General features: G+C 40.4%; 2 protein-coding genes across 3 annotated transcripts in view; one reads left to right on the forward strand and one right to left on the reverse strand.

The window, feature by feature from the left end:
* Positions 1-19,428: 19,428 nt before the first annotated feature.
* On the reverse strand, positions 19,429-90,719 carry LOC126243523 (sphingosine-1-phosphate lyase). The gene is made up of 10 exons (XM_049948169.1): positions 90,266-90,719; positions 89,971-90,186; positions 81,888-82,096; positions 52,273-52,509; positions 51,889-52,098; positions 39,077-39,212; positions 38,704-38,806; positions 38,485-38,631; positions 28,888-29,008; positions 19,429-20,155 (listed from the first exon to the last, which is right to left on the reverse strand). Exons 1-10 carry the CDS (start codon positions 90,420-90,422, stop codon positions 20,021-20,023), a joined length of 1,671 nt encoding a protein of 556 aa, XP_049804126.1. The 5' UTR covers positions 90,423-90,719; the 3' UTR covers positions 19,429-20,020.
* Positions 90,720-132,042: 41,323 nt separating this feature from the next.
* Positions 132,043-144,179, forward strand: part of LOC126243539 (conserved oligomeric Golgi complex subunit 3) — a 128,046-nt gene continuing 115,909 nt past the window's right edge. For both annotated transcript variants that reach the window (XM_049948171.1, XM_049948172.1), the window contains exons 1-3: positions 132,043-132,232; positions 132,327-132,455; positions 137,060-137,179. In XM_049948171.1, the coding sequence (XP_049804128.1) occupies positions 132,074-132,232; positions 132,327-132,455; positions 137,060-137,179 (408 nt within the window). In that variant the 5' untranslated portion in view covers positions 132,043-132,073. The remainder of the gene's footprint in view (positions 132,233-132,326; positions 132,456-137,059; positions 137,180-144,179) is intronic.

Here is a 144,179-nt window from a genome sequence, read left to right on the forward strand (position 1 = left end):
TTGTCTGGTAATCTCTCAGCTCCTTCCCTATCCGAATCCGAGAAATAAATTTCAGTTCTGGAAGTGTCACCCGCTGCTACGTAGATAACGAGCCTATCAACAACACAATCCACGAAGCCAAACAGGCGCAGCATTTTCTCTTCTTCTTTTATGACAAGCCGTTCTACATCCCGCCAGCAGCGACGTGTGAAAAAGCTACGTGCGTTAGTTCCAGTACTTCTGGCAGCTTAACAATCTTGTTACTTCTCAGGCCAAATCCCGCAGCTTGGCTCCAGATCAGTTCTGTTTGGTTCATATTGTAAAGGTACTGTAGCAAATGTAAAAATGCAGCATATGTATGATGTGCTCGATGCTGTGAAAATGATGGTTTTTCACGTTTCTAGGATACATATCTACCTCTGTGGTATAAAACTATGGACGTAGTCCAAATAAAGAACATTTGGTTTTTCAGTTTTGCCTTAAAAATTAAATTGTTATGTTTTCTTAATTTAAATAACTTTTATGAGCAGTCTTTCATAAAACATCGATAATTAAGAATTTGTATTTGAAATGGAAACAGGAATTCCGCGTCCAAAATGTGATTAGCAACAAGATGATGTGCAGTATTCATAAAAAATGATGATGAGTTTTATATAATTACGAGATATAGGCATTTCAAATTGAAAAATTAAAATATATAATGTTAGTGAGATGTGAACCACCGCATGAACAACCGCAAGTAAATCATTCAATTACGCTACCGACTGCGCTCCACGATCAACATGAGCATGTGTATCATACTGCAGTATATACAACACTGGGAAAGCTTCAAAGCCGATTATCCAATACGGCGGCCGAACCCCGCAAGGGGATATCACGGCCAATAAATGTCATACGACCATTTCATTTTTCCGTAAATTTATGAAAAACATTAAGAACAGCCTATTTCTCGGCACTTTTTAACCGTGTTCCACGCGCGTGTTTCACTACGGAACAGAGAGCGGCCTCAGCCATTTTCCTACTGCGCATTAACAGCGCGACAATCAGAGCACAACGCTGCAGAGGCTGTAACTGAACACGGTTTTTGAAATAAAAGCTGCGTAGCTAAAGCGTGATTAAGAAAAACGTTGATGGCTCTTAATACATTTGAACATCTTAAAGTTTCATTATACATAACTTATTAATAAGATATCTAATACATAATAGGACCTACTTCCAAGTGCGTAATAACACCAGTGCATGTGTGCTACGCCTTCTGATCAATCATGGTGTTTGTGTTTGTTTACATCAGGCTTATTCTTACGACGAAAGGATTGTAGTTGCGAATTATGCACAGGAAGAGCTCTTGCTGGTAAACCTTCATCTGAGCCCGAATCTTTCTAATTTTGCCTCTGCAGTCTTTATGTGAGATGTAACAGGAAGCAATATAGGCTACTGGTTGACTCTGCCAGGAATCAGTGCTCTTGAAATTTAACCAATAAGCCACACACTGATGCACAACGCCTCTTTTGTAGCGTCTGCCACTGGAGTTGGATGAGCATGTCATGCGACGAAATGGCTTGCTCTTCTTTCGAGATACTGTATGCCTTCAATCAATTCTGTAGCGTCCTATACCAAAGTAGTAAGGGGGGGGGGGATTTTATGGGTTGCCGGTATCCTTTTTCTACAACACAAATGCACACATGTATTAATATGGTTCTTTATTTAATTGAACTCTAAGTTTTACTTCACTGGAACAGAGTCCATGTTCTGTGGTACAAGCTTTTCCATAATAGTCCTCTTGCAGACAATATCGGTATTCTTGCTATTACAAACTTTAGTATCACTATGGGTAAAGTACAAGTCGCACTATCAACACTAATGAGGTCGCAATGTACTGTCACAGCCTGTGCTGATCCGTGCCGCTCCCTGTGTAAACTGACAGACGCCAAACTGGAGTGTGAGTTAATGACTATGACTGAGATAGTGAGGCCCTCCGGTGAGCGGTGGCGGTCTAAATACTTGCGGTCGAGAGGACGTTGTCGGTGCATTGCTTGCGAGTCTGTCTCTGGCCTGTCTCGTGATAGGCGCGCTCAATCCAATGCCTCCTATCGGCCTTTATGCTACATCTTTGCTGACCGGTGTGCTGGCGACAGTTTACGCCAGCACATTCCTCCCCTCTGAAATGCCGCACCGTTGTTGTGTAGGGAGGACGCGAAGGATAAAGGGGGAGAGGGGGGGGGGGAGGCAGGACGCTGGACATAGAGATGAGCCGGGAGCCGTGACTGTGGAGGACGGCGCACTCCCGACCGTACCCTGCCATCTGGCTTGCGAGGCAACAGGAACATCCTCCGGAAAACTGCTGCCAGGGCACACATCCAGGCCTGAGGGCGTGTACTTGGGCGATGACGGTGACTGCGGGTCCAGGGCCATCAGGTCAATGAGCTGGGACGGCGGGGGCGAGGGCACATCATCCATCCACTCCTCCTGAGGTGTGCTGGTGGCACCAGCGGGCAGCTGCCGCGGCCGTGCGGTCTGGTGAGGTCGTGAATCTGGGGGAAGAAAAACGGCAGAATCACGGGGCAAATGACACGCAAGAATTTGGTTCTGGTGGCGGCGCTGGAAAGCATTGGGACCTGCAATCAAGTACATAAAAGAGCCAATGCATTCCTGTATCAAGCCTCTTTCCCAGCGCCCATGGTTGCCACAAAGCCTGAAAAGAACAAGATCGCATGGCACACAGCAATTAAAAAAAATGGTTCAAACGGCTCTGAGCACTATGGCACTTAACTTCTGAGGTCATCAGTCCCCTAAAACTTAGAACTACTTAAACCTAACTAACCTAAGGACATCACACACATCCATGCCCGAGGCAGGATTCGAACCTGTAGCGCCTAGAACCGCTCGGACACCCCGGCCGGCACAAAGCGATATTTGCGGACCATTGGCGACTTCGGATGTTGCGGTGGGGGTTACAAGTGGAGCAGCGTTCGATGGCGGCGACCATGCAGAAGTTCCGCCGCTGATGGTCCGTTTCGTGAGTGGGAGCTATAGGAAGTGAGAAAGAATTGCTTCGCCTGTTCCCGTGTGTGGGTGGTGGGAAGTGTGGCCCTCTGTTGTTTAAAAGTTCGTGAGAAGCGTTCTGCTTCTCCATTGGACTGGTGGTGAAACTGAGTACTTGTTAGCTGACGAATGCCATTTCGATCACAAAACTGTTCAAAATTACGTGAAGTGAACTGTGGTCCGTTGTCCGACACAAGTACTTCTGGCAAACCTTCTACACAAAATATATGGAGGACAACGCTTCAATGGTGCTATGTGATAGGGTAGAAGCCATAGGCACCGGAAATGGGAACTTGGTAAATGAGTCTACCACTATGAGCCAACGAGTGTTCCAAAATGGTCCTGCAAAGTCAGTGTGCACTCTTTGCCATGGCGATTGAGTCTTAGGCCAGCTGAGAATGTCTGTGGCGGAGCGGATTGGATTTCCGCGCATGCGTGACACTGCGATATCATCTATTCAATATGGGCGTCCATGCCGTGCTAAGTACAGTGCCGTCGCGCTGTTTAGTGCGATCAATTCCCCCATGTCCTTGGTTGAGCAATCGCAACACATACTTTTACAATACTTCGGGAATAAGCACACGCGATTGTCCACTTTCATTTTGAACTAGAATCACACCCTGTTGTACTGAAAGGCTACGCCGACGTGCAAAATATTGGCGCACAACTAAGTTCTGGATACTGTTCAATGAACGAGGCCAAGATATGCGAATGTAATGCAGCAAAATCTTGAGATCTGGGTCTGCTTCCGTGGCCTGAGCAATTTTTCTGTAGTGCAAGGGAGAAGATTCCAGCAATTCACAGTCCTGCGCATCGATTTGGCAACAAGATGCATCAAAATCAGACTCTGGGCCAATCTGAAGGCGAGATGTGGTGTCTGCATTGCCATGCTTTGCCGTAGTTCTGCACACAATTTCATACTGATACTGCAAAAGCAACAAAGCCCTGCGTTGCAATTTTTGGGCAGTGTATGTAGGAACTGGCTTTGACGGATGAAACAAGGACTGCAAAGGCTTGTGATCTGTCACTAAAAAGAACTTGCGACCGTACAAATAGTAATGGAATTTTGTCACATCACACACAATAGCGAGAGCCTCTTTTCCAGTCTGTGAATAACTGCACCGAGTTTGAGTTAACAACTTTGAAGCAAAAGCAATAGGTCTACCTTGTGCATCAATTCCGTGCGAAAGCACAGCGCCGATTCCGTAGGAAGAAGCGTCGACTTGCAAAACTACCGACTTGGCAGGGTCAAAATGCATTTAAACACCTGTCACTAAGGAAGGCATTTTAGATTTTCTGAAACGCGTCTTGACAATCTTTAGTCCACACACACACACAAAAAAATTGGTTCACATGGCTCTGAACACTATGGGACTTAACATCTGTGGTCATCAGTCCCCTGTAACTTAGAACTACTTTAACCTAACTAACCTAAGGACATCACACACATCCATTCCCGAGGCAGGATTCGAACCTGCGACCGTAGCAGTCGCGCGGTTCCGGACTGGGCGTCTAGAGCCGCTCGGCCACCGCGGCCGGCTTAGTCCAAACAAAAGGTACATTTTTGCGAGGGAAGCGATGCAGTTGGAACTGCGATCTGAGCGGCATTCGGTATGAACCAATGTTGTATGTCATTTTGCCTAGTACTGACTGCAGTTCAGACACATTGCGAGGAGTAGGCAGGTCACGGATTGCAAGCAAATGAGACTGGAGGGGGAGAATACCCTGACTGTTTATCACATGACCTAAGTACTGTAGTTAAGTTTGAAAAAAAGTCACACTTTTCGAGACGCACTTGAGTTCTGCTACTGACAACACTCGAAAAAGAGTACGCAAATTTGCGACGTGTTCCTCCGGTGTACGACCTGAGGCGACAATATCGCCAAGGTAGTTTGAACAAAATGGCACTTTTGCAGTCAGCTGTTCAAAGTAACGTTGAAAATAGGCAGGTGCGGAAGCACAGCCGGAGGGCAAACGCAAATACTTGAACAGTCCTAAGTGTGTATTTACAACAAACACTTTCTGTGATTCTTCATCCAATGGAATTTGCAAGTAGGCATCACGCACATCTATCTTCGAAAAGTAAAGTTCTGCACCAAGCCACTCCAAGAGTTCCTCAGGGCGAGGTAACGGATAAGTGACAACTATTGTCTGTGGGTTGAATGTAAACTTGAAGTCAACACAAAGGCGAATGCGACCAGAAGGCTTAGGCAACAAAACGAGAGGACTTGCCCATTGACTAGCTTGAATGGGACCAGTTACACCATTATCTTGCAATTCTTTCAGTTCACTGGCTACTTTGTCTCTTAAAGCAATTGGAACGGGACAGGCCCGGAAAAAACTTAGGCTGTGCATTGTCTTTCAGTGCAACATGAGCTACAAAGTTATTAGTTTTTCCCATTCCTTCTGAAAATTGTTCAGGAAATTCTTCAAGCACGCTAGCGACACTGTCTTTTGGTGCCAAAGCCGATACTGAAAGTACCTACATTGTCTTGGATGCTAAGTCCAAACAAATCAAAGGCATCTAATCCGAATATGCCCTCACTGTCTCTTGATTTCAACAAAGTAAAATTCACTATCCTAGTGTGCGATTTGTAAGTGGCACTACATTGTCCAAGCACTGGAATCCCCTGCCCGTTGTAAGCAGTGAGGTGCTTACTACATTTAGAAAAGCGTGGTGAGCCTGACTGTTCGTACGTGGCACTATTAAGTGAAGTTACTGAGGCACCTGTGTCTAACTGGAAGTTCACACGACGGCCAGCAACTCGTAATGAGACAAACAGTTTGCTATAACGTCGTTGCACAGCAGTAGGGCGAGAAGAAGACGCGACCTTAATCTGACTTTTGTCAGAACCTGTTGCAGGTTTTGAAAACACAGCGTTCACTGCATGTGCACGAGCCTTTTCTTTCTGGGAGTGGGCAAAATTGGCGTTTTTGTGCCGTTGTAAGCAAACTGCTTGGACATGGTCTTTTTTTCCACACGTGTAACACGTTGCGTCACGTGATGGGCAGACCTGTCTTTTAAGGCGAGCAAACACCTAGGGCAAGACTTCACTAAATTCACAGGCCTGTTTACATATCTACGTGGCTGTCAGCGCCACTGTGTACGCGCTCGTTGCTGTGATTGCTTGGAGCGGTCGCGAGCAAGGGGCGACTCGACCCGACAAATCGGGGCCTGTGGTCGAACTTATCGCCCGCTATGGCATCCGAATCCCATTGCTGTAAGATTTGTAATACTTGGTGAAGTGATGGATCGGAGTACTTTAAGATCTGTTCCCGTATTCTACTATCTGCGACATTGAATGTCATAGCATCACGTATCACGAGATCACTGTAAAAGTTGCCACAACTACACTTAAATTTACACTTCCTAGTCATGCCTGTAAATTCTGTGTACCATTGGCGGTACGTCTGTTCCAGCTTTTTCTGCAAGGGAAAGAACTGATATATAGCTGCAACCACTTGGACTTGCTGCTCGTAATACTGAGTTGGTCATAGCTGAGTACGTCGGGAGACGCGGTTGGGAATAGTTTTTGTATTAACCTGGACACTGTGGACCCGCAATCGAAAGAAAGTACTGTAGCTTTACAGTACCTTGAACACGATGGACTTGACAACGTGCTTGGAATTGAGTCAGGTATTCTAGCCATTCCTCTTCTGTGTTGTTAAACTGCCGGAAATTTTGTATGCTGGTCGGTGGCACTTGTTGGGCTGGTTGGTTGGTCAGTATTGATTGTGCGGCCGACGCAGCTTCTGCAGTCAGTAGTTGTTGTACAGTCGTCAGTAGGATAGCAATTTGTTGGTTCTGAAACTGAAAAGAAACGTCGTGTGACTAGGTCCTCCCGTCGGGTAGACCGTTCGTCGGGTGCAAGTCTTTCGATCCGACGCCACTTCGGCGACTTGCGCATCAATGGGGATGAAATAATGATGATGAGGACAACACAACACCCAGTCCCGGAGCGGAGAAACTCTCCGACCCAGCCGGGAATCGAATCCGGGCCCTTAAAATTGACATTCTATCGCGCTGACCACTCAGCTACCGGGAACGGACGGTTCTGAAACTGAAAAACTTGTGTTAGATCCATCACATTAGGCGCCTGCGGCTGACGCGTGGTGGAAGGGGATGGAGGGGTGGGGTAGCCATAGTTCACACAAATGTGTTATAGCAAAAAGCAAGCAAAGCGTCTGAAAAGGGAAATTTGATTAGTTCTGCGCTTCCCTCCTGGAACCTTCAAGAATACAACAAATTATCAAATAGAAATGAGCACCCGTGCAAGCTAAAACAAGAGAAGCAAGCAAAATCTTTAGCCAAGTGGATTGTCTTCATTCACCACTGAACTACCCTCACCGCCACTGTAGTATCATCGTCGCCACTGTATATCTTGTACCAAGGGAGCAAGGGAGAGAATGTTAAGGGTGGCTAGTACAAGATCTTCAATAACAGTCCTCTTGCAGACAATATTGGTGTTCTTGCTATTACATACTTTAGTATTGCTATGGGTAAACCACACATGTAACACTACTACACACCTTCAGCACTCAGCCTAACACAGATGAAGACTCTGTGTTCACTGACACAGGCAGCTGCCTTACCGTCGTCGTCCCGCTTCTTCAGTGACACATTCCATCACGACCACACTCTGTGCCCGTTACTGAAGCAGGTCATCCTGTTTATCCTCCTCAATGTCTCCATGTTTCAAGGTGTCCACCACAACAGTCAGGTGCCTATGCAACAGGTCTGACAATCCGGTGTTGCCTTTTCAGCCCCACCAGACTGTCGCTTCCCCTTGCTCTGCACTGCCCGGGAGGGTGCCGCCGTGGCAACTATCGATGCACAATATTTGCCTCTTTGGACTGCATGTCTTTGACACTCATTCTGTTGTGATATTTTTGGTTTGCATGATCATGTTATACTGTGTTCTAATTGCAAAAATAAAGTGTCGTACACTACTACTTGTATTGTGGTTACTATTAAACAGTCATACGTAGTTCCACAGCATATTTAAGCACATTTCCTTCTAGAAATGTCTCAAATGTTCTGGTAGTTCAAATTAACTGACAATCTTATTTCTGCCATTAATAATAAATACTGGTTTAAGTAAAATTATATTTTTACAAATAAAAAACTTCTAGAAATCTAACACAAACAAAAACAAGTACCACTTAAATTAAGTTTGTATATTAATCAGAGATACGTGGCATTTGTTATGAATGACGGCGTTGTTTTCTCTCTGCCAAACAGTGAGTGAACCAGTATTTCTGTCAGAATGTAAACTGTCTGTGCATTGTCTCTTAGGAAGGCTTCTAGTGACACTTTATCCGCTTTTTTAAATAAAATTATTTTGCGTTTGTTTCTGGTGGATTTGGAAGAAACAATATTGAGGGGATGGATGTGGGAGTCTTTGTGGAGTTAGTGTATGAAATAATTGCACAGAAGGTACAAGGCAAGACTCAGGGCTCAACTCTGCACTATCTGGAGTCATCGGATGTGCGTCCCCCTCACTAAAACAGTTAACTCTGACACTGGTCAAATCAGTGCCAGGTACGGAGTGATGCCACAGTGTGAAGGCAGCACTGATATTGAGTTGATAAGGGGGTATGAGCCAGCCAAGCACCCTGTTCCAGAGACAGGCAACTCGAACATCTCTGCAGGGTCACTCACAGTTATGTGCTCATCCTGGACCACAGAATGGGATGACTCAGTCAAGTGACGGGGGAAGGCAGCAGGCAGTTCCCATCTGGTGAACATGAACCACTTACTCTTGATAGCATTAAATTTGTTGTGCTACTCCGACGATTGTGAACTGCAAGCATCCCAGTCAAGTTGTGGACGACGTTCGTGCATTCGTTCCCCAAATAAATAGGGCGATATCATCTTCACAGAGCACCTGTAGTGGATGTGCACCACTGTGGGGTCATCAGCTGTGTAGCAGGAGTACAGCAGGGAGCTGGACACTGACCCCTGCAGCAACCCAGTATGTGTCTGCTGCACCGTAGATATCTCACTGGCCACATGAATGTGAAACATCCTCTGTCGAGGAAGCAGCACATCGTGTGACCGTGTGATGCCAGAAGCCCATGTATGAAAAGGTACAAGGTAGCTGTGCACATGCAATCAAATGCCATGTAGACGTCCAAGAGGGGACGCTGGTCACTTGCAGTTCAGATATCCATGGAAATGGAAATGTCGTGCGGCTAGGGCCTCTCGTCGGGTAGACCGGTAGCCTGGTGCAAGTATTATGAGACAGTCACCAATAATCTCTGCCCACATTCTGGGGCTCAACCAGTACTGACAAGTCAATGTCACCATATCATGTCACATCTTCATAGCCCACAAGTACATGTGAAAGTTGACATCACCAGCCCTTGTTAAGACTGCTTTGTCTGTGAACACGGCGGCTGACAGAAATTACAGTACTGTGGTGGCCTGTGCAAAAAACTGGAGACAAACCTGACTCCACAGTGGCAAGTCTATTGGTAACAATCCTCCATATGTTGAAAGGAATATGGGAGTGGCAGTTGTCATGGAGACTGTTCTACAGGGTCGTTTTGCTTAGCCCATACTGGGAGGCTCCTTGCATGATGCTGGTACCGGGATCACTAGCAAAGGTCTTTTAACTCTTACGGAGGGTTTAACTTCCTTGGAACACATTTCCAGTCATATGCCCATGTGATAAGCTATATTTAACACAGGATACTATCCGTTCACTTCCATGAAGGTCTGTCCACGTGGACAAGTCCGAGTGCTGACCAGCTGCAGAAAACACTGCAGCCAGGTAAAGGCCCCCATCCTGCGGGCTGACAGTACCTGCCATCAACAACAAATTCACTGCAGTTTGTGAGTCCACAGGTAAAACAGAAAATCACAGGGAATTGGGTAGCACAAGGCAAAAAGCGAAAGACATGTCACTAATGAAAAAATAACAGAAAGATTGACTTCTGTAACATAGACAGGAACTGCTTATCGTAACCCAATCACTCAAATAGGAAAGCGCTGTGGAATTTTTCAGGTCTGCCAACTCTTTGGCATGCGAGCAGCTTTGTGCAAGGGAATAAATCAGCGACAGAGTCTAAGGTTTACTGGGTCTCTATGTTGGACACAGTACAGAAAGACTTGGGTATCAGACTAGGGAAGTAGAAATGAAGAAACAAGCTTCTGGGTTGGTACCTTGGGCTGATTCTTCCCGAGTTTACACGAACAAGTCCAAGGACACAAACACCGGATCGCAATTTCAACAAGCATGTAACATAGATGAGGCTTACGAGATACTCAGATTACTAGAACAAATAGCCTGCCTGGCCTATCACTTTGACTCAAACCTTGAGAAGAGGCCAGATTCTTATCGCTCAAATCAAACCCTCAGGTTGCGTCATGTGTCACACTGTAAGTGACAATCAGTTATAGGTACAAATAAGCCACGATAGACTACCCACCCACAGTCCAGAGGTAAGTACAGACGAGAATGCAAGTCCTCCTCAGTGTACGAGGTTAACTGAGTAGATTCTTTTACTCACATAATTTTCTGCTGTTGGCTGACGGACGCCTGAGGCTCATTTGCTGGCAGGAACTCTTGAACTCTACCCTGCTCACCAATTGGTGGCATCTTTATATTGTGTTGGGGCTGTTTGCTTATAGACAGTACATGATCAAGTTGCATTATTACCTGCAATCTGCAATCAGCCAGCTAGAAATCAGTGGTTTCTTAATGTTCGTGAGAGCTGCAAGAAGGGGGGCAAGTTCCTTCGCGTTCTCTGTGTAAAATCGAACTGGTATCCCATCAGGTCCAGCGGCCTTTCCTCTTTTGAGCGATTTTAATTGTTTCTCTATCCCTCTGTCGTCTATTTCGATATCTACCATTTTGTCATCTGTGCGACAATCTAGAGAAGGAACTACAGTGCAGTCTTCCTCCGTGAAACAGCTTTGGAAAAAGACATTTAGTATTTCGGCCTTTAGTCTGTCATCCTCTGTTTCAGTACCATTTTGGTCACAGAGTGTCTGGACATTTTGTTTTGATCCACCTACCGCTTTCAAATAAGACCAAAATTTCTTAGGATTTTCTGCCAAGTCAGTACATAGAACTTTACTTTCGAATACATTGAACACCTCTCGCATAGCCCTCCTCATACTACATTTCGCTTCGCGTAAATTTTGTTTGTCTGCAAGGCTTTGGCTATGTTTATGTTTGCTGTGAAGTTCCCTTTGCTTCCGCAGCAGTTTTCCAACTCGGTTGTTGTACCACGGTGGCTCTTTTCCATCTCTTACGATCTTGCTTGGCACATACTCATCTAATGGTTTTGAACTTTGTCCACTGATCCTCAACACTATCTGTACTTGAGACAAAACTTTTGTGTTGAGCCATCACGTACTCTGAAATCTGTTTTTTGTCACTTTTGCTAACAGAAAAATCTTCCTACCTTTTTTAATATTTCTATTTACGGCTGAAATCATCGATGCATTAACCACTTTATGATCGCTGATTCCCTGTTCTGCATTAACTGTTTCAAATAGTTCGGGTATGTTTGTAACCAGAAGGTCTAATATGTTATCGCCACGACTCGGTTCTCTGTTTAACTGCTCAAGGTAGTTTTCAGATAATGCGCTTAAAAAAAATTCACTGGATTCTTTGTCCCTGCCACCCGTTATAAATGTTTGAGTCCCCCAGTCTATATCTGGCAAATTAAAATCTCTGCCCACAACTATAACATGGTCGGGAAATCTACTCGAAATATTTTCCAAATTTTCCTTCGGGTGCTCTGCCACAACAGCTGCTGAGCCAGGGGGCCTTTAGTGACATCCAATTACCATGTTTGAGCCTGCTTTAACTGTGACCTTCACCCAAATTATTTCACATTTCGGATCTCCGTCAATTTCCTCCAATAATATTGCACCTCGGTCCCTCTCGAAGCAATACATAGAGGGTTGTAATATATTCCTAGCTTCATCACTTGAAATTGGAACTTCTAAGTAGGCTTTCATACGATAGTTTGCATGTATCATCAACAATCTGCCAGTTGACTTCTTCCAGCATCTGTGTGATGTGCTCCCATGTGTTGAACCTGTGACCATTCGTGCTGCCCTTTTCTGTGTATCCCCCGTCAGTCACATTTGGTACAAGTCTCATACACTTTAACAATATTCTAGGACAGGCTGCACAAGTGTTTTCTATGCTATCACCTTTGTAGGCTGATTAAAATTCTCTAGTAGTCTACGGATATACTGACATCTGTCACCTGCTTTATCTACAACTGACCTTCACTGTTTGTTCCATTTCATATACCCGTAAATTGTTATTTCCAGGTATTTGTATGAGTCGGAATTCCAACTGTGACTCAGACATTGCTATTGCAATCATAAGATACTGTGTTTTGTCATTTTGTGAAGTGCAAAATTTTACAGTTCTGGACTTTTAAAATGGTCTTTGCACCACTCTGGCTGAATATTGTAAAAGTCTGAGATTACTGTTAATACTATCCACCTCTGTAGCATTGCAGTAGCATTACCGCCTACCATGCAAGGGGCCCGGGTTCGATTCCCAGCAGGGGACTGGGTGTTGTGTGTCCTTCATCATCATTGACTCGCAAGTCGCCGAAGTGGCGTCAGCTAAAAAGGACTTGCAATACGGTGGCCCAACTTCCCAAATGGGGCCTCCTGGCCACAACGCCATACGATCATTTCCATTTTCCACTGTTAAATTGGCGAAAAGCTCACAGGTTTCCAGCCAGGTGACAGTGTTAAAACACCGCAATGTTTTGATGTGTGTCATACTCATCTGCTTCCAGTAAAGTGTCGAGATATGCAGATGCTGTGATATTTGTACTAGTGAAGGGCCCGCATCCACCTGACTACAGTGGCCGTGTATTGTCCAAATGGAGGACAGAAAGGGGAGTGAGACTGCAGTGGTGTGTGTAGCCAGTGCTCTGTTCGCACCTCTGTTCTGGCATTCTGGCCACATCATTCAGGTTGGACAGTACTGGTCACGATCTCGTCATATTGCCACTAAATCAAGATTCCATACTGCACTTGGTATCCTCTGTCTCTGTTGACAAGTGAGCCGCGAACCCTTATTTCAATGGATTCCTTTATGACGTTGCGGCAATAGCCAGATGCTCGGAAAAGCACCTCGGTGTTCTGAAAGACAAAGGTATGGTCTTCCTTGATGCTACACTCTGCTATCGTTGATATTTCTGTCTGTCCTAGACACATGCCTGATGTACTTCCAGCAGTATTTCGAATTACAGCACTCCGTTTGCCCAATTTACTGTTGGTCACATTTGCAGGCTTTGCTGTATGTTCATTTTTAGTGGGACTTGCGCAGATCCAAACCACTCTTCCATCTTCAGCAGTGATTGGAAGATGGTTTTAAGGTTGTATTTTTCAAGTAGCCTCACAATTTTGGCTGAGAGCAGTCCCAGGTACAGAAGGAAAGTGAGTCCTTTATCTTCTTCTTCCTCTTCCCAGTTTCCAGCATCTTGTCTCTGCACTTCGTTTTTAATTTTTGTGGAGTACATCCTTCAGGTGTTGTAGTTTGTCTGGGACACTTTCTTTACAGTAGATGACGTGCATCCTATGTACCAGGGTGCTCAACACTGCCTGACATTGCACTGGATGGTGGCAGCTCATTGCATGCAGGTACAGGTCTGTGTGTGTCTTCCTTCCATGTACTGCATGGCTAGTGTACCATCTGACTACTTCCTTATTAGTACATCCAGGAAAGGGAGACAACAGTTCTCCATTGTTTAGAGGATGAAGACAATCTTCACTATTCAGTGGAGACTTGTACAATGTGACCAGTAACACTCTTCCAAAACACTTCCCCAGTGCACATCTGAAGATGACTTCCCATCCAAGATAACATGCTGCATCCTCCCCATCAAGAAATATTCAAGCCAGTCACAAATCGTGATTGATACCCAATATGATTGTACTTTCAATAATAAGGATATGTGTGACAAGAAGTAAAATGCCTTACAGAAGTCAAGAAACACTTTATCTTCCTGACTGCCTTGATCCATGGCTTTCATGATGATGATATCCCTCATTACATTTGATGTCAGAATATGTTTTAAGATTCTGCAACAAATGGATTAGAAAGATGATAATTTTGTAGATCCCTTCTGCTATCTTTCTTGTAGACTGGTGTCACCTGTGCTTTCTTCCTACTACCTCTACATACATGTTGCTTGGCACACTTTTTGTTAAAAAAGGGGCTACCTTACCCACAAATTCAGTACTGAATCCGATAGGGGTTCCATCAGCCTTTGGAGTTTATTGAATTTTAACAGTTTCAGCTGTTTCTCCATGCCACTGATACTAATATCTATTTCACTTATCTTTGCAGTGGTACAAGAATTAAATTGGGGCCACACTCCCGAGTTTTCATTTGTAATGGAACATTTAAAAATGAGTTAAAATTTTCAGCTTTTTTTGCTAACCTCAGTTTCATTTCCTGCATTGTCCACGAGTGTCAGGACACTAACTTCGGTCTCACTAACAGCCTTTACATACAACAGAACTCCTTTGGGTTTTACTGGTAAGTCTCCCTGACCCAGGGTTCTGGGCGACTCTTCCACAGCTCTGCTCATTTTGAAAACCTCGCTTTTTCCTTCATCCCTCTTCCACCCCCTTCAACCTTTCTACCAGAAGGAGCAGCCCCTAACTCCAAAAGCTTGCACATTTCCTTAACTATCTTGTGTGTGTGTGTGTTTTCTCCTGCTACTGCTCGGTGAACAGATTTTTTTATCTATCAAGTTATATTTTCAGAAGCAGATTGCACATACAAGGGGTGGACAAAAATGTGGAAACTTAAAAAAAAAAAAAAAAAAAAAAAAACCGCAACACATTACCACGCCTATTATGGTCTACGAAAACTGCTGGCATTCAAAACAGCTTCCAGCCATCTCGGAATGGATAAATACAGGTCTCGTATGATTTTCAAGGGCATCTTATACCATTCCTCCTGCCAAACAGTGGCAAGTTTAGGTAGTGACAAGGGGGGTGGGCAGCGACCACTCACCCTTCTATCCAAAAAAAATCATAAAGGCTCATAATATTGAGATGTGGCAACTGGTGGCCACAGTACATGCGACAGTTCATTCTCGTGTTCACAAAACCAGCCACAGACATCGTCAGCTGTGTGAACAAGGGCCCTTTCATCTTGCTACACAGCACCACCATTGGAGAACAAGCACCATATCACGGAACAGATATGATCAGCCAAAATGGTCACTCATCCTCAGCAGTAATGCAATATGGGATGTAAACTCAGGCAGGAGAAACAGTGTGAAATATGATTCATCCAATAAAATGACATTCTTCCAGTGCTTCAAAGCCCAGCTTTTATGGCTTCGATACCACTTCTTTCTCTTACGGGCATTTGCATCACTGAGAAGTGGTGTCGGAATTCCACCTTGCCCTGCGAATCCCTGCTTCTGGATCTCCCTTCAAGTTATTATTGTGCTGACAGAGTTTGTGAATGCATCATTCAGTTCTCTCATTTTTCATCAGAATCCTCTTCAATGACCGTCCACTATGAACACTCATCACATACTGTCATCCAACTTGTGACTTAGCAGATGATGTTTTCCACTTCCCCTGTATGAGGTGTAAATCGATGATATGGTGCCTCTTGAAACACCACACACTTTGGCTATCTCAGTTATGGGAGCACCCACCATATGACCAACTACAGTTCGCCTACATTTCAATCCACTTGATCTGGCACGATGCACGCACAATTACACAGATTACTCCTGACCACAACTGATACTCACAACATACTGAGGACACTGCCGCTCATGGTCAAACACAATAGCACCACCTGCAGGCTTGGCTAGCATCTGCGTTTATGTTCAAGCGTGCCTTTCTTTCAGTGTTTCCATATTTTTGTTCAAACCCTGTATGTGAATACTTTAATTGAATTATTTAAGGATATATTCCTTCTTTCTTACTGAAGAGTCCACTGGACATAAGTTTGTTATATCATGACCATTTCCTTGTCTACCACTTCTTTGTTGAAGTTTTATACTATTTACTAGATACAGCAATCTGAAGATAATGCGCTATACTCAGTACAACACTGTAGTTTAAATTGTCATGTAATTTTAGGTTGTCTATAGATTTTTTATTTTTTCTTGCATTGCAACAAAAAATAACAAATTCAAGCTTCCATTGGTCAAAAAGAACTTGCACTTCAAGAAATGAATTATGCTTAACATTCCTGTTACTGAAACTGTGTCATGGAATGCTTTTTAATTTCATTTTAAAGTTTACCACCATTATGAAGAATGTAAGTAATTATGGAAAAACAACATTTTTAAATTGTAGTTTTAACATAGTATCCACAATGTTAATATACTGGTATTATCAGGTTAGTTTTGAGCTGGATCCAAAAAGAGAGAAAATCTAACACGATTTAGCAAAACTATCCAATCCCTAAATCACAATGATTAAGGCTCTGAAAGGAACAAATGGCTAATTCTGCATCAACATTTACTGTTCTACGTTTCAATGCCTGATCTTATAATTTAAAGTATTAAGTTATATGGGATCAAGTAAAGTCTTATTAAGATAAAAAAGAGCTTGTGTTCTAAGCTATATTACTATGCAGTTTCCATCTTCAAGAGACACTAATTTTTCAATGATGAAGAGAGTCTGAACTTGCCATTCAATGATGAAGAGAGTCTGAACTTGCCATTCATCATTTTTCTCAAAGTGTACTACAGATCTCATCATGAATGAGGACCAACAAAAGTTACAGTAATGAGAATCTGACAAGCTTACAAAAATAGCAATCTTGTTTTTATTTAGCACACTGTATCATTTTACATTCTTCCCAGTACATCACAGATATCCAAATAACAATGCATTTTCTACCCATTGGCAATAGATCAGTGGCAATAATAAATCAAGCATTTCAGCAATGATACAACTTTTTCATGTATCCAAACACTCACTCACTCATAATGGTTGGGAAAACCCATGTAACAGAAAATAACTAGATAAACAGCATTCCTATCAGACAATTAACATGCAACACTAAAATACTGAATTAATTAAAATCTGGAATCTCAGTTAACTGCATCTGGTGAGCATATTAGTACTACAACTAAAAAACATTCACAGTCTTTCAAAAGTATTGCAAAACTGATACTTGGTGGTCAGTGCTACCCCACAGTGTCCTCATTTTAGGTACAATGGATACAACATCAAAAAACACAATACATTAAAACACAATACATTGGGTGTGTGATTTCTCTCCACAAGACTGTCAGTTTTAAGTAATTTACTTGTTTTTTGAAATGTATCTGGTTTAAAAATCACATGCAAACCCTGTTAACATTATTATACAGAAATTAATAGAATTTATAAAGTTATTAATAATAAAAGAAATGCTTAACTGAAAAATGAGTAAACTTTCAATTCTGCAAGTTTGTTGCTTTACAAATTTCAGGGTTCAATACTTAGCTAGATTTACAATGACATAATTATTTTACTGTTTTTTTACAGATTTATTTTGGAAATACAGAGTATTTTGCCTTTACTTCAGTGAGTATTTTGCCTAAGAGATCTCTCTGCCTCCTTCTTTATTAATTTCTGTTTTGAGCCAATCATAATGTTACGTAAGAAGTAGTTGTGAGTTTAGTGAATCTTTCCACAACTTGCATAACTTTCTGCAGTGACCTGTTACCCATACATGTCAGGAGCAACCTATTGCTGTTCGGTTACAGACTTCTCAGTTGAGATCTCTGAGAAACATTCAAAATCACAGCACAACAAACACCAAAAATATTTGCTGCTCTCTCAAAATTATTCTACGTACTCATGGTTAATTCATATTCACTCTACAATGAAAGAACCTCAGCTTTGTCATGAAGAATGATACAACTGTGACTGATATTGTGTCTGCTACACCTCATGCAGCCATCAAGATATAATTTACATGTAATGATCTTTCATCAGTTCAAAGAAAGTTTAAGTGTGGAGCACTACATCCAAAGATAGCAATAAATACATCCTGGGATCCGTTCAATCATAATCCACAATCAGCAAGAATAGCTGTGATGAATTCAAAATGATTTGTTCAGTAATCAGAGACACACTTCATTCTTGGACACAACAGAACATTGAGGCAGCTAGGTAAGTGATAAAAGAAAAATCTCAAAACCTCCTTTTTAGGGACAGAAACAGTACCTATAATCAGGTTTTTCACAATATTACAAACAATTTCGCATTAACGTATAACGCATTGGAACAACCAGGAGAGGCACTGCCCCCCCGCCCCCCCCCCCCCCCACACACACACACCCTCCCCTCCTCCTTTTCGTCCTCCAACAGTTCAACCAAGATGAAAGCCACAGCCTCTTTAATTTAACAGATGATACATTTCCACAAGAAGTATTCATGTAGAGAAAAAGTGTTCAAATAATGTCCAAAATCAAAAACTTGCCTTTCTGCTGCTACACACACCATCACAGTATTACAAGAACTGTCACTTATTTAGTTGTGAAGGAATTTGAGTAAAATAAAACATAACTTAGTCTCTTTGGCACCTTCTTTCATTCCCAAATATGAAGGTGCTTTTCTGTGGGGACAGCCATAACTCCAATGTATATCTTATTTTTCTTATCTCAAGGGCATGAATTCCACAGAGAAAAGTGTGCAAAATGGACCATTTACCATACCTATAATTCTTTAAAATGCAAATATATGTTAACTGTTTATTGTGAGTACTTTGGAAGAAAAAAAGATATATTAGCACATGATATAAAGTAAACAGTAAAAGGCTAAATTTTTTTAGAGTATTGCAAATGTATCGAGTAGCAAGGTTAAAAACACAGTAAGAAGCAATGACATGAGCATCAATTATGTGAACAGAACTTGCGTCAAAATGCATCACTTTTCTAATAGTAAATGCCATAGTTTGTAAAATAGAAATTCACAAAATCAAAGACATATCCATACAGTAAATTTCACAACTCTGGCATTAGTATTACACATTTAAAAAATATGTACTTCCATAAATTTCATCAGTCAAATATTTAACACAATGAAAGACAGGAAATTACATTGATTCATTGCTCTATTAACCTCCTATGTTCACCAAATGACTCAGTTTCTGTACTTATCACACTGTAATACTACAACCTTGACCGGCTCTGCAAGGTTTTCAATGGGTTTGTTAAGTTTGTATTGGTACTGCCCAAGAAATAAATGGCAGATAACTTGGTACTAGACACTACAAACCAGAGTAAACACATCACTGTATTTGTGATCATTGTTCTTCCTGATAACTAAAATTTCAGGCAGGTCTACCTCAGACATTATCAGTCATGCAAAATCAGACAATTCCCAAAACATTACACACCACTATATGTAAACTCTCAAAAAAGTAAGTTAACAACATGAAATTTTATCAACTTTTTTTTATATCAGTATAATTCAGCTGTACACAACTGGCAACCACAGAATGGAAACACTTATGTAAAATAGAAAAACTTACATATATTCATATAGTATATAAAATATATAATACAGGAATAATAAAATATAATAAATGTGGTACATATTGTGAATATTAGATTGTATGGCACACAGTTATCTCTGTTATTAAGGATAGATACTTGAAGGAGAATAGAAACAGCCATTGTACAATAACACTGGTTACAAATATAGATATAGACCAACGTAACATTCTTAAAATATAGTTCAGCTGTGGATTTATTTCTGTCAAAAGGCACTCAAAATTTTCTTCTATGCTGTAGCCTTAACATATTATTTTACTTTGAAATTATTCAAGAATCACAATTACAAAATTGTTTCTCACCTAGAATACTGTTTTCCAATATTTTAGTAGGTACACTAATACTTCTTTGGTGCTAACATATACTGAACAAGCACTAGATATGAAGACAACACGAAATTAAAATCCTCAGGTCACTGAGTTTTCTGTTCTTTCTTTTCTGTTGGAATCTCATCTCTTGTGGAAAGTAAGACACAAACCTATACAACACTCTTTGAATTTCCTGTACCATTAGGTTGACTAGGTGTGTAGTACATAGAGTCCAGGAAACATCGTGTGAAATCTCCCACAATGGAACGATCAGGAACACTTTGTGACATACCATAAACTGCAAACTGTAAAAAAAAGTTTTTTTCAATACAACAATAATAATAATTAATAATAATAATAATAATAATCCATTATGAGGACCGTCAATGTAGAAGCTGAATACAGTTACACAGAAAAGCTAACAAATTAAGGTCAACTTGGCACTTTCAGTAGAAATCCAATGACCTCTGACCAAGTTTTTGTCTCAATTCCAGTCATTGCCAACCTTAGTTAGCAATTGATACTGTGAGTGGAAGTACTGCTACCCTGTTTTTAATTTTCCTGGGCTACAATTTTTGCTGGTAAGTGTCCTTATTGAACTATATATGGTGTTTTCAGTTTCAATTGTAATTAAACAAAACATTCAAGCATTTGTTAGTTGCACATGTCAATCCTGCACAGAACATAAGAATAAACCGAGTCTGTGAGAAGGCAAAGTTCATGACCTTCTGCACCCAGCATCCCTCACTGAAGGTGTCAAGTTACAGCAGGCATCTTGTACTGGCAAACATATCCTGCCTCACAAAACACTATTTTATCATTTATATTACAAAGAGGCAGAGTCTGCACATCAAAAATACAAATCTGGTAATATGACACAGGATTCTTTAGATTTTCCCATCCTGATGGTAAAATAAATTCCTTGGTATTCAATTACATTTCTCACACTTTTTTCTCTAAACTAATTGCATAAAAACTGTATGAAGATAAGGAACTAACAATCCAGGGGAAATCAGAAATGGATTTTATCACATAAAATGTTTGAACTACTAATTAGGATTTTTTTTTTTTTATAAATGAATATGTGGATATCACATTGGTGCTGATTGCAAACTCTCCAAAATTTATATGGCAGTATGCAAGCTATATGACACAGTAACTGCCAAAGATTAAAAATTATTTATTACCTACAGTATCCAAATTTGCTTCTCAAAGTAACGCAACAAGACTTCATCAAATGCCCAAATTTGAATTACTACATCAGTATACGTATTATTAGGGAGATACATTCTACCCATGTAAGATTTCTCAATGACATCAAAATGCAAATCGACTGTCACTGAATTTAAATAAAACACAATATGTGAATAGTATTGTGCAAGGCCTGACCACATTCCAAAATGATACAGAATGTTCAAAACACTTAGGTGGTTCAACTTTTGCATCATGAATAATATCAGATTTTTTAGATGAAACTGTCAAAAAGTCGACTGTTTTTCTATGTTCATTTATTAACATCTTATGGCATCATATTTTGGAGCACTTTTTGTTGAGGAAAAAATGTTTGTTACACAGTAGAATGTAATAGGGATAATATGTTGGGTTTGCTCTAGAACCTCTTGCACACAGCCCTCAGTTGACCACACTGACAATACCCACCCAGTACATTTATTCCTTTATGAAGTTTTTTTTGTCAACAATCAGTCACAGGTTGGAAACAACAATAACATTCACAAGTATAATACCAGATGGAGAAACAAGTCATGCTATCCATCACTCAGCCTTAAGTGGGGCATAGAAAGGAGTGTGGTGCACAGCCCACCCACAAAACACATACCAAGTAATATAAGAATTTAATAAGTAAGACAATTAGCTTCAAACCCAAAGAGAGGGTAGGTGGGAGGGAGAGAGGAGGGGGGGGGGAGAGTAAGAGAGGAGAGAGTAAGAGAGAAGAGAGGAGGGAAAGAGACAAAGAGAAAGAGAAAGAGAAAGAGAGAGAGAGAGAGAGAGGTATTGAATACAGTAAACTACAGAGAGTGGACAAAAATATGGAAACACTGCATAAACGCAGATGCTAGACAAATCTGTAGGTTGCAATGTGGTATTCAATCACGAATGATGTCTGTTTGCAATGTCCTTAACACATTGGAAATGTCAGTTGTGATCAGAACAGTGTTCTGTGTACCTGCAAGTGCATAATGCATGAACATGGGCAAATTGTTGGTGCTCTTATGGTAGGCGCTTCCATAAACACGGTAGCTGAAGTGTTTGGTATTTCAAAGGACATTGTATCTAAGATTTAAACCACATACAGGGAAAGTGGAAAATCGTCATCCTCTAAGTCACAACGCATGCGAAAGTAGGTGTTGAGAGATCATGAAGAATACACAAGAAGAGGATTGAGATGAAAAATAAGAGGATGATAGCTGTAAAAGTCACTGCAGAACACAACGTTGCACGTATGAACCCTGTCAGCACCAAAAATATGAAGGGAGCTCCATAAGCACGAAGTTGCAGTGCCAGCTGGAATTCCAAAACCATTCATCAGTCATTCTAATGCCTGTAACAGGAAAAAAAGGTGCCAAAGCCATAAAACCTTAACTGTGGAGCAATGGAAGAATGTCATTTGGTCTGATGAGTCTTGTTTCACACTGCTTCCATTTTCTGGGTGTGTCTCATAAGTGAAACATGGCAGGTATTCAGTGACAATTTGGGTAGCCATATTGTACTATCCCATGAACCACACCGTTACTCTGCAAGGTCGCATAACTGTCAAGGATTATATGACCATTTTGGCTGATCAGGTCCATCCGAATACTTCTGTGAACACGAGGATGAACTGGCGCAGCTCCCCAGCCACCCGTCACCAGCTCTCATTATTACTGAGCTTTTTTGGTCTTATTTGGAGAGAAGGGTGAGTGGCAGCCATCCACTTCCATCAGGAACAATGGTATAAGGTTACCTTGAATACCATACAGGACCTATATCTATCCATTTTAAGACAGTTTGAGTGCCAACAGTTTTCCTACACCATATTAGGCACCATAATGTGTTGCATTTTTGATGTTTCCATATTTTCGTCCATCCCCAGTATAAATCACTGCACACCTGAATTTGGAGGAAAAGAAACTTAAGAAATCATGTAAATGAACAGTGAGTTGCCAGGTTTTTTGCTGAGAAGCATACAGTAGGTGTAAAACTGACTTGTTCCACATTACAATGAGCAGTTTCAGTTATAATCTGTGAAATATGCAAATAACTTCCTTCAAACATCACATTTTACGATGGAAACAGTCTATATAATGAAATTTGTCATTTCATACCAGTTCCAATCATTGTTTTGTCTCTGATTTCCATGTCAAATTTAGAACACACTGCAATAGTAGAAGCCTAGCAGAACGAAGTAACAGCTCCAGATGTACATTAAATTAATAATATGGCCAATTTCAGTTGTTACACAATCCTATTCATGTGCTCATATTAATATGGCATACTCTAAATATGAAGTTATGAAATAATATTTGTACATACAGTTTATATGTACAGAGGATCAAAGAACTGTACATTGTGCTTGCATTACTTAAAAAACTATATTTTTTATTTTTCATTTTGTCCTGGCTGCCATACAACACAACCAACAATGTTCTTTAGTAAAATAAAGCAATTTTTTTCTATTTACCTAAAGTAAATGCTGTTCTTTATCATAATGATAGACAGACTCACTTCCAATTAAACATCTACACTACAGAATAATATATAATAACATTTATTGGGAAAACAGAATCATAAACATGTTCTTTTTAATTTTTGAGAATATACAAGTGCTGGTAGGGACAGCATATGAGGTGAGTGAGAAACGTAATGAGACTGACAACACTGCCAGAGATCTAGTTATGTAGACTGACGTGTTCATCATTTCCAGATGCTCAATCCGAGTTTCAGCTCTGTACAGCCATCACACGATTTTTGAGAGCACCATCAGTGAAGCTGTGTTTTTGTTGTGTGCTACGAAAATGGAGCAGCAGAATTTAGAGCAATGTTATTCCATCAAATTTTGTGTTAAACTTGGGGAATATGCAAGTGTGACCTCTGGAAGGTTGAAACAGATCTATGGACAACATTGCTTATCAACAGCACAAGTTTTTCACTGACATAAATCACTTTTGAAAGTCTGAGAACACGATGAAGATGAACCTCGCTCAGTGAGACCAAGTTCAAAAACAATGACAACGTAAAATGTATGCATGATGGGTGGCCTGTTAAACTTAAATGCTTTCACCATACATCAAATTTTTACCCAAGAATTGCACATGCAAAAGGTCTGTGCCAAAATGGTGTCAAAAAGCTTCACAATTGAGCAGAAGGACAATCAAAGAAATATGTGCATTGATCTCAGATGACTGCCAATGACCACAAATAGTTCAGTGGGGACAGGCGATGAACCTTGGATTTTTGAGTATGACCCTGAGACAAAACAGCAGAGTGATGAGCGGCACAATGAGACATCTCCTTGACTGGAAGAAGCTCGAATGAGCACATTAAAGATCAAAACAATACTGATCTGATTTTCTGACAGTAGGGGTATCATGCAAAAAGTGTGTGTGTGTGTGTGTGTGTGTGTGTGTGTGTGTGTGTGTGTGTGTGTGTAACTTACGGTCACTGCTCAGTGCCAAGGATATATATTCACTCACTCCCACCCCACTCACTTTGATCCATACAATCACTCTACCTCACAGGCCTTAATACAACGGAAAAGGGTGAGAGGTTCTATGCCTGGGATTAAAACAGAAATCAAACTACAGAAGAGCTAAAATAAAGGCATAGCGAAATACGACTGGCTGGCCATATACAATAAACATGGGTGAGCCAGTCATCCTGTTAACACATTGAAAACATCTCCCTACAATTTCTGGATAAAAGTTTGACACATCACAAAAATCTTGCAACTCTAATCACATTTGTTTCAGTGTCACTTAAAAGAGAGGGCAAATCTGCCGCTGCCCTCTGGTCTGAAAATAAAACACAGTCTCCTGAAATGTGGCACAGAGTTATCGGTACACCACAAGCACCACACACTGGAGGACGCTGTTGCCAGAGCAAGGAGCCATGCATAATAGGATTTTGGCCCATGCAAAGACGAGTAAGGAGGACCTCATTCCATCTTTGTTGATGAAAGGAGGTACACCACAGCTGCATAGTGGGCTTTACTAGATGCAGCTTATCATCAGCCACTGTCTTCCCATCGACACGACTCTGTACCTCAACAGTATGATGAGCACAGGCAATGCTGGCACACTGAAATAACCGAGGATCAAGACATGCCTCCTTGGCTGCTACATTTGCTCTTCATTCCCTGCAATACCCATATGCTCTGGCACCCAGTAGAAGAAAACCTCCTTCCCAGCCACCGTAGCCAGAGGAGGACATCTTGGATATCTTGAATTACTTTATCAGCTGGGTACAACCACTGCACAGACTGAAGGGCATTCAGAGAGATGGGACAGACAAGGAATTTAGCAGGCACAGCACATCTCATCTGCGCCGGCTTCCTACGGATTGCGGACAGCTCGGCATCAAATACAGTGAACTATGGAGGCAACCGAATCTTGAAGAAAGAATCTGGGAAAAGAACAAAGCATCCAACAGAGTCCCCCTGTTTCCACCCATCCGTAACGACAGCTGTGAGTTGTGGTGCTCAATTAAAATTTCATAAAATAACACATTAAAAACATATGCAGGAATCAGTCACTTGTGTAATGCACCAAATCTAAAATTACCCTTGGCCTCTTCCATAATCAAAGCATCAGATGGTTATTTGGGGTTGTAATTACTCCAGCACATGCTGCACACAGATCCCACATGGCCTTATTACTCTTGGATGATTGAAGAAAAGGCATTCCAGATGTGGACGAGCAACAGTATGATATGCAGGTGAATTTGGAGCTGCAAGGAACTTATGTGCCTGGTGCACCATGAGGAGTTGCTGTCAGATTTTAAGTGGCAGTTCACCAGCCTTGGCACAAAAACTCAGTAAGCGACGGGTCCTAGAAGCACTCGTGGTGAGCCTAATCCCTTCTTGGTGGACAGCGTCAATGATCTTCATACAAGAAGGCCTCGCCAATCCATAAACTGAGCATTCACAGTCTACCCGCAAACACACAAAAGCTCTTTAAAACTGGAGTGGACGCATCCTGTCCACTGCCCAAGAGCTGTGGTTAAGGCACTTTATGATGTTCCATACCTTCAAGGTTCTGGCTTTCAGGTCTGACAGGTGTGGCAACCACAACAATTTGAAGTCAAAAATGAGGCCCAGAAACCTCACTGAGTCTCCAAAATGTAGAATGGTGTCCCTCATTTGCCAGGTCAATTAAAAATATGATGAGAATGATTAAAATGAATACACACACACACACACACACGCACACAGAAAACTGAACACACATCTTTGCAACCCACTCCTCTAACCTGCACACTGTAACTTGCAACTGATGGGTTGCTGTTGCAACTCTGGTGGCAGAACAGAAAACAGCAAAATTGTCCACAAATAAGTAGAATTTTACAAAACTCTGTACCATAGACATGATACTGTTTATGGCTCTGGCAAAGATGGCAACATTTAAAAACCGCCCTAAGAAACATCATTCTTCTGCTCCAAATAATCTGACAGCATGTCAGCAACTCGAGCCTAAAAACGTGCTTGGACAAGGAGGACCGTATGAAGATGGGGAGGAGGCCACAAAGGCCCCACTGATGGAGCTGTTCACAAATACTGTAGCTCCAAGTAGTGTGGTACGCCTTGCTGATGTCGAGGAATATAGCGAGACAGTGATGTTTATGTAGGAAAGTCTGCTGAATAGCTGCCTCTAGTAGGGTTAGGTTGTTGACAGTGGACCGAAATCTCGGGAATCCACACTGAGAGTGACTAAACAGCAGCCTGGTTTCTAACAACCAGACCAGATGATGGTTAACTATTCATTCCAGGGTCTTTCATAGACAACTCGTAAAGGCGATGCTCTGGTATCTGCTGGGACAGGTGCAGTCCTTTCCTCGTTTGAGGAGAGGTACCAGAATAGCCTCTCTCCACAAGTTGGGGAACTGGTCTGTCTGACATATCAAATTAAAACATTCAAGGAGGATTTCCTTTGACACTGCTGGCAAATATCGAAGCATGCAGCACCGGATTTGATTGTGTCTGGTTTCAGTATCACGATTCTCAGACAGTACCGATTCCACCTACCACATGGAAAAAGGGCAGTTGTAAGGCATAGGTAGCATCTGAAGTCCAACTTGCCCCTCTCCGCAGCTGCACAGTAGCGGCGAAACACCGGTTCCTGGGTGACATCTGCAGTAGTCGCTGCAAAATGCTCTGTCATTGTCTGAGCAATGTTGCTGGGCATTGTTTGGAGACAAATTTGTTTCAGCACTGCAGCTATGAGTAAATCACTATGTTTGCCAGAAATCCTGGATGGCTTCCAATACTTCTTTTTAGAACAAATGGAATGGTTGGCGGAGTCCATGAATTCTTGCTACGACTGTATCTTGCTCTCCCTAATAACGCGCGGAGCGTTGGCCCTCATGGCCTGAAATGCTGTGAGGTTGTCTGCTGTTGGGCAATATTTAAACCTTTGACGAGCCACAGGCTTGTCCCAAACCGCTGAGCGGCAATCACCAGTCCACCAAAGAACAGGTTACTTCCAAAGATGACCTGAGCACTTTGGGATCAATAAGTCAGCGGCATGATTGATCACTCGTGTGACAATGTCCACTAAGATAGCTCTGCTGACCATCCATTTTTGTGGCTTCTCTTCAAGTCAACCTCCATCCAGAAGGTAGATCCACAGTGTAAAAAGGTCACTGGAATGAAGGTCATTAGTTGCTTCCCACAGAGCTGAGTCTGCAAGGATGGGAGAGCAGAATGAGAGGTTGGTGGCTGAGGACGACCCAGTAGCAGCCAAGGAATGAGGATGCACAACTCCTGAGACATGAGGTTCTCGAAGACTCGTCCCCCTGTCCCCCTGAGGCAAGTATAGCTCAAGTCCCATAATACATTATGAGCACTGAAATCACCCAGTAGAAGAAATGGGTGGGGAAGTTGTTCAATAAGCCCTGTGAGAGCCACAGAGTCTACTGCCTCCTGTGGAGGCAATTGCAGTGAGCAGATTCTGCCCCACACAAACAGTAACAGTTATTGCTTGTAAGTCAGTAACAAAGGAGAAGGCAGAGAAGTGGTGTGTGTTACTGACAAACACAGTGACCCCTCCCTTGGCTCTATCCCCACTCAGGTCATCCTTACGGTGAATGGTATAGCCCCATAGCACAGGGACATCAGTGGCTTTAAAATGTGTTTCTTGTAAGCACAAACAAGGGACGTATCTGTGCAAGCAATTTCAGTTCCTCCACATGTGTCCTGAACCCATTAATGTTCCACTGTAGGATGGGAGCCATCTATCACACTGGTACCACTTTCATCCTAACTGTCTACAAGGGAGGGGAGCCTGCAATGGGTGGAGACTCAGTCTGCAGGCGACATAAACGCCCGTCTGACATCAAGGTCCACCACCTCCGAAGAAAGTTGAAAGAAGTGTCTGAGAGGATGACGTTGATACTGTCACACTGTGTACTTCCTGTCTCCTGTCATGGCCAATTCTTCACCTTTGACCTTGATTTTCTTGTCTGAGTAGGTTTTGATGCTGTAACTGCTGATACAGCAGTGGCAGCGCAGGACTGTGGACCAGATGGAATCTTTGGAGGGGCAGGGAGTTTCGCAACAACAAATCAGTTCATCACTTTTCTCACACACCTCATATACCTCAACACAAGAATTTTATTTAGTGGCATACTCTTAAGTGGAATGGAAGTAACCAGCAATCCGAAGTCACATGTTGTGTGATTTTGAACATCTCCTACAAATGCAGACTCGTACAAAAACACGAGACTTTTACTATAGACACTGATAAATAACTATTTCTCGTATTTTAAGTCCTCTAAAATACACACACCTCATGACAAAGTTTTTCATTTATCAGTAAGAACTTACCTTTCCCCCAACTTCTTTAACAGGTTCTTTCAGGATCTTTTCTAGTTCTTCCTGAATGTCTGACAGGAATCTCTCAGCAACTCCCTCAGCAGTATGCATGTATGTTACACAGAGATGCATTCTGGAAAAATTGGAAAACACGAGTTAATGAACTATTTTGAGCAATTTAGAGAATACAGCTTAAAAATTATGAAAAAGAACAGTCAATGTTAGTGTATTTTTCATTGCATTTTCAGAATTTCCATCTTGTTTTTGTAAATGGAGCAGATATGAAAACCTTAAAAAATCTCTCCTGTGCTCGGGTTTTTATAAACTTCTATTCCTATTTTTCCCACCCTGAAAACTACTTTCTTCTTCAGTACTAATATTTGTGACACATATGTGCATATTTGTTAAGAACATACTGTTTTACTGACATTTATCAGTAAGTACTAATACTTTCTCAGTAAATGATAGATAATATTCACAATATAGTGGGGCTGTTGAGTTGCAGACAGGCACAACAAGAAGAATGCTTAACAAGTAAGCTTTCAGCCAAACGGCCTTCGTTAGACACGCACACACACAAATGCAACTCACATGCACATGACCACAGTCTCTGGCTGCCAAGGCGAGACAGCGAGCAGCAGCACATGATAGGAGAAGCAAATTGGATGATGGGGGGAAGGAGGAGGCTGGAATGGAGAGGGGGAGGGACAGCAGGGTAGAGGTGGGCAGTTGTAAAGTGTTGTTTGTGGGAGCATACATGGATGAGGTGGGGAGAGGGTACGGCAGCTAGGTACAGTCGGGAGGTTAGACAGGTGGCAGGACGGGGGGGGGGGATAAAAAGACTGTGGATGCGTTGGTGGAGTAGAGGGCTGTGTAATGCTTGAATGCAAACAAGGAAGGAAATAGATGGGTAAAGGACAATTACTAATGAAACTTGAGGCCTGGAGGGTTACAGGAAGATAGGATATATCGTAGGGAGATTTCCCACAGGTGGAGTTCAGAAAACTGGTGTTGATGGGAAGGACCCAGATGGCATAGGCTGTGAAGCAGTCACTGAAATGAAGGATGTCGTGTTCAGCAGCACGCTCAACTACTGGGTGGTCAAGTTGTTTCTTGGTGACAGTTTGTCAGTGGTCATTCATGCGGACAGACAGCTTGTTGGTTGTCATGCCCACGTAGAACGCAGCACAGTGGTTGCAGCTAAGCTTGCAGATCAAGTGACTGTTTTCACAGGTAGCCCTGCCTTTGATGGGATGACTGATGTTTGTGAGTGGACTCGATAGGTGGTGGGAGGGTGTGTGGGACAGGTCTTCATCAAGATCTATTACAGGGATATGAGCCATGAGGCAAGGGGTTGGGAGCAGGGTTTTGTAGGGATGGACAAGGATACTGTGTAGGTTTGGTGAGCGGCCGAATACTACTGTAGGAAGGGGTGGGAAGGATAGTGGGTATGACATTCCTCATTTTAGGGTACGACGAGAGGTAATCAAAACATTGGCAAAGAATGTGATTCTGTCGCTAATGAGATGTGGTCAAAACCTTGGTGAAAAATGTGATTCTGTTGCTCCTGGCCTGTATGGTACTGAGTCATGAGGGGAATGCTCCTCTGTGACTGGACGTGGGACTTTGGGAGATGGTGGATGACTGCAGAGATGGTCAGTATTCCACCCCTACTTTCCACTGTTTAATGATAGATAATCTGTTTGCAATTTTGTATGTTCCCTAACGCTTTCAGTTTTTTCTTCCACTGAGTTCAATTTTCAGTTTTCATAAAACTGTTCCCAATTCACTGTCACACCACATTGCAAAATTAGTTGAACAATGTGTTCTACACCTATATCTTCAAGCTGTCGAAATGGTTTCCTAGGGTCATTATTGGTGTTCTACACCTAATCTTCAAGCTATCAAAATGGTTTCCTAGGGTCATTATTGGTCAATTGGCACAATGTGCTAAACATCCCATGTGTGCTGGTTGTTACATTTGACATTAAATTTTCAATAATCTCAGAACAAAACAATTGTATACAATTCAACCCAATATCTTCACATACAATGCTGCTGTGCTGTTAATGGGCACACCTCAGCAACACTGATAAGAGGATGCCACAGTCAAGCTTTTAGCAAAGCTGTAAAAGTGCACTAGACTGGATACCTGTAGATGTTGATACCACTGTACCTAGTCCAAATTCACTGAAGGACAAATTCACAACTGACGAGATTGCTACCTTGGAAAATCATTTCACGACTGAGAGAGACATAAACTTTCTGCCAACCACAACAGAAAACCTAAATTTCGAATGCATTTATACTCTGTAATTTGTTATCATATTTATAAATAGTTGTTGCACCATGTGTGCTATCAAAAACCACATGCCTTCCTTGATATTTGTGAATTCATTATTCATGGAAATGATGTTCATTAAATTCATTTTACTGGCCAGTGTTTAGTATATATGAACAAATGAGGCACTGATTTGTGGTTAAAAAGGACGTAAAACATTTCCACAAAGAAGCAAGGTCAAATTGGAAAATCAGATTACTATTAAGAAGCAGAAAAGGATGCCAAAATGTTTTGTGATTCTATGGAGTTGGAGAAAATAAATGTTATCAAAAAGCTGAACTCAATCATGGCAGAACTAATTGAGATAAACTTAATATAACCTCAATTCTGTTTTGCAAAGGATTGTATTTCATTGCATTTGTGATGATTTGCCGCATAGAGAACTGAGCAATATACAGATGCAAGCACACTTGCGGATTTGGGACTGAGAGAGAAGGAGCGTAGTCATTCAACACAAGCTTGGCAGGGCCCAGATATCAAAAGCAGAAAGGTAGCTAGCTCTCCACTCAGCCTGCAGACAACAGTATTCGTCACCCTTCTGTCAAGACAACAGGACAGTAAGTAGCAGGGTTTCACTGGAAACACGTGGTGGGTCGTTCTTTGTGCTTGCTGTGAAAGCATGCTGTTGACTAAAGGACAATTTAATACCATACTCACAATATCAAGTGTATGATGCATCATAGTTATGTAAGCATTACGCATACTGGATTAAAAGTTTCACTGTGACAAAACAGGTGATCCTAAGCGGCATCTCATACCACAATTAGCTTAGGCATTACTATCATAAATTTCGACAGTCAATAACTACTGTATTAACTGTGCAGAGCTTAATAAAGATTCCAAAGAAGGATAATACACTGTAGAATAATGATTTAGAACCAAGAGTGCCCCAGTGAGCTAAAACACCAAGAAGAATCGCTTCTCGGCTTTTGGCAAGATCAATGTGTAGTAGTCTACCGTATTTACTCGAATCTAAGCCGCACTTTTTTTCCGGTTTTTGTAATCCAAAAAACCGCCTGCGGCTTAGAATCGAGTGCAAAGCAAGCGGGAGTTCTGAAAAATGTTGGTAGGCACCGCCACAACGAACTTCTGCTGTCGAATATATGTAGCGCTACACAGGCATGGTTTGTAGGCACAAAGATAAATACTGGCGCCAAAACCTCTGCGTCAGTAAATAAATTTTTTTTTAAAAAAAAGGTGGAAGACGAGCTTTTTTTTCTCCGCCCCGAGTTTCGACCACTGCATTTTCATATATTATCAAACGAAGTAAATACAAACTCCGTATTGTTCATCTTCGAATGTAGCAGAATTTCAATGTACTACGAAAATCCGACTGGCAAGACTGTTAGGGGTTTTTGTCAATATGGCCAACTCTACGTTCTGAAATTTTTCCTATCTGTGAGAAGAGATGGTTGCCAATAGGAACTTTTATGAATTGTGAATCACATGCAGTATTCTCTTCACCATAAGAATAATACGAATATAAACATTTTGCCATGTTTTCTTTTGTGTTTGCTGCTATCTCTTTTAAATCTTGCCTGCCTAATAAACTACGAAACTAGAGTGAGACAACAGCAAAAGCGGAAGAATATATGTATCGTGTCATGTTTATATTCGTATTAAGTGATACAGTCAGAAATGAAGCGCGGCAACTGACTAGATTTTCAAATCTAAGATGATTCTAATTTCTGTGGAGAATTTGATGTACTAAAGAAGCAACCGCAAAGATTTTCAAACGGAGAAAAATTTTCGCTAAACTCTCGTTCAGAACATGTCCTATCATACGCAGTCTATTATTTGGTTCTTGTTGATCATTATCAAAGAAACAGCAGTGTAAGTAACAACAAATAGCAGTCTCTTGCCATTGTTTCGCTAATGAGACGATTCCTCTCTCTCTCTCTCTCTCTCTCTCTCTCTCTCTCTCTTTTTTTTTTTTATTGTTAGCGGCAGTAGCGCGCACAAAAGCAAGCCATGCCGCGAGCGGCGACAGTCTGTAAACACGCACTATCAGAATGCGACAAACAATGCATGACACAGTACAGTAATGTATTTTCAGCTTAGAGTGACGTAAACACCTATAACAAAGAAAACGGCACTTATCAGATCGAAGCAAAATAAGCAATAGATTCAAACCAGACGAAGCACGTGAAAAAGGAAGGGTACCCGTATAAATACGGACGGAGCGCCTGACGCATAGCAATGGCTACCTGGTAAAGCTTAACTGCTAAGCTTACGACTCAAACCAAACTACTGTAGCTGTATCGTCATTCATTCGTCCTAAATTGTGTCTCATATTACAATGGACCAACTTTGTTTCGATTTGGAGGTGCACCCTAAACCTCTTCTCTCCCCTTGAATTTCGAGTCTCAAATTTCAGGTGCGGCTTAGATTCGGGAAATTTTTTTTCCTTGATTTCGAGTCTCATTTTTCAGGTGCGGCTTAGATTCGAGTGCGGCTTATATTCGAGTAAATACGGTATATCAAATAATAAATTAAATAAACTAAATAATAAACTTAATATTTATTTTTGTGTTATTAGAGCTTTTCCATATCATGCCAGTAACAACAGTAAAAATTATTGTTAAGGTTATTAGAAGTAACAAAACCAATGCAGCATGATGAAGTACATAAAGACGAGTCAATTAATGTGCCACAATCCACGTAGCAGTCTTACACTGTTTGCACATGATGCTGTCATTTACTGTCTTATAAAGTCATCACATGATCAAAACAAATTGTCAAATGATTTAGACAAGATACATGTATGCTCCAAAAAGTAGCAACTGACTCTACATAATGAAAACTGTGAAGTCATCCACATGAGTACCAAAAGAAATACACTAAATTTCAGTCAGACAATAAATCTCACAAATCCAAAGTCTGTAAATTCAACTAAGTAATTTTATTTTCAACTACATACTTAGAAATTACAATTATGAATAACTTAAGTTGGAGCGACCACATAAATAATGTTGTCAAGAAAGCAAACCAAAGACTGTGATCTGTTGGCAGAACCAAGACACCTGACAAAATGCAACAGGCCTACTAAAGAGACTCTTACACTACACTTGCACGTTCTCTTCTGCTGTGCAGTGTGGGATCCGTGTCAGAAACAATTGACGGAGGACATTGAAAATGTTCAAAGAAGGGCAGCTCCTTTTGCACTGTTGCAAAATAAGGGAGAGAGTGCCACAGATATGGAACGGGAATTGGGGGTAGCAATCATTAAAACAAAAGCGTTTTTTGTTGCGGCAGGATCTTCTCACGAAATTTCAATTCCCAACTTTCTCTTCAAAGTGAAGAGAAATCAGAGCTTGCACAAAAAGACTAAAGTGTTTGTTTTTCCCCCCACACTGTTCAAGGGGGAATGGTAGAAAAACAGCTTGAAGGTGGTCCACTGAATCCTCTGCTAGGCACTTAATTGTGAATTGCACAATAACCAAGTAAATGTAGATGTTGGTAATTTGATACCTCACAAACTCACTCACCAAAACATGTACATGAACTACCTACACACGTTGGGCCTGGTGGCTGAATGGAAAGTACAGTCCAGAAACCGAGAGGTCGCAGGATCTAGTCTTAGTCAGACTACAGATTTTCCAGACTTCATTTTAACCTAGCCTTCACCTCTAAAAAATGTGAGGAGTCATCAGAAACAACAAGTGGTTCAGATTACACATTAAACTGTAGGTCCTCTTTCCCCAGTTCAATAACTGCAGGGTAGGTTAAGAACATGTGAGTTGCCATAGAAAGACTTGCACCAGGCCACTGAGCCACACACAATAATAATAATAATAATAATAATAGTAATAATACAGCAATGGAAAGGATAGTTGCTACTTACCATATAGTGGAGATACTGAGTCGCAGAAAGGTACAACAAAAAGGCTGTTGGAAAGTAATTTTCCAGCCAATAAGGTCTTTGTCAAAAACAGAAACACATGGACACACTGAATGTGTGTGTATGTTTCTATTTTTGACAAAGGCCTTGTTGGCTGGAAGCTAACTTTCCGACAGTCTTTTTGTTGTACCTTTCTGCGACTCAGCATCTCTGCTAAATGGTGAGTAGCAACTACTGTTGTCGTCATACTGTCACATTCCAGCCGGGATTTTCCATTGTTTAATAATAATAATAATAATACAATTTGTGGCAAAAGTTGCCCACTTCAGATATCTGGGAGAGGTAATCCAACCATCAGGATTGAACTCAATAGCCAATAAAGATAGAATCTCCAGATTACAAAAAGCATATAAGCTCACTTGGAATCACTATAATAAGAAAACTATTTCTGTCAATGTGGAACTAAGGCATTACAACACATTAGTCCTACCAGAAGCACTTTATGCTGCAGAAACTACAGTGATTCATGGTCATACTAAGATCAGAGAGATTGAAAAGCAGGAAAGACAATTCTGAGGAAAATATATGGACCAGTGTTTCGGGAAGGAATTTGGATGAAGAGGTCAACTAATGAGATTTACAAAGACATAGAAACAATAACAGATACTATTAGAAAGAGAAGGATGAAATTTTATGGACATCTCAGCAGGATGAATAAAAGAAGGCTCATAAGACAAATCTTTCAGATGGTAAACAAGAGCAAAAACAAGACAAAGTGGATCACTGAAGCAGAAGAAGATGTGGTGTCACTGCCAGACACCACACTTGCTAGGTGGTAGCCTTTAAATCGGCCGCGGTCCGTTAGTATACGTCGGACCCGCGTGTCGCCACTATCAGTGATTGCAGACCGAGCGCCGCCACACGGCAGGTCTAGAGAGACTTCCTAGCACTTGCCCCAGTTGTACAACCAACTTTGCTAGCGATGGTTCACTGACAAAATACGCTCTCATTTGCCAAGACGATAGTTTAGCATAGCCTTCAGCTACGTCATTTGCTACGACCTAGCAAGGCACCATTATCAGTTACTATTGATATTGATTCATGTACTGTCCAGACCGACGTTCTTCATTAACGGATTAAAGTTAAGTATTCCACCAGCTACGTCCTTTTTTCTAAATTCTAATTTCCTTGTCCTTTTCCAGACCTCACGCCAGCCTGCGTGAGCTAAAGCGCGTGCCTTTCGGCCTCCTCTAGTAACACGGTGTTGGCTCTCCTGCCAACCAAAACAGAAGACATTAAAGAACTGGGGATCACACAAGACAACATAAACAATAGAGGACAGTTTAGAAACATCATACAGAAACAAACAATTAAACAAGAACATACAGAGAACAGAATGGGAAAAAGACGCTCGGAAGAACACAAGAGAGAAAACAGTAAACGTATGAAGAGAATTTGGGGAGATCGAAGAAAGAAGAAGAAACCATGACTACTCAAGTTTAATCGCTCTCTCAAAAGGGAATAATCGAAAATAATAATAATAATAATAATACAATTATTATTATTATTATTGTTATTCATGATTTCTTATAGATCTTTTCCCTTCCCCTCCCCCTCCTACCATCCCTTGAAAGTAATATTATATCCACAGTACACAATATGGGTCAATCTCCAAGTACGTCATCACAATGAAGGCAACTGGGGACAGGTTAGATTAATGCTTTGCATCGAGACACTGCCTGCAAGGCCTACTACAGCAAAGTTGCTTTCTAGTGACCATTCAAAAGGAGAAGAGGTAAAACTCTTTCTGATGGAAGTTGTTTGACATCATGACATTGTCTTCTGTCAAATAATTCCCATTATTTAAAAGGGAGACCATGTAAAGTTTGTTATAGTGTGACTTAACAATATGCAGCGCAGTAGCAGCTGTGAACAGAATTGTTTAAGACTCGTACAGCAAGGTTTCGTGAGCTCGCTTTTGCAATGATAAGACGTATGCGTGCCTGTGTACTCGGCACATGCATCAGTTAAATTAAAGTCCAAATTCCAAACACTCTTACATTAATCGCACAAGCTGTATTTTGTATGTTTTATATACCTACGAAAGTTTGCAACTCAATGTAAAAATAAATATTGTATTAAAAAACACACTATCAGTGATAACCACGTAATGTGACTACAGTGAAGGTACAATATAATAGAGGTACGACACGGTATAGAATGATGATAATGCTTTATTACAGGAATATTTACACAGTAAAAGGGACATCTCTGTTATTCTTGGAAGCTAAAACTGGACTAAAGTCAGTAGTGGTCAAGACACAGATATTCCAATTATCGTACATCGGTAATATGTATCACAGTGAATGTCCACCAGAACCTACAGGTGAGTTGTAACCTATCCTTTTCATAATACTGTCATTATTTCATCCTGGATTTTTCAAGAATATATCTGTGTCACATGGGTGGTGTGGTGAGCCTTGCACAGTATTCGACTGTGAACGCATGTTTATTTTAGCGCAGAATAAAATAGTGGATTGAAGGTGAACCCTAGTGGTTGCACGTGGTCCATCCCTTTTGAAGAATACTCTATAAGGAGGACTGATAACTGTCACATGAAAACACTGCAGAAAGGTTTTGATTTTAAACTTTGGCACTGGTACACAGTCTGTTGTCCAGAAACTTGCCACATCTTTTGTCCTCTACATACTAGTGATGAACACACATTCGAGCAGCAATATTTGAACCAGCTGTCACACGATTGAGTTAGTAACCTCAGCTACTGAGGGAGACCTTCTGCCACTACCACTATCAAAGTGCCTTGTTTCAGATGGTGAAATTTACAAGAGACTTTCAAATATGAGCACTGATTGCTTGTGTGCAGAAAGAAAAAAAAGAAAAGGAAAAAAAACATATTTACAGGATAAAACATGTGGAATACAATTTGTGTATAAATTTAACTACGAAACAAAGCAAAATATTCTTTCTTTAGCTTCCAAAAACTGCTGCAAATTATACACTGACAGACAATTTGAAGCACATACTCAGTGATAGAAAAATTCAAGTGGAAACATCTGACAGAACGAAAATTATCCTGGAAGCATGTGACAGAATGACAATTGTGCCAACATTGTGTTATCCCTATCTCACAGTTAGTACTGTGACATTTAGGGGAATCAAATTCTCTTCTGAAGGTTTAAGAAGGAGAAGTGCAACAAGTACTATATTCGGGCAGTCTTTGTGTCAGCAGCTGTCACATGCCATCCCTTTTCAGGAACTACTGGCTGCAAGTAAACAACAAGAAGCTGCTAAAAAATAGTAACATCTCATCATCAGGATAAATAATCTTCCAGCATGCATAAGCAACTTTTCAATAAGAGAAATGGACTAATCACATGAATAGCAACTGACATTGCCAGGAACTTACCCAGGCGGAAACTGGAGTGCATTAATATTCCAACCACGTTTAGTAATTGCATCTGACAGTCTATAAATATGAAAAACATTGGAGCCAACTGCTACCACTGATGTGTCAGCAGTTCCAAAAACAAATATCCCTTTCATTTTACGCAATCTGTAACACAAAATTATTGTTTCAGGTTCCAGCCCACAATAAACATGGCAGAAATCAACTGTTTCCACTTACCCTTCCTCAATCTTCTTTGTTGTGGATACAATTTTTTTTGTTGCCTCAACATAACCATCTAAGCCAAAGTACATCATTGTAGCCCAGCAAGCTGCTATAATACCTACAAAAGCAAAATAAGAAAGTCAGTTACGTTAAATTTATACGTCATCTTTTCATAGGAAATATGTCAAGACAACCTAAAATATTATGCATATTAAAATAAGTAAAACCTAGGATATAAATATTTTCTGACAACTCTAGGTAGTAAGATATGCATGCATGTTGATAACATGTGCCTGCATAGGACTTGCAGAGGTGCTGCAGTACATTCACAAATACCATGAACTCCTTATTAAGACACATGCTTTTATCATAGATGTAGTGTACACACCTCCTGCCCTGGAGCCACTTACACACGGAGACCCGTATACACCACCTGGCCAATCAGTGGTAACAGTGAACTGATGGTGGCGGTACTTTGGTTCAGAATATAAAACAACTGATGATCCCTTTGGTGCAAATCCATACTAAAAATAAAAGTAAATATATTACTCACAAATTTATTTAAGCCTCTGGTTTCTATGATCAAAAGTTACCACAAATTATATACTTCTGAATAAGGCTCCATGTGAAATGATGGTTCTAATACAGCTTGACAGTCACACACACTCCAGAGGATTTTACTGAACTTAAAGTTAATCAACATTCAATTATTAAATTATGTAGGGAAAAGTTAATGCTAGAATTGCTTTCTTTGCAGAAGAGACTATAACACAATTAATCAACTGGAAAAAAATCTAATAAATTATGGAACAATAGTATGATAAATAAAGTCTTTTTCTTTCTACCCATTACACCATTGAGAGTAACAAACAAATGAAGCAAATAGTGTGATGAAGACAATCAGTAGTCTATGCACTGTCCTTGTGGCAGAAGCAAATTCAAATGTATTTTATAGGTGGCGCTCTCTCAACTGACTGATCTGTACATACTTCAATGAACTAACCACTGGCTTGTCTCTACTTCCGCCTAACCCCACATAGTTTTACTAACTTTGCCACCACATTTTGGGACTTGCAAACCCCCCACCACCACCACCACCAACAACAACAACAACAACAAAAGTTGCAACAGACTGACTTGGCATCAGTATCACAACTATTACTTAGATGCAATGTGTTGTTCTTTTCTGAAGTTCTCAAAACAGAAAAGTAAAATTACAGCCACTAAAATAAAGTTGTGAATTTTCACAGATAGGTTAAGAATCAAACAAATTTAGCAGGCAGCAACATTAAAAATCCTTTGGGACAAATGATATTCTTCTGGAGAGGACCAAAGAAAAGAAAAATGATAACATATCACAAACTGCTAACAGATACCAACTTCTTTTATTGATTTTCCAACACATCAAAATTATGTTTACAGATGAACAGTTTCGATCATCTCAAACAGCCATCCTCAGACCAAGTAGACAACACCAGATCCTTCTGGGTAGCGACTGTATTTGATAGCACACAAACACACAAGAACCAATAACGTCAGAAAGTGAAAATATTTTCACAGGTTCTAGAATAGTACCAAAGATAGAAAAAACTTGAAGAAATAAAAGCACGTAATGATAAATCATAGGTGGCGGTAGCGGAAGGAACACTCACATTGTAATGTCATATTCATTTGTTTTGTTTTAGGATGCAAAAACAAAGGCCATACGCACCCATGTCAGAACTGTAAAACATAAAGACAAAAAAAGGAGTTAAAAGCGACTACATGTCTAGCCCAATCGACGGAAGGAAATACATCTAAAAACAGGTACTTGGAGGAATATCCATAAAATATGCCATAGAGAAACAGAGGCCCTGAACCAAAGATTAAATTTCGTTCACCATATTGCTACGATGGATAAAACGTAAAATAATGCTGTCGACAGCCCTCACGTTGCTCCTAAAACGGCCAATAACTCAGACGGCAAACGTAAATTGGAACTTAAGTCGTAAAAGAAAGGGCGTTCTGTCAGGAAACACAGAACCATCAAAGGTTGAGGGCAATGAGCACAAAGTGGTGAGGGAGCAGCACTTAACAAATGGTGCCGGCTAAAAGACAGTGCCAAATACACAACCTTGCTAAAATGATCTCCTCATGGCGAGAGGGCCCAGAGGAGGTCATCCAAGCTGCTGGAAAAGATTTAATTTCCCAGAGCTTGTTCCCATGAAGGGAGGATCAGTGGTGATGCCAAATTGATATCACCTGCTGACACACAGCAACACAGATGTCATCAGATGGAATGGAAGCTAGTGGGCCAAGGTTCCAGGGCTGCAGCCTTGGCAGCAGCATTAGCAGCCTCATTTCCCATCAGACCAATGTGACCAGGAACCCACATAAACAACACAGTGGCTCCACCGAGAGTGAGCAACAGAAAACTTAGATCAGCTACACAGGGACTTTGAGAAGGAAGATCAGGTTGGTTGAATTTGGGGGAGAGGACCACACAGCAAGGTCATCGGTCCCATCACATTAGGGAAGGATGGGGAAGGAAGTTGACCATGCTCCTTCAAAACTGGGGTGTTCCACAATGTTCGACAATGGGTCACCTTCTGTTCTTGATATATGTGAATGACATCCCTTCTTATCTGAAACAAGGAGCTAAACTGACACTGTTCGCTGATCATACAAGCGTTATTATTAATCCAGTAAAAGAAACTCCAACAGAAAATGACACAAATACTATAGCAATATTATGGAAAGTTGCTACTCACCATATAGCAGAGATGGCTGACAGTGAACAAGTAAAAATAATACTGGCAGTACTCGCACTACTGCTGCTGTTGCCAATAATAGTGGTAATACTAATATTAATAGTAATAGCAATAATAACAATAAAAGTGACAATAATCATAGTGACAGGTATAAGAAGGATGTATACAAAATAGACGTTTACCATACAGTGAGTTCTGGGGAAAGGAAATTTAAGGAGACTGCATCAGCTAAGAAAATTGGAAAATGAGGAAGATTAGGTCAGGGGATGTACACGGACAACGAGCACATGCAAGGACGATGGTAATCTTATTGTTGCTTTAGGAGATATGTCATTAATTGTCTTTTGAAGCTGGGGATGGCATTTTGTTCTCTAACATAATGCGTGAGGTTGTTCCATAGTCAGGTTCCTGCTACGGAGAAGCGCTCGGAGAAAGTCCTTGAATGATGGAATGGGACAGAAAGGGGGGTAGGAGCAGTTGTTTCTTCCATGTTGTTGAGACAACAGGAGTAAGGTCGAGAGGAGATATGAAGCACAGTATTCATTTATAAGACAACAGAGCGTATTGAAAACTCCTCACCTTGTAAGTGAAAGAATGTGTCATGAGTTGTTTCAACACCTCAAGAACGGTGATTTTAACGTTATAGACCGGCATAGTAGTGGAAGAGAGAATGTTTTCGAAGATGCAGAATTGGAGACATTGCTGAGTGAAGACTCGCATCAAACTCAAAAAGAATGGGCATGATTAGTGGGAGTGACACAGCAAGCCATTTCAAAATGTCTCAAGGCTATGGGCATGATGCAGAAAGAAGGAACTTGAGACCCGTGTGAGCTGAAACCAAGAGACGTTGAACGGTGTTTGTGTGTTTGTGAACAGTTGCTTCAGAGGCAGAAACGGAAGGGATTTCTGCATCACATTGTGACCGGGGATGAAAAATGGGTTCATTACGATTACCCTAGACACAAAAAATCATGGGGATATCTTGGCCATGCTTTCACATCAACGGCCAAACCGAATATTCACGTCTCCAAATGCTCTGCATTTGGTGGGACCAGCTCTGCGTCATGTACTATGAGAGTTAAAACCAAGTGAAGCAATCACAGGTGCTCGTTATCGAACACAATTAATGCGTATGAGCAGAGCATTAAAAGACGAACGGCCACAATACAGTGAGAGGCACGATGAAGTGATTTTGCAGCACAACATTCGACCCCACTTTGCAAAAGAGGTCAAAACATACCGTATTTACTTGAATCTACGCCGCACTTTTTTTCCGGTTTTTGTAATCCAAAAAACCGCCTGCGGCTTAGAATCGAGTGCAAAGCAAGCGGAAGTTCTGAAAAGTGTTGGTGGGTGCCGCCACAACTAACTTCTGCCATCGAATATATGTAGCGCTACACAGGCATGCTTTGTAGGCACAAAGATAAATACTGGCACCAAATCCTCTGTGTCAGTAAATAAAATAAGAAAAAGGTGGAAGACGAGCTTTTTTTCTCTGCCCCAAGTTTCGACCACTGCATTTTCATACATTACGCAACGAAGTAAATACAAATTCCGTATTGTTCATCTTTGAATGTAGCAGCATTTCAATGTACTACGAAAATCCAACGGCGACTGGCAAGACTGTTTGGGATGTTTGTCAGTATGGCCAACTCTACGTTCTGAATTTTTTCCTACCTGTGAGAAGAGATGGTTGCTAATAGGAACTTTTATGAATTGTGAATCACATGTAGTATTCTCTTCACCATAAGAAGAATATGAATATGAACATATTGCCATGTATTGTCTCGTGTTTGCTGCTATTTCATTTAAATCCTGTCTGCCTAATAAACTACGAAATTAGAGTGAGAAAACAGCAAACGCGAAAGAATATACATATCATGTCATGTTTATATTCGTATTATTCTTATGCCTAATAGTGATACAGTCAGAAATGAAGCACAGCAATTGACTAGATTTTTAAATCTAAGATAACTCTAATTTCTGTGCAGAATGTAATGTACTAAGAAGCGCCTGCAAAGATTTTCAAACGGAGAAAAATTTTCGCTAAACTCTCATTCAGAACATCTTCTATCATACGCAGTCTATTATTTGGTTCTTGTTGATCATTATCAAAGAAAGCAGCAGTGTACGTAACAACAAATAGCAGTCTCTTGCCATTGTTTCGCTAATGAGACGATTCCTCTCTTTTATTTATTTATTTATTTTTTTTTTTTTTAATTGTAAGCGGCGGTAGCGCGCACAAAAGCAAGCCATGCTGCGAGCGGTGACAGGCCGCAAACACGCACTATCAGAATGCGACAAACAATGCATGACGTAAACACCTATAACAAAGAAAATGGCGCTTATCAGATCAAAGAAAAATAAGCAATCAATTCAAACCAGACGAAGCACGTGAAAAAGGAAGGGTACCCATATAAATACGGACGGAGCGCCTGACGCATAGCAATGGCTACCTGGTAAAGCTTAACTGCTAAGCTTACGACTCGAACCAAACTACTGTAGCTGTATCGTCATTCATTCGACCTAAATTGTGTCTCATATTACAATGGACCAACTTTGTTTCGATTTGGAGATGCAGCCTAAAACTTTTCTCTCCCCTTGAATTTCGAGTCTCAAATTTCAGGTGCGGCTTAGAATCAGGAAAATTTTTTTCCTTCAAAAAACGGTTCAAATGGCTCTGAGCACTATGGGACTCAACTGCTGAGGTCATAAGTCCCCTAGAACTTAGAACTACTTAAACCTAACTAACCTAAGGACAACACACACATCCATGCCCGAGGCAGGATTCGAACCTGCGACCGTAGCGGTCGCGCGGTTCCAGACTGTAGCGCCAGAACCGCTCGGCCACCAGCGGCCGGCTTTTTCCTTCATTTCGAGTCTCATTTTTCAGGTGCGGCTTAGATTCGAGTAAATACGATACCTGGAAATGTTAAAATGGGAAATCCTACCCCACCCACCGTATTCTCCAGCATTTCCCCCTCTGACTATCACCTGTTTACATCAATGGCGCATGGCCTGGCTGACCAACACTTCCGATCTCATGAAGATGTCACAAATTGGATCGATTTGTGGATCGCTTCAAAAGATGAACAAGTTTTTCGACGTGGGATTCGTACACTGCCCAAAAGATGGGAGGAAGTAGTGGCCAGCGATGGAAAATACTTTGAATGATACATGTGTAACCAATTTGTTTCATTAAGGCCTCAAATGTTGGGGAAAAAATTGCGGAAGCAAAGTTGTACACCTTGTAAATGAAGATCTAAATTGGACTGAGCAGATAACTGCAGCGTGCAAGAAGGCATCAGCCTCTCTCCATGCCCTCACTCTTCTCTGTTGACATGAAAAAGAAACTTGTACAAACGCTGATACTTCCTGTCATTATTGACGGCAATGATTTTTTCCTTCTTAGGAAAGTTCGTGGTACTTGGAGCTGAGTATGAATACTTGTGTTTCTTGTATCTGTGCTGTTCAATTCTCTTTGATCACATTTCACCATCATATTCACAGTTACCCAGCCTGCACACAGACAAGTGGGGAGATTTCAATATGCTCTGTCGTCTCTATTGTCTTATAAATGAACACTGCTTCATATCTTGCCTCGACCTTACTCCTGTTGTCTCAACAACATGGAAGAAACATCTGCTCCTACCCCCCTTTCTGTCCCATTCCATCATTCAAGGACTTTCTCCGAGCACTTCTCCGTAGCAGGAACCTGACTATGGAACAACCTCAAGCATTATGTTAGAGAACAAAATGACATCCCCAGCTTCAAAAGACAGTTAATGACGTATCTCCTAAAGCAACAATAAGATTACCATCGTCCCTGTATGCACTCGTTATTCTTGTATCTCCCCCTGTCTGACCTAATCTTTCTCATTTTCCAATTTTCTTAGCTGATGCAGTCTCCTTAAATTTCCTTTCCCCAGAACTCACTACATTGTAAACGTCTATTTTGTATACATCCTTCTTATACCTGGCACTATTATTATTATCACTTTTATTGTTATTATTGCTATTACTGTTAATATTACTATTACCACTATTATTGGCGACAGCTGCAGTAGTGCAAGTACTGCCAGTTTTATTTTTACTTGTTCACTGTCAGCCATCTCTGCCATATGGTGAGTAGCAACTTTCCTTTCCACACTATTGCTATAGTATTTGTGTCATTTTCTATGGAGTTTCTTTTACTGGATTAATAATTATGCTTGTATGATCAGCAAACAGTGTCAGTTTAGCTTCTTGTTTCAGATAAGAAGGGAGGTCATTCACGTATATCAAGAACAGAAGGTGGCCCATTGTCGAACGTTGTGGAACACCGCAGTTGGGTGAAGTGGCAAACTTCCTTCAATCATTAAACCATATAAAGAAACTTTCTGAATCCTGTTCTGTAGATGTGACTTAAACCATTCATGTGCTGTTCCATTTATACCATAGAATTGTAATTTCTGGAGCATAAGGTCATGGTTCACACAGTCAAATGCTTTGAAAAAGTCAGAGAAAATTCCTATTTGTGACATCTTACTATTTAAAGACTCTATATGTGGGCAGTGAAATTGTATATTGCTGTCTCAGTGGAACAGAATTTTTGGAATCCAAACTGTGGTTTACTAAGTATCCCATTACTGTTGAGGTGGCTGATCACTCTTGAGTACGTTACTTTCACGATGATTTTTTAAAATGCTGAAAGCATGGATACTGGCCAGTAATTGTTGACATCTATGGTGTCCCCTATTTTGTAGAGAGGCTTGACAATGGCATATTTTAACCTGTCTGGGAAAATACCTTGAGTTAGTGATGCATTACATATGTGACTCAGAACATTGACTGTAACTGCTCCACATTGTTTTAATATAGTGTCCTTACCATACATACTTGAGAGCATTCGATGAGACTCAGTTGATGTTTTCTTCATACTGAAACAAAACAGTAACACCTCCTGTAAATGACGAGAATTAGGCCCGTACATCATTTAAATCAAGAACAACTTTATGATGCAGACACAAATCGACTAATGTTTGAATGAGGTCATGTTAACCGAGGTCCCATCTAACTGCCTGACGTCTGCGATCTGTTTCTTTCGACCGCTACTTACCGTTGTCGCCACCTATCGGCAACAAGCGGAAGCAAAGTTGTACACCTTGTATTATTACTCCAAGACTCTTTGATGAAGGAGACAAGCTGATATTTGTCCCATTTAGGGTTAAAGATGTAGGGATTCCAAATATTTTGAGTAATGAGCCTAGAATCACCAACCAGTACTGCTTGAGTTTTGTATAGGGTGAGTCTTAACCCTATATCCTGCACCCATGGGAAAACTTGGCATTTTTCACATACACAGAGCACTTGGACAAATAAAAGAAGAGATCACAGAATAAAATGCTCAGATCAACCACAAACTAACCCTGAACATTTGAATAAATAGTTTGCCATCCATGACAGTGCCGAGAATACTGCACTCAATTTCTGACTTATGTAATCCTTAGCTTTTACTGATTTACTGAACATAATTGTACAGAAGATTAATGGAGTGACTATGATTCATCTTCTCACTAATTCACTATTTTCCTTCTCATCAATAAAGATGAGGACACGATTAGATTAGATATGCTTTTTGTTCCATAGTGAGGTGATTCTCATGCATGTAAGACATGTGATAATACAAGAAAACATAATACATTTATACTAAACCTAAAAAGGAGAAGAAGAGGAATATACAACACGTATTTCCCTTGTTCATATTAGTGCACTGAAGATGTGTGAAACACTCACATTATTTGATATTACTAATGACATACTCACAAATCAGTTCTACTAAGAAGTTTGTCAATGGAGTACAAAGAGTCGGCCACCAATAAAACCTTGTAGGCTCTTCAGCAGAACTTTATGAACGGTCAACCTTTCTATGGTTGCTGACAAGTTATTAAAATCCTTCAGACTCCTAAGCTCATTTGCTGCTAAAGCATTTCAGGAAGTCAAAAGTTGTTAATGTCTCACCAACAGTTAGGTCACTAAAGACAACACAAGTTTGAAGTGGGGTAAGAATTCAGCCATTTTCTTTTCAAAGAATCCACTCCAACATTTACCTTAAGCAATTCATGAAAATGACAGAAAACCCAAATCTGGATGGCCAGACAGTGTAAAGTGTAACATAGTCATTAAAATTTTAAATTATACCATTGATTTTTGCATCAGATAATTTCAGAAAACAATATGAATGATTGACACAAAAGGTTTCATCTGATGAAAATTTAACACCTGTCCATTCAAACACTGTTCCAATTTCTTAATTTTCAGTTGACGTCAATACACTTTTTTGCTGAGGAAGGAAATAGAACAGAATAACTGGGAAATCATCAATAAATAAAAATCATTCAATTGGTCTCTCTACTCTCTACCAGGAAGAGTGGCTTTCAGTACACATCCTAATTTAGTTAGTTTTCTTGCATAAAGCACCCATTTTATAATAAATATAGCATTCATTCAGCAAGGAGTCAATATAAACTGAGTCCACCCTTCGGCCTTTCTTGACTGTGATAAACTCGGAGCATTTAGAGTCTTAGTGTGTGTTAGTTAGAAAACTTGTCACATCCATAAATATAATATAGAAAGAATTACCTGTATTATCCAAGGGTCTCATTCTCAGCTCTAAACCTGTATTTAATCACGCTGCTTTGGTGAAGGCCATATTTTCTTTCAGATGTAATGTCAACTGGAAATAACACTATGCAACCAAATCACAAAACCTTTCGAACAGCAAATCTGTCATTGAAACCTGTCTTGAACAGTTCAGACCACAATCCCAACTTCATCCACCACCACTACGTCACAATCATCCTTTACAAGCCTTCCAAGAATTCCTCACATCTAGCACTGCTTCACAACCCTACCTCAGATCCCTATAACGTGACTCTAACCTGTCCTCTGCAGAATTCCAGGCTCCGTGTTTCCTCACAGCTGATTATTCTATCATTATCCTCCCAGCAGACAAAGGATCTACCACTGTGGTACTTGACTGGCAGGAGTATGTTAGTTATGGTCTATGCCAGCTGTCGGACTCCTCTACATACAACATCTGCCATCAAGATCCCATCTCTATAATTAAAAATTACCTGCAGTCCCCCCTTACAACCTCAATCCCCTCACAAGGACTAACATCTCAATCCATAGAAATTCTCACCCCATCCAAACCATGCAACCCTACCTTTTACCTTCTTCCTAAGTTCCACAAACTCAATCATCCTGGACGTCACAACGTTGCTGGCTTCAAAGCTCCCACTGAACATATATCTGCCTTAGTTGATCAACATCTGCAACCATAGTACAAAGACTTCCCTCCTATATTAAAGACACCAACTATTTCCTAGATTGAAATTCATGCCCATCCCACACCCACCACACACCCTGCTTGTCACATTGATGCCACTACACTCTATACCAACATCCCCCACATACATGGTCTGTCTGCTGCTGAACATTTCCTCAGTGGGCACCCACCTGATTCCAAATCTATGACATCCTTCCTGCTCACCTTAATCAGCTTTATACTCACCAACAACCACTCCACCTTTGAGAGGCACACGCACTAACAGATCAGGGTATGGCCATGGGAACCAGGATGGCTCCTTCCTATGCCAACTTTTTCATGGACTGCTTGGAAGGGGCTTCCTTGGGATCCATAGGCCTTCAGCCTCTGGTTCAGTTTAGATACACTATGACATCATTGCCATATGGACTCATAGTGAGGCTGACCCGATAAAATTCCTGGAATCTCTAAATACTTTCTCCCAATTAAATTTCATATGGTCCTGTTCTGAATCCCATGTCACACTCTTGATGTTGATCTCAACCTCACTGAAGGCCAATTACGCACTTCTGTCCACATTAAACCTACTAACAAACAACAGTACTTAGATTTTCACAGTTACCTTCCTTTCCATGTCAAACGTTCTCTCCCGTACAGCCTTGGTATTCGAAGCAAACATATTTGTTCGGACGCAGACTCTTTATAGCAATATATCACCTTTCTCACCTCCAACTTCACTGGACATAATTACCCCTTGAGCCTAGTTCAAAAGCAGATTTCCCGGGCCATCACATCCAGTCCTTGTACAGATAAACCTCCAAAAAAACAACTAAGGCGCACATCACTTGTCACTCAGTATTATCCGGGTCTTGAATGTATTAAACAGTTACTTCGACAAGGCCATGACTTCCTAAAAACATGACTTGAAATGAGGTGCATTCTGTCTGAGATTTTGCTCAACACACCTAGAATAACTTTACATTGCCCTCCCAACCTCCGCAATATCCTTGTCAGACCCTGTTTTCCTTCTGCACCTATCTCCTTACACTATGGCTCCTCCCCCTGTGACTGTCCCTGCTGCATGACTTGCCCTATGCAGCCCTCTACTGCCACCTATACCCGCCCTGTGAAACATATACTATCAAAGGCAGAGCCACCTGTGAAACAACACATCACATACCAGCTGTTACGTAAACAATGTTAGGTCTTTCACAACGGCATGACTACCACCAAGTTATCAGTCAATATGAATGAGCATAGGCAGAGGGTGTATACCGGCAACAGACCATACTCTGTTACAGAGCATGCTCTACAACATGACAGTCGTGACCTCAGTGCCTATTTCACTGCATGCATCATCTGCATTCTTCCCCCAGTTTCTCAGAACTCCACAGTTGCGAACTAGAGCAACATGTCCTTAGTTCTCACCACCCAGCTGGCCTTGTGTTGTTGTTGTTGTTGTTGTTGTTGTTGTCTTCAGTCCAGAGACTGGTTTGATGCAGCTCTCCATGCTCCTCTATCCTGTGCAAGCTTCTTCATCTCCCAGTACCTACTGCAACCTACATCCTTCTGAATCTGTCTAGTGTATTTGTCTCGTGGCCTCCCTCTACGATTTTTACCCTCCACGCTGCCCTCCAATACTAAATTGGTGATCCCTTGATGTCTCTAGTCAAGTTGTGACACAAATTTCTCTTCTCCCCAATTCTATTCAACACCTCATTAGTTATGTGATGTACCCACCTAATATTCAGCATTCTTCTGTACCACCACATTTCGAAAGTTTCTATTCTCTTCTTGTCTAAACTATTTATCGTCCACACTTCACTTCCATACAAGGCTACACTCCATACAAATACTTTCAGAAACGACTTCCTGACACTTAAATCTATACTCGATGTTAACAAATTTCTCTTCTTCAGAAACGCTTTCCTTGCCATTGCCAGTCTACATTGTATATCCCCTCTACTTCGACCATCATCAGTTATTTTGCTCCCCAAATAGCAAAACTCATTTACTACTTTAAGCATCTCATTTCCTAATCTAACCTTGTTTCGACATAGGTATAGACCCTCTATATACTCACACCTTTCTGTTTTCCCTTCTTAGCTTAGAACCAGGTTTCCAACTGAACTCTTGATATTCATGCAAGCGGTTCTCTTTTCTCCGGAGGTCTCTTTAATTTTCCTGTAGGTAGTATCTATCTTACCCCAAGTGATATACGACTCTACATCCTTACATTTGTCCTTGAGCCATCCCTGCTTTGCCATTTTGCACTTCCTGTCTATCTAGTTTTTGAGACGTTTGTATTCCTTTTTGCCTGCTTTATTTACTGCATTTTTGTATTTTCTCCTTTCATCAATTAAATTCAATACCTCTTCTGTTACCCAAGGATTTCTATTAGTCCTCGTCTTTTTATCTATTCTATTAGTCCTCGTCTTTTTATCTATTATATTAGTCCTCGTCTTTTTATCTACTTGATCCTCTGCTGCCTTCACTATTTCATCTCTCAAAGCTACCCATTCTTCTTCTATTGTATTTCTTTCCCCCATTCTTGTCAATCGTTCCCTTATGCTCTCCCTGAAACTCTCTACAACCTTTGGTTCTGTCAGTTTATCCAGGTCCCATCTCATTAAATTCCCACCCTTTTGCAGTTTCTTCAGTTTTAATCTACAGTTCATAACCAATACATTGTGGTCAGAGTCCACATCTGCCCCTGGAAATGTCTTACAATTTAAAACCTGGTTCCTAAATCTCTGTCTTACCATTATATAATCTATCTGACACCTTCCAGTATCTCCAGGCTTCTTCCATGTACTCACATTTGCCAAGCCCACACCTCGCCTAAAATGGCAGAGTTCCCACAGTGGCTCACTGTTTGGCACAACCAGGAGGGCATATGGATCTTACCGAATGTAAGAATACATTGCGAGTATTGCCCACTGTTTAACGGGTTAAATAAATGGCATCCTCAATAACATACTGCACATCAGTTTTGGGTCTTTTCTATGGTGCCATTTGTGCCCATAAATATGATCCTAAATGAATTCCACACTTAACTGTAGTACTTCCGTTTCCCAGTTCAAACACTGCTTTGTCTGTCTTCAAGAGGATATAAGGTAGCAACTTGCTGATTACACTCACCTTGTGTGTATCTGCTGATATACTTGTAACTCCAGGAACAGAAAAATCAAATGGTGGTAATTTGTAGCCTGCTTTTTGCATGAACACAATGACAAAACCTCCTAAGCAGGCATCTACATGTACAGGTATGTTGTATCTCCTTCCTAATTCTGCTATAGCCTCAATGTCATCCATAGTTCCATAGGGGAAGTTTGGCACTGATCCAACTAGCTGTAAACACAAATCACTTTCAACATTTCACTTTCAGGTAGCATAACCTTAACAATGAGTAATAAAACTTTATTCTGAAAATGCTCACATACTGTATTGTTCCAATTAGCTAAAACAAAAAATAAAAAGTGAATGTAATGAAACAGAAATGAGCAATTACACAGGGTAACATACCATGCATGTATTTTTACTGATAGAATTCTTCATTGCCCTTATATTGACTTTGGTGGTGACAGGATCAACAGGAACGTGTTTGATTCTCATGCCGAAATACAATGCAGCCTTGTCAAATGCTGGATGGGCTGTTTTTGGCAAAACAATCTCTGGATGTTTGATACCCCTCTCAAATTTTGCGTAGTCACGATATGCTTTGCATGCCATCAATATAGATTCAGTTCCACCTGTAGTCATCTGCAGCAATAAGACAGTTTCAGTACATTTTAAGAAAAGTTTCTAAGAACATAAAATACAATACTTAGTGAAAACATTTTACGAGCTACATCTTAGTGCTGAAGAAATTTTCCCCTATTCCGACAATATCTCATCATTATACGTTCTCACTTACTTGGCACAAGAACACTGAAGAAGTCATGAGAAACTCTCAAATAAATTTCTGGTTTCCCAACATCAAGCAATAGATCTACCTATCAGATGTTTGCTCTGCACTATATAATCCCAGAAATGGTGGACAGCAAAGAACAAACTCTGAACAATACAAAAAGCTGTCAATTTGACTGTTAACTGTTTTTTCATATCTCATCAATTTGTTACACTGTCCTTCATTGGTTAAGCACAAAGGGTGAATTTTCGATCTACACGCAGTTGCAGATGAAAAGCATTCTGGCCAACATTTCCGTTTAGCATCTACAAACATACTCGTCAAGGCACTGACAGTGCACAGCTGTGGGTACTTCATACTATTATTCGTGACCTTCTACTCTACTCCATTTGCATATCAATCAAACGGAAAAAATGTTGACTATATACATCTGTTCATGCTCTAGTTTCACTTAACTGTCTCCAGGTCCCTGCATGAGATACTTTTATGGACAACAGAAACATTCTACAGTCTTCTTCAAATAACATTTTTTTTTTTTTTCTATTTACTCAACAGGGTTTCACCGGAATGCCATCTTTCTTCCAAAGTTTTTTGTTTTCAGTTTCAAGTGCAATTTTGTATCAAGTTCCATAATTATTATCCTCTGTAGATATTAAGAGTAACTAACATCCACAGGACAGCAGTCGTTAAAGGAGCTGGAATTGACTCGGTTGCTGAAAGGGTCTCTAACAATATCCAGAGACATTCTGTTTGCATGGTTTCAGTATCTATTAAAGAGTGCAAGACACAATATTCACACAATGAACACAGAAACTGACTGATATGGCCCAATAGATGGGTTAAGACATGGAAAATTTGGATGCAAAGATAGTGCTTTGAGTACTGACTGTGCTTTTACAGCCATTTGCAAGCTTTTCAAGCTCCACAGCAAAGCAGATTATCTCATCAATACATCCTATTCTTCCAGAAGCAGATGTGCATCATGTATGGATGAATGTGACATCCCAGGAAAGTGGCCCAGTGGTAAAAGTGCCACACTAGATGTCTGAAGGTCTGGGGTCATATTCCTGGTCAGTGCGAGGATTTTTATCTCTGTCACTTACTACTTCTATCACCTCTAGCAGTGTTTGTTAATGTGAAAAACACTGAGTCACACCACGGTTCAAGATCCACAAAAGTATTTTGTTCACACACAACAAGAAATTGTATAGGAATGAAAATTTATAATGAATTAAAAGCAAATAAGTTAATGCATACGAAAATACTTATGCCAGGTACTGACACTGAAATGCTATTATCAATGGTTGAATTCACACAGAACAAACTGGTAATTTGAACTGGATATGAGTTGTTTCAGAATCCATTAAATGGTACGATGTTTATTGTCATTCTGGCTTGCAGGTACAATGTGTCCATCCACCTCACAATACATGTGCATAGGCAAAACATACATTCATACAGTAGATTATCTAATTTATTACAAAAATAAACTTGTAGTGGTAATCATCATTCATCAGTTCGAAAAGTGCTTGTTCAACACATCATTTCACCAAAGTGATATGTTGCACCACAAGACTAGGTATTGTTAATCAGCAGCCTGCAGTTTTAATACTGTCCAGCAAATTCAAGATTTTTTCAACAATGCACCAATATTTATTCTCCTAATTAAAGTATTATGGTACTGATGCTATAGCCAACCAATGGATAATGTCATATCTAACCAAAAGAATGCAAACTGTTGTACTTAGTAATTCAACCAATATAATCTGGGGACACAATTCTCACTGTGGAGAAATCATGCATGAGGTTCTCCAAGGCTCAATCTTAGGTCCAGTATTATTCCTCATATATGTAAACAATCTCTGTCTAACATACAAGAAGCAGAATTGGTTCTTTTTGCAGATGGCACTAATATTGTAAACATCCTAATATACATACAGAAACAGAATAAATGGCAAACGAAGTTCTTAAAATTATCATTGACTGGTTTTCTGCGAATGGTCTCCCCGTCAATTTTAAAAAGACACAACATATTCAGTTCTGCACATCTTGGTGTGCTACACCAGTGGTAAATGTAATACATAGTGAGGAAATAATAAATAGGGTGGAAAGTTCAAAATTTTTAGTTGCCCATATCAATGAGAATTTAAACTGAAAGAAACACATTTTGGAACTCCTAAAAAACATAGTTCAGTCATTTTTGCAGTTAGAATCATTGCAAATCTTGGGGAAGGCAAATAATGTCGTATGGAATAATGTTCATGGGAAACTCATCTTTAAGAAAGAAAGTCTTCGTTGCTCAAAAACGCCCCATATGGATAATATGTGGTGCTCATCCACAATCATCTTGTACACATCTGTTGAAGGAGTTGGGCATTCTCACTACAGCTTCACAATATATTTATTCTGTCATGATGTTTATTATAAATAATCCACTACAGAAGGAAAAATGACATTCATTACTCCACATCAAACTTCTCTTCAGTACAAAAGGAGTGCACAATTTGATCACTCATCCAGTGATATAAAATGTCTAACTAACTTAGAAATGCTCAGAATGTACAATGGAATATGTACAAATTAATTTGTGATTTGAATGTAAAATGACTCATTCCACATCATAACCATTTATCATGCAAAATGATCCATGGAACATGAAAGTAACTAAATTAGAATTTTGGAATTCAATACCCAACAAAATTCCCTGCTGTAAAGTGGTAGACAGCTTTGACTGCTTCATAATTTATCCATACAGTGAGCTGTTCCACTGAACCATTATTGATGACATTCACCTTGGACATCCGAGGCATTCTATGGATTTTTGCTGTTTTTAGAAATACTGCTCCTTTGGCTCAATTCATTTCAATTCAATTCAATTTATTGCTCGTAACATGTAATTTTACATGCATGTGCATTTTCAACTAAGTATATAGTTTTTGCAATTACAATTTTTTAGTTTACATTATTTCTTATCACATTTTAATTCATGATGAATTCAAGTTGTAAGGGCATTTTTGGATAAGCCACTACTTGACTCGCTTTTTAAAAATATCCACTGTCAATATCTTAACTTCATTTGGTAACAAGTTATTAAAAGGAACTCCTTTGACATATGTCTTGTTTCATAGTTGTGAGTATCCAAGTTTCTTTTCAATATTGAATGTTGTTCACTGTTTTCTGGTATTCTGTAATTATTTCTACATGTGGAGATAGTCCTGTGATATATGATTCAAAAGCATCTATTTTGTTTCCTAAACCCTGTACATTATAATGCAAAAGTCATAAATTATTCTCGTGTGGACAGATGTCTGCTTGAGGCACATATGAAACACATACTCTTGCATCTGGTGTTGCGCTGTTGGCAGGTTTTACTGTCTTAAAAAAACATCGCTCTTGTCCTGCCGATATATTGTTTTACTAATCTGGCATTTCATGGCTGTGTCTCCCAAGTGTTCATTATTTTTGTCCTTGAAAGGGATGGCCTCTGTAGCACAATGCTGCACATTCAATTTGCTGGTCACTATTTCTTGGATTCGTTTTATAGCTAAGTCCTTCCCTAGTCTGTTGAGATGTAGGCCATGGGATGTGTAGAATCTTCTTCCTACACAGCTTACGTCCACAAATGTAACAGTTTTGAATCTCATGCATATATTTAGGATCTGTTTGTTTGCGCTTCTTTATTAACACACTGTCAGATCGGCAAGTCATGTCAATGTGGAACAGAGAAGATGATCACGTTTGAATTTCGCAGCTCATGTAGCTTTCTTTTAAGTGAGATCACTAGGTCTTTCGTTTCGTTTTTAGCTAGGTCATTTGTTCCCGCTAAGAACATGAAAAAGTTGTTGTTGCTGTTTTCATGTCATGGTTCATAGAAGTCACTGCCTGATATTTTGTGCCTGGTTTCACTATGCTAGTTATTTTGTGGCTGCTTCTAGACTGAAATTCGGCTCCTATGTTCCGACCCTATCTGCAAATAGATTTACTTTACACTTTTTTGCTGGTTGATGATAACTGTATTTAGGCCTGTCGGTACTTGGATGTTGTGTGGTGGCACTGTTTGTTCTGCCTTTTTTGTCCATATTAGTCATAATCCAGCTTGAGGAACACTTGATTTTGATTCACTGTCGGCGACTACACTCATGGTTGAATTGTTTTTTTCCTGTGGTTGAAAGCGACTCTTGTTGTTCTTTGTTTCTGATGTACTTTTTCATTCCATGTGGTTCGACACAGCTCGTTGAGATATCACAGTCCACAGCTGAAAGCACTTCAAAAGGATTCTCATGCACAAAGATTGTGTCGCAGGTACTTTTACTGTTTACATGATTTTGCAGTTCTTACATGCTGTTTTTGCAAGTGACTTTAATCCACTTTTCACTAGCAGGTGCGATGCTCTGCGGAACTTGTCGAGTATTCAGCTCACTTTTTCCAAGCTGAAAATTCGAGATATTCACTTTCAGAGCACTGATTATAAAATGTAGAATGGACACACATTCATTTAACATCGTGACTTTGTCTTTACAATTTGCACACGCTTTCTTTTTAATGGCAAAATTAACTCTTTTCCACAGAGAAACATCTCGAGCTTTCAAGCTGGTCACCATGTTGCAGACAATGACTGAATTTTTTGTGGGGAAACAGATAAATTACTTATTTACTCATGTGAACAGTGACTGGTGTGCATAAACATTGAATATCTGATTCCTTATCCACCTAACTTTACCAATGCACATCTCCTGCTGTGGACGCCACATTTAGCTGGCAATCCTAAGAGTATGGCTTGATACTAAGTAGTGAATGCTTCATCTGAAACAGGTTACACCACCATATCATTTCTTTAACGATGACAAGGGAATGAGATGATATTTAGTAACCTGAGATTTTAATGACTTCCAAATGTCACAGTGATGGTTATCCCTCTGACGTAGTTCTAACAATAATTGAAGGTTTTGTGAACTTGAAAGTTTTTGCCTCCATCTTCATGGACTCACATAACATCAGAACTTTGTTGTCCATCTGTTCCACATGCCTGGATATTCGCCCTCATGATGAGATCTTAACAACATGATGACTGAATACTATGCACTATGACACTTTGTAAACCAGAAAGTACTTTCTAAAGTAGAACCACGAGCTCTCCTCAACAAGAGGGACTCAACCAAAGTGTCAGTAATAAGACCAAAACAGTCATGGGTCCATCTAATGAACACTACCGGTTCAATCCAGTGCTGTGGAAGATGTTCATTGAGGTGACTACATACAAGGCTATGTCAGTGTGGTGAGATTCCGTCCTGTTGCAAAATGTAGTTGGGTACCTCTTCTGTCAACTGAGGTAACAACCAAAGAGAAAGCATATGAGGGTAGGTTATGCCTGTAATGGTAAATTCTTCAAAGAAGAAAGGACCAAAGTCTCTGTGACAGGTTATGACACAGAAAACAGTAAGTTTCGGGGAATTGTAAATATGTTCTAGAGAGGCACGTAGGTTTTGTGTACCCAAAATTCTCAAATTACGCTTGTTCACCTTGCCACTTAAGTGAAATATTGCTTTGTTATGGAACACAAGTCTGTCTGTGAAATCATCCATCGCCATATGTGCTTGAAAATCAATGCATAACTGTCCCCATTTTGGTTTATCAGCTGGTTTTAATGCTTGCAGCTTTTGAATTCTGTAAACTTTGAACTGCAGATGCTAGTATAGCACATGCCACACTCTTGATTGCTACATTTCACTTTCTTGCTGGCATGACACATGGATTTTATGAAGCTTCTTTCATAGATTGTACAAATGTTTTCCACCACTTCATTCTCGATGGATGATCATCCTGTGGTTTTCTTCTTGCATATGGATCCTGTCTCCTCAAATTGCATTGCCCATTTAGCAATGTTGTGATGGTATGATGGCACATTACCAAACTTGGTCAGAAAAGTCTTTGAACAATGATTACAGATGACATTTTTGTGTATTGTATGACACAGTATGCCTTTTCTATTGTGGATGCCGTCATTTTGGATATTAACACCAGCAATGAATGAAAACAACATTTTCCATTGTTTCACTGTGGCATACATAATCTGAGAGAGACAGTCTTTCAGTCTACAAGTGTATTTCTGAAATAAAGTCATTACTGTAGGCACAGGAATACTTTCCTTTTACCCCATTCACTTTCATTCATCTTGAGTGATTGTTCAAAATCAACAGTTAAATTATGAAACTTGTCAGCTGTTAATTGGTACTTGTTCAGTCCTTCTACTGCACCTATTTTTTCCCAAATAGAGAAAAAGTATCAGTTGATACCTGTTCCTAAAACAAAAATCTAGAGATTTTCAAGAAGAAAAATACTTCTAGGTGACAATCAGTTACATCATCCAGATTAGTCATATAATTGTCCTTTTCTAGTAGAAAAATGGTTGGTCAAACAATTTATCTCCTCTGAATATGCACAGCACCATCCACACCTACTGAGAGAAAAATACTGTTTTCTCAACACGAGCCTGTGACAGTAGAGACCCCAAAAAAGGTGTCCATATACTTTGAGAGTGGACATGGCTGTGCCCACACAGTTCGTTGTGGGTTGAATAACAGTTGTAGCTGCGAAAGCACGAGTTTGACTGTAAAAGAGGCATGGAAATGCGACATATGGGGGACCACACCGAGCTGCCCACAGTGGCACCAGCTTTATTCAAGTTCCACTGCTAGATATCAGTGTTCTTTAAGCTTGTGCTATTGGGTCGTTCCGGAAATATGAAAAATCCTGGAGACTGGCAGACATTTCCCACACTTGCTGGTCATTGGGGACAATTACAGTGATTGAGAGGGCTTAGGCATGCTCTCGGTACAATGTAGAGCTTCTAAGTTATTTTATGTTACATATTTTGCAAACATTATAAACTTTGAAAATTAATAACTTGGTGACACCTTTACTGATTTTTATGAATGAAGTGTCAACGAATAAGTCTCATAGGCAACTATCAAACAATCAAAACATAATTTTTGTAAAGATTATCAGTTTTGAAATGAAGGCTGGAGTGTGTATTCCACACAGGAAAACACGGAATTTTAGCCATAAAATTAATTAACAAGTTGAAAGTAGCTGCATTACTCTAAAACAAACATAGTTAGGGAAGTAGGAGTATGCTTACTGTTAATTGTTTATATCTCAAACAACAAACAACATTTTCCATGACTGAATTAGACTTTATGATAAAACTAGTGATGCAAAGAAAAACTGAAGGCAGCAATGAAAAGGTGAGACAATTTGCATGCAAACACATGTACTATACATACAATGATCAGCCAGAACATTATGACCACCTACCTAATAGCTGGTATGTCCATCTACGGCATGCGTTACAGTGGCAATCGTCATGTCACGAAAAACAATGAGGCCTCGGTTAGTCATTGGGGGGAGTTGACATCACATGTGCACATACAAGTCACTTAATTCTGTAAATTCACGGGAGAGGCTGATGAGCTCCGACGTCACGTACAGTCACATCCTGGGCATATTTGACCAGTTTCAGATCTGGCGAGTTGTGCCAGCACATCAAATGGAACTCGCCACTGTGTTCCTTGAGCCCCTCCATCACACTTCTGGCCTTGTGAGACGATGCACCACATTGTTGAAAAATGCCACTGCTGGGGTAACATGACCATCATGAAGCAGTGTACATGGTCTGAAACCAGTCTATGACAATCCTTGGCCATCATGACACCTTGCATGAACGCCACTGGACCCACGGATGCCCACATGAATGTTCCCCATAGCATAACGGAGCCACTGCCAGCTTGTCTACAACCCACAGTACAGGTGTCAAGGAGCTGTTCCCATGGAAGATAACAGATTTGTTTCCTCCCATCGGCATGTTGAAGAAGGTATCGGGATTCGTCAGACCTTGCAAAGCCGTGCTGCTGCGCCAGTGTCCAGTGCCCGTGACACATGCCTATTTCAATCACAGTTGCCGATGTCGTGGTGTTAACATTGGCAAATGCACAGGAAGCCAGGTGCAGAGGCCCATCGTTAGGAGTGTTCTGTCTGTTCAGACACCTTGTACTCTGCCCAGGATTAAAGACTAGATAGTTCCACCACAGTTCACCGCCTGTCCTGTTTTACCAGTCTGCCCGGCCTGCAACGTCCGGCATCTGTGATGAGTGGTGGCCACCTGAATCCAAAATGCCTGAACACAATTTCACCTCGGTTTCACCACATGTTGAAGACACTCACCACAGCACTCCTCAAACACCCAAAAAGTCATGCAGTTTCTGAAATGCTCGTGCTGGGTCATCACAATCTGCCCTCGATCAATCTCAGATAGCCCACACGCCTTCCCCATTCCACACAGACAGCTCGCTCACTGATACTGATACTACCGGGACCGTGCATGTGTCTGACTAGCAGTCATTCCTCGCCAGGTGACAATGCTATCACCTGGACAGGTTTATATCTATAGTAGGTTGCTGATCATAATGTTCTGGCTGATCAGTGTATGTATATCTACATGTTTATAGTTTTGCCATATTCCAGAAGAAAGAAAGTAAGTGTTTTGACTCATGTTACAATGCGAGAATACAAATACCCAGCAGTCATCTTGGTGCAGACAGGCTGATTTTGGTGGTGCCAGGAGGCGAACAGTCTGATTCTGGCAGTCATGAGGCAGTTATTGTGGTGAATTTTGTATGCGCGACTTTGTGAAAGAGTTAAAATTTTCTTAAGTGGCTGACTGTGACAAAAGACTTTTTGTCAGGGAATGATTCAGAACTTTGAAATTTCACTGCCAACCTTAGCAAGTAGATTTTTATTTGGGTCTAACAATTTTTGCCATTTTGCAAATGAGGAACTTTAACTTGAATTTTAAGCGAGTGAGCCTCAGAATTTTTGAGAGATTTTGGAGTGCGCGAGGTAGTGCCTGCGTTTATTTAAGCTCTCACACTGGCGTGATAACATTCAATACTGATAATTCATAAACTTGTTACTGTGAGAAGAGCAGGAAATAAAATCCAGTTTTTTATATACTTTAATCCATGAGTGTAGTGAACTCACATTACACAAATTACTGCCTGCATTTTATGGGAAGTTCCTTTTTCTCAGCTGACGATTTTGGGGCAAATGCTACAAATGATTGGTTGGCCGCTAAACTTAAATGCGATATCCAACCATTCACTGTGGCCCTTGGTAGAGAGCTACTAGCTGGAGCATTGATTCACTGATAAACTGTACAGTAGTGCTGGGGACTCCGAGCTAATTCACTTATTTTTTGAACAGAAATTTTTAAGAGACAGTTTCTAAGTTTTAGAATTGTTCAGTTTTTTGTTAACAAGCCTCTTCCATATTATCTTCGCATAGCTAAATACAAAGGAAAATCCAAGATGGAATAATGACAATATTCTGAAAGTGACAATATTATGAGAAGGATAGATGCTACTCATCATATAGTGGAGATAGAGATGCTGAGAGGCAGATAGGCACAACAAAAAGACTGTCATGCAATAAGCTTTTGGCCAACAAGGCCTTTGTCAAAAATAGACAACACACACACACAAACAAAACTCACTCATGCGGGTGTTAGTTGCCTTTGCACATCTGTCTGTGTGTGTGTTTTGTCTAATTCTGATGAAGGACTTTTAGGCCGAAAGCTGAATTGTTTGACAGTCTTTTTGTTGCTCCTATTTGCAACTCAGCATCTCCGCTATTTGGTGAATATAGCAACCTATGCTTTTCATAATATTATAACTAAAGACAGTGACATCACCATCCCACCAACACCGGCTGACTTTTTTTTTTTTTAAGAGCGCTCAACTACTGAGGTCATTAGCGCCCAGGCTGACTTTTAAAGAGTAAAAACCATTTTAATAACATTAATAGCGTGGAGATAGATAATAACCCTGCTGTCTTCAAATGCCTAGCCCTAGTGATTCTTGCATGCATAGGGACAAGTACCCTAAGGAATTATACATGTAACCAATAATAAAGTGCACATATGAACCAGCCACTGAACAAGTTTATTTGTCACTATGGGTCGGAAGCAATACTTATTACTTTACTATTCTCTAAATACAAAAAGGATAACTTTTCAATTATATGCTTTACTATTCTCTAAATACAAAATGGATAACCTTTCAATTAAATGTCCGGTCAAGCATATGTCCAACACTTTGTTGCCTTTGCTATACCATCAACAATAAACGAGTAGTGTTGAGAACTCAAAATATTCGCATTATCTTTCATACATCTTGTGATGGTTCCTGTCACAACACAACTGATATTTTATTTATTGTGATCATTTTAAGTCTAGTAAAGTTAGTTTCTGATGTATACCCTTAAGACATCACATTAGTATAGCAATCAGCACTGCAGCTGGGAGGTAGCTAGTTGCTGTTCCCACATATATATACGTCTATCTATCTATCTTCTTCTGTGTCTTTTCTCTCTGTATAAGAGATAGCTTAGCCACTGCTGCACTCACATAGCTGTAGTTTTGTTACAATGAGCAATGTTGAGTAAATAAGCTACTGTATGTGCAATAGCGTCAGCTCCCCTCACTTTTCTACATGTTCACGGGTAATCCTAGCTCATGATGTGCCTCCCCCCCACCCCCACCCCCTTCTAAACATATGACGAGGCAGTATGTAGAGCAACACTGCCAAGTTGTGGTGCATGTGGACAAGCGTGAAAATCTATGCATTGTGCGAATTAAGTAGCTACAAATTACACAACATGAACATTATGCAACAAATTTAATAACACTTTAATGTTGTATTTTTCATTGATTTATAAAAAAAAGATGAGCCATTCCCTGCTTACACTCTTAAGCCGTTGGCACACGGACCGTGCACCTGAACGTTAAGCGTGCCGAGTTTCTGACGTCAAAACGTGGAATAGCACGTTCAGGAGTCTTTCCGAATGTGCAGAGCAATATCTAGCATGTCAGATATTCTGAATGTACGTCTGAGTGTTGACCAATGAGATGGCACAACGCCACCTCCATCACTTGCATGCCATCTCCCTTCAGCACGGAGTTGTGAGGAGCCATATTGGCATTCATTTCAAGCCTATACGTATATATGCAGTTTCTGAGTGCAGGCAAATTGAGAATTACTCAGAAACCCGTTCTTAACTGTGTGATTCATTGCAATAAAAAAATCAGAAACATCATATTCATAGCAAAAGAATTATTCTGAGTATGCCATTTGAAGGCAATGACACACTGAGGATCCACTAAAAACACATTGTTCTTGGTACAATTTGTTATAATTAAATTTCAACTAGTAACATAACTGCAATTAAAGCTTTTAGCAAGTGGTAACACAGCAGAATTGGCTGTCAGACAATTATGTCGTTTTAGCGGAGTGAGTAGCATTACTGATGATGAACTGTATGCGTATTCAACGGTGGTTCGCATCTCGCCACATCTAAATTTTTTTCCTAACTTTATTAGTTTAATATATGTATATACTATAATATCTGATGCTATGAAAATATAAGTTCACCTTTTATTGAGGAGTGAGTTTGTTCGATTGGCTTAATCTACAGGACAGCTTGCGCTATTTGTAAAAGAAAAAAGAGCAAAATATCTTTATACGTTTGTAATTCATGTGTTGCAAAGATTCTGTTACTGGGTACGAACAGTGATCAAGTAAGAATGGCCTTGGGGTTTTACTAAAATGTGGGAATGACAAAATAATGTTTATCTTATGTGGAGAACTATTGCAAATTAGTATCGCACTGTTTGTAATGGAACATTTATAAACCTGTGTCCATACTACATGGTACTTTCCTTTTCATCTTAAAACATGTATATTGAAGTTTTTATTGTGTGTATTACATATGCATATGCATATGCATATGCATATGGAAAATGGGAGAAATGTGCATTTCACTGGAGGTAACGTGGGAATTTTACGCACGCCTGGTTAGTAAACAGTGTGATTTACGAATTAGAAACATCCCGCAACTGCCGCTGGAGTGTGTTGTGATCTCGTATAGCACATTGAGGCCCACGTACCATGTGCACAAGTCGCATCATTTCTGAGAGTTCAGCAGCACGTTGAACTTGGCAGGCTCAACGTTGACGTTTGACCACCGTCTGTGTGCCAACAGCTTTAGGGGTCATTTTCTTTCTTTTTTACTTTCTGAAGTGGTCTATATTCTTCTTCAGTGTTCAAGGTAACAATATACCAAATTTCATGGATCAGTGGTTTGTCGTGAAAACTAAACACACTGAGTTTCTTTGGCATTTAATAATATTAGTGTGGAAGAATGAATTAAACCCACTGAAGGTTGTATGAGCATTGATATTCAGGCTACTTACAAGAACTACTGTAGGGATTTTGAACCTGTTTTGACTAATGTTAGAATGGCTCATGCGGAAGGTTTATGTACATGACATATTAATTTTTCTTGAAAACTCTCTGAATTATGATCAATTAAAGTCTCTGACCACTGTGAAATTGATACAACAATATCTATATATTACACACACACACACATATGCGCGTGTGCGCACATCACCAAAGACCCAAAGTAGTGGCTAACTGACTGCAGTCATTTCACAACAATTGTGTAGTGAGAACACATGTGAATCCAAAATCTGTGGTGTGCAGTTTTTTTTTCCAAAAAGGAAAGCGCTTTCTGAAAAACTATTAGCTCGGCCCATACGTTCATAGCGGTTTTGTTTTGCATGTTGGTATTCCAGTTGCTATGTGTGTATTTATCGACTGTCATTTTTTTATTTGCAGTTAAATGTTGCTATTTGAGTTGTTATTTTGTCATTTGGAGATAATGAGTGGAGTGGTGGACACTAGAAAATGGAGTGTCAAGCTGAGAAATCAGGACATTGCTGACATATTTTTCTGTTTTAGTTCAATAAGAGGGGTGACAGCGGAGGAAGCAGCAAGAAACCTTTGCAACGTGTATGCGGCTAATGCCACTGGTTAGACCATGGCGAGAAAATGATTTTCTGTTTTAAGGGAGGATCATTTTGACATTAGTGACTCTCCACATTCAGGAAGACCATTCAGATTTGATGAAGATTGTTCAAACATAAAAATCTACAATGATCCACGCCAGTGTGCTTGAAAACTCACAAATGTGATGAACTGTGGTCATTCCATCATTGTGCAACATTTCCATCCAATGGAGCAGGTCTAAAAATCGGGTGTTTGGGTACTGCATGCTCTAGGCCAAAATCACAAAAATCGGTGGGTGGCAATACATGCATCTCTGCTTGCACATTAACAATTGTCTCATGAACAACACTGACCTTTCCTATTCTATATTGTCACTGGTGATGAGAAATGATGTGTTTATGCTAACATAAGGAAAAGAAAGTTGGGTGAATCCAAACAAAGCAGCAACTCCCCGTGCAGAGACCTGTTCCCATCCACAAAAGATATTGTTATGCATCTGGTGGAACAGCAACAGTGTGGTGTATTATGAATTGCTCCACTGGTGTGTAACCATCACTGCTGACATTTATTGTCAACAAATGAGACATCCTGCAGATACAATCCAAGAACAACGACCAGGAAGACTGTGAGAAGTGACACTACTCCATGATAACACCCGCATGTATTCTGCTAAACTGACAAGAAGCACTATACAGGGTTTTGGTTGGAAAATCATTCAGCACCCACCTTACTCACCTGACTGTGTACTCTCAGATTTTCACCTTCTCCATCCTGTATCGAACATTCTTCGAGGAATTTCCTTCCCGGATGGAAAAGTGTTCTGAACTTCGCTTGACAAGTTCTTTGCCCCAAAACCACATGATTTTTACAGTCATGAAATTGAAAAGTTCCCCCATGTTGGCGGACCATTGTAAACAGTGAAGGAGAATATATTAATGATGACTAAAATCTCTTTTATGTGTACCTGTTGTGTTTATTAACCTTACAGAAAAACACTATGCACTTATGCACAAACCTAATAGTACAGCAAAGGATGCATCTCCGTTTCGTTTACACAAAGTTTTTCAGAGGCGCAGGAGATGACACAACTTTCTGCTTTCCTTGAATCAAACACCGATGTGAACATGATTCTTTGCGTGGTATGGCGAAAAAGACTGCCACAAAAGGTCTGCGACACGGAACTGCAGCAGTGGGTCTCAACAATGTATCAGTGCTTACTAAGCCTGACTTGATTCACTCAGACATCATCTGATGCACAATATGCTATGAGTTAAAATATCACGCACACACTTACATCAACGAATCACATAGAATATTTACGTTGGTTGTAAATTGAATGATCACATCACAATGTGCTTCCATTACTGCCATGAGACATCACTGCAAAGGCCACTTACATGTTGTTGTTGTAGTTGTTGTGGTCTTCAGTCCTGAGACTGGTTTGATGCAGCTCTCCATGCTACTCTATCCTGTGCAAGCTTCTTCATCTCCCAGTACTTACTGCAACCTACATCCTTCTGAAGCTACTTATTGTATTCATCTCTTGGCCTCCCTCTACGATTTTTACCCTCGACGCTGCCCTCCAATGCTAAATTTGTGATCCCTTGATGCCTCAGAACATGTCCTACCAACTGATCCCTTCTTCTAGTCAAGTTTTGCCACAAACTCCTCTTCTCCCCAATTCTATTCAATACCTCCTCGTTAGTTATGTGATCTACCCATCTAATCTTCAGCATTCTTCTGTAGCACCACATTTTGAAAGCTTCTATTCTCTTCTTGTCCAAACTATTTATTGTCCATGTTTCACTTCCATACATGGCTACACTCCATACAAATACTTCCAGAACTGACTTCCTGACACTTAAATCTATACTCGATGTTAACAAATTTCTCTTCTTCAGAAACGCTTTCCTTGCCATTGCCAGTCTACATTTTATATCCCCTCTACTTCGACCATCATCAGTTATTTTGCTCCCCAAATAGCAAAGCTCATTTACTACTTTAAGTGTCTCATTTCCTAATCTAATCCCCTCAGCATCACCCGATGTAATTTGACTACATTCCATTACCCTCGTTTTGCTTTTGTTGATGTTCATCTTATATCCTCCTTTCAAGACACTGTCCATTCCGTTCAACCGCTCTTGCAAGTCCTTTGCTGTCTCTGACAGAATTACAATGTCATCGGCTAACCTCAAAGTATTTATTTCTTCTCCATGGATTTTAATTCCTACTCCAAATTTTCCTTCTGTTTCCTTTAGTGCTTGTTCAATGTACTGACTGAATAACATCGGGGATAGGTTACAACCCCGTCTCACTCCCTTCCCAACCACTGCTTCCCTTTCATGCCCCTCGACTCTCATAACTGCCATCTGGTTTCTGTACAAATTGTAAATAGCCTTTTGCTCCCTGTATTGTACCCCTGCCACCTTCAGAATTTGAAAGAGAGTATTCCAGTCAACACTGTCGAAAGCTTTCTCTAAGTCTACAAAAGCTAGAAACGTAGGTTTGCCTTTCCTTAATCTTTCTTCAAAGATAAGTCATAAGGTCAGTATTGCCTCACGTGTTCCAACATTTCTACGGAATCCAAACTGATCTTCCCCGAGGTCCGCTTCTACCAGTTTTTCCATTTGTCTGTAAAGAATTTGCATTAGTATTTTGCAGCTGTGACTTATTAAACTGATAGTTCGGTAATTTTCACATCTGTCAACACCTGCTTTCTTTGGGATTGGAATTATTATATTCTTCTGGAAGTCTCAGGGTATTTCGACTGTCTCATACATCTTGCTCATCAGATGGTAGAGTTTTGTCAGGACTGTCTCTCCCAAGGCTGTCAGTAGTTCTAATGGAATGTTGTTTACTCCTGGGGCCTTGTTTCGACTTAGATCTTTCAGTGCTCTGTCAAACTCTTCACGCAGTATCGTATCTCCCATTTCATCTTCATCTACATCCTCTTCCATTTCCATAATACTGTCCTCAAGTACATCGCCCTTGTATAAACCCTCTATATACTCCTTCCACCTTTCTGCTTTCCCTTCTTTGCTTGGAACTGGGTTTCCATCTGAGCTCTTGATATTCATACAAGTGGTTCTCTTTTCTCCAAAGGCCTCTTTAATTTTCCTGTAGGCAGTATCTATCTTACCCCTAGTGAGATAAGCCTCTCCATCCTTAGATTTGTCCTCTAGCCATCCCTGCTTAGCCATTTTGCACTTCCTGTCGATCTCATTTTTGAGACATTTGTATTCCTTTTTTCCTGCTTCATTTACTGCATTTTTGTATTTTCTCCTTTCATCAATTAAATTCAATATTTCTTCTGTTACCCACGGATTTCTACTATCCCTCGACTTTTTACCTACTTGATCCTCTGCTGCCTTCACCACTTCATCCCTCATAGCTACCATTTCTTCTTCTACTGTATTTCTGTCCCCCATTCCTGTCAATTGTTCCCTTATGCTCTCCCTGAAACTCTGTACAACCTCTGGTTTAGTCAGTTTATCCAGGTCCTATCTCCTTAGAATCACACCTTTTTGCAGTTTCTTCAGTTTTAATCTACAGTTCATTACCAATAGATTGTGGTCAGAGTCCACATCTGCCCCTGGAAATGTCTTAAAATTTAAAACCTGGTTCCTAAATCTCTGTCTTACCATTATATAATCTATCTGATATCTTCTAGTATCTTCAGGATTCTTCCATGTATACAACCTTCTTTCATGATTCTTGAACCAAGTGTTAGCTATGATTAAGTTATGCTCTGTGCAAAATTCTACCAGACAGCTTCCTCTTTCATTTCTTACCCCCAATCCATATTCACCTACTATGTTTCCTTCTCTCCCTTTTCCTACTTCGAATTCCAGTCGCCCATGACTATTAAATTTTCGTCTCCCTTCACTACTTGAATAATTTCTTTTATCTCATCATACATTTCTTCAACTTCTTCGTCATCTGCAGAGCTAGTTGGCATATAAACTTGTACTACTGTAGTAGGCATGGGCTTCATGTCTGTCTTGGCCACTATAATACGTTCACTATGCTGTTTGTAGTAGCTTACCTGCACTCCTATTTTCCTATTCATTATTATAGCTACTCCTGCATTACCCCTATTTGATTTTGTATTTATAACCCTGTATTCACCTGACCAAAAGTCTTGTTCCTCCTGCCACCGAACTTCACTAATTCCTACTATATCTAACTTTAACCTATCTATTCCTCTTTTTAAATTTTCTAATCTACCTGCCCGATTAAGGGATCTGACATTCCACGCTCCGATCCGTAGAACGCCAGTTTTCTTTCTCTTGATAACGACGTCCTCCTGAGTAGTCCCCGCCCAGAGATCCGAATGGGGGACTATTTTACCTCCGGAATATTTTACCCAGGAGGACGCCATCATCATTTAACCATACAGTAAAGCTGCATGCCTTCGGGAAAAATTATGGCTGTAGTTTGCCCTTGCTTTCAGCCGTTCGCGGTACCAGCACAGCAAGGCCGTTTTGGTTAGTGTTACAAGGCCAGATCAGTCAATCATCTAGACTGTTGCCCCTGCAACTACTGAAAAGGCTGCTGCCCCTCTTCAGGAACCACATGTTTGTCTGGCCTCTCAACAGATACCCCTCCATTGTGGTTGCACCTACGGAACGGCCATCAATATCACTGAGGCACGCAAGCCTCCCCACCAACGGCAAGGTCCATGGTTCATGGGGTGGGGTGGGAAGGAGGGGTCACCACTTACATAGGGAATAGATAACGTTCGTTTTCTGAGAACTTTCCTGGCGTCCACTGTTTAAATCGTTTCAGTTATGTGAAAGTGATAATGTTCAGTTACCCAATGCTGTTCCCTGAATTTTAAGCACATCTCTACACAGTGGCCTGCAAGTAACATTACAGTACCGCTACACCAGACAAATCGTCCAGCTGTAGTAACTTAGTGCTGCCTGTGCACAAAGCCAGAGCAGGTCACTGGTAAGAGTACAAGTGCTAGATGCTGTAACAGATGCGGTGTGATGAGCACAGGCTAAGTTGGTGTGGTAAACGGCTGCCACAACTTACTATATGCTCACTGTAAAATTTTTGTTGTTGTTTTGTTGTGTTCTTCAGTCTGAAGAGTGGTTTGATGAAGCTCTCCAGGCTACTCTACCTGCAAGCCTCTTCGTCACCGAATAACTACTGCAGCGTACATCCATCTGAACCTGTGAACCTGCTTACTGTGTATTTATGACCTCGTCCCCCTCTACAGTTTTTGACCCCCCACCCCCACAAGACCTCCCTACAACACCAAATTGACAGTTCCTCAATTCCTTAAGATGAGTCCTACCATGTAATCCATTCTTTTAGTTGAGTTCTCTCTCTCTCTCTCTCTCTCTCTCTCTCTCTCTCTCTCTCTCGCTCTCTCTCTCTCTCTATCTCTCTCTTTTTTTTTTTTTTTTTTTTTTTTCAACATTTTATTCAGTACCTTTTCATTAGTTTTTTGATCTACCCATCTAATCTTCAGCATCCTTCTACAGCAATACATTCCAATAGCTTCTATTCTCTTCTTGTCTGAACCACTTACCATCTGTTTCATTTCTGTGCAAGGCTGCATTCCATGCAGATACCTTCACAAAAGATCTGCCAACACTGAAATGTTAACAAATTCCTCTTCTAGCAAGTCTGCATTTTGTATCTTCTCTACTTCAGCCATTAGTTATTTTGCTGCACAAATAGCAAAATGCATCTACTACTATTAGTATCTCATTTTCTAGTCTAATTCCCTCAGCATTGCCTGATGTAATTTGGTTAATTTCGATTACTCTTATTCTACTTTTGTTGATGTTCATCTTATAACTACTTTTCAAAACACTACCCATTCACCCATTCCCTTCAATTGCTCTTCCAAGTCGTTTGCTGTTTCTGATGGAACTGCAATTTCATCAGCAAATATCTCAGTTTTCATTTCTTCTCCCTGAACTTTAATCCACTTCCCAGATTTCTCATTGGTATCCTTTACTGGTTACTCAATGTAAGGATTGAATAACATCAGGGATATGCTAAAACCCTTCCTCACTCCCTTCTCAAATCCTCCTTCCCTTTTATACCCTCCTCACTTTTATAACTGCAGTCTGATTTCTGTACAACAATCTTTTTGTACAAATAATCTTTTGTTCCCTGAGTATCTTATCTCTGTTACAAAAGTTTTCTCTAAATCCACTAATGCTATAAACATAGGTTCTCCCTTTCTTCAGTCTATCTTCTAAAATAAGCCGTAGAGTCGGAATAGGCTAGCGTGTTCCTAAATTTCTCTCGAGGCCAAACTGATCTTCCAAGCGGTGAGCTTCTACAGCTTTTTTCATTATTATGTAAATAACTTGTGTCAGTATTTTGCAACCATGATTTACTAAAATGATAGTTCTGTAATATTCACACCTGTCAGTGCCGGCTTCCTATGGAATTGAAATTGTCACATTCTTCTTGAAGTCTCAGGGAATTTCAGCTGACTCATGTACCTTACACTCCAGGTGAAATGGTGTTATCATAGCTGGCTCACCTAAGAATCTCAATAATTCTGAAGGAATGTCGCCTACTCCATGGGCCTTGTCTCAGCTTAGGTCTTTCAGTGCTCTGTCAAATTCTTCTCTCAGTAGCATTTGTTTTCTTTTGGTTTTAGGGCGCAAAACTGCTATGGTCATTAGCGCCCGGTCCATGATTTGGAAACAGTAAAAAACGAAAATGGAAACCACCAGCAATGGGAACGAAACTCAAAAAATTGGAGAAACTAAAAGCAGAAGGAAGGCTTAAAAATCCACTACAGAAAGGGGTTGGTTGTCCCCAAAAAAAGCTTCAAATGACTGACATCATTTCACTGGCACTAATAAACTCGAGAACGCGATCGGCCAAGCGCGTGTCATCTGCTAAAATTGACGATATATCAGATGACAGCTGTAGACGGGCACGTAACGGAGTAAAATAGGGGCACTCAATTAAAAGGTGTCTTACCGACCACAGCTGAGAGCAGTGGGGACAGAGTGGGGGAGGATCGCCGCTTAAAAGATGTCAATGGCTAAAAAGACAGTGCCCTATCCGGAGTCTAGTTAAAATTACCTCCTCCCGATGACGCGTTCGGGAGGAAGAGGTCCAAGCACAGGGAAGAGCTTTCACGTCCCGCAATTTATTATGGGGAAGTGTCGACCAATGTGCGTGCCATAAAAGAACAACAAGACGACATAAAACGCTCTGTAGATCGGCGAAGGGAATCGATTGAATAGCTGGCCAAAGAAGAGAGACTGCAGCCTTGGCCGCTATATCGGCCACCTCATTTCCACAGATACCAACGTGTCCCGGGAGCCAGAGGAACGCCACCAAGATGTCCCCCAGGTGGAGCAAGCGCAGACAGTCCTGAATCCGGTGGACCAGAGGGTGGACAGGGTAGAGAGCTTGGAGACTGAGTAGAGAGCTGAGAGAATCTGAACAGATAACATACTGTATCCGCTGATGGCGGCGGATGTAGTGGACAGCCTGGAGAACAGCGTAAAGCTCCGCAGTATAAACCGAACACTGGTCTGGAAGCCGAAATTGATTTGGGGTGTCGCCAACAATATATGCACTCCCTACAACTAACGATGTTTTCCAGCCATCAGTGCAAATAAATGTGGCTTCCTTCATTTGTGCACATAGAGCAGCAAATGCCCGACGATAAACAAGTGAAGGGGTACCATCCTTGGGAAATTGACAAAGGTCACGGAGCAGGCAGATCCGGGGACGGAGCGAAGGCGGTGCTGTACCCCAAGTTGTCAAGAAGGTTTTAGGAAAGCGGAAGGAAAGAGAATGGAGCAGTTGATGGAAGCGGACTCCCGGTGGTAGTAGGGAGGAAGGGCGGCCTGCATACCCTACATCAAAGGAGGCGTCGAAAAAAATGTCATGGGCTGGATTAGCAGGCATGGAAGACAGATGGCTAGCATAACAACTCAGAAGGACTGCTCGCCGATTGGACAGCAGAGGTTCAGCAGTCTCAGCATAAAGGCTTTCCACAGGGCTGGTGTAAAAAGCTCCAGACACTAAACGTAATCCACGGTGGTGGATAGAGTCGAGACGACGAAGAATAGACGGCCGAGCAGAGGAGTAAACTATGCTTCCATAGTCCAATTTCGAGCGCACTAAGGTGCGATAGAGGCGGAGAAGGACCACTCGGTCCGCTCCCCAGGAGGTACCATTCAGGACACGGAGGGTGTTGAGGGATCGCAGACAGCACAGTTTTCTGTCAAACATAAGACCCAAGAATTTAGCGACGTCTGAAAACGGAAGGTTGACAGGTCCTAGATGTAAGGAGGGTGGAAGAAACTCCTTACGTCGCCAAAAATTAACACAAACGGTCTTACTGGGAGAAAAACGGAAGCCGGTTTCGATGCTCCAAGAGTGGAGGCAATAGAGACATCCTTGAAGACGTCGTACAAGAAGGCTGGTCCGTTGAGACCTGTAGTAGATCGCAAAATCGTCCACAAAGAGGGAGCCCGAGACATCAGGAAGGAGACAATCCATAATTGGATTTATGGCAATGGCAAACAGTACAACACTTAGCACGGAGCCCTGGGGTACCCCGTTTTCTTGGGAGAAAGTACGGGAGAGAGTAGTGTTCACCCGCACTCTAAATGTGCGCTCTGCCATAAATTCGCGAAGAAAAGGGGCAGCCGACCTCGAAAGCCCCAAGAGAACAGTGTGCAGAGGATGCCTGTCCTCCAACAGGTATCGTATGCTCTCTCCAGATCAAAAAATATTGCTACTGTTTGGCGTTTCCGGAGAAAATTGTTCATGATATAAGTGGAGAGAGCAACAAGATGGTCAACTGCAGAACAACGCTTTCGGAAACCGCATTGGGCAGGCGTTAAAAGACTGCGGGACTCCAGCCACCAAGCTAAACGGCAATTCACCACACGCTCCAAAACCTTACATACACTACTCGTGAGAGAAATGGGGCGATAGCTAGAGGGGAGATGTTTGTCCTTTCCAGGTTTCGGAACAGGAACGACGATAGCTTCCCGCCATCGTCTGGGAAAAGTACTGTCGGTCCAAATTCGATTATAAAGGCGAAGGAGGTGACACAGACTATGGGTTGATAAATGCAGCAACATTTGGATGTGGATACCATCCGGTCCTGGGGCGGAGGAGCGAGAAGAAGAGAGTGCATGTTGGAGTTCCTGCATGGAGAAAACAGTATTATAGTTTTCGCGATTTTGAGAGAAGAAAGCAAGAGGTTGCACTTCCGCTGCACGTTTCATCGGGTGAAACGCTGGCGGGTAATTTGAAGAGCTCGAAATCCCAGCAAAGTGTTGACCCAATGAGTTAGAAATTGCGACAGGGTCCACTAACGTATCACGCGCGACAGTGAGCCCAGAGACCGGGGAGAAACTAGGCGCGCCTGATAACCGTCGAATCCGACTCCAAACTTCCGAGGAGGGAGTGAAGGTGTTAAATGAGCTAATAAAGAATTTCCAGCTTGCCTTCTTGCTATCGCGGATGACGCGACGGCATCGCGCACGGAACTGCTTATAGCGGATACAGTTGGCCAAAGTAGGATGGTGGCGGAAAACGCGAAGAGCACGTCGCCGCTCACGTATTGCGTCACGGCATGCCTCGTTCCACCAAGGAACTGGGGGACGCAGGGGCAATTCGGAGCTGCGTGGTATTGAACGTTCCGCAGCTGTAAGAATAACGTGTGTAATATGTGTGACCTCATCGTCGACACTAGGAAAGTGACGGTCATCGAATGTCGCTAGAGACGAAAAAAGTGTCCAATCGGCTTGGGCAAAATTCCAGCATCGCGGGCGCATATATGGCAGTTGAGGCTGCAGTCTAAGGACACATGGAAAGTGGTCACTCGAGTGTGTATCATCAAGGGCGAACCATTCGAAGCGCCTAGCTAGCGGAACAGTGCCGACCGAAAAGTCCAAATGAAAGAAATTTGTAGTGGAGGCAGACAAAAATGTAGGGACCCCAGTGTTGAGGCAAACTAGATCCGCTTGGTGGAAGACGTCTAGCAATAGTGAGCCACGTGGACAAGGATGTGGAGATCCCCAAAGCGGGTGGTGGGCATTGAAGTCCCCAACCAGCAAATAGGGGGGTGGAAGCTGACTAAGAAGATGCAGGAGATCAGCTCGTGCCATTGGTGTGGACGATGGAATGTATACAGTACAAAGAGAAAAGGTATATCCAGAAAGGGAAAGACTTAACAGCGACAGCTTGGAAGGAAGTGTTTAAGGGGATTGGGTGATAATGGAGAGTATCATGGAGAAGAATCATGAGTCCTCCATGGGCTGGAGTGCCTTCAACAGAGGGGAGATCAAAGCGGACGGACTGAAAATGGGGGAGAACAAAGCGGTCATGGGGACGCAGCTTTGTTTCCTGAAGACAGAAGATGACCGGCGAGTAGGATCGTAAGAGGATCGACAATTCATCCCGATTGGCTCGAATGCCACGGATATTCCAGTGGATAATGGACATAGGGTGGACAGAAAATGGAGGAATGTGACCAAGGTTGCCGTCAACTCAACGACTGCTCAGAGCTTGCGACCGACAGCACGGAGTGGCATTCAGCCGAAGGCAGAGGATCCTGATCCATAGGTTGTTCAGGAGCAGCTCCTGCCACCAGCGAACGGCCGGTTGATCGGCCGCCAGCAGTGCGCCTCGGCAACACAGAAGACGGCCGAGGGCGATTTCCGCCAGGTGGTGCTGTAGATGAGACACGCCTTGGCGGAGAAGGAGATGAACTGGGTTTCTTAGTAGCCTTCTTGGAAACATGATGTTTACATGAAGGAGGAACTGACGGTTGTGAAGTTGGGGTATGTAAAAAATCTTCACGAGTATGCTCTTTTTTCGAAGTCTTGGTGTCTGACTTTTGGGCTCGAGATTTAGCAGAACCCGATGAAGGGTGAGCCATAGAGTGGGCAGGCGAAAGTGGTGAGGTTGAACGGGCGATCTTTGCGCTGGCTGATCTGACGACCGTGACACTAAAGGTGAGGTCGCAAGTCTGCGTGGCCGCCTCCTTTGTTGGCCGAGGAGAAGCGAGGACAGTGCTGAATTTTCCTGTCTGAGGCACGGTGGGCTGTCGACTGGCGAATAATTTTCGAGCAGCAAAGGTCGACACCTTTTCCTTCACTCTGATTTCCTGAATGAGCTTTCCGTCTTTAAAAATGGGGCAATCTCAAGAGGAAGCAGTGTGGTCACCCATACAGTTGATGCAACGAGGGGATGGACGTGGACAAGCACCCTCATGGGCATCCTTGCCACACGTAACACATTTGGCCGGATTGGAACAGGACTGGCTGGTGTGATTGAACCGCTAACACCAATAGCAACGCGTAGGGTTTGGGACGTAAGGGCGAACGGAAATTATCTCATAGCCTGCTTTGATTTTCGATGGGAGTTGAACTTTGTCAAATGTCAAGAAGACAGTGCGGGTTGGAATGATGTTCGGGTCAACCCTTTTCATAACTCTATGAACAGCCGTTACGCCCTGGTCAGACAGGTAGTGCTGAATTTCTTCGTCAGACAATCCGTCGAGGGAGCGTGTATAAACGACTCCACACGAGGAATTTAAAGTGTGGTGCGCTTCAACCCGGACAGAGAAGGTGTGGAGCAGTGAAGTACGCAGAAATTTTTGTGCCTGGAGGGCACTGACTGTTTCTAACAACAAGGTGCCATTCCGTAATCTAGAACAAGACTTTACAGGACCTGCAATTGCGTCGATACCTTTCTGAATAATGAAAGGGTTGACCGTGGAGAAGTCGTGACCTTCGTCAGACCGAGAAACAAGGAACTGTGGCAACGATGGAAGAACTGTCTGTGGCTGAGACTCAGTGAACTTACGCTTGTGAACAGACATAGTGGAAGATGAGGAAACCATTGCGGAAGAATCCCCCATGATTACCAGTGTCTCCGATGGCGCTCTCCTCCCTTGTGGGGGCCCTCTTTGAGGGCACTTCCGCCTTAGGTGATTGTTCACACCTCCCGACAAATGGACGGAGGGACCAATCGGCACTTTCGGAAGGTATCAGCTCGGGTAATCACCCCTCCCTGGGCCTGGCCGTTACCAGGGGGTACGTACGTGTCCTACCTGTCTACCTGGGGCGGGGAATTACACGTTACCCCATCACCGGCTACGCACGAAAATGCGTGGGTCGGCCTTCAGAAACGCAAAGGGAGGAAGAAAGAGAAAGGGAAAAACAAAGAAAGGGAAAGGAAAGAAGAGAGGTCTCAAACGCCGCAGCGGAGAAAAGGGTAAAGAGAAGAGGTAAGGAAAAGAGAAGGACAAAGGAAGGATGAAGACATACAAGCAGAGAAGGCAAAGAATGTGTTACATTTACGAGCGTCCGTCTCCGGACGTAGGCACAAACCATACTCCCAGAGGGGGAGAAAGGGAAGGAAAGAACCAGAGGTGAGGGGAGGGGGGGGGGGCGAAGATGGGGGATAGGGAAGGATGCGAAAAAGGAATGTATGCAGCTCGGAAAGGAAGGAGGGCCACATTAGCTCGGGGTCCCGTGCTCACTACGCACATATCCACAAAAGAGTTGTGGAACCCCTGGGGGGTCTCAGTAGCATATCTACCATCAAATCTTCGTCTACTTCTTCCCTTTCTACAATATTGTCTTCAAGTTCACTGCCCTTGTAGAGCCCCTCTATACATTCCTTCTACCTTTCTATTCTTTGCTTAGCACTGGTTTGCACTGGTTTTCCTATAGGCAGTATCTGTCTTTCCTCTAGTTATACATGCTTCTATGGCCTTGCATTCATCCTCCACCATACCTGTTTAGTTATTTTGCCTTTTCGGCCAACCTCATTTCTTAGGCATCTGTATTGTCTTTCATCTGCTTCATTTACTGCGTTTTTATATACTCTCCTTTTAAATTTAGTGTCTCCTGTGTTATCTAAGGATTTCTAAAAAGCCTTACCAGTTTGATTCTCTGCTGTCACCATATCATCATTACAATCTACTTATTAGCATTGCACTGTAATTTTTTTTTTCTATATAAATTATAGAGTGCAGCTATCAGTCGTCCTTTTTAGATTTTATTATGCAAATCCAGATTTCGGCTAGTAGCTAGCCATTCTCATTGTCCTATTTGCATTGAGAATAAAAAAAATAGTGCAATGAGAATGGTTAGCTACTAGCCACAATCTGGATTTGCATAATAAAATCTAAAAGGAACGACTGATCGCTACACTCTATAATTTATATGTCACACAAAGTCGCTGAGTGCATCCACTTTCCGAATGGAAGTTAACCTGACTGTACTGTATTCCTTTCTTGCTCATCAGTCAATTATTGCCTAATATTACACTGTACAGAGTATTCTAATTTAAAACATCCGCAATGTTAGCAGGTGCTCAACTCTGATTGGGACCATACATCATATTATTTGGTATGTTTAGAAGCTCAGTATTGTGTACAGTTTGGATATGAGAAGGAAATATCTATACAGTGCACATGTTCAGAGGACAGTACAATTAGCTGCCTCCAACAAATAATATCAAATGGTATCCCTTACTTATTTTGAGATGATAGCACCAGAATTTACACACCAGGTAGTTACCCGCCTATGTAAAGACCTTTGATTACAGCATACTGTGACGGTTTGCCCGCTTTTTTTTCCTTCGTTTGCTGTCCTCGGTATCAACGTACTGCATTGCTATGCTGGCTGAAAATGGGGGATGGAAGTCAAACACAGGCTTCTTTAAATGATGTAGCCGACAGGTGCACATTTGCGTTTCACAGTTGTTTACTTTCACTGTTCACAACCCCCCATAAACACAATTAATATGGCCAGTGCACTATTGTTTAACTTTCAATAAGCCTCATTAATAGTTGGAAATGCCGTGTGGCTAGGGGCCTCCCGTCGGGTAGACTGTTCACCTGGTGCAAGTCTTTCAAGTTGATGCCACTTCGGCAACTTATGTGTCGATGGGGATGAAATTATGATGATAAGGACAACACAACACCCAATCCCTGAGCGGAGAAAATCTCCGACCCAGCCGGGAATTGAATCCGGGCCGTTAGGCAAGACATTCCATCGCACTGACCACTCAGCTACCAGGGGCGGACCTTTGATAGTTTGCAGGCGAACATCCACATACTGCTCTGCTACAATAGTTTACTATTGAACATCTACAAGCAGTAAAAACCTAACCACACAGTTCTTGAAGAATAACAATGTATGTATGGAACAGACACCGTCATTGTTTTAGCACATGGCCTAACTGTGTTACACTTATGTAACAAATGCATTGTTGTTGATCTCACAATACAGGTTCCTCGTCTGAAACTCGGCAGTGGACTGACTGTCTCGGAACCAAAAATCAGGCCCTTATACGTCCTCACAATAATAGGTGCTGAAACTACACATTGTCAATGTTTAATTTATAGAAATTACAATTCAAAAATCAGTCATAAAATTAACTGAATACATTGAAAAATTGGTTCTTTTTAACAGTTTCTTCTACTACAAGGGTTAGGCCGAATTATATGTTTAAATGATGAAATTGACAAATATCATTATGCAAACAATACTTTCGACACAACTATTAATTACTTTTGAATTAATTAAGGGCTGGCTTTGCTAACATGTTTTCAAATACAGCCAAATAGGTCCTTTAAGAATACTATCAATTGTTCTTCCAAATGTTTATAATTAGTGCAGAATTTATATTTGTTTATAAGTCAACAATAGCACTGCAGTTACGAAACAATTACTGCTTTCACCCTATAACAAACGATACTAACTAGTAATAGTCACAATAAATTATAAAATCAATTACACACACATAACTAAACTCAAAATTTAGATCTGGTGTTATATTCTTTAAAACTGAGGGCCAACCTTTCTCTTTTAAGGAAATGCAGATTATACTCACGTGTGTTAATAGTAATTAGTCAAAACTGGAAAAAAAAATGAATTTTAAGGAGGCAGATGGCAAAACCAGAGGGGAACTAAAAATATCCCAGCTTGTTTCATCGCAATACGAACACTACATCTGTGAGGAGCAATGAGAAGTAAACAGAGTAGTATGTATGCCAGAATCTCCAGGCAATATTAGCTCAGGATGCACTAAAAGTACGTGCTTTATCCACATAGTAGTTTCCTGTGTGACATGTTCTCCACAGTCAGTCTACAGTGGCATCGGCACAGCCTACTGGTAAAATGCTGAACACATTTATTGTAAATTGCAGAGGCAGCTTAACTCTCCTTATCTTCTGTCTTTATTTGTGTTTGGGCATCTATACCTTATGTGAATGATATACCAGCATCATCAAGGTACTGACAAAACATATTTTTCATGTAGGTCAGGGACAGAAACATAATCTCTATATAAATGTTAGATTCGGCATTCATAACACCATAATTCTTCACTTCAACAGCATAGTATGATTTACTTTGTTTTATCATCCCAGCAATGCACTACTGTCCACTTGTAAACCACAATACAGCATATTGCAGCAATTAATATGTGCAGTCTTAACAGCCACTTAGTTTCCAATAAAAACTACATGAAATCAGTGATAAATATTTGCATGCCAAGTACAACAAAAAGGACAGATGTATATATGTAGGCTGTAGCAACAAACAAGAATTTGTACCAAGGCCGGTCTCCTGCTCACTAGGGAGGTGCGCTAACCCTACGCCACCCTGGCAAAGTGGCTCTGCACGACTGCACGGACTACCATAGCATGCTTCCCTCCTCAGTCCAACCTCCCATTCAAGCCTCAGCCCACTTGGCATTCCCCGCAAACTCAAACAGCATTGCAAAAGCTCTACAACTGTATAGGAAACTCAGCATCAAACGAACTTGGCAACAATGCCTCAAACCCAGGCATACATATATCTACCTATCTACATTTATACTCCGCAAGCCACCCAATGGTGTGTGGCGGAGGGCACTTTACGTGCCACTGTCATTACCTCCCTTTCCTGTTCCAGTCGCGTATGGTTCGCGGGGAAGAACGACTGCCAGAAAGCCTCCATGCGCGCTTGAATCTCTCTAATTTTACATTCATGATCTCCTCGGGAGGTATACGTGCTTGAAACTGTGTGTTTCCAGAGACCTTTTCAAGTTTCAAACATCAATTATGTCCATATGTAGACTGAAGTAATGAATTGACACTTGTACCTAGCAAGCATGGGACTTGGGTTTGAATGCCGGCCTTGGTACAAATTTTCATTTGTCACTTCAGTCTGCATTTATACAGATCACAGATGTTTGAGACTTAAAAACATCTCTTTAACCATATAGTTTCATTCGAAAAAAGGAAGGAAGCTTAAGGTTTAAGGTCCCACCAAGACTGTGTGCAACACAAAAGAATTACATATACTTACAGTTCCACATGCAGAGGGGGAGCCATGGAAGAGATTTGCAGCTATTCTAACCACCTCTGCTTCCATTTTGCAGACACCGGGGAAAACATCAGGGTGAAGTGGATTTGTATAGGATGCAAGACCATAAACTTCAGTAAGTAATTCAATAAGTTCAGGATTATGAAAGTACACTGTTCCTGAAACATATCCTTTTTTCCAATCGTAGTCTCCTACAAAACAAAAAATAAAATATCTAAGGTTAAAACCAGGTAAAGCTGTTACACAACTGATGTTTGTGAAAAATTCTAAACATAAAATTAGAACGAATCAGAATGGCTGGCCAATAGTTACTTTCAAGAGGCAAGATTCTGAGCACTGTTGATACATCTACATAAGTACTCCACAATTCACACTTCACTGCTTGGCACAAGGTTCGTACAACCACTTTCAGACTATTCCTTGGCCATTTCATTCAGACTATTCCTTGGCCGTTTCATTCCTGAATATCACATGGTAGAAATGAACTCCTAAATCTTTCCATTTGAGCTACAATTTCTCTTGTCTTATTATGGTGGTCATTCTTCCCATGTAGTTGGTAGTCAACAAAATATTTTAGCATTCTGAGGAGGAAGTTGGCAGTTGTTAATTTAGTGAAAAGATCTCAGTACAACGAAAAACATCTATGTTTTAATAATTGCCACCTCAACTCATGTATTATAGGCATGACACTCTCTCCTCTACTCTGCAATAATACAAAACAAGCTGCCCTTCCTTCTACTTTTTTTATGTTCTCTATCAGTCCTGTCTGGTAAGGATCCCATACTCCATGGCACTGCTCTAGCAGAGGATGAAAAAGTGTAGTATAAGCAGTCTCTTTAGTAGATCTGTTGCGTCTTCTGAATGTTCTGCCAATATAAAGCAGTCTTTGGTTTTCCCCTCCCACTACATTTACTATGTGATAGTTCCAATTTAAGTTGTTTATAACTGTGACACTTAGGTATTTAGTTGAACTGACAACCTTTAAATTTGTGGCCTTTAACCTGTAACCAAAATTTAACAGATTATTTTTAGTACTCCTGTGGGGGATGTCACTTGCAGATATCACGTCTTAGTCTTTTGCAATTTGTTTTGATCTTTTTATGACTTTACTAAACAATGAACAACAATATCATCTGCAAACAATCTAAGAGAAGCCATTTTTGAAGAAGTGTTAAAAGTCTTCTGGAAATCTAGAAATATGGAACTGACTTCAAATCCTGTGTCAATATCACTAATTACTTTGTATGAATATAGAGCCAGATGTGTTTCTGTCTCCATGTTGGCTGATTGTTGACAGGTCATTTTCTTCCAGGTATTTCATAATGTTTGAACACAGTACATATTCTAAAAATCCCCACCACACACACACACACACACACACACACACACACACACACACACACACACACACAAAAACAATAGTAGGAAAATTATCTTGGCTTTCAGAACTCTTTCAGAATAACTAGTTCCTTCTCAGGAAGGCAAAGAGGCATAGGTTGCGTGAGGTTAGAAAGGGACGAACGAATCACTCAGACCCCATGTTGATATAGAACCACCTGGTATGAGGACAACAGTGACAACTGACCCTTGCCTCACCTCACCCTTAGATTAACTGGATCTCCCCCAACCTGAAGTCTGAGTGACCTGTTCCCCTTCTCTAACCTGAGAAGGAACTAACAGTTCTGAAAGCTAGGATAGTTGTTTTCTATTTCTGTGTGGGAGTCTATCGACAGTATACTTACAGTTTCACACTCTGGAGGCAAGAACAGGCCAGACATTCTGTCTCCTTGCAATTTTATGGGTTTCACAAGAAAATTATAACCAGTCACTCAGTGAAGCACAATTTTAAAGTTGAGAAATACAAGAACCTGTGATAGACACACAAATAGTAAATGCTCTTCTGTGAGATCTGCTTTCTAAAAGTCATTTCCCACCAGTAATCCACATGGAAATGGAAATGCCGTGTGGCTAAGGCCTCCCGTCGGCATTTATATGGATGTAGCTTCCAACGCATTAGGACATAAACTGCATGCAGCGAACAAGATGTACAAGTCGAACTATCTGCCTGGAGCCTACCTGGTAACCCAAGTAATGCACACCACATGTTGCATTAGGCATTTACTACCACAACTATCAACAAACAAACAAAGTGATATGCCATTACAAATTCAGAGGTAGATAACTACAGGCACAGGAGAGGGCTTTCAGAACGTGAACCCAGTCTCTTAACTATTGTGCCACTTCACTTGGTTATTATAATTACAGTAAAATTTTATCACAATAAGAAAATGCAGTCAGATGCATCCTCTACATACATACACATGTATATCTTGACAAAACGAACAGATTATATTTCAAAGTCTTGACTGTTAAAACTAGAGATGATAAAGTATTCAGAGTAAATCTATGTAGCCAAAGTGTGCTTGTGTCAGTACAGAAAAGTGAATTCAGTTTCTAATTATTGAAGTGAATAATAGTTGACAGCACAGTAATGCCGATGGTGAGAAATGAAAACATATGTAATGAAGGACCTAACTTGAACAAAGTAAACGTAACCTTGCACTTTCAGATTGAGCAACTTTCTGTCAAAGGGTAAGAGTATTATGTACAATATTCTGCATTTCTTTAGTTCCTCTGCTATTAATAAACTCTGGATGATACATGGAAGAACTGGAAAATACAGGTCTTTGCCACATGTATTAACTATAATCAAGAATATATTAAACAATACGTCCCATACAGGCATCCTTTTATAAATCGACTAAAACTTTGAACATTGTGGCATTGAAATATCTCACATTTCATTATTTTTTGTTAAATATAATGTGGCCATTCCTTTTCAGATAGATCACCGTGCACGTGCACTATGTGGACAAGTCTGTCAACAGGTCTTTAACACTGCATTCACAGAAAACTAAATTTTCACTTTCAGTAAGTGGTAATAATCTAAATTTCTCTAATATCCTAATTTCTCCCACCCCTCCCACAGTGATATTCCTCCGCCCACTGAACCTACACAATATATTTGTCCACCCCTACACAACCCCTGCTCCCAACCCCTTGCTTCATGGCTCATATCCCTATAACAGACCTAGATGCAAGACCTGTACCATACATCCTCCCACCACCTACTCCAGTCAGGTCACAAGCATCACACATCCCATCAAAGGCAGGGCTACATGTGAAACCGTACATGTGATCCACAAGCTTAGCTACAACCACTGTGCTGCATTCTACATGGGCATGACAGCCAACAAGCTGTCCATCCACATGAATGTACACTGTCAAACTGTGGCCAAGAAACAGCTGGACCGTCCTATTGCAGAGCACGTTGCCGAACACGATGTTTTTCATTTCAATGACTGCTTTCACAGCCTGTGCCATCTGGATTCTTCCCACCAACACCAACTTTTCTTAACTGCACAGGCAGGAACTATCCCTACAGTGTATCCTATGTTTCTGTAACCCTCCTGGCCTCTACCTTAATTAGTAATTATCCTTTCCTTACCTATCCCTTCCCATTCATGTGCTACACAACCCTCTATTCTATCAACAAACCCACAGACTTTTTACTTCTCTCACTTTCTGCTGCCCCCCTACCTCCTGTCCACCAGCTAACCTGCTGACAGCACCTAGCTGCCTTACCCTCTCCCCACCTCAGTCCTGTATGCTCCCACAAGAAGCACTTTACCATGTAAAAACCATGGCTTACTAAAGGAATAAAAATACCTTTTAACTGGGAAAGGGAAATGTATCTAATAGCAAGAATGAGTGAAGACCCAGAAACAGTGAAATATTATAAAAACTGCTATGCTGTATTAAGGAAAGCTATTAAAAGGTCCAAAGTATATGTCTTATGTCTGAGATTAGCAACGCTGATAATAAAATTAAAACAATTTGGAATATTGATGAAAAGGAAATAGGTCAACTAAGTGCACCAAATTAAAAGTTTATTTACAAAATTTCAGGGGTTGAAAATATTTTAATAATCATTTTTTAAATGTTGTGGAGAAAATAAGACCAAGTTATTCATTAGAATAGGGAAAGCTATACATGGAAGAGGCAATACCTATGCAATTTGATAAAACTGAAATTCTAGCCATGTCTCCTTCTGAAGTTAGGAAAATAATAAACTCACTCAAAAGTAAAAGCTTGCATGGATTACGGAATTTCCAACAGAGTACTGTAAGCTCGTTCCCAACAGAGAAGTAGGATTCTCAGCCACATATGTAGTATATCACTGAAACAGGGCATTCTTACTGATAAACTGAAATATGCTACATTAACCCATAGTATACAAAGAAGGATAGGCCTGATACCAACAACTAGCACCCAATCTCACTTCTGACAGCTTAGTCCAAAATTCTTGAAAATGTAATTTGTTCAGGAGTAGCTTCACATATTTGTAAAAATAAAGTACTAGCAAAATGGCAATCTGGTTTTCGGGAAAGCTTTTCAATAGATAATGCCATATATGCTTTCACTGATCACATACTAAATGCTCTGAATAACCAAACATCACCAGTTGGGATTTTCTGTGATCTCACAAAGGCTTTTGATTTTGTAAGTCATGGAATTTTCCTAGATAATGTGCAAAAATCAGCAGATTCCTCAAACTGGGAGGTATCAAGGAAGGAGTCTCACAAGGTTCAGTCTCGAGTCCCTTATTGTTCTTAATATGTCCAGGGTGGGGCAAATAAAAAAAGGGGCTCAGACACGTGGATACAACCGACATGAATGTATGCATATAACCACAGCCCGTAATGTGCACACCACGTGTACGCTCACCACATGATCCACACCAGGCCAGAGTGTAGTGCAGGCTGTGTCAGTGTGAGTGAAGCAGTGCAAAGGGGACAATGGTATTCACAGTGGAGTAGTGGGTGTTTTTTGTGGAAAGTTACATGATGACAAAGTTGTGGGAATGGTGTGGTCACCAGTTTGCTGTGAAGTTTGATGGTGTCAAAGTGCCAGCAAAGAGTGCGTGCAATGCTTAGTCCAAAAATGGCATCACACAGGATCTGTTTTGAACAAGTCAAGACACATTCCAAAATGTGCCCGCACACCCGGGCTCAAAAGTGTCAAGAGATGAGTGGTGGTCACTTTCAACATTTGCTAAAGTCAGGTTAGTGCTGCATTTGCTTTCCTATGTTGTGTTTCTTTGTACCCTGGAACTTTGTTCTCCAGGGCACTTTTATTTGCCCCACCCTGCCTTAATGACTTGTCACCTTATCTTCACAAAGATGCGAAACTAGTTTTTTTCTAATGATACAAGTATAGTAATCACATCCGACAAACAACAATTAGCTGAGGAAATTGTTGATAATGTCTATCAGAAAATTATTAACTGGTTCTGCAAATGGACTCTCATTAAATTTTGATAAAACACAGTAATACAGTTCTACAATTCTATAAAGTAAATGGCACAACACCCTGAATACTTAATGTCTTTGCCAGCAACCATTAAAAATTTGGTTTCAGATAAAGCACAGAAGAAACACAGTTTGAAAGACTTTTTTATACGCAACTCCTTCTAATCTATAGATGAATATCTTAACAGGGACTGTTAGACCAGTTTAAGTAAAAATGTCTGTTAGATTTCAGTTTTGACAGCACTTGGTCACAACAGTCAAGATTAGATATTTTGTGTATGATAAATTTATTAAAAGTGCATAACAGTGTTTCATTCTGACAATGTCTTAATTCTGTAAATATCAGTAGTTTCAGATTACTGTAATGTACTCACCTAATTTGACAATCTCTTAGACAAATAATCAGGGTAGTAGGTATTGTATTCAAATGTTTTCTGTTTCTTGTGTCATTCTTTCTGACATATTCCACAACTGCGAGAATCATCTCATTTTTGGGTCTACGGAATGAAAACCGAATCTAATCTAATCATGTAGAGTTTGCACAGAAGTCTGTAACTAAGGCAGAATATTCCAAATTTTGGTGTGTGTGCATTGATGAGAGATGGAATTGGAAGAAACACATTGATGATCTGCTGAAACGTTTGAGTTCGGCTACTTCAGCTATTAGGCTTATTGCAAATTTTGATAGTACATATATCAGTAAATTAGCTTATTATGCCTATTTTCATTCACTGCTTATGTATGGCATCATATTTTGGGGCAATTCATCATGAAGGAGAAAAGTATTCATTGCACAAAAGTGTGTAACCAGAGTTAAGAGTTGGAGCCTGGTCAAAATCATCTTGCAGACATTTATTTAAGGAGCTATAGACATTCACAGTAACTTTGCAAAATATGAAATTTGTTATTAATAATCCAATCCTAATTCAAAAGCAATAGAAATGTGCATAGGTGCAACACTAGGAGAAAGGCTGATTCTCACTACTATGAGTTAAATCTAACTTTGGCACAGAAAGGGGTGAAAACAAATTAAAAGAACTTCTGAATATCAGCTCCTTCTACTCAATAGAGAATTTTTAGATATAAATTAGTATCTTACAACTAGAAAAACACACACACTTGAATTATGGCATGTAAAGAAACCTTTTGTTAAACTAACACATTCCACATCATTAAAAAGTTTCATATTTATGATCTACGGAATAATATTAATCTAGTCTAGTCTCTCACTTACTGCTTCCCTTTTATGTCCTTCAACTCTTATAACTGCTATCCGGTTTCTATATAAGTTGTAAATAAAATTTCTGTACCTGTATTTTATCCCTGGTATTTTCAATAAGTTCAAAGAGCTTAGTACAGTCTACTTTGTCAAAAGCTCTCCCTACCTACAAGTTTCCCTCTCCTCAACCTAACTTCTTAGATAAGTAACAGGATCAGTGCTGCTTCATATGATCCTACTATTCTTCCCCAAGGTCTGCCTCCACCAGTTTCCAACTAATTTATGTCAATATTTTGCAGCCATGACTTACTTAACTGATAGCTTGGTAGTACTGACACTTGTTAGCAACTGCTTTCTTTATAATTGAATCAGTACATTCTTCCTGGCGTCTGAGGGTATTTCACCTGTCTCATACATCTTGCACACCAGATGGAAGAGTTTCGTTTTGTCTGGGTCTCCCAAGCATACCAGATGGAAGAGTTATGTCATGGTTTGGTCTCCCAAGGATGTCAACAGTTTTGAGGGAATGTTGTCTATGCCAGGGACCTTGTTCCAGCTTAGTTCTTTCAGTGCTCTGTCATATTCTTCTTGCATTATCATATCTCCCATTTCATTTTCATCTTCTTCCCCTTCTCTTCTAGAGTAGTGACTTCAAGTTTGCTTCCCCTATACAGAATTTCTGTATATTACTTTCAGCTTTTCCTTCTTTGCTTAGTACTGGATAGCCATCAGAACTCTCGATATTCATACATAAAATATATTCATTGCGTTCCCCAAAGGAGTATCTAACTTTTCTGTGGGGAGCATCTATCTTTCCCATAGTTATGCGTCCTTCTAGAGCCTTGCATTTGTGCTCTAGCCATTCCTGGTTAGCCTTTTCTCCACTTTATAAGTTTGTGTGTTACAAAGTATTTTATTCTGGAGACATTTGTCTGGAGTGTGTCTTGAATGGAAACGAAACATGGATGATAAACCGCTTAGCCAAAGGGAGAACAGAAGCTTTTGAAATGTGTTGCGATAGAAGAATTATGGTTGGCTTCACTAATTCACAACCAATCCGTCACCTTCCAATCTAACCTTGGTCTCACAAAAATAGCTTTCATTCCACTCAACACACTGCCATTTCCACTAGTTCTATATCGATATGGTAAACAACATGGTCTATGCCACCACCAACAAGAAATAAACGACTTCTTATCAGTAAAACATACAAATGACATCTAAGTCGGCCAGCACAGGCCCAGTGCACGTCTTTGCATGCACAGTTTGAAAGTTCTCTTATACACATTAGAGCAGTTATATCATTCTGTTAGTGATGAAAGCACAAATAGTTAATAAAACTAAAGAAATTTGGACAAGCTGAGACAGGTGAATAATTAAACTCAGGTTTCGTATTTAATTCTTCAGACTGTTTACAACAAACATTACAGGCAAAACTGATTACAAAAATTAAGGCTGGAGATTGCCACCTTACCTAGTTCCAAATAGGCTTTGACTTGTTTGAGTATTTCCTCGCGGTTCTTTCCACTCTCAGGCAAGTTTGTGATGTAGTCAATTTTCTCATTGCGATGTCTGACCTCATCTTCGAATGTCTTTCTCATATTACTCATCTCACTGTCAATTCTCCTGGCAACTGCTGGTATCTTCCTTGCTAATCGAAACACGGCCTTCTTTAACCGGGATGGAACGCCTGCAAATGTCAAAAGTTTGTACCATTCCAAGTTACGCAGCATTGTTGCTTATATGAAAGAAAATCTCATTCAAATTACTTTCGTCTTGGTTGATGAAATCGAAAAACCAAACGGTTGCCAATACTGCTCCAGTGGTCATTGTCACTATCTGCCATGGTTCTTTATTGGACAAACTATTATTTACAAAACTTTTCAGTGTCTCGACGGCTAATTTTCCTTTAGCGATCGGATCCATTCTGACACAAAGTAAAAGCTACCGTGTCAGCTGTTCTGCCCGCAAGACTGGTGTCACGGAAGATAACGCATTGAAATGTTAAACATCCCTGGTGATCTACGAAACTTAACGACTTTAATGGCACGGTGACACTGCATTTTCCTGCATTACCCAACTGAAAACCAAAGATGAAATATAAAAATGTGAATCATTTCAGAAAGAGCAGTCAATATATTTGATAGAACTTTCATTAATTTTAGGAAAATTCCACCGCCGTTCCTGACTTGCGCTTCTGCAATAATGTACAAGTTCATCGCATAGAAGCAAGCGCAGCCAAAGATTGTGTTACGCAACAGGACCTTTCGTATCGAGTCAACATATCGACAAAAAAGTTGCAATTGATACAATGCAAGGTGAAAAAAATGGTAATCCTTCGGGAGAAGTTCAAAAACCGTTCTTCTGTAAACATCCGAAGTACATACAATTGAATGTTTTATAGGTAAAAAAACAATTTAGATGTGATTAGATTAGATTAATACTAGTTCCATGGATCATGAATACGATATTTGGTAATGATGTGGAACGAGTCAAATTTTCCAGTACATGACATAATTGAGTTAATTTAACAACATACTTAAGTTAATACAACAACTTTTTTATTTTTTGTGTTTTTTTTATTTTTTACAGTTTTTTTTGTTTTTTCCTTAATTTATATCTAAAAATTCCTCTATAGAGTAGAAGGAGTTGTCTTTCAGAAATTCTTTTAATTTCTTCTTAAATACTTGTTGGCTACCTGTCAGACTTTTGATACTATTTGGTAAGTGACCAAAGACTTTAGTGGCAGTATAATTCACCCCTTTCTGTGCCAAAGTTAGATTTAACCTTGAATAGTGAAGATCATCCTTTCTCATAGTACTGTAGTTATGCACACTGCTATTACTTTTGAATTGGGTTTGGTTGTTAATAACAAATTTCATAAGAGAGTATATATACTGAGAAGCTACTGTGAATATCCCTAGATCCTTAAATAAATGTCTGCAGGATGATCTTGGGTGGACTCCAGCTATTATTCTGATTACACGTTTTTGTGCAATAAATACTTTATTCCTCAGTGATGAATTACCCCAAAATATGATGCCATATGAAAGGAATGAGTGAAAATAGGCGTAGTAGGCTAATTTACTAAGATGTTTATCACCAAAATTTGCAATGACCCTTATTGCATAAGTAGCTGAACTCAAACATTTCAACAGATCATCAATGTGTTTCTTCCAATTTAATCTCTGATCAATGGACACAACTAAAAATTTGGATTATTCTACCTTAGCTATATGCTTCTGATTAAGGTCTATATTTATTAATGGCGTCATACCATTCACTGTACGGAACTGTATGTACTGTGTCTTATCAAAATTCAGTGAGAGTCCGTTTAGAAGGAACCACTTAGTAATTTTCTGAAAGACAGTATTGACAATTTCATCAGTTAATTCTTGTTTGTCAGGTGTGATTACTATACCTGTATCATCAGCAAAGAGAACTAACTTTGACTCTTCATTAATATAGAATGCCATTCTACAAGGCGGCTTCCTCTTTCATTTCTTCCCCCCAATCCATATTCACTTACTATGTTTCCTTCTCTCCCTTTCCCTACTGACGAATTCCAGTCACCCATGACTATGAACCCTGGCGTTCTACGGATCGGAGTGTGGAATGTCAGATCCCTTAATCGGGCAGGTAGGTTAGAAAATTTAAAAAGGGAAATGGATAGGTTCAAGTTAGATATAGTGAGAATTAGTGAAGTTCGGTGGCAGGAGGAACAAGACTTTTGGTCAGGTGAATACAGGGTTATAAATACAAAGTCAAATAGGGGTAATGCAGGAGTAGGTTTAATAATGAATAAAAAAATAGGAGTGCGGGTTAGCTACTACAAACAGCATAGTGAACGCATTATTGTGGCCAAGATAGACACAAAGCCCATGCCTACTACAGTAGTACAAGTTTATATGCCAACTAGCTCTGCAGATGATGAAGAAATAGATGAAATGTATAACGAGATAAAAGAAATTATTCAGGCAGTGAAGGGAGACGAAAATTTAATAGTCATGGGTGACTGGAATTCGTCAGTAGGAAAAGGGAGAGAAGGAAACATAGTGGGTGAATATGGATTGGGGGGAAGAAATGAAAGAGGAAGCTGTCAGGTAGAATTTTGCACAGAGCATGACTTAATCATAGCTAACACTTGGTTCAAGAATCATAAAAGAAGGTTGTATACCTGGAAGAATCCTGGAGATACTAAAAGGTATCAGATAAATTATGTAATGGTAAGACAGAGATTTAGGAACCAGGTTTTAAATTGTAAGACATTTCCAGGGGCAGATGTGGATTTTGACCACAATCTATTGGTTATGAACTGCAGATTGAAACTGAAGAAACTGCAAAAAGGTGGGAATTTAAGGAGTTGGGACCTGGATAAACTGACTAAACCAGAGGTTGTAGAGAGTTTGAGGGAGAGCATAAGGGAACAATTGACAGGAATGGGGGAAAGAAATACAGTAGAAGAAGAATGGGTAGCTCTGAGGGATGAAGTAGTGAAGGCAGCAGAAGATCAAGTAGGTAAAAAGACGAGGGATAGTAGAAATCCTTGAGTAACAGAAGAAATATTGAATTTAATTGATGAAAGGAGAAAATATAAAAATGCAGTAAATGAAGCAGGCAAAAAGGAATACAAACGTCTCAAAAATTAGATCGACAGGAAGTGCAAAATGGCTAAGCAGGGATGGCTAGAGGACAAATGTAAGGATGTAGAGGCTTGTCTCACTAAGGATAAGACAGATACTGTCTACAGGAAAATTAAAGAGACCTTTGGAGAAAAGAGAACCACTTGTATGAATATCAAGAACTCAGATGGAAACCCAGTTCTAAGCAAAGAAGGGAAGGCAGAAAGGTGAAAAGAGTATATAGAGGGTTTATACAAGGACGATGTGCTTGAGGACAATATTATGGAAATGGAAGAAGATGTAGATGAAGATGAAATGGGAGATAAGATACTGCGTGAAGAGTTTGACAGAGCACTGAAAGACCTGAGTCGAAACAAGGCCCCGGGAGTAGACAACATTCCATTAGAACTACTGACAGCCTTGGGAGAGCCAGTCATGACAAAACTCTACCATCTGCTGAGCAAGATGTATGAGACAGGCGAAATACCCTGAGACTTCCAGAAGAATATAATAATTCCAATCCCAAAGAAAGCAGGTGTTGACAGATGTGAAAATTACCGAACTATCACTTTAATAAGTCACAGCTGCAAAATACTAACGCGAATTCTTTACAGACGAATGGAAAAACTGGTAGAAGCGGACCTCGGGGAAGATCAGTTTGGATTCTGTAGAAATGTTGGAACACGTGAGGCAATACTAACCTTACGACTTATCTTAGAAGAAAGATTAAGGAAAGGCAAACCTACGTTTCTAGCATTTGTAGACTTAGAGAAAGCTTTTGACAATGTTAACTGGAATACTCACTTTCAAATTATGACGGTGGTAGGGTAAAAATACAAGGAGCGAAAGGCTATTTACAATTTGTACAGAAACCAGATGGCAGTTATAAGAGTCGAGGGGCATGAAAGGGAAGCAGTGGTTGGGAAAGGAGTGAGACAGGGTTGTAGCCTCTCCCCGATGTTATTCAATCTGTATATTGAGCAAGCAGTAAAGGAAGCAAAAGAAAAATTCGGAGTAGGTATTAAAATTCATGGAGAAGAAGTAAAAACTTTGAGGTTCGCCGATGACATTGTAATTCTGTCAGAGACAGCAAAGGACTTGGAAGAGCAGTTGAACGGAATGGACAGTGTCTTGAAAGGAGGATATAAGATGAACATCAACAAAAGCAAAACGAGGATAATGGAATGTAGTCAAATTAAATCGGGTGATGCTGAGGGGATTAGATTAGGAAATGAGACACTTAAAGTAGTAAAGGAGTTTTGCTATTTTGGGAGTAAAATAACTGATGATGGTCGAAGTAGAGAGGATATAAAATGTAGATTGGCAATGGCAAGGAAATCGTTTCTGAAGAAGAGAAATTTGTTAACGTCGAGTATAGACTTAAGTGTCAGGAAGTCGTTTCTGAAAGTATTTGTATGGAGTGTAGCCATGTATGGAAGTGAAACATGGACGATAACTAGTTTGGACAAGAAGAGAATAGAAGCTTTCGAAATGTGGTGCTACAGAAGAAAGCTGAAGATTAGATGGGTAGATCACATAACTAATGAGGAAGTGTTGAATAGGATTGGGGAGAAGAGAAGTTTGTGGCACAACTTGACTAGAAGAAGGGATCGGTTGGTAGGACATGTTTTGAGGCATCAAGGGATCACAAATTTAGCATTGGTGGGCAGTGTGGAGGGTAAAAATCGTAGAGGGAGACCAAGAGATGAATACAGTAAGCAGATTCAGAAGGATGTAGGTTGCAGTAGGTACTGGGAGATGAAGAAGCTTGCACAGGATAGAGTAGCATGGAGAGCTGCATCAAACCAGTCTCAGGACTGAAGACCACAACAACAACAAGTCATTAACATATATTAAGAACAACAAAGGTCCCAAGACTGACCCTTGTGGAACCCCATTCTTGATAGTTCCCCAGTTTGAGGAATGTGCTGATCTTTGCATATTATGAGAACTGCTTATTTCAACTTTCTGCACTCTTCCAGTTCGGTGCGAATTAAACCATTTGTGCACTGTCCCACTCATGCCACAATACTTGAGCTTGTCTAGCAGAATTTTTTGTTTTACTCCATCAAAAGCCTTTGAGAGACCACAAAAAATCCCAATGGGTGGTGTTCGGTTATTCAGATCATTCAAAATTTGACTGGTGAAAGCATATATGGCATTTTCTGTTGAAAAACCTTTCTGGAAACCAAACTGACATTTTGTTAGTATTTCATTTTTACATATATGTGAAGCTACTCTTGAATACATTGCTTTTTCAAAAATTTTGGATAAAGCTGTAGAAGGGAGATTGGACGGTAATTGTTGACATCAGATCTATCCCCCTTTTTATGCAAAGGTATAACAATAGCATATTTCAGTCTATCAGGGAAAATGCACTGTTCCAGAGAGCTATTACACAGGTGGCTGAGAATCTTACTTATCTGTTGAGTACAAGCTTTTAGTATTTTGCTGGAAATGCATCAATTCCATGTGAGTTTTTGCTTTTAGGCAAGTTTATTATTTTCCTAATTTCAGAGGGAGAGGTGGGTGAGATTTCAATTGTATCAAATTGCATAGGTATGGCCTCTTCCATTAACAGCTAGCATCTTCTAATGAACACCTGGATCCTACTATATCCACAACAAGTAGAAAATGATTATTAAAAATATTTTCAACTTCTGACTTTTTGTTCGTAAAGTTTTCATTCAGTTTGATGGTAATACTGTCTTCCTGTGCTCTTGGTTGACCTGTTGCTCTTTTAATAATATTCCAAATTGTTTTAATTTTATTATCAGAGTTGCTGATTTCAGATATGATGCACATACTTCTGGATTTTTTAATAACTTTTCTTAATATAACACAGTAGTTTTTATAATGTTTGATAGTTTCTGGGTCACTACTCTTTCTTGCTGTCAGATACATTTCCCTTTTCTGGTTACAAGATATTTTTATACCCTTAGTAAGCCATGGTTTGTTACAAGGTTTCTGACGAGTATATTTAACTATTTTCTTGGGGAAGCAGTTTGCAAATGCATTTACAAAAATGTCATGAAATAAATTATATTTTAAATTGGCATCAGGTTCACGGTACACCTCATCCCAGTCTAATTGCTGTAGGCTTTCCCTGAAATTTGCAATTGTTAAATCGTTGACTGAACGTACTACTTTGGAGGACTGTTTAGTATTGCTGAATGGAGCTATGTCATATATTGTAACTAGCTGTGCACCATGATCAGAAAGACCATTCTCAACAGGCTGAGCATTTATCTGGTTAAACTTATCTTGGTCTATAAAGAAGTTATCTATCAGTGAGCTGCTATCCTTTACCACCCGAGTAGGAAAATCAATAACGGGTATCAAATTGAAAGAACCGAGTAATACTTCAAGGTCATTTTTCCTATTACCCTCTTTCAGAGAATCTACATTGAAGTCCCCACAAATAATAATTTGCTTCCCCCTGTCTGACAGATAGCACAACAAGGAGTCCAAATTTTTCAGAAATAGATGAAAATTTCCTGATGGGGACCTATATACAGTCACAATTATAAATGTGGCTTTATTTAATTTAAGCTCACAGGCACACGCTTCTATATGTTTCTCTACACAAAACTTTTTTGTTTCTATACTTTTTGCACAATGATAACTTTTGACATATATTGCAACTCCTCCTTTCTCCATATTTTCTCTCATTACATGTGCAGAGAGCTTATATCCACTTACATTTACCTTATCTATATCAGTAACAATGTATTGCTCAGACAGGCATAGTATATCTATTTCATCGTCAGCTTCTAAATCTTCTAAACAAACCAGAAGCTCATCTATTTTATTCTTTAAACTCCCAATATTTTGATGAAATATACTTACATTATTTTTAATTATACTTTTATGAGAACCTTTCCTTATTCTAACATTTGCAGTACTCTCCTGTCTGAGTTTCTCATTGTGCTTGGGCCTAGTTCCTAAAGCAGTGGTCCCATGGTGTTCAGAGAGGCAAATTATGTCAACTGGGTTGGGTGACTTTAATTCATCAATGCAATTACCTAGGACTGAGATACAACTTGGTGGAGATAAAATTTCTGGTGATTGGTGAAAATTTATAATTGACAGCTGTGATTGGTGATCTAATGTGCTAGAATTGTGCTGTTTACTTTCTTTCCTAAACTGAAGATTTGTTTCAATCCTGACCTCTCGTAGAACTTCTATATGTTTCTCTACACAAAACTTTTTTGTTTCTATACTTTTTGCACAATGATAACTTTTGACATATATTGCAACTCCTCCTTTCTCCATATTTTCTCTCATTACATGTGCAGAGAGCTTATATCCACTTACATTTACCTTATCTATATCAGTAACAATGTATTGCTCAGACAGGCATAGTATATCTATTTCATCGTCAGCTTCTAAATCTTCTAAACAAACCAGAAGCTCATCTATTTTATTCTTTAAACTCCCAATATTTTGATGAAATATACTTACATTATTTTTAATTATACTTTTATGAGAACCTTTCCTTATTCTAACATTTGCAGTACTCTCCTGTCTGAGTTTCTCATTGTGCTTGGGCCTAGTTCCTAAAGCAGTGGTCCCATGGTGTTCAGAGAGGCAAATTATGTCAACTGGGTTGGGTGACTTTAATTCATCAATGCAATTACCTAGGACTGAGATACAACTTGGTGGAGATAAAATTTCTGGTGATTGGTGAAAATTTATAATTGACAGCTGTGATTGGTGATCCAATGTGCTAGAATTGTGCTGTTTACTTTCTTTCCTAAACTGAAGATTTGTTTCAATCCTGACCTCTCGTAGAACTTGACATCTTTCTGTCTTACCTATCCTAAGAAAGGTGCTGCTCCAACACCTGTAACCACTGGTATTTTACCATTCATGGCAGTGCCTCCCCCCCTTAAATTTCCTGCTATTACCCCAGCCAGTTTCCCCTTCGCTTTCCTGTTGAGATGTAGGCCGTGCCTGGTATAAGCAGATTGAAATATTTTATATATTTTACAGTCAGTGAACTGAGTTCCACGAAATACAAACATAACATCCGGCATACATAGAGGAAATATACTTCTTTGTACTGGTGAAATGGGTTCTTTCATTGATAACAACCCATCCCAGTTCAAAAATATTCGTGAAGTGCATAGCTATAGCAATAGAAGAACCGATGATCTTCACTATTCTGCGTTAAATCTGACTTTGGCACAGAAAAGAGTGAATTACGCTACCGCAAAAATCTTTGGTAATTTTCCAAATAGCATTAAAAATCTGACAGACAGCCAACCAATATTTAAAAACATACTAAAGGAATTTCTAATTGTCGACCCCTTCTACTCAATACATGAATTTTTAGGTACGAAGTAGTAACTGTAAAAAATATACAAGTGTTGTGTAATGTACACTTCTATTCATTGAATTGCAGATGAAGCCCGACCAACAGGCATTACATGCATTGATCAAAAATGGTAGTGCATTGAGAATAGCCAGTTTCTAGATCTGCCAATAAAATTTAAAAAGGACGACTGATAGCTTAAATCTATTATTTAAAAGTCTTCCATCTATGTTAAAACTAAGCTTATCTGCCTATTACTACAGACAAGGTTTTTCCTGAGAGCCATGTTGGTCTGAACAAGTCAGTAACGTAGAAGATAGGAAACAAGTGGTTAAACTGATGCACTTAAATATTCAGTACCTCAGGAATAAAATAGACCTTTTCAAATTTTTTTGACTGAACACGCTTCCCATGTCATTGCGAGTCTTAAACGTCAAGAATCAAAATTTTGTAAATTAGAGGGTTATACCCTAGGGTTATACCCTAGCCAACAGCTATTGTAGGCAGCAACATAAAGGCTGTGGGTTGGCCATGTTTGTCCAAGAGGGACTAATTGCTATGAAAATGTCATTCTTGGATAAAAACAGCAGTGGAATAAATCTAGAAATTACTATTGACATGAAAGGAGAGGATAGTAATTACACAAAGCGCAAAGTAATAGGAATTTATTACCCACCAAATACAGATTATCACACATTTAAATAGTCTCGGCTCAGTAGTTAGCCTAAATTGCCTCGATATGTTAGCGAAAATACATGTTTAATTCCGGATGTACGCATAAAACATAATCCGAAATTGTGCTAAACGCATTCTCTGAAAAGTATTTCGACCAGCTAGCTCATGAGGCCACGTGAATAGTAAACGTTTGTGAAAACGCACTTGACCACTTAGTAATAAATAATCCTGAGTTAATAAAGAGCATCAAAACGGATAGAGGGATTAGTGAACACAGGCTGTCGTAATGAGACTGAATATTGTAACCCCCAAAACCTCCAAAAATAAACGAAAAATATACCTATTCAAAAAAGCAGATAAAAATTCACTTGACACCTTCCTGAGAGACAATCTCACTCTTCCAAATTAACAACATAAGTGTAAACCAGATGTGCCTTGAATTCAAAGAAATATTATCAGCAGCAATTGAGAGCTTTATACCAAATAAATTAACAAACGACGGAGCAGATCCTACTTGGTACAATAAACAGGTTAGAACACTGTACAGAAACAAGGAAACAAGCATGCCAAATCCAAACAAACGCAAAATCCCCAAGATTGGCGATCTTTTACAGAAGCTCAAAATTTAGCGCGAACTTCAAACCGAGATGCTTATAATAGTTTCCACACCGAAACTTTGTCTCGAAACCTGCCTGAAAATCCAAAGGGATTCTGGTCGTATGTGAACTATGCTAGCTGCAAGACACAATCATGCCTTCTCTGCGTGATAGCAATGGAGATACTATCGGAGACAGTACTGCCAAAGCAGAGTTACTAAACACAGTCTTCCGAAATACCTTCACAAAAGAAGACGAAGTAAATATTCCAGAATTCGAATTGAGAACAGCAGCCAACATGAGTAACGTAGAAGTAAATATCCTCAGAGTAGTGAAGCAACTTAAATCCCTTAATAAAAGCAAGTCTTCCGGTCCGGACTGTAAAACCAATTAGGTTCCTTTCAGAGTATACTGATGCATTAGCTCCATACTTAACAATCATATACAAGTGTTTGTTCGACGAAAGATCCGCACCCAAAGAATGGAAAGTTGCACAGGTCAAACTAATATTCAAGAAAGGTAGTAAAAGTATTCCACTAAATTACAGGCCCATATTATTAACATCGATATGCAGCAGGATTCTAGGACATATATTGTGTTCGAACACTATGAATTACGCCGAAGGAAACGGGCTATTGACACACAGTCAACATGCGTTTAGAAAACATCGTTCTTGTGAAACACAACTAGCTCTTTATTCGCATGAACTGTTGAGTGCTATTGCAAGGGATTTCGGATCGATTCCGTATTACTGGATTTCCGGAAGGCTTTTGACACTGAACCACACAACTGGCATGTAGTGAAAATGCGTGCTTATGGAATATTGTCTCAGTTATGTGACTAGATTTGTGACTTCCTGTCAGAGAGGTCACACTTCGAAGTAATGGACAGAAAATCATCGAGTAAAACAGAAGTGATTTCTGGCGTTCCCCAAGGTAGTGTTATAGGCCATTTGCTGTTCCTTATCTATATAAACGATTTGGGAGACAATCTGAACAGCCGTCTTAGGTTGTTTGAAGATGACACTGTCGTTTATCGACTAATAGTGTCACCAGAAGATCAAAACAAATTGCAAAATGATTTGGAAAAAAAATCTGAATGGTGCGAAAATTGGCAGTTGACCCTAAATAACGAAAAGTGTGAGGTCATACGCATGAGTGCTAAAAGGAACTTGTTAAACTCCGGTTACAAGATAAGTCAGTCAAATCCAAAGACCATACATTCAACTAAATACCTAGGAACAAGTAACATTGGATGGAAAACACAGAAAATGTTGTGGGGAAGGCTAACCAAAGACTGCATCTTATTGGTAGGACGCTTAGAAAATGTAACATGTCTACTAAGGAGACAGCCTACACTATACTTGTCCGTCTTCTTTTAGAATACCACTGAGTGGTGTGGGATCCTTACCAGACAGGATTGATGGAGTACATCGAAAAAGTTGAAAGAAGGGCAGCATATTTTATATTATCTCGAAATAGGGGAGAGAGTGTCATTGAAATCATATAGTATTTGGGGTGGATATCATTAAAACAAAGCTGTTTTTCGTTGCAGAGGAATGAAATTCATGAAATTCCAATCACCTACTTTCTCCTCCAAATGCGAAAATATTTTGTTGACGTCGAGCTACATAGGGAAAAACGATCATCACGATAAAATAAGAGAAATCAGAGCCCGAACAGAAAGATATAGGTGTTGGTTTTTTCTGCATGCTGTACAAGATTAGAATATTAGAGAATTGTGAAGCTGGTTCGATGAACCTCTGCCAGGCACTAAAATGTGATATGCAGATTATCCATGTAGATGACGATGTACATGAGTAATCTTACAATACTTGGGGATCAGAATATTAATGCGAACACCAATAACAAGACTAACATGAGACTGCCTGATATATTAAATTCATACAACTTTCTAAACATTGTAGGCAAGAATGACGAACCACACCTACAGCAGAATAGATTATGACATAATCAGTAAACATGCTACAAATGGTTTTAGGCACAGTAATATAGAATTTCACTACTCTGACAGCTATTGCCAGTCTTTTGTCTACATAGGTATAAACACAGCAGAAGCAACTACATTATTGAACAGAAACGAATTCTGAATGATCATAATACAAACTGCCTCAAACATAAACTAACCCAGGAGGAATGGAACAGAGTTTGCAAGATAAAAGGATCAAACAATAAATGGAATGAATTCTACGAAACACTTTTGAGACATTATAATGACTATTGCCCAGTTAAAGATATTAAAAGAACTCTAATACTCATAAAGAATCCAAAGCTGAAACTACCCAGTAGTCTGGTTAAAATCAAGCAGAATAGTTAAGACTTTTCGTACTTCAGAAACATAAAAAGGATACCAATTCTCAAGCAAAAGTATTGCAAAGCCACGAAAATGTTTAAGGAAATGTTTTCAGGAAAAAGGTTCACAGTGATTCAGTCATTAAATCTGACACTGTGAGCAAAACATTTTGAAAGCTCATTAATCAATATCGGAAAGCATGTATTTGTGTATGTATGCATCATCAAAAGTGAGCATGGAAGGAATAAGCACTCTGCATGAGGGAAAATTAATAGAAGATCCAAGAACAATCAGTGATATATTCAGTAAATACTTCATCACTCCATGTGGTATCCCAGCTAAACCTGTTGACCAAAACAGTCAGATAAACATTTGCTCACCCCAAAGTATAAACTTTGAATTCAGAACTGTAAGTGAACATGAATTAAGAACCTAGCTAGGATGAAATATCCAGTACCCTAGCTAAGAAATGTCACAAATAATTAGATAAGCCTATTACATGTCTCATTAATTACTGTCTTAACGAAAACACCTACCGAGACTCATTAACAATATGCTTCGTTAACCTAGTATATAAGAAAGCATCCAGAAAACAGAGTGAAAACTTCTGGCCAATTTCATTACTAGCCATATTTAGCAAAATCTCTTAATATGTTTTGCTTTCACAACTTACTGATTATTTCACAAAAAATAATTTACTCACTGAAAGACAACATAGCTTCATGTAAAACCACAGCACCATTACAGCACTCTCTGAATTTTTACATAGCGTGTCTAGTGCACTGGATGAACGAAATTTGGCAGTCACATATTCCTTGATTTTACTAAAGCATATGATTAAACATGATCTGCTAATAAACGTCAGGAACAGGCGCGGCTCGTAATTAAAGGCTCTGAGGCGGAGCCGCCCCAAATATATGTTAAAGTAAATTTCGCAAGAACGTATTACATAATTTAAATTATCAGGACGAGTTTCGCATATTTCCCATTCCGATTAAAATAACGACGGTCAACGTTTTTGGAACTGTTTGTATCGATAGATGTTTTCCGAACGGTTAGTAGTGTTTAGGCTGCACCTTGGAAAGTCCGTAAGCTGCATATAGTAGCGGTTTGGGGGCGTGGCTTCTACATAGCACTGCTCGTTATGGGCGATCCGAAGGCTCAGAGCTTGCAGCCTAAGGGTGTCATACCAACCACCACACGTTTTTCACGTTCCACTATCTATGTACTAAAGGAATGTAAAGTGGCCGAAACTTCGCTATCCAATCTCTGTCTCTGCACATCTCTACTACGTGTCAATGCGTCATTAATCGACGTTTAGTATTATTGTTTTGATAATGTTTTACATAGTAGTTTTGTTTCTGCCATTGGCTGGTTTATCCACATTTACAGTACCTTTGCAAATATACCACCAGAGTGCACTAGACTACAGTAACATAACAGTACTGCCATCTAGCGAGAGTTTTATAAGTGATTAGAGGACTAAGCGCGCGAAATTTGTCCCGTTACTTTATTTTCCTTGCTTGTTGATGCTGACTGCTTTTGTTGATACCGTGTGATATTAGCAAGTTTCTATTTTGGAGTCTATTTTGCAAGATTTTAGTGAGTTTTACTTCTTTGTGAATATCTGCGACATACGGTGAGTGTGAAACCAGTGCAATATGAATTCAGTGTGCAATTTAATAGGTAAAAGCTTGGAACACGGCCACAGGATGAAAGTGAAAGAACTTGGTGCACCCAGACCCGATCTAACGATCAATCAAGAACAGAAACAGTGCAAATCTAGGCAAGAATACAAACGCGGTTTTAATAGAGCAGCTGAGTGGTTGTGTGGTTGTGAAATGAAAAATGCATTTTTCTGTTTCACCTGTCTTCTTATAAATAGTACTGATAGTGCCTGGGCTGAAACTGCTATCACTGACTTAAAGAATTTTCACGCAAAGGTGAAAAAACATAATTCCAGCGAAAAACATTTAAATGGTTTCATTGAGTTTTCAATGGTAGAGAAAGTGGACATTATGTGCCAATTAGACAGTGCTTACCGCCGTAATATAAAGATATATAATGAAAATGTATCAAAAAATCTGTATATTCTGGGTAAACTGATAGACTGTATTAAATTTTGCGGCAAATTCGAGCTTGCCTTAAGGGGCCACGAAGAAACAGAAGATTAAAAAATCCAGGAATTTTTCGAGGATTAGTCAGTCTTATGGCAGAACTGGACTGCGTCTTGAAGCAGCATATTGAGAAATCAGAAAACTGTGTTTTCTTAGGCCTATCGAAGACAATTCAAAATGAACTCCTGGAATCAATTTATGAGGTATGCCTCAATCTCATCAGGAGTGAACTGTCGAAGGCAAACTTTATCACAATAGAAGTTGATGAAACTACTGACTGTGCAAATTTGTCACAATTGGTCCTAATAATTCGCTATGAGCTACTGGGACAAATAAATGAAAGATTTATTTCCTTTGTTCGCCCAAAAAGTCACAGTGCAGACGATGTAACTGCAGCTGTTCTCTGCGAAATAAAGAAAATGAATGTACTACATGAAACACCTGAAAAACTGATAGCTCAGTGTTACGACAGTGCTCCTGTTATGAGTGGCCACAAAAGTGAAGTTCAAACTAGAATTAGAGAAATGTACAGGAATGCTCACTTTATTCACTGTTACCCCCATCAGTTAAATTTAATCGTTGAATGTTGTGTGACGGGCAATAAACAAGTGTGGATCTTCTTTAGCAACTTGGAAGGAATTTCCACCTGTTTTTCCCGGTCTTCTAGCCGTACAGCCATTCTTGACGAAGTAGTGAAGAAGCGTATTCCTACCTGTCCTCAGTCCATCAGATGGAATTTTAAATCACGGAGCGTAACCAATGTGAACAAATACCAAAAGGAAATTGTTGAGAGCCTAGAAAGAATTATCGATGATGATGCCAGTGATTACAAGACAATAAACAAGGCCACGGGACTGAAGGGTTTCCTGCAAGACGAAGATTTCCTCTTCTGGTTAAATTTTTTTAATACAGTCATGCCTCATTGTGACATTCTCTTTAATCAACTGCAGCAGAGGAATATTGATGCAGTGAAAACTGTTGAATATGTTTCGCACTTTGCAGATTCTGTCCAGCAAATTAGGGCCTCACTTGAAACTGCCGATCACTGGGAACAAGTAGAACCAACTGCAAAACGGGGACGTTTCACAGAATCAAGCATAGTGTGTGCACGAAACGTTTGCGACCTCATCACAACTCAGATCAGAGAACGATTCAGTTTCAATGATCACTTATCGATTGCACAGCTGTTTGATCCATCGTTGTTTGCAAACAGCTTAAAATAGCTGTTAATTTGTTCAATTTACAGTCTTCAGATCTACGTCATGAGCTGAACGTGTTGTACAGCCGAAAAGATTTTATGAAGGCGTCAGGTGCTTCGACCTTGTTGAACTTTCTTTACGATAACAATCTGGCTAAAGCTTTTCCTGAAAGTGTAAAACTTCTGCAAATAATAGTAACCTTCCCTATGACGACCGGCGAGGCAGAACGCTGCTTCTCTACGTTAAAGCGAGTGAAAACATTCATGTGCAACACTATGAATGAGGACAGACTTTCTGCGCTTGCAATGTGTTCCCTAGGAAAAGAATTATTGAATCGGCCAAATTTCAATGAAGTGGTCATAGACCATTTTGCTGCGCAGAAGGGAGATGAGCTGACTTCGTCTATAAACAAATGAATTGAGATAAGCAAAAGTGCATTCATAATTGATAAGAGGTAATTTCTTTATATTAAGTCCTACTTAGCCTATTAAGTGATGTGAGTAAAAAAGTGTAGTGTCATGTTTAGCCAGTCATAAACGTGATGACATTTTCCGAAACGAATCACTTTTGGTACAGGTACAGTGTGTTCCGCTACAGTGTCACATTTCGTGTACTTTAGCACAATAAACCTTACTAAAAATGATGTATTTTGGAGAGATCTTTAGTGCGCTATTTCACATAAATGCATATTTTCATAATACACAATAAATACGAACTGTTCGCTTCTCAAACATGTGAATTAATATGACAGTTGAACGGATTGCTCATGCCACGCAATCGCAGCACAAGACCTGTGACGTCACCAAAACATCACAGTATCGTCACGCGAACTCGTAAACATCGAGCTTTGGAGGTTATCCACAATAAACGCCTAAAAGTTTAGTACTGAAAACACCAAAAATATTAAGCAGCCGCAAAGTTAACATTCATCACATTATAAATCTCTCCAAAACGGGTCTTTTCATATGCTTTGCTGCAAAGTGTCAGAATATGTAATGATGACATATAAAACCACTAACCAAAGACTTTAATTCGAAGTTAGCTTTTAATGATATTTAATACCTGATTATAGAAGATATAGTACGTAAAATTAAGGGTAGAGAGTGATCTGCCACCTCCCTCCCCCTGAATTTTTAGTTGTTTATGTCATACTAATCTGTAGTGTAACCTGAGGTCTATGTTGGCTCAGATCGATAAATGCCGCAGCCTTCCACAGTATAGAAACCACGAGCCACGCCTGGTCAGGAATATACCTTAAAATATTCAGCAATGCTACTGCTCACCAACTATCTGTCAAACCAGAAACAGTGCACAAAGCTGATCTATCAAATTACTGACTAAGTTGTAGTACCACTGTCTTCTAGTGAAACAGTGAAACAATGAGCCCCATGACACACGTCTGGTTTTTTTTTTTTTTTTTTTGCTAAAATACCTGCAAACTTGCATCTGCTGCAACAGATGGCATAATAAATATAAGTAAGCATTTTCATGAATAACATCTGAAAGTAAACAAATCACAGTTATTATCATTTAAGATGGTTAATGTGAACCAAGCCTCTATAAATCATATATGTGGAATTAAAGCAATGGAGACTAATACCAGCAAGACTTGAGATGATCAAATCATATTAACTTTGCATGTTGGAAGATTAGTAGTGTACTCAGACACCCAACAAAAATAATAAAAAACCGTACTTTCAAAACTATTTACTATTAACAATACATCTTTTACTTAATTAGGTATTGAATTATAGGGCTGTGCTGCAGATACACACCTCAGTAGATTAATGTTGCTGCAGAAGAAGGCATTTAGAATAATGCATGGATTAGGTCACAACGACTCTTGTAGAGAGGGTTTTGTGCTACATAAGTACCTTTCATTATATCCCTTACATTTGTATAAGGTAATTTTATATTTGTACATCATCAAAAAGGTTCTAGAAAATGTGTTGACATATATGTCAACAATACTAGAATTAAAAATGACTACTTCAGGCAAATAACCAATCTACAACTAACCTGATGACAGCTTGTACTTCAGTAATCAAATCTGGTTTAACAAACTGCCAAAAGACTTATGTTCACACGAAACAAATATCTTCAAAAGGAAACTTAAATTATTCCTGAAAAAGAAATGTTTATTGTCACTTTCCGAATTTTCAGTTTGAAAACATGTGATATCACAGGTTTTTATCAGAAATTTGAAATATTTTAATTGTATACTTAATTCTGTCGCTTTACCTTCTCTGCCGGCTCAAGTGGTCAAGCGGTTCTAGGCGCTGCAGTCTGGAACCGCAAGACCGCTACGGTCGTAGGTTCGAATCCTGCCTCGGGCATGGATGTGTTTGATGTCCTTAGGTTAGTTAGGTTTAACTAGTTGTAAGTTCTAGGGGACTAATTACCTCAGAAGTTGAGTCCCATAGTGCTCAGAGCCATTTGAACTTTACCTTCTCTTTTGTGTGATTGTATTGCAGGTTTGTTAATTTATATCAATTATATATTTTGTATGTATTTTACAATAAATTCTCAAAATGATGTAAAACAACACTGACGTTTGAGAAGTCATCATTTTTCTGGACTCTATGCAAAAAAATAAATTAATGAATAAATACTATTCACTTCAATTTCGAAATTTCACTCTAGCTGCACTATCTTTGAAGCAGCTTGTAGATTGATTATGTCATCTAAATAAAATTACCAGAAGGATCTGATAATAGCTAATAAATATAAACTGACGGGTTGGTACAAATAATGGTATCAGATAGCACAGCTTCATTCACCACATAAAATAGTATCTCAATCTGACCATGGCAAGTGTTTTGATCAGCATTACATTCATTAAATTTCTTTATTTCATTTGAATAAATGTAATATATCACATTCATGCCTGCCTTCATAGGTGAATCATCAGAGCAACTGACCGCAATCTGGAGCAACCGGGTTCGACTCCTGGTAGCACTAGGAACTTTTCCTCAGTGGGAGGATTGGTGTGGGGCGCACTCAGCTTCGGGAGTTCAATAAGGAGCTACATGACCAATTATTGGAATCCGATGACAAACAGGAGAGCAGTGTGCTGATAACATGCCCCTCTATACCGTACACAATGCATCCACTGGCAGAGGATGACACGGCAGTAGGTTGGTCCTGAGCAGCCCATCTGGGGTCAAAATGCAGAGTATTACCTTATTACGTTTACAGTTTCATTCCTATTGTTCTTGACAGCTCTGTTTAATATAATCCATTTTGTCTCCTTTATCTAACAATAATACATTGTTATTTCAGACTATCTTGCAGTGCATTGATAATATCGACCATTTGTGTGCACTAATACTTCATACTACCATGAACTGCAGTGTCAGTGTAAAATGTCTATGATTTTTCAGGGTTTCAAAGCAGATAATATAATTCATCATTATTCTTAAATTGATTTTCATATCACAGTTGCTATGCATAATTATAGTTGCTTTCCTGTGGTTCTTCAACGTGCTTTAACATTTAAAACGCAATAGTGAATTCAAACCACTTCCTTGCATATCGTTTTATAATTTCCAACATAATCAAACTGTTTCTAACACAGGCCTACACTTAGTTTCTTAGTGTCATGTTTCTCATGTCTACATTGTAACTTAGCATGTACTTCATTTTCAATAATGATTATTCTCTAATGTAATACTGAGAAGCACATTTTTAATTTCACTGTGTTCATCACTTTGTCACAATCACAAAAACATAAGATGAGATGAGATATGTTCTTTGTTATCAACAAATAACGAAGAAGTGCCCATGGACGAGGAACATGAAACAAAACATAACATAAAAAACTGTTTCCACATAGGAGTTAATGTACTTTTTGTCTTAATTAAAAAATTATTACTAAAATGGTCATTATGGACATGGAACGAGTTGAAACGTTTAATACATATTGACAGAATAATAATATACAGAAAATACACACACACACACACACACAATTAAATTAGAGACAGCTACTGCGTTGAAGGTGAAGCACATACAGTAAACTGAACAGTCCAGTGTCTCTTTTGAATGGAATTTTCTCAGACCTAATACCAGTTGTCAGAATGGCAGACGTGAGTCGGATAGCCAAGAAATGCAATATCAATGTATTTTGTCATGGGGGAGTTCATTAGTACCTGACACATGGGACACATCATATCTTGGACATTGTGCAGGTACAGGGCTTTTCATCTTCCCCACATGTACTATGAGTTTCCCAACATTGGGAAAACCACAGCTACCAGAACAAAAGCTTTGATCAATGACATGTCAATAACAGTGATTGCTATTGACTGTCACAGACCAAAACAACATATAGATGGGTCACAGTGTGGCAAATGACTCGCTGATTAAGTATGAGACAACAACAGTTGCTCAGCAGTCATAGCATCCAAAACTGTTTCTTCGCTTTCGGCTACAGATGTCAACATACCACTCATGTACCTCTATTCACTGCCGCAGGGCTTAGCAAGGATGAGCTCAGAAATATCGCCACTGCTGCCCAAGGCACGGAGAATGGTCTCTTGAATTGACTGAGGCATGTTACAGATTATGTGAACATAGTAAACCGCCAGAGGTCTTACGTACCACTTACCAACATGACATCATTCTCAATGATGGTGAAGGTATCCTCAAGGAATGAGCTGGGGCCTATGATACACTGGGCAACCAGTCTCTGTAGCTCACTGTTTTCACATGCACCCGTTTGTTTACTTTGTAAGAATATAGATATCGACACCAATTGAATCTGACCTCATTCAGCTTTGCTTAGGGATAGTAGTAGCATCAATGATGCAAGGAGACCTATATTATGAGTGGAGCGAGTTTTGGGGCTTGCTGACTTTGGGTGCACAAGTAGGTCTGCCCAGTTGTGACAGTACATCTGTGGTAGAACTCTACTAGTGCTATGGTGTGATGTACTAATAACTTGGGGACATGGTTGTAAGTTAAAAATATATTACTGTGAGGGAGAAACATACAGCATACCTACTCAATACAAGGCTCTAAACTGAACTGTCTTTGGCCCTTTGTCTCACAGGTACCGCACACTGGGGCTGTGACTCTTTGGTCTGTGATATCGATTAGGTACACTATAGGAAGAGGTGACTGACATTTGGCAGCTCTGGTGTGATGCAGGCACAGGTGTGGGTGACCAGCTGTGTTGAGGGTAGATGTTGTGCAGGGTGCGACTGCAACTTTTCGTAATGACTGTGATGTGGTGGAGATGGTGTACACTTGATATGGAGACAGGTGAGTTGTTGTTCATGGTGGGCAGCAGAACTGCAACTGAGATGCAATAGGTAGTGCTGATAGGCGTTTCTGTAGTGTTGATGTTGATGCAGCTGAAGAGAGTTTAGTTGGTGACATCACGGTGGTTGACAACTGGCAGGGGCCTGAGTCAGTATGGTGTTGGTAACGATACCGTCAGAAGGCAGGTGCGATGATAGGGTGGCACAATCGACATGAAAGGGTAGGCAGTAGGCGTGTGTGAATAGGTGGCTGGATGGAGGGGTGGAGATGCCGAGAAGGTCATGCCTTGCATTGATAATGAGATCATCGTCGATAATTTTGACGCTGAGGACCTCAGGCTGGAAACTGTGAAACTGAGTAGTGATGACTGCTGATGTGTGAAATGATGTAGAGGTTGTGTTTGTGTCACAGTGAAGTTGGTCGTCATTATAAAGTGAAGGTGTGTCTGCATTCTCCTCGTCTGTATCAGTGGAATTCCAGTGCTTCAATGCTGGCTTAAGTCTGTGAAGACACATCGCAGTCACTTTGCCTTCGAGGACAATATCAAAGATTTTCAGTCCTCGTCTGACGACCTGGAATGGTCCCATATACAGAGGCTGCAATGATGTATGAATGGTGTCACCATGAAGCATCACATATTCACGATCCAACAGTGATTTGTGAACAAATGTTTTTGTTGTATTGAATGCCATTAGGAGTGGAAGTTGTGAACTGAGAATGTGTTGTTCCACTCGCTGTACTAGAGCAGGGAGTTCGATTCAAACAGATGTAGTTGGCTGTGGGACGAAGTTTGCCACAATAGTGATGGTTTCTTTGTAGAGTACTTCTGCCAAAGAGACTTGTAGTCTTTCTTAAAAGCCGTGCAAGTGATGATCAAGCCCCAGGATAATGCCTCCATTCAGATGACTGTGTGGCACATGAGCGCAATCTTAAGAGCCCAGTGCCAGCATTCCACCAGACCGTTACTTAGTGAGTGGTAAGCTGTCATCCTATTTCGTTTGCTTCCACATAGGTGACAGAGAGAATCAAAGAGGGATGACTGAAATTGGTTTTTTTAGTCAGTGGTAATTGTCTCAGGTGCAGTCGAAACGTGACACTCACGCATCGATTAAGGCCTGAGCAGTACAGTCTGCTGTGATAATTTTGATGGGTAGTGCTTCAACCCAGGAAGAGACTCCGTCAATCATTAACAAAATATATTTGAAGCCTTCCGATTCAGACAAGGGCCAATTAAGATCCAAATGAACATACTGTAATTATGTGCATGATATCTCAAAGTAACCAAGTACGGGTTGTGCGTGATGCCTAGCCTTGATATGTTGACAAGATAGGTCAGTCTGCACCCAGGTATGACAGTACCATTTGAAATTAGGCATCACAATTCGTCGGTCATTAAAATACCATTAATCAGACACCGGGATGCGTCAAAAAAATGGTTCAAATGGCTCTGAGCACTATGGACTTAATTTCTGAGGTCATCAGTCCCGTAGAACTTAGAACTACTTAAAGCGACAGTAGCGGTCGCGCAGTTCCAGACTGTAGCGCCTAGAACCGCTCGGCCACCCAGGCCAGCGGGATGGGTCAGTTATTGAGTTTGCCTGAATAGGGCGTAGTGCATGGACACTGGTATGAGGGATCTAAACCAATTCTGTGGGCCGGCTGGTGTGGCCGAGCAGTTCTAGGCGCTTCAGTCTGGAACCGCACGACCGCTATGGTCGCAGGTTCGAATCCTGCCTCGACATGGATGTGTGTGATGTCCTTAGGTTAGTTAGGTTTAAGTAGTTCTAAATTCTAGGGGACTGATGACCTCAGATGTTACATCCCATAGTGCTCAGAGCCATTTGAACCAATTCTGTGAGATGTCTCACACGAATCAGACATCAGTTCCTCGCACAGTACACTGCTCAATGTGTAAGTGTGATGTAGTGTCCAACAATCTGGAACTGATGGCATGAGCGCTTAACCATAATTCAGGATGGTATATTCTATGTGGAAGAAGATGGTGTTAGTGCATAAGAGGTAATCCACACCAATATTATCAGCTCCACGCAAATGTCGAATATTGGTTGTATATTAAGAGATTAAATGCAGGTGACGGAAGTGTCGAGGTTGATGTTCTTGGACAAGTTGTGTATCGCATCTGCCAGTGGTTTATTGATTGTGTATATCACTGCCTGTCTGCCCTCAATGTCCTGCTGGGAGTATCATACAGCTTCATGCACAGCAGTGAGTTCACAGTCGGATGCAGAACACTTTGACTGTGAGACTGTAAGTTTTTCCTAGATAAAAGGAAGTTGTTGCATATCGCCATCTATTGCTTGCTGAAGGGCTGCAGCGGTAGCTGTATTGCTTGTGTCCACTGTGACCATGAATGACACATTTGGGAAGATTCGATACAGAGAAAAGGTGAAGTAGGCAGTAGTGAGATGCTGAAAGACCCCAAAATAGGGGACTGTAGTTTGTCAGTAGACGTTGGACGTCCAGGTCCTGGATCGTCAGGTACCCTGGATGCACCCAGATGACAAGAACCTAGGTGCAAGTCTGACATATTCACAACATTAATCGAAATGCAGAAGAAGGCATTTGAAGAGCGCTGAGAAAATATAACAGAATACCAAGCAGAGGAACAAACTACATGGTCCAGTTACACTAATGTGACCACCACCTATGTTCGACATCAACGTGCAATAACCACTCACAGACGGCAGGGGGCAGCTCTAACTGTGAATACTGTATAAAGCATTGTCGCAATGCAGAAATGGAGCGACTTATCTGACACCCAAAAGGGCATGATTATTGGCTTTCAGTTCAAGGGTGGATGCATTTCCGAAACAGCTAACTTTGTAAACAGTTTGCTTGTCGCTGTGGTTAAAGTACCCTGTGCATGACAAAATGGCGGTGTCCAAAACTGGTTACAAGCCAACTGTGGTGCACCAGAGGCCATAGATGAGAGGGTTGAAGGATGGCTACCGAGATGTGTATGGGGAATAGCTGTGCAACTGTCGAGCATCTGACCATCCAGGTGAACCAAAGGGCTACCATCTGTGTCTCCACAATGAACATTCAGAGAATGTTGCTGCATATGGACCTCCACAGTAGGTGCCTGGTTCATGCACCCCTGCTGACTGCTGCTCATCGGCGACAAAAGCTGGAATTTGCATGCCAGTACCACAACCAGGTAACCACTGAGTGGTGCCAGGTGGTCTTTCCAGATGAATCAGGTTTTTCGCTCAGTGGGACAGATGGCGTGTACTGCGTGAAACATCCTCCAACGGTGGTTAGAAGGATCCAGGCCAACTGAGAGAGCTTTATGATCTGGGGAATTTTTTCGTGGCATCTCGTCATTCTGGAAGGCACAATGGAATAAAAGAATGTATCTATCCTTGGGGGCCATGTTCACCCCTGAATGCAGTTATATTTGCTTGGCATGATGGCGTCTACCAGAAGGACAATGCAACATGTCACACAGTTCACAGTATACTTGTGTGGTATAACATATGCCGATAAGAAATATGAAAAAGTGATTTTGGAATTTAAATTGAAATACTAAAATTGTACTCTTTGAAAGTACAATTGTTCAGAAGTTAGGATACATAACAGTGACTACTGCAGGAACAGAATGTGGAAAGCATAGTAACGTGATCTCAATTCTTAATAGCCTGTCCTGGAGATTTCTGTTTGTCCATCTTTTCAGAGAAGGTTGCGGGACTCAGCTATTCGATACAGGATGTCATATCTAACACCTCTCAGCAATCTACATTCATGCTCATAAATTAAGGGTAATGCTGATACATGTTGAAACAACGGTTTGCGGGTTTCAATCACCTCGCGGTATGACCATGCAGTGAATTTGAACTGCGGTCGTCGCATGGTGGCGCTGGTAGCAGTCCACGTAAGCAGAGGTGTGTTGCTGCATGTTAGAGTACGATGCAGTGAGTAAGTGTGCAGACGTTTTCAGACGTGCTAATGGTGACTGTGTGTTGAAAATGGCTCAAAGAACACAATTGTGATCTCAGGTTTATGGCAACGATTCCAGAATACAGGAAAAGTGTCCAGGGGCTACAGTACAGGATGTCCACAATGTACAACACCACAAGGAGACCGATATCTCACCATCAGTGCCTGCAGACGGCCACGGAGTATTGCAGGTAGCCTTGCTCAGAACCTTACCACAGCCACTGGAACAGTTGTCTCCAGACACACAGTCTACAGACGACTGAACACACATGGTTTATTCGCCCAGATACCGGCAAGGTGCATTCTACTGACCTCTGGTCACAGGAGAGCCCAAAAAGCCTGGTGTCATTGGAACAGTGGTCCAGGCTATGTTCACGGTCGAGTCCAGGTATAGACAGAACAGTGATTCTCGCCGGGTTTTCATCTGGTGTGAACCAGAAACCAGATATCAACCTCTTAATGTCCTTGAAAGGGACCTGTATGGAGGTCGTGATTTGGGGTTGGATTATGATTGGTGCATGGACACCCCTGCATGTCTTTGACAGAGGAACTGTAACAGGTCAGGTGTATCGGGATGTCATTTTGCACCATTATGTCCGTCTTTTCAGGGGTGCAGTGGGTCCCACCTTCTTCCTGATGGATGACAACACACGGCCCCACCAAGCTGCCATTGTGGAGGAGTACCTTGAAACAGAAGGTATCAGGCGAATGGAGTGGCCTGCCTGTTCTCCAGATGTAAACCCAATTGAGCACATCTGGGATGCTCTCAGTCGACGTATTGCTGCACGTCTTCAAACCCCTAGGACACTTAAGGTGCAAGAATGGGAGGCTATACCCCAGCAGCTGCTCGACAACCTGATCCAGAGTATGCCAACCTGTTGTGCTGCCTGTGTACGTGTGCATGGTGATCATATCCCATATTGATGTCAGGATACATGGTCAGGAAAAAGTGGCATTTTGTAGCACATGTGATTTGGGACAATCTTCTCAACTCATCACCAATACCGTGGACTTACAGATCTGTGGTATGTGTGTTCCGTATGTGCCTATGCTATTAGTGCCAGTTCTGTGTAGTGCCACGTTGTGTGCCACCACATTCTGCAATTATCCTTAATTTACGAGCTTGGGTGCAGTTTCCAAAATTATTTTATTTGGCTACCAGTTTCGGCGACTTACTGCACCATCTTCAGGCCCTGTGTACGGAGAACAATGGCACCAGTATGAAATAGATAACCAAAAAATTAGGCATGGTCCATGTCTTGTTTACAGTGGTAATATGTAATAACATAACAATACCATTCATCACAGGAAGTTACACAAAGTTACAAACAAATGAAGGATATAATAAGACAACAGTTGCACACTGTAGTAAGTGAAACTAATGAGCAAAATATATATATGTAATACAATTGTAAAAAAGAAACCTACTAAATGGAGGTCAATATTTTATGTTATGCATAGATAATTATGGTATAATGCTAATGCAATGCCTGTCAAACAACTGGACTAAAACAATATAGCCATTTACTGATGAATAGAGAATGAACATAAGACATTTGATTACATGCTTTCATATAGTAGTAAAATATATCCCACTTTCTGAAGGCCAACCCCATAACTATCTGTATCGTGTTCCATATACTACTAACAATTAGTAAAAGAAGAATATAAAAATACATCAGTGCAGTTTATCGACGACAAAGTAACTTATTTAACAAAACATTTCTAGTGAACCAAACTATGATTCTAATGTAATATACTGTAATGAATTCCCACTAATCAATAAGTTTTGAAATATATGGAAAAGGCAAAACCAACATTATCACAAAAGTGATAAGTCTGCTGGTGAGCAGGCATGTGGCTGGTGATATACCAAATCACAAGCAATAAAATCAGCCTAAAAGAAAAGTGCTGTGAGGTATATGCAGTATATTACAAAGACACCCATTACAATCGGAATAACCAATGGCATATGCCTCTGTATGTCATATAGCCTTTAAGCAAGGGAAGAGAAATGATAGTTTGAATCACAACAGAAAAACCATCAGAACACATGTGTTGGGGTGTACTGCACAATGTGTAATATGTCAATTAGTAGCTTTGTGATTAGATGGTTACTTGAGAATGTAGATATCAAGGAATACACCAGAACACTGTGTTGGGTATTATCAAGGCATCAGAGGTTCAGTTGTGCAATCTGAATAAACACCCATGTCAACTAATAAAATTAGTAATCACGTGAAAACTAACACTCATCATGTAAAGGTGCTTTTATACCATAACCATGGTCAATGGATTGTGCAAAATATTCTTACTTTCCTCTTTTAGGATTGATGTACTTGAAATACAGGGGCTTGGTTTCCCAAGTATGGTTGTAGACTAATGTATGACAGACTGGAAGTTTTAAATTTCTGATAATTTTGGTCATTGTCAATTAAAATGAGATTCTACTTTACTTTTGTGTTTACCAGTATATTAAAACACATCAGCCTAGTTTCCTTATTATGACTGAGTACTGAGTGCAACACTTTCATGTATACTGTAGACATGAGACACCACTCTATGAGGAACATGTAATTGTAATTTGTGATCTTTGTGCTTCTTGGTAACAAATTTCGTACACTAAACATGTAACGACATACGAGAGTGTTTCTACTGCTCACAATTTTTCTTTACACATATTCATTTCTTGGTTCGAAACGTCACTTTTCTAGGCTACACTACAACTGTGCACTTATTGCTCTTCAAACAATACAGATGCCGTTAGTTTTTTGTAGCTTCTTGATTTTTTGACAAGTCCTGAGTGACCTAGATTACCTTTGCTTCAACCTACTTAATTGTTTACCTTTATTCTTCGACATGTAACCTACACTATTTTGGTTCACATGTTGTGAGTTCTTTCCCTCTTTACACTGTTTTCATATTCCATGATGAGTGTTCGTTTTCACACAATTAATAGTTTTATTAGTTGGCATGGACGTTTATTCAGATTACACACCTGAACCTCTAATGCCTCAGTAATACCCAACACAGTATGCTGGTATATTCCGTGATATCCACATTCTCAACTAACCATCTAATCACAAAGCTACTAACTGACATATTACACATTGTATGGTATACCAGATACATATGTTCTGATGATTTTTCTGTTGTAGGTCATACTGCCTTTTTCTTCCTGTGCTTGAGGGCTAGATGACATATAGAGGTACGCTCCTTTGGTTGCTCTGATTGTAATGAGTGTCTTTCTAATATACTGCATTTCTATTGCAGTACTTTTCTTTATGCTTAATTCATGGCCTGTGGTTTGGTATATCACCAGCCACATGCCTGCTTAGCAGCAGACTTATCAGTTTCGTGATAACATTGGTTTTGCCTTTTCCATATATTTCAATACTTACTGCTTAGTAGGAATTTGTTATGGTATATAGCATTAGATTCATAGTTTGGTTCACTAGAAATGTTTTGTTAAATAAGTTGCATCTTATGATTGTTTGTGATTGATAAATTGCACTGATGTATTTTTATATTCTCCTTTTATTAGTTGTTAGTAGTATATGGAACATGATGACACAGATAGTGATGGGTTTGACCTCCACTAAGTGGGATATGTTTCACTAGTATATGAAAGCATGTAATCAAATGTTTTATGTTCAGTCTGCTCTCATCAGTATATGACTATATTGTTTTACTCCAGCTGTTTCATAGGCATTGCATTAGCATTATACTGTGATTATCTATGCATAATATGAAACATTGATCTCCATTTAGTAGGTTTCCTTTTTATTGTTATATGACATATATACTTTGCTCATTAGTTTAAGTTAATACTGTGTGAAACTGTTCTCTTATATTATTCCTTAATTTACCTGTAGCTTTGTGTAACTTCCTGTACTGATTGGTATTGCTATGATATTACATATTACCACTCTATTTAAGACATCCACCACACCTCCTTTTTTGGTTATCTATTTCCTACCAGTACCATTGTTGTCTGTACACAGGGCCTAAAGGTGATCTAGTAAAACGCCAAAACTGGTAGCCAAATAAAATAAGTTTGGAAACTAGATGGCTGGAAGGTGTTTGATTTGACATCCCTTATCCCACAGATGGTCTATTTAAGTTGATTTTGTTACCTGCTTCAGTAGTCATCAGGTCCATTATCTCTATTGGCAAACAGATAAGTTAGTTAGTTAGTTACTTGTTACACTGATCAATCTCAAGATAACCATTATGATGTGGAATGTGTCAAGCGCATAACAATGTACACATGAATCAAGGACTTTTTTAAGCTTAATTTTTTACCTAGCCCATTCCCTTAAGTGCTACAAAAAGCGTATTTTATTCCTACAAATTTATTTATTCCTATTCAAGAATGCATCCATGGTATAGAAGGAGTTTTCAAGGAGCTATGATTTCTGTTTATTTTTAAAACTATTACTGCTGTCTGTCAGACATTTTATTTAATCTGATAATTTATTGAAAGTTTTACATCAGCATATTTTACACCTTTCAGTGCCAAAGGTAGGTTAAGTAGAGGATAGTGTAAGTGTTTCTTTCTTCTGGTATTATGATCATGAATGTCCCTGTTGTTTTTAAACTGGTCCATGTTGTTGAGAACAAATTTCATTACTGAGTAGATATATTGTGAGGCTGTTGTAAGAATTCGTAACCTTTTAAACAGAGGCCCACAAGATGTGTGACTATGAGCCCTACACATTATTCTAACCTCCTTCTTTTGAACTGTGAATACTTTTTGCCTAATTGTCGAGTTACCCCAAAATATTATTCCATACGATATCATAGAGCGAAAGTATGCAAAGTACGTTAGCTTACTAACTAATTTCTATATCCTCAAAATTGGTAGTAATTTTGATGGCAAAAGTTGCTGAACCTAGTCGCTTTAGGAGATCCAAAATATGAATTTTCCAATTAAGATTCTCATCTATATGTACACCCAAAAACGTAGTACACTCTACCCTGGCTGCTGACTTCCTTTGATGTGTTATATTTATTTAAGGAATTAACTTCTTGTAGTTTGGTGACGGCAGACTATGGCTGCACAAAGTGTAATGCAGCAAAATTATTTGCATCACTAAAAAACATGAAGCAGGCTTCATTCAAGAAATTTAGACTGCATGGTTTGTCTTTTTTATATTGTGCAAATCTGCACATAATGGTGCATGGATATAGCGCAAATCGACATATCACCAACGCTTTCCAACGTAATTAGCACTGAAACCTAACAAAACATTTTATGCTATGTTCATAAAAGGTGGTAATATTTTTTTGATAGATAAAACATAAACTAAATTATGTTTGATGGTTATTATTTCAGATATACTATGATATGAAGTGCTCACAGTACGGTAGATGAACAAGGAAGAAGAGTGCCAAGAGGCAGGAGGTGAATCAGGGTTCAGATATTTTTGAAATGAACATCGATATTCAGCACAGATCTTATGTAACAACAGTATTACACTGGACATCGAAGTTCTCTGTTTTTAAACACAATAAATTAGTTTATTACAGCACCTCTTTGAATGGCAGTGACACTGTTGTTATCCATATAAGAGCCATTCAGCTACATGACATGGTACATGGATGTTGTTACACTGTTACATTACACTATGTGTGGCATTATATTGTTGTTGTTGTGGTCTTCAGTCCTGAGACTGGTTTGATGCAGTTCTCCATGCTACTCCATCCTGTGCGAGCTTCTTCATCTCCCGGTACCTACTGCAACCTACATCCTTCTCAATCTGCTTGGTGTATTCATCTCTTGCTCTCCCTCTACGATTTTTACCCTCAACGCTGCCCTCCAATACTAAATTGGTGATTCCTTGATCCCTCAGAACATGTCCTACCAACTGATCCCTTCTTCTAGTCACGTTGTGCCACAAACTTCTCGTCTCCCCAAACCTGTTCAATACCTACAAATTAGTTATGTGATCTACCCATCTAATCTTCAGTATTCTTCTGTAGCACCACATTTCGAAAGCTTCTATTCTCTTCTTGTCTAAACTATTTATCGTCCACATTTCACTTCCATACATGGCTACACTCCATACAAATATTTTCAGAAACGACTTCCTGACACTTAAATCTATACTCGATGTTAACAAATTTCTCTCCTTCAGAAACGATTTCCTTGCCATTGCCAGTCTACATTTTATATCCTCTCTACTTCGACCATCATCAGTTATTTTGCTCCCCAAATAGCAAAACTCCTTTACTACTTTAAGTGTCTCATTTCCTAATCTAATTCCCTCAGCATCACCTGACTTAAATCGACAGCATTCCATTATCCTCGTTTTACTTTTGTTGATGTTCATCTTATATCCTCCCTTCAAGACACTATCCATTCCGTTCAACTGTTCTTCCAAGTCCTTTGCTGTCTGTGACAGAATTACAATGTCATCAGCGAACCTCAAAGTTGTTATTTCTTCTCCATGGATTTTAATACCTACTCTGAATTTTTCTTTTGTTTCCTTCACTGCTTGCTCAATATACAGATTGATTAACATCGGGGAGAGGGTACAACCCTGTCTCACTCCCTTCCCAACCACTGCTTTCCTTTCATGTCCCTTGACTCTTATAACTGCCATCTGGTTTCTGTACAAATTGTAAATAGCCTTTCGCTCCCTGTATTTTACCCCTGCCACCTTCAGAATTTGAAAGAGAGTATTCCAGTCAACATTGTCAAAAGCTTTCTCTAAGTCTACAAATGCTAGAAACGTAGGTCTGCCTTTTCTTAATCTAGCTTCTAAGATAAGTTGTAGGGTCAGTATTGCCTCACGTGCTCCAATATTTTTACGGAATCCAAACTGATCTTCCCCGAGGTCGGCTTCTACCAGTTTTTCCATTTGTGTGTAAAGAATTCGCATTAGTATTTTGCAGCCGTGGCTTACACTACTGGAAATTGAAATAAGAACACCGTGAATTCATTGTCCCAGGAAGGGGAAACTTTATTGACACATTCCTGGGGTCAGATACATCACATGATCACACTGACAGAACCACAGGCACATAGACACAGGCAACAGAGCATGCACAATGTCGGCACTAGTACAGTGTATATCCACCTTTCGCAGCAATGCAGGCTGCTATTCTCCCATGGAGACAATCGTAGAGATGCTGGATGTAGTCCTGTGGAACGATTGCCATGCCATTTCCACCTGGCGCCTCAGTTGGACCAGCGTTCGTGCTGGACGTGCAGACCGCGTGAGACGACACTTCATCCAGTCCCAAACATGCTCAATGGGGGACAGATCCGGAGATCTTGCTGGCCAGGGTAGTTGACTTACACCTTCTAGAGCACGTTGGGTGGCACGGGATACATGCGGACGTGCATTGTCCTGTTGGAACAGCAAATTCCCTTGCCGGTCTAGGAATGGTAGAACGATGGGTTCGATGACGGTTTGGATGTACCGTGAACTATTCAGTGTCCCCTCGACGATCACCAGTGGTGTACAGCCAGTGTAGGAGATCGCTCCCCACACCATGATGCCGGGTGTTGGCCCTGTGTGCCTCGGTCGTATGCAGTCCTGATTGTGGCACTCACCTGCACGGCGCCAAACACGCATACGACCATCATTGGCACCAAGGCAGAAGCGACTCTCATCGCTGAAGACGACACGTCTCCATTCGTCCCTCCATTCACGCCTGTCGCGACACCACTGGAGGCGGGCTGCACGATGTTGGGGCGTGAGCGGAAGACGGCCTAACGGTGTGCGGGACCGTAGCCCAGCTTCATGGAGACGGTTGCGAATGGTCCTCGCCGATACCCCAGGAGCAACAGTGTCCCTAATTTGCTGGGAAGTGACGGTGCAGTCCCCTACGGCACTGCGTAGGATCCTACGGTCTTGGCGTGCATCCGTGCGTCGCTGCGGTCCGGTCCCAGGTCGAAGGGCACGTGCACCTTCCGCCGACCACTGGCGACAACATCGATGTACTGTGGAGACCTCACGCCCCACGTGTTGAGCAATTCGGCGGTACGTCCACCCGGCCTCCCGCATGCCCACTATACGCCCTCGCTCAAAGTCTGTCAACTGCACATACAGTTCACGTCCATGCTGTCGCGGCATGCTACCAGTGTTAAAGACTGCGATGGAGCTCCGTATGCCACGGCAAACTGGCTGACACTGACGGCGGCGGTGCACAAATGCTGCGCAGCTAGCGCCATTCGACGGCCAACACCGCGGTTCCTGGTGTGTCCGCTGTGCCGTGCGTGTGATCATTGCTTGTACAGCCCTCTCGCAGTGTCCGGAGCAAGTATGGTGGGTCTGACACACCGGTGTCAATGTGTTCTTTTTTCAATTTCCAGGAGTGTATTAAACTGATAGTTCGGTAATTTTCACATCTGTCAACACCTGCTTTCTTTGGGATTGGAATTATTACATTCTTCTTGAAATCTGAGGGTATTTCACCTGTCTCATACATCTTGCTCAGCAGATGGTAGAGTTTTGTCATGACTGGCTCTCCCAAGGCTGTCAGTAGTTCTAATGGAATGTTGTCTACTCCCGGGGCCTTGTTTCGACTCAGGTCTTTCAGTGCTCTGTCAAGCTCTTCACGCAGAATCATATCTACCATTTCAACATTATCTACATCCTCTTCCATTTCCATAATATTGTCCTCAAGTACATCGCCCTTGTATAGACCCTCTATATACTCCTTCCACCTTTCTGCTTTCCCTTCTTTGCTTAGAACTGGGTTTCCATCTGAGCTCTTGATATTCATGCAAGTGGTTCTCTTTTCTCCGATGGTCTCTTTAATTTTCCTGTAGGCACTATCTATCTTACCACCAGTGAGATCAGCCTCTCCATCCTTACATTTGTCTTCTAGCCATGTCTGCTTAGCCATTTTGCACTTCCTGTCGATCTCATTATCTCTTACATTTGTTAAGTTGTTGTGATTAGTCCAGAATAATAACTTGCTTTATAAGACAGTTACAGTATACAGTTTAGTATTTTGTTAGTAACATGGCATGTGTCATGTATTTGTTTAAACGACTGGAAATTCAATTATGCTCTGAACGATTTAAATAAACATTTGCCCCCCCCCTTCCAATCTGGGCAAAGCCCACAGAAAACTGGAGGCTTCAGTTGTTCACATTACAGATATATAAGATTCTTCAACTAACATCCACAACATGTAAATATTTTAGTGCCTTTGTTGGGTAAGTTTTATTGTTTTTGAAAATCATATTTTAACTGGACAATGGCGGCACACTTAGCATGCGCACCAACGTTCATGACAGGCACCCCACTCAGTGGCGGTTATGGAACACCATCAGCTCACTAGCTCTCGTACATCAAAACAGAGCATTCCTCAGTGTGAGTGTTGGTAAGGTGGATAATGCCATCATCAGTCTGCACCACATCAGCACCAGACGACCATTTGTTGTGTACCTTCCTGGTAAGTGCTAATTTTTATTGTAAGGTGTGTGCTGTTGTCCCACTACCATGCCCCACTGGCTACCGCTACAGTCTCTTTGCGATAGATCATGTCACTTGGGTTGAAGCAGTAACACCTTAATAAACTGCCAAAGCATTTATTGAAAAGGGGATCTCATGTTTCGGCTGCCTCATCACAACCAACCAGGCTCTCTTCCTAGAACTGTGCAATATGACAGGCACTAGGCAAATCCGAACCACAGCACACAATCTGCAAAGCAATGGTCTTGTCGAGCTGTGGTACCGCAAGTTAAAGGTGGCGCTTACGTGCCATGACCGACTGTGGACTGAGGCACTATTGTGGATACTTCTAGGAGCCTGCACAGCACAAAAATTTGACCTCAGAATCGCAATGGCTGAAATCTTCTATGGTGAAACGCCATCCCTCCCAGTGGAATTTGTGCTCCAAGAATGACTTCACAGTGTGGATTTCGTGAGAGCCGTTCTGGTGTTGACCATTTTGTCATTTATCCTCCACTCATGTCATGAATGGTTTTCTGCGAAAATCCAAGAGTGAGGTCGCGTTTTTCAATTTGGAGAAAGCCTATGACACCTGCTGGAGGACTGGTATCCTCCATACTATCTATACGTGGGGCTTCTGTGGTCACCTGCCCAGATTCCTTCAGGAATTTTTAAAAGACCTAGTTTTCAAGGTAAGTGTGGGTTCTGCCTTGTTGGACACCTTTATCCAGGAAAAAGATGTGCCCCAGGGTTCCATCTTGATCGTGTACAATTTGTTACCGCTATTAGCCTTATCATGGCCTGTCTCCCACTGAACATCTCCAGCTCCCTTTTCGTTGACGATTTTTCCATCTATAGCAGTTCTCCACCCACTGTATTATTGAGAACCGTCTTCAGCTATGCCTCGATCGTCTTCACTCATGGAACATCGACATGGCTTTCGTTTTTGCACTGAAAAAACCCTTTGTATGAATTTCTTTACATTTGGGTCTATTGCTCTTCCAGTCATTGAAACTACGAAATTCCTGGGGCTAATGCTTTATAGGAAACTTTCTTGGTCTTCCCACATGTCTTACCCGGCAGCCCACTGTATGCCATCCCTCAGTGGTACTTCCAGGGGAACAGATCGTACCACCGTCCTCCATTTGTACTGGTCCCTTGTCCATTCGAAACTAGATTATGGTTGTTTCATTTACGCATCTACACGTCCATCCCTCTTTCGCCATCTTAATACTATCCACCATCGTGGCATCCATTTGGCCAGTGGCGCCATTTACACTTGCCCGGTTGGCAGCCTGTACGCAGAAGCTACCGAACTACCGCCATCATACGGCTGTGACTTTCTCCTAAGCAGATACACATGCAGTTTGTGTGCCATGCCTGGTCACCCACACTGCGTCTCCTTCCTCGATGAATCTTTGATCGCCAATATGGGGTGCGTCCCTCTTCTCTGCTACCTCCTGGAGTTAATTTTCGGTTCTTGGTCTGGCAGCTTCACTTCATGTTTCCTGCTACTTTCCCAATTGGGGTGAATCCTTCACCACCTTGGGTTAGTGCAGTGGCCTGTGTTCACCTTGGCCTTCATTCGCTTCCTGAAGACGCTACTCCAGCCTCACTCTATCGCTGTAAGCTTCTCGACCTTCGCATTGAACTTCATAACTGTACTGTTGTGTACACTGCTGGCTCTCGGACTGACCGTGGTATCGAGTGTGCCTTCGTCATTGCCACCGACGATTTTTGTTATTGGCTTCTGGAACACTGCTCAGTGTTTACTGCAGAGCTCTTCGCCCTGTATCAGGCCACACAGTACATTGGCGACGCAGGCTTTTCAATTGCTTCATCTGCTTCAACTCACTCAGTTGCCTTCAAAGCCTCAGTGTGCTGTACATCATACATCCATTAGTGCAGTGGATCCAGGAATTCTGTCACTTGCTCTCTCTTGATGGACCCACTGTAATGTTTATGTGGGTTCCTGCTCATGTCGGTCTGACAGGAAACGAGGCTTCTTACGCTGCTGCCAAGCATACCTTAGCCCGCTGGTTCTTATATTCCCTCCAGTGATCTCTGTATTGCCATCTGGCAGCAGGTGGTATCCCTTTGGCATCACCACTGATCCTCCCTTCACAGGAACAAGCTAAGCATTATTAAGCCTCTCGCAGCATCTTGGATGACCTTGTCTCGTCCCTATCGCAGTGAGAAGATCATTTAAGGTTGGTTGCGCATTGAACACCGTCTTTTTAGCTATCGCCATTTGTTAAATGGTGCTCCGCCACTAAATTATACTCATTGCGCTCAACCTTTGATGGTCCGCCATTTACTAACAGAATGCCCTTTTTTTAACATCTTGCATTCTCTTTTGAGTTTGCCGCCTCAGTTATCGGCTGTTTTAGCGAACGACCCGCAGACTGTCGAACATGTTTTACTTTTTATCTGTTGTGGCATTATGGCGAAGGCCTTTTAATTTTTAGTTCAGGACCTCCGTTTCTCTATGGCATAGACGTTTCTCCACGTCCCTGTTTACAGTTGTCTTCTCTTGAGTCGTTTGGGAAACGTGTAGTCGTTTTTAACTCCTCTCTTTGTCTTCGTGTTGTATAGTTCTGACATGGGTGCATATGACCCTAATTGTTTTTGCGCCCTAAAACAAAGCAACACGAAACAAACCATCAATTATGTCTCCAAACCGACCCAACCTGGTCTCTCATGTCAGGAGACACATTACTCACCTCCAAATACCTTCACCACTTTCACACTAAGTGCCTGAAGTGTTTCTGCGTCAAGTACATAAACATTGTGATTTTGTAATATAACAAGATGACATGGTACAACCCGCCCTACAACCCTACAGTCAGGCCCCTACAACGTGCTTTGAAGAGACAATCGTACCTTCCACACATTATTAAACAGGAAACTGTAGCATGTCTACACTGACTCAAACCTATGTAGACACAGTACTTCACTGAACGACAAAACTTGCCAAACTCTCCCCTCTGCTACATCTGTCGATCCTTCCACTACCTCCGCCATACCATCATCCTTCGACTAGCGACTACACACCCACGATTTCCTCCCTGAAGAACTCAATATTAATCTCAAAGGCAACGGCTTCCACATCAAAGGTCAGAACAAAGACCACTAGACTTCAGATTGCTCCGTCGCATGGAACTTCCATAAGACAGTGAAATTACCACATGAAATCTATACCATGAGTCTCACCTCCCACTTCACATGCCTCACCCCCTCAGTGCTTCAAACTATGGAGATTGGGACGAGGGCGGAGGGTCCGCTTTGTGTGAACACTGTATCGACAAATATCATCGATAGCGATCGACCAGCATCTCGCATGAAACTCTCTGGCTGTGATTCCGCCTTTGTTGAGTTTCTATGCTTCTGAAGTGTACGCTCCTATCGTAAATAAAAGTGTGCTCTACTGTATCTGAGTTTTGTAATTATTCGTCGTTATCACCTATACACCACAGCACCCCAACTTCATATACAAAGAAATTGCACACAGAATACTTATACAGCCCATATCTGAATACTGCTCGAGTGTATGGCATCCAATTAGATCGGACTAAAGCCGGTATTGCACGGAGACCCGCCGCGAACGGTCCTGGTCTATCGCGACAGCCATCTAGCGGTAGAACGGGCGAAACTACGAAAATTAGCAGACACATTATCTGCACGCAGGAACAGAGAGCAGTTCTAAACTGCCGTCAATCCGTGCATGTGCAGTAGGCAGCGATAATTCGCGCATGCGCAGAAGGGTGTACCACGGTGCTTTCTGCTTGTTGTTAGGTTATTGTTAGGCGTCTAGTGGCTAATTACAGACGTTCGTGTTAAGGATTTTTCGCGTTGAGAATCTTCTGCATTTTTTTCAGTAAACAGGTTTCACAAATGCAGAAAAGAAAGGTTTTTTTTTGTAGTAGACTCTTATATACTAGCTGTTTGTAAAAGGATTTTTTCTATTGATAGCTTCGTTTTCTAGAAATGAAATGGAGCAGAGAGGAATTAAGCGTCTGAAATCAGGCATACAGCGAGGAAAGGTGTATGTATGGCCCACTGTATCATAATAAGGTAGTCGGAAATCGTTTCTTTCTGAGGAATATGCATATAACGGTATACTGTGATTTTCGATTTGTATCGTAATGCCTTAGTTTACGAAAATTCAGTTTTGATTTAATTGCACCTCTTTCTTGATTTCAACATGCCAGAAAAGAGAAACTGGCGGAGAAAGTGAGAAAGTCATTGCAGTTTGCCCCAGTGCGACAGACGAGGACTGCAAAATTATGAGTATAGTCCAAAGTTGGAAAAATAACACAAGGTCACCTAAGTATTGGATATTTAATGTGTTGCAAATTGCAGTGCATACATCCACAACAACTTTTGAAATGGTGGGCTGTGCTGTTCTGTGGCTAAAAGCCAGATTCTTAAAAGATTCCCCATTCGCCAGGAAACGTAATGTTACAACCAGCCAGCAACATAACAGGGCGACACCGGTATTTTATTAGTAATCTATCACAAAACATAACCATATAATTCTTACTCTCTAGAAGGTGAGATAGCTTCCCTCATGACTGTGTCACACTTTCTGTTTCCATCTTCTATCATAGACAGCAGCTTCTCGAAACAGGCCATGTCCATCCTAATGAAGCTCCGAAATTCTTACGGATCTTCGGGCCTCAGTCCTTTCATTAACGGTGAATATATTTCCCTGCCTTCCACCCTTCTTGCCAGCAAGGGTCGAACCCAACAACGTTTGACTTTTCGATTTCGTCGGCGTTCTGCCCTAATCCGAAGATTTACTGTCACTGCCAGGGCAATAGCTTCAAAAACAAGTGGATCCTCGATGTGCAATATGCTGTATAAATGTAAATTTCGATATACCTGTGTAATCAAGTGTCGTAATATGAAACTTTTGCGTCTGTACTTCAGAACAGTACTAACCTACATTAGAGAAAAACTATTACTTAATACATAGTGGTAGAAAACAATTTCTTTGTAAATAGGAACCTTGAGTTCACAAATAATTTGAACTTATGACGCTTCAGTATATCATACAGTCGCCCTTGAGTTGCACGCGGCAGAAGGATCGACTTTACAAGACATCAGGACATAAGGCATCTATTTTCTTTTCGCGTTTACAGTCTACTGCTGCGCATGCGCGCTAGGTATATCCCGCGTGGATGGTGTAATAGGTCGGAAGCGAACAAGTCTGTAGTTACAGGTATGCACGTTAGGGTGTTGGTGCATAGGTGTACGGTTTAGGCACATCGTGTAATACGGGCCTAAGGTGTATATACAAGCAATATCTTGCAAAAGATCTGAGGGTGTCTGATGGGCGCAAGAGTGTAACAGAAGCAGACACTCCAAGAATGAGGCTACAATTTGCGGGGACTTGTTTTAAAAACTTCAATAACTTTCCTTCAAATCAGAATATTCTTCAATCCCCTGCATATCTATCTCATAGAGGATGTGTAGAGGGAAATAACGGCCTGCAAAGAGGCATACATGCTGTGATTCTTTCCATATTCAATCTGCGAATAGAAAGGAAGAAAACCCTAATATACGGTACAATAAAAAAATGACCAGTGATTGTATAGTAAGAGAGTAGACGTAAATAAACTTATGTTCTTTGATAAAATATTAGGGAAATGGAATCAGTCTACAAAGGAGATCGTTTATAGTACAAAACACTTATGCGACCCATCCTAGAATACTACTCAAGTTGTATGGGACCCATACCAAATAGGGTTAATGGAAATATTGAACGTATACAAGAAAGGGCAGCACGAATGGTCACACATGTTGATTCATGGAAGTGCATCAAGACGCTTGAGGATTATCGCAAACTATCCTGATAGAGCATACTTCCAAAATTTAAGAGGCAGCTTTAAATAGGGAATCTGGGAATATACTACAATCCCCTACGAATGGCTCCCTCAGGAATCGCGAAGACATGACTAAATTAACTACAGAATGCACAGAGGCGTTTAAATAAGTATTCGTCCTACGCTCTATACTGTACGTTGATGGAACGAGAAGAAGGCTTAATATCTGGTACAATGGAACTTCCTTCTGCTATACACTTTATAGTGGTTTGCAGAGGTGCAGTATAGTAGAAAAGGTAATCAACAACCGATTTTATGTCGGCTATAGGTGAGCGGTATAGGCTCTCGCGTCCGTCGGCCGTCGTAATTTAATATATATATATTATTATTGTTGTTATTATTTTTTGATTGTTGCTGACTTACGTGGTGGGCCTTAATAAAAATGATATTCCATTTAATTTTGATTTTATGATTAAATGCTTTCCTGAAGTTCTCCTTTTTAACAATATTAATTTCAAATTATTCGTTACGTTAATGAATGTTAGACTCGCTGAATCTTAAAACATGAGCATATAAGTTGTACAATGTAATAAACTTTTCATATTAATTTCCTCGGCTAGTCAGTTCACTTTAAAGCATAAGATCTTTAGTTATTAATTAAAATTGCGGCCCACACACGCGCGAGAGTATTTTTCTTACCTCCATTAACCATTGTATTGTAGTCAGAGTCCTGGCTCTGGGTCTCGGCTATGGTACTGAAAATAAGAATCTTAAAGCTAAGTATTTTCTGCAACGTTGGGCGGCTGTGGAGAAAAATTAATATTATGTTAATAGCGGGCGAGTTTTCCGCTTCCGCTATTTTTTCATAAGTTAATATCGCCACGTAATGGCGTCGTTGGCTGCATCGGCCTCTGCGATTGTTGAACTGTAAATTACTTGAATGCAGGTTAATTCAAGGAAGGCGGACATGAAATCGGGATCACCTCTTACAAATTAAAAGTGCACAATAATATTAAATCAGTATATTATATGCTTAACTCATACAAATATGCTTACATTTGCCAGCACTCGCAAGATGTCCGTCGATACACAATAAAGTCAAGAGAAAAAAAGTGAAGACGACTAAAAAAATTAACAAAAGAGCGTATCTTGTGGTCTCTTTAGATCATTTCGTCATAAATTATTTCTTTGCATTTGAAACTTGGACAGAGAGATTATTATTGTTTTACGGCTACATGAAAAGAAAATCTCTTACAAATTATGAATGTCTTCTTTATAAATATTGTTTTTAAGTCTTTTCGTAATATGGCACTGGGGACGCTATACATGCTGTGATTCTTTCCATATTCAATCTGCGAATAGAAAGGAAGAAAACTCTAATATACGGTACAATAAAAAAATGACCAGTGCCCCACACTTCACAGTGATTGTATAGTAAGAGAGTAGACGACGTAAATAAACTTATGTTCTTTGATAAAATATTAGGGAAATGGAATCAGTCTACAAAGGAGATCGTTTATAGTACAAAACACTTATGTGACCCATCCTAGAATACTACTCAAGTTGTATGGGACCCATACCAAATAGGGTTAATGGAAATATTGAACGTATACAAGAAAGGGCAGCACGAATGGTCACACATGTTGATTGATTGAAGTGCGTCAAGGAGATCTGAGGAAACTGAACTGGCAGACGCTTGAAGATTATCGCAAACTATCCTGATAGAGCATACTTCCAAAATTTAAGAGGCAGCTTTAAATAGGGAATCTAGGAATATACTACAATCCCCTACGAATGACTCCCTCAGGGATCGCAAAGACATGACTAAATTAACTACAGAATGCACAGAGGCGTTTAAATAAGTATTCGTCCTGCGCTCTATACTGTACGTTGATGGAACGAGAAGAAGGCTTAATATCTAGTACAATGGAACTTACTTCTGCTATACACTTTATAGTGGTTTGCAGAGGTGCAGTATAGTAGAAAAGGTAATCAACAACCGATTTTATGTCGGCTATGGGTGAGCGGTATAGGCCTACTTATAAAATGTCTTTCCTTATTTCAGTCATTGAACTCTGGGAATGAGCCGTGCATAACGATGAAAATTATATAATAGATTGACGCAACTCTTTCACCGTTGACAACGAAAAATTGTGCGCCGACATAACATACTAGGGAACCACTGTCGTCTGCAAACCGTTTACGTGGCATCCGCCGCCACGCAGCGCAGTGTATCTTGCTTGCGTGTTTATTTGCATTTGTATCTTTGACAATGGCAGTAACAGTGACGGATGAGGATATACGCAATGTTCAAGACAAGTTATTTGACTGGGAACGGTCTGAAAATCCTGTAGCCCCCTTGACAAGTGACCAGATAGATGCCCTCCAAGATTTAGAAGAAGAATTCAGTAAATTTGAATTTTTTGGTGATGTAAGACAAAGTGTTTTGAATAAGATGACTAGTGTAATGATATTGTATTTCGTTGTTAGACGTTTCTTCTCACGAGGATTCGTGTTTTTTTCAGTTGTCTATATCTCAAGAAGATGACTTACACCAGTCGGCGTTAAATGTTGTACGTCAGTCCGATGGCGACGTGGGAAAGTGTTTTGTTAATCTACTACAGAGCAAGTCCAGGATAGAAACTACACGACAGGTAATATCCGTCTCAAATTCTCATGTGATCAGAGAATAATTCTAGATCAACAGGAGATTCAGCATGGTTACGTTACTCGATAGCCTACACATAACTTCACCGTGTAGCAGTAGTGTTCCACTGGCCCGTTTCAGAGAACTGAGTGTCACAGAGTTAAGTGCCCAGTCACTTCAGAGAAATTCTCTGTTGTCAGATTCCTTTATCATTAATGTGCAGTTGCAGTCACTTGTGCATACAGAGCGAAACAAAGATCTGTTTTCCGCTAAAGAAGAGATATTAGTATTGTTTTTCTTTTGTCAAGAGAGACTGAGATATTGCAATTAGGACAATATGAAGGCAATGCACGATCTCATTAATAGAGGGCATGGTAAGGAATGTGCTAGTCGATTCAGAACTTACTTATTTCTGCCCTCAAGTATAGCCTACAGCACAAATTGGTTAATTGAGGGTGCAGCAGAGAAACTGAATGAAAGGTCAGAATGTAACACATTCTGTCCTGACTTTTCCTCAAGTGTGTGAGATGCTTTGTAGTTAATTCCTGTTGTGCATGCTTGTCTGCATCTACATCTATACTCTATAAACCACTATGAAGTGCACGGCAGACTGTACATCCCATTGTACTGCTTATTAGGATTTTTTCCCGTTCCATTCACATATGGAGTGTGGGAAGAATGATTGTTTGAATGCTTGCTGTAATGATTCTAATCTTATCCTCATGATCCCAATGTGAGCGATATGTAGAAGTTTGTAATATGTTACTAGAGTCATCATTTAAAACTGGTTCTTAAACTTTAATAGACTTTCCCAAGAAAGTTTACATCTATCTTCAAGAGTTCATTGGTTCAGTTCTTTGAACATCGTGGTGACACTCTCCCATGGGTCAAGCAAACCAGTGGTCATTCATGCTGCTGTCATGGAGGTGCCTCAGGAACTCAAATGGGAATCCCTAGAGGGAACACAACTTTCGTTTTGAAGAATGCTATTGAGAAAATTTAGAGAACCAGCATTTGTAGCTGACTGCCTCCAACATACAGTGTGTGTAAGCACCACGAAAATAAGATACAAGAAATTAGGGCTCATACGGAGGAATACAGACAGCCATTTTTTCCCCTCATTCTTTTTGCAAGTGGAACAGGAAAAGAAATTACTAGTAGTGGTACGGGGTACCTTCTACTGTGCACCACGAGGTGGATTGTGGATATCGAGGTAGATGTAGCTCAGCTTATCCATTGCCATTAATTCCTGAGTGACCAGGGACCCACAGCAGCTTTATCCTGTTGCTTTTCCCTAGTCTAACAAAGGCAACATTGTGTTCTGCTATGATGTTTGATTTTGTTGCAGGGGCTGGTAGAGATATTTCTGCCAGGAATATTGTGGCCACCTTCTGTAGAGAGGTTGCATACTCTAGTCTAGGCTGTACTCCATATAACATGTCCCCAGTGCCTTTTAACATTTTCGACACATCAGTAAACCAGACTTTCGTAAATGGTATCATAGTTTATTCTTCCACTGCAACTTTCAGTTGTTACCTTGAAAGGTTTAGTGAAGCAACTGGAAGTTATTGTATAGTCAGCTGGTGTTACCATGATTATTCCTATATATACCATGCTCACTATATTGGTGTAGGATTCTGTATATCCTAAAAATCTCCAATTATTTCCAGCTTTTAAACTTTATGCTTGTGCTGTGCCTCCATTGTAACCCAGAGGTGTAATGGGGGCATGTCCAGTATGGTGTCTCTTCCTGCAGTGTGTGTATTGCTGATTCCACCTTTGATGGCTAAGCAGACAATATTTACAGCTTGCCAGCCTTCCTAACAGGGACCATCTGTTCTACTTTATTCCACCATACTGCAGCCCCATAAATTATCATAGGTTTTATTACAATGGCATATATTCAATACATACTTATGGTGTTTAGACCCCAGTTTTTACCACAGGCCCTTCTAATACTCATAAGAGTACATTATGCCATGGACCATATATCCTCTATGTGAGGAGTTCATGATAGTTTTGCCTCCAGAGTACTACTGAATACTTTATTACACCCTCTGCTGTGTGTTCTCGATATTCTTCTTCTCAAGAATAGTATTCTTGGAACTGACCCTTAGATCTTGTTTTCTGAAGCAGGTTTTCACAATGTTGAGGGCCATTGTGCTATTATTCTAACAGCACTCACAAATTTCCAAAATATTACTGTGACCAAATCATCTGCATATTCTTGGCAAAAGTAGCCTCTAGTATTTAACTCTTCCATGAGTTCATTCACTATTAAATTCCACAGTAATGGGGACAAAAGTCCCTACACCCCCCGGCACTGGTCACTATTTTCTCATTTGTTGCAGTGGCTTTAACGTTTCATCTACACTGAATGGCCTTACTCCACCAGCATATGATGGTTTCATCGGTATGCTCTTCTGCCACTCTGTGGATTCGAAGATCCAGGGTGATGCAGAGAGAAATTTCTTAAATTTTTTTCCATCTTTCCAACAAGTTGGTGAAGTGCTATTTCATGTGATTTGCCTGCTTCATATTTGTGTTAGAGTAATCAGTTTTCCATAATGTGTACATAGCAAGTTTTTTCTAGTGTCTTTTGAAGAAAGGATGATGACTGATTAGTCTCATTTTCTTAGCATTGGTAAGATCAATTCTCCCTAGCTTCGAAATGTAAACAACCCCCTCTGCCTTCCAAGCATTAGAAATGATTCCTGCTGCTAAGATGACCATAAACAGTCTACATAGGACTCCACTTAATCCCTCTCCTGCTTGTTGCAGTAGAGCTGGAAAGATTCCATGTGGGCCTTGTGAGTTGAACAGTTGAAATTTTCCCACCACCCACTGGATGTTTTTGAAGTTATCCCATTTTCTGGTTGACCCCAGTTCTCCCTTTGATTACCTGTCAACCAGTGCCTCTCAGGAATTGACTCGTGGTCTGTGTTGTCTGCTAGAGTGACCTGAAGGGAGTGAGTATCGAGGAGCACATCTAGCCTCTCAATTGCTGGCCTTGTATACCCACCATCCTCCTCCCTTAGGGTACCTCGTGGATTATCTAATTCTAGTGAGGATTTTATAAAGTATAGTGCAATTAGCACCTTTCACATCCTCACTGAATACCTTCCAGGATGATACTTCCACTTGCATAATTGCAAGGTTGTATTTGACAGGGGCCTTCTGATATTTTCCCATTGTCTTTTATTTCTTTCATAGTTGGACGGTCTTCATTCCTGTTTCCTTTGCAATCCCAGCTTGTTGTTACTCTTGAGTAGATACTCATCTCTGCTGTCAGTGTCACTGTTTCTGCACACCAGTTTGTGGGCATTTGCATCACAATCAACCAACAGTTGTTCATTCAGGTGCAAACAGCTGTCTATCAGTCTCCTGACTTCCTGGGAAGGAGCAGCACTGTCCTCATAAGGGGGGAGGACGGTGGGTATACAAGGCCCGAATTTCTTTCATGCTTCTTCCCTCACACCCCTAGGTAGTCCTGTTTCCAGTAAAAATGATTATTTACAAACACGTAATCAGACAATAATGGGTCCATCCCCCTATTTATAAGCAATGTGTTGCATTCATTTATGTTGAATATCAACTGTCAGTTTGTGCCCCAAGCATCAATTTTCCTTTGGTCTTCCTGATTTCAGTGCAATTTGTAGCTTTGTGACTAATGCTTATACATCATACATGAACAATTTCACAGAGTTTCTGATGTTATGCAGCAGATTATTTATATGTTATATACAGTAATGTGCCTAGATCCCTCCCTTGGGATTGAAACAAAGCTACTTTACTTCTGATGGTTCAGACCTGTTGGTGTTGAGTTCTGTCTGCTAGGAAGTCTGAAATCCAATCACAAAGATGCTCCAATATTCTTTGATTTTGTATTTACGAAAAAGAAAGTTGCTACTCATTATATAGAGACTGTCACAATATAAGCTGCACTGTGGCTTCAGCTGTGATAGCATCTCAGCTATATGGTGAGTAGCAACTTTCCTTTCTGAAATATTGTTACATTCCATTATTTAATTTTGTATTTGGTTCACTAGACAGCAGCATAGAACTGCGTTATACATTTTCTGGAAACCAAGGAGCGCTGCATCAACCTCGACATTGGTCTGCACTTCTATCTGGACCTTGTGGGTGAACTGATCGAGCAGAGTTTCACAAGATTACCATTTACCAAAAGTTATGTTGTCCATCAATAAAGCTGGCTAATTTTTGATATATTCTCTTCAACATTTGGTACATACAGCATTAGGCTGAGACCCTTGAGTTGCTCTTCTCTCTTGGATTCTTTTTCCTTGCGGAGTAAGGTGCATAGTTTTTGAACAACAAACGGTAGTTGAATACGAGGAAGACTACCATATTCTGAAAGGTGGGAAAGCAAATGGAGAGGATGAGCTAACACCTGAAATACTCAGAATCTTTAAAGTAAGGAAATAGTGAGATTACATACTTGTAACAATATACATTAAGGCAAATTTTAACAAAGAAGGACAAAAAATAATGGCTTTCTTTTTAATGAGTGTGTCATTCATAATTTGAGAGTTGATTAGACTGGTTTCATTTTCATAAACTTACTTTGTAAATGTTCTGTTTTATTTCCAGTTTCTGTCTTGGTATTCTGATGTAGAGGAGGAACTTCTACACGAGGAGGATGTCCAGTACACACAGTTCATGAAACAGCTAACTGAGCGAAAAGATGAGTGCACTGTACTCTTGACACAGGTAATTAATGCAGTCTACATCTGTGAAATAGACAATTACTTAGTTTTTAACTGAATACGCAATTCCTTGCCTGCAGGTTAGCTAGTCTTTAAGTGTACAAAATTTACACAGATTTGGTTTAAGTAAGAGAAGTTGATACTTGTATGGTTGATACAGTATGGACTTGTATTTCTTAATTGCACTCATTCAAAATTTTATCATCTTTGGATTTTTATATAAATCCATATGAAAAGGGGGAGTTTCTTTGTTTAAAATAAATGTTATTTACGTACATTGTCAGAGAAGTTAATAATGATTTCATGTGGCATACTGCAGTAGAAAAATGTTCATTGTTTGTTCCTGCATTGGTGGTGTTCCCTTGAATCATCTCTCCTCTTGAGAAAAATACTTACTTGGATTGATATCAATACTGATCACAAAGAAAGATAGTGGAACTGTTACGGCATTGGTCTCACAGTTAGGAATGGTGTGGTTCAGATTTCCATTTGGCCATCAGAATTCAGATTTTCCGTAGCTTTTCTAAATTTGTTATGGGCAGATACAGTTGTGGTTCATTCAAGGCTAGTTTATTCTCCCATCCTTGTTCGTTTCAGCTTGTGTTCTTCTGCCTATCACTGTTACACGCAATGCCTTTTTCCTTTTTTTTTTTTTGTTTATATTTACAACATTCTGATGTGCTTCATTACATTTTCATAATGTTCATGTTCATGGGTCTTGGCTGTTAGATGTAGAAGCAATCCTGATACATAACACACACATTTTATTCTGTCGTATTTTATGCCCTGTTTTCTCTTTTCTGCATAGCTAACTGGATACTAGTCCATTATTTCAAACTTAAACTGGAAGGTGTAGCAGTAACCAAGAATGGAGTAATAGGATTTGTTCAGAAGTTGGCAACATTTTTCAGTCTTGTTTCTGTCTCTGTCAGTGACTGCACATTTACTGTTTTTATTTACCAAAGAAAATCAGCCAAAGGCCATATGTTTTCAGAATTTATTTTATTTACACAACCAGTTTCAGCATTTGATTAATGCCATTTTCAGACCCCTATGCACTCAGTGTATAGAGAATCGGATTCATCAGTGTATGCATAACTGGAGCAATCAGTACCTGGATTCTGTGAATTTTTTGTGGAATGTGTTCTCTGAAGACTTAACGACTTCAGTTGTTGCGTGAGGATGACATTAATGAGATGCCAAAACTGGTTGTAAAGTAATTTCTGAAAACACATGGCTGTTTGGGGACTTCCTTTGGTAAGTATCTGACTGGCCCATTTCCGTATCCACGAAAGATCAACAGATGTCTACTATTTGATGATTTATTATCTGTTGTTGTTGTTGTTGTTGTTGTTGTTGTTGTTGTTGTTGTTGTTGTTGTCTTCAGTCCTGAGACTGGTTTGATGCAGCTCTCCATGCTACTCTATCCTGTGCAAGTCTCTACATCTCCCAGTACCTACTGCAGCCTACATCCTTCTGAATCTGCTTAGTGTACTCATCTCTTGGTTTCCCTCTACGATTTTTACCCTCCACTCTGCCCTCCAATACTAAATTGGTGATCCCTTGATGCTTCAGAACATGTCCTACCAACCGATCCCTTCTTCTAGTCAAGTTGTGCCACAAACTCCTCTTTTCCCCGATTCTATTCAATACCTCCTCATTAGTTATGTGATCTACCCATCTAATCTTCAGCGTTCTTCTGTAGCACCACATTTCGAAAGCTTCTATCCTCTCCTTGTCCAAACTATTTATCGTCCACGTTTCACTTCCATACATGGCTACACTCCATACAAATACTTTCAGAAACGACTTCCTAACAATTAAATCTATACTAGATGTTAACAAATTTCTCTTCTTCAGAAACGCTTTCCTTGCCATTGCCAGTCTGCATTTTATATCCTCTCTACTTCGACCATCATCAGTTATTTTGCTCCCCAAATAGCAAAATTCATTTACTACTTTAAGTGTCTCATTTCCTAATCTAATACCCTCAACATCACCCAACATAATTCGACTACATTCCATTATCCTTGTTTTGCTTTTGTTGATGATCATCTTATACCCTCCTTTCAAGACACTGTCCATTCCATTCAACTGCTCTTCCAAGTCCTTTGCTGTTTCTGACAGAATTACAATGTCATCGATGAACCTCAAAGTTTCTTCTCCATGGATTTTAATACCTACTCCGAACTTTTCTTTTGTTTCCTTTACTGCTTGTTCAATATACAGATTGAATAGCATCGGGGAGAGGCTACAACCCTGTCTCACTCCTTTCCCAACCACTGCTTCCCTGTCATGTCCCTCGACTCTTATAACTGCCATCTGGTTTCTGTACAAATTGTAAATAGCCTTTCGTTCCCTGTATTTTACCCCTGCCACCTTCAGAATTTGAAATAGAGTATTCCAGTTAACGTAGTCAAAAGCTTTCTCTAAGTCTACAAATGCTAGAAACGTGGGTTTGCTTTTCTTAATCTTTCTTCTAAGATAAGTCATAGGGTCAGTATTGCCTCACGTGTTCCAACATTTCTACGGAATCCAAACTGATCTTCCCCGAGGTCGGCTTCTACCAGTTTTTCCATTCGTCTGTAAAGAATTCGCGTTAGTATTTTGCTGCTGTGACTTATTAAAGTGATAGTTCGGTAATTTTCACATCTGTGCACACCTGCTTTCTTTGGGATTGGAATTATTGTATTCTTCTTGAAGTCTGAGGGAATTTCGCCTGTCTCATACATCTTGCTAAGCAGATGGTAGAGTTTTGTCAGGACTGGCTCTCCCAAGGCTGTCAGTAGTTCTAATGGAATGTTGTCTACTCCCGAGGCCTTGTTTCGACTCAGGTCTTTCAGTGCTCTGTCAAACTCTTCACGCAGTATCGTATCTCCCATTTCATCTTCATCTACATCCTCTTACATTTCCATGATATTGTCCTCAAGAACATCACCCCCGTATAGACCCTCTATGTACTCCTTCCACCTTTCTGCTTTCCCTTCTTTGCTTGGAACTGGGTTTCCATCTGAGCTCTTGATATCCATGCAAGTTGTTCTCTTTTCTCCAAAGGTCTCTTTAATTTTCCTGTAGGCAGTATCTATCTTACCCCTCGTGAGATAAGCCTCTACGTCTTTACATTTGCCCTCTAGCCACCCCTGCTTAGCCATTTTGCACTTCCTGTCGATCTCATTTTTGAGACGTTTGTATTCCTTTTTGCCTCCTTCATTTACTGCATTTTTGCATTTTCTCCTTTCATCAATTAAATTCAGTATCTCTTCTGTTACCGAAGGATTTCTACTAACCCTCGTCTTTTTACCTACTTGATCCTCTGCTGCCTTCTCTATTTCATTCCTCAATGCTACCCATTCTTCTTCTACTATATTTCTTTCCCCCATTCCTGTCAATTGTTCCCTTATGCTCTCCCTGAAACTCTGTACAACCTCTGGTTTAGTCAGTTTATCCAGGTCCTATCTCCTTAAAATCCCACCTTTTTGCAGTTTCTTCAGTTTTCATCTACAGTTCATTACCAATAGATTGTGGTCAGAGTCCACATCTGCCCCTGGAAATGTCTTACAATTTAAAACCTGGTTCCTAAATCTCTGTCTTACTATTATATAATCTATCTGAAACCTGTCAGTATCTCCAGGCTTCTTCCATGTATACAGCCTTCTTTTATGATTCTTGAACCAAGTGTTAGCTATGATTAAGTTATGCTCTGTGCAAAATTCTACCAGGCGGCTTCCTCTTTCATTTCTTACTTCCAATTCATATTCACCTACTACGTTTCCTTCTCTTCCTTTTCCTACTGTTGAATTCCAGTCACCCATGACTATTAAATTTTCGTCTCCCTTCACTACCTGAATAATTTCTTTTATCTCATCATACATTTCATCAATTTCGTCATCATCTGCAGAGCTAGTTGGCATATAAACTTGTACTACTGTAGTAGGCGTGGGCTTCGTGTCTGTCTTGGCCACAATAATGCGTTCACTATGCTGTTTGTAGTAGCTTACCCGCACTCCTATTTTTGTATTCATTATTAAACCGACTCTTGCATTACCCCTATTTGATTTTGTATTTATAACCCTGTATTCACCTGACCAAAAGTCTTGTTCCTCTTGCTACCGAACTTCACTAATTCCTACTATATCTAACTTTAACTTATCCATTTCCCTTTTTAAATTTTCTAACCTACCTGCCCATGTAAGGGATCTGACATTCCACGCTCCGATCTGTAGAACGCCAGTTTTCTTTCTCCTAATAACGACGTCCTCCTGAGTAGTCCCCGCCCGGAGATCCGAATGGGGGACTATTTTACCTCTGGAATATTTTACCCAGGAAGACGCCATCATCATTTAACCATACAGTAAAGCTGCATGCCCTCGGGAAAAACTATGGCTGTAGTTTCCCCTTGCTTTCAGCCGTTCGTAGTACGATCACAGCAAGGCGTTTTGGTTAGTGTTAAAAGACCAGATCAGTCAATCATCCAGACTGTTGCCCCTGCAACTACTGAAAATGTTGCTGCCCCTCTTCAGGAACCACACATTTGTCTTGCCTCTCAACAGATACCCCTCCGTTGTGGTTGCATCTACAATATGGCTATCTGTGATGTTGAGGCACGCAAGCCTCCCCACCAATACAAGGTCCACGGTTCATGGGGGGGGGGGGGGGTGTATTATCTATACTCCTAAATTATGTACATTTATTGGGAATTTACTTTACCAGAAATTAATATTTCGTCCCTCTCTTTCATCCTGCATTAGGTTGCCAGTAACCCTCATGCTACCACTCCATGGTGAGTCATCACCTAGTATGCATATATAATGACTTTAGCTCACTATATCATCTAGAATTTGTTAAAGCAGGGTCATCTGTGAGGAATGAATTGACATACCCAATCGTTTAGTGTGATTAAAGTGCCAAAATTGGACACACCACACTGTTGTGTAAGGGCCAGGGATCATGTTGATGTTGAGAGAAAGCATCCCGTGGATAAGGAACATTATCAACAACGACATAAAAGTGTTTACTCCTCCATGTTATATTAATTGTTGCCAAAGTCCCCCTGTCTGGAGTTAAGATTGTCCTGTGTACTTGAAAGAATTAAAAATTAAAGAGAAACGTCTCACAAAATATGCTTCATTGAAAACCAGACATTTATACAGAGCACAGCAGCTTCCGTCCGCTATGCCATTTGTCACGACAGTGCAGAAACAAGCAACAAAAGTAACTACAAGGAAACAGGTGCAGACATACATTCCTAAAAGTTTTATACATTGTTCCTTTTCTGACTCATTTCTGCCCAGTACTAGATAGAGGTTTTGATTTTGACCTGTCATCGCAAATAATCGGTTTTCTTCACATTTAGGGTTAGCCTGTTGGGATTGAACTGTGCAAGGCCTTAAGGACTGTATCAGTTGTTGTGGACTGTATCAGTTGTTCTGTAACATCACTCACTACTATGCTAGTGTCATGTGCACACATGATCTTGGCAGCATTTCTGTGGTGTGTATTTCACTTACTTATAATAAGGAACAGAAGTGGGCCTAATACACTACTGTGGGCTACATCTGTTTCAACTTTCCTAGTGTCAGGTACTTATCTGATTTTGTGATTTGTATGAGATGATGTGAGTTCCACAACCTGTAATCTTCGTTGCATATATGATTGATCCCATTTGTTTTTTTCTTTTATCTCTTTTGCATCCTACTTACCTGGAAGGATTTCATGACTATCTGTATTGAAAGCTTTACAAAGCTCTAAAAGTAACTCTAACAACACTGTTGTTGTTGAAACTTCCTGCCAGAGTGAAACTGTGTGCTGTACCGCGACTCAAGCTCTGGGCCTTTGCCTTCATGGGCAAGTGCTCTAGCAACTGAGCTACCAAAGCATGCCTCACAACCCGCCCTCACAGCTTTACTTCTTCTGCCAGTACCTCGTCTCCTACCTTCCAAACTACACTGAAGCTCTTGTACAGAGTTTGCAAGATAATTTTTATTATCCAAATTACTAACCATTTTGTCGGTGTATTCATTTATCATTGTTTCTGTAATTCTACCTGGTTGAAAGTAATGGTGATTATTGTGGAGTAGGATGTGATCGTATTAAGTACTTCATGGTTGGTTGTTTCATTAATCTTTCAATTACTTGAGAGAATGCCAAGAAGAGCGAAATGTGTCATGATTTTCAACTTTATGCCTATTTCCACACTTGAATAAAGGTATCACTTTCAATATTTTTAATCTTTCACTGAACATACCCTCAATGAATGATAAATTAACAATGTAGACTAAGGGCTCTGCAATTTGCAAAGCATCATGGGTTATAAGTGGCAATGGTACTTCACGAACTTTGCATTTGAGACTTTTAATCACCATTACTACTTCAAGCTCATTAGTTGGAACTAACCTCATGCTGTATGCTGGTGTGGAAAACCTAAGTTTATCCTGATTAGTGCAATTCAAGCTAAGTGTTTTGAATGCTTTTATAAAGTAGTCATATATGTAATTTGGCAGGTATTTGTTACCAATATTGATATCATCAACATTTTTACAAAATTACACAGAGGTTTTGAGTTATTGCCCATCATTCTCATTATGTTATCATTTGGAATTACCTGTTGATATATTTTCCTACAAGTATCTACCTATTCTATAAACTGGGGCTCCATGGAGCTTTCCTTTTGCTTGTGTTACAAGGTGGCATTCTGCCCTAATCGCAGCCAGTCATTATCCAGCTTTCCTTTGCTACTGAGAGAGTGCTGCAAGGAGGGCTCCAGGCTTAACTTCCACTAACAGAGAAGTTTGCAGCAATCCCTTCTTTATGTGGAAGCATGATTCAGCAACAACAACAACATCATGTGGTCTCAACAGCATGTTATCGTATCTCTGTGAAAATGCCTAGGAATTCATCTTTGAATGTTTTAATTTAATATATTTTTGACTTAATTTAATATTTTAAGTTAGTATATTTTCCTGATGCGTAGAAAAACTAGCTGTATGGAAAAGATGGTGGAACGG

This window comes from Schistocerca nitens, chromosome 1, assembly GCF_023898315.1.
Source record: "Schistocerca nitens isolate TAMUIC-IGC-003100 chromosome 1, iqSchNite1.1, whole genome shotgun sequence".
Classification (NCBI taxonomy): Eukaryota; Metazoa; Arthropoda; class Insecta; order Orthoptera; family Acrididae; genus Schistocerca; species Schistocerca nitens.

Coding starts and splice junctions, on each gene's coding strand:
- LOC126243523 (XM_049948169.1), bottom strand. CDS start 90,422: ATGGATCCGATCGCTAAAGGAAAATTAGCCGTCGAGACACTGAAAAGT. Junction 52,510..81,887: donor CCCCCTCTGCATGTGGAACT/GTAAGTATATGT, acceptor TTATTGCTGCAG/ATGACTACAGGTGGAACTGA. Junction 38,807..39,076: donor AAGTGGCTCCAGGGCAGGAG/GTGTGTACACTA, acceptor TTGCTTTTGTAG/GTATTATAGCAGCTTGCTGG.